The sequence below is a fragment of the Candoia aspera genome, chromosome 1 (assembly GCF_035149785.1).
Source record: "Candoia aspera isolate rCanAsp1 chromosome 1, rCanAsp1.hap2, whole genome shotgun sequence".
Lineage (NCBI taxonomy): Eukaryota > Metazoa > Chordata > Lepidosauria > Squamata > Boidae > Candoia > Candoia aspera.
Window position 1 is genome coordinate 64497104 of NC_086153.1, and position 102652 is coordinate 64599755.

General features: G+C 39.1%; 1 protein-coding gene across 1 annotated transcript; it reads right to left on the reverse strand.

Annotated features, from left to right (window-relative positions):
• Positions 1-9036: 9036 nt before the first annotated feature.
• On the reverse strand, positions 9037-97084 carry TTC27 (tetratricopeptide repeat domain 27). The gene is made up of 20 exons (XM_063305502.1): positions 96872-97084; positions 95329-95512; positions 93916-94045; positions 92384-92524; positions 91651-91753; positions 87856-88020; positions 78139-78275; positions 76992-77104; positions 76129-76195; positions 63041-63154; positions 54592-54687; positions 50441-50563; positions 39251-39478; positions 35622-35720; positions 34544-34596; positions 28408-28573; positions 24702-24899; positions 15056-15167; positions 12619-12719; positions 9037-10520 (listed from the first exon to the last, which is right to left on the reverse strand). Exons 1-20 carry the CDS (start codon positions 96960-96962, stop codon positions 10398-10400), a joined length of 2544 nt encoding a protein of 847 aa, XP_063161572.1. The 5' UTR covers positions 96963-97084; the 3' UTR covers positions 9037-10397.
• Between the last annotated feature and the right edge of the window lie 5568 nt (positions 97085-102652).

The following is a 102652-nucleotide window of genomic DNA, read 5'->3' on the forward strand; positions in this document are numbered from 1 at the left end:
CTTCATCTTTATGGCAGCTTCTTTTCAAAACAGCAGCTAAAACAATGGTAATGAAATGCTTCCAGATTGATGACAGCTGGCATTTCCTTCAGGTTTGGGGGTCTAATTTATTTCTGGCGGCTCCAATGAATGAACTTTTCCTATGTTTTATCATCTAAAGACTACTGCACTGTTACTGCATTATATTACTTTTTGGGAGGACAAATAAAACAGAACATGAGCCTCAGAAGACCTAGTCAATACAACCTGCCCATCTGTTTTTTTATTTGGCACCTTCGATATGTAGCATAAAGGTTGCCACAAAAGACTATCATAATCAGAAATAAAGTGAAAATGTATGTGTCCTAATAGAAGTCAGAATGATCACAGCAACAAGTAAGAGAGTGATGAATGCAGGATCCATAAGAAAAACAAGATAGTTTACCTTGAAGGTACCGTGTGATTGAATATGTAATTCATCTGGGGGGGAAACTGTAGTTGTCCCAATACTAATTCCCTTCCTCTTTTAATAAAACTGTTCATTTTAGCTGCAATGCCAATAAATATTCCAACTCTCTTTTATATAAGCAAGTATGTTAACACTATTACTACTACACTGGCTGTTGCAGTATCTTGGCTGCCATAGTTCTGCAGTGCTCATGATGTTGGTTTTTGGCCAAGGGGTGGTGTACATGGCTCAGGCTTGCAGGTCACAAGAGTTTACTCTAAAGGGAAGAAAAGAGTGTGCTGCATGCCACTGTGACATCTTTTGTGATGATGCAGGCAAGGAAATTATATTCAGGTGGCAAGAAACTGAAAACCACAGAAGATCTTTGCAATCGTCAAGCAAAAGGCAGAGATCAGTCTTAGGAGTGTAAGTAGGTCACAGCTTTATTTAATTTAAAACATTATTAAAAGTCAAAGATGTAGGAGATGAAGCACAAAGGATTTGTCTCCTTGTTCACCAGAGGATCTGGTCTGGCTGAATTTTCTATTATGTGGAGGCCCCAAGTCTGACTTTACACTGGGGATGAATTGTGGTTCACAAAACCAGCTTAAAAAAGGCTAGGTAGTCCCAGCATCTGCTAAGGTACTCAGAGATATATAGCAATTTCGTATGTGCATCTATTAATTTGAATGAACAATAGAGAAACGAAACAGGAGTTTGACAGTGGACCTTAAGGGGAAATGCCTAACAAATTTTCCTTGTAGAAAATATTCTGCCCAACTGCAACTCAGAAGCAGCTTTTAGGTCCTTTGCAGAAGCAGCAGAATCTGTGTAACTGGGAGAAAAGAGGAAAGGTATGTTAAATTTGCTGATAATAACATTTGATGGGGCAGTAGATTGAACAATGGTCAGAAAACAAAGGTATGAAATGCAAAGGAAACGTTCTTCATTTAGAAATCAGAAATCAATATCAAGGTATAGGGTGGGGAGTATCTGGCTTGGTAATAGAACTTGTGAAAAAAAAGATCTTGGAATAGTATTTGACTGCAAACTGATATGAGCCAGCAGTGTGATGTGGCTGCAAAGGTAAATACATCATAGAAAGGGTGCATCAAGACAAATATGACTTCCAAATGATGGGAGGTAATATTTCCATATTGAGACCAGCACCTTGAACATTTCATCCAATTCTGGGCACTAAACTAAATATTCAAGAATCTGCAACAGTTTAAGAGAAGGGCAAGGAGGATAATCAGGAACCAGTAACTAAATCCTATGAAATGATTGAAGGAACTAGGAATGCTTGGCCTTGAGTAGTTTCTGAGGGATAACACTCCTCAAATACCAGAAAAGATTTCATAAACAAATCTCCATTGTTTCATAATACAGAACATGAAACAGTAGAATAAAGACAACTACTTAATAGAGCAGTCAACAGTGAAAGTAAGTAGCCTGATAGGTGGTGGACTACTCTTCGTTGGTTATGTTCAGGTGGAATTTAGACAGACATCTGTTGGAAATGCTTTGCTTTGGATACAAGCATTGAGCAGAGTTTGGACTCAGTAGCACCAATGTCCCATTTTAGTTCTATGATACTCCAAGAAATGCAAAACAGAAAGTTCATTTTGCAATATTTATAACCCACCCCAATCTTAACAGACCCTGAGTTGTAATTAATTTTCGAACAGAAAGTTAATCTTCAGCCAGTCTAGATGGCATTAAAAAAGTAATTCCTGTCTCCAAATGGATGACCATTAATACCTGGAATATCCTGATCTCAGCAAAGGGTTGGGTAGTTCAGCTAACGCAGCCAAGATTCATATGATCAGGCTTCATATCAATGTTAATGAACCCATGATCTCTACAACTTCCATCAATGATGGACCACAGATTCCCTGCCTCTGCCCTAAACAAAACTCACCAAATCATATAGTTATTATGAAGTTGCTCTGGAAACGGAAAAACCTGAGTCTAGTAAGATTTTGATCTACTTTGTCCTGTGATGATGAGGATGAAGTCTTTTACTGCTCAGGAACTGAACAGTTAGGTGCTATAGTTTCCTCCTTTCTGCTCTGCACCCTTCCCCAGAATATAAACAGTACAGTGTTAGAAAAGAGAGGTACACAAAACAGTTAAATAAAGAATGGAACTAAACGTATAAAGCATTTTAAGAGATTACTGATCTCAGTTTGAAGAACAAACTTAGACATGGTAAATATTTGCAGTAGGGAAACAAATGTTGTATTTTGCAAAACTGAATGTGTTTCCCCACACCTACTGTGAGATGGAGGAGTTTGTTGGCAAGATTATACTGCTTTTAATATAAAGCTCTGACAGTAAATGTTGAGGTCTTATGTTATTGGTGTGGTTTTTCATCTAATACGATATAAGAAACCTTTTTCATATAAGCACAAATGCAAAAAAACAACCACCATCCTTTCAGACAAGTTCTCTTTAACCATGTTTGTGATAAATTGCTTTTACTTTTTAAAATTATTAAAAGCTTCAAATAAATACATTAACCTCAATGACAAACAGCTATTCAATGGTTTATGAATTACAAAGTTAGAGAGATTCCATTTCCAGAAGAAAAAAATCACCATGTTCTGCAGATTTCAAACATGGGTAATTAATGGCACTCTTTCAACAAATTATTTTGAGCCTTTAATGGCTTATTAGGGTGAGATTACACCATGAAAGGATGCCATACACATTCAATTAAATTCATTTTGTGGGTCAATTTTGTCACCAATACTGTTTTGTACAATTGCTTTTATTCATAGATGTTTTTAAAATATAAATATAAAATCGCAAAACTAGCCAATTGCCATTTTTTACAGCCTTCCACTCCCTCCTTAAAACATGTAAGATAACTTTTGAGCATCAGTGACCTACCAACTATCTATCATGCTCAATGCCTATTCCTGGCAGAGGTGAGAAAGATTTAAAACTGTTATATCACAATAAAGAGGAAATGATCCAACTTCCTTTGTAGACTTGCATAACACATATTTCTATTGTTGGAACTTTACTAAAAAAATAAGTTCACTAATGATTATGAAACATAATCACTTTTGCAAACAAAATCAGGAATGTTTGCACAATGTGCCTAGCCTAACACTATCTAAAGGTGAATGATTTATCAAGGGATCTAGCACCAGATAACAAAGAAAACTAAGGTAGCTCCAGTTAGATGGGGACCAGTCCACCACCTCTGTGACTGTCATTTCCTGTTCTCTGTTATCTGGAAGCCAAAAGAAAATGTGGTTCAGACAAAACAGGAATTTAATAAGGCAAGTAATTTTACTACTAATGCTGGGTATAAAGAATGCTTCAGATGTTTTGTCTTGATCGTATTTTGTTGTTGCTGTTTTTCTGGTGAACATGCTAATACTTAAGACTACTGTTTTATTTAAGCAAAAAGTTCTGAAGCTTTATGAAACCCACTGAAATCTAATATACCTTTCTAAGAATTAACAGCTAAAAAGATGCCCATGCTCCATTCTATTCACAAACTAAATCAACTTATAGGAACATTTCCTCAAAATCCAAATTGAACAATTATTAGCACCAAAGAATAGGTGCTGAATGAAAACTAGCATTACAGTACCTCTAGTATTTATTTAGTATTATTAGTATCATTAGGATTGATCAGCAAAAATGTTTCTGTAATGAGTAGTACTACAACATTTGAATCATGCCTGAATTTCTTGTTGATTGAACCAACTATTTATACATCATTCTAAATATTTATGGAGAAGGCTTCCTGTACTGCAAAGTATGACTGCTTCAGCTGTTTGATTTCAGCTGTTGAAATTTTATTAACACTAGTCCCAATTCTTCATTTAAGGGAAAGAGCATAAAGTGAAGAATATTCTATGTATTTTCTACTAATTTTCATTACAAAAAATTCAGACTTTTTATACTAAGAATATCTTGAAGTTATTTTGGAAATTAATTGCATGTACAATGCATATTTCATGATCTAATTATTCACAAAATGTTAACACAGTATGAAAGCTACTGCACAGGTTCACAAATGCTGAGTTAAAATCCACAGTGTATCTCAAGAGTCCTATGGATATCATGCCAGGATATGCTAATGTACTCTAAGAACCATGCACATAAAGTGATTAAAAAAAAGTTAGAGGGACAGATATTTACATCTATATATTGATTCCTAACCAATTTAGTTTTGTATTAAACCTTCATAAGAATGAGATATGTCATCTTAGACCTAAACACCTGGAACATAGATGTACTGGAAGAGCAGTTTATAGATTATCAAATATTTTCTCTATTTTCCTTCATGATCAACCCATCACTTCAGTAATTTTACAAAGTATGTCTCTGTTATTACAGGCATTTTAAACCAGGTTTTGAAACAACCAAGTAATCTGACTAATCTTACTAACAATTCCATAGATTTGATTTCTCCTGTTTAACACAAGATTATTAAAGAACTGTTGAACTACAACAGAATCTGTTCCTGTTCAGTTGCTAGATCCTTTATTTCTGTGTGGCATTACTAACGTTCATTTCAGAAATAAAATAGCAGGATGTCTTGTACGGCTTTCCTGAGGCAGGAAAATACTATAGCACATCCAGAAGCTGAAGACAAATAGAAAAGGAGGAAAAAATCTTGCTAATTGCAAATAAGATTATTTCAGGCGTATTCACTCATCTTTCTTCAAGTACATAGTGTGTGCATGTGCACCTAAAAATGATAAATGTAAATGTGACATTAATGAGGGAAATGGCCACTGCTCTGTAGCGCAAAGTGCAACATGTATACCTGCCTCATCAGGTTCAATCCATCTTTAATCCTGGCTTCTCTAGTGAAAAGGATTTCAGATAAGTTTCCTTTTTAGGCCTTGAAGAGCTTCTGCCAGTGCTCAAATAATATAATCGTCTAACACAAAGTATAGAGTAAGTACAACCATACCCTCATACTGTACACCACAACTTACTACTGTATAATGTATGATGAAGCATCAAAATGTACACATCATACTTGGGTTATATAAGTAATCCCATTCTGGCAGCATACTTACAGATGCCCTAGGACTGTGTAGTCAATTTTGGATCACAGTAAAAGCATTGTTAAAAAAAAAACACTCAGTATGCTACACATGTGGAAAATACAAATCCCATGTCAAAATTCCTTCAGCAAAGGATCGTTACCTTGTCGTGGTGCTGGAGCTTGAGCACCTCAATGATGCCATGAGCTAAACCGTGAAGGGCCACCCAAGATGGGAAGGTCATGACAGAGAGGTCAGACTAAATGCGATCCCTGGGGAAGGTAATGGCAACCCACCCCAGTATTCTTGCCATGAAAACTAAATGGATCAGTACAACCAGAGATATGTCGGTATACCATCGGAAGATGAGACCCCCAGGTCGGAAGATGGTCAAAATGCTACTGGGGAGGAACAGAGGATGAGTTCAACTAGCCCCAGACGTGATGACGCAGCTAGCTCAAAGCCGAAAGGACAGCTAGCAGCCGACAGTGCTGGTGGTGAACGGCGAATCCGATGTTCTAAGGATCAACATGCCATTGGAACCTGGAATGTAAGATCTATGAGCCAGGGCAAATTGGATGTGGTTATTGGTGAGATGTCAAGATTAAAGATAGACATTTTGGGCATCAGCGAACTGAAATGGACTGGAATGGGCCACTTCACATCAAATGACCACCAGATCTACTACTGTGGACAAGAGGACCACAGAAGAAATGGAGTAGCCTTCATAATTAATAGTAAAGGGGCTAAAGCAGTGCTTGGATACAATCCAAAAAATGACAGAATGATCTCAATTCGAATTCAGGGCAAGCCATCTAACATCACAGTGATCCAAATATACGCCCCAACCACAGATGCTGAAGAAGCTGAAGTAGAGCAGTTCTATGAGGATCTGCAGCACCTACTGGACAACACGCCTAAAAGAGATGTTATTTTCATCACGGGAGACTGGAATGCTAAGGTGGGCAGTCAAATGACACCTGGAATTACAGGTAAGCATGGCCTGGGAGAACAAAATGAAGCAGGACATAGGCTGATAGAATTTTGCCAAGACAACTCACTCTGCATAACGAACACTCTCTTCCAACAACCTAAGAGACGGCTTTATACATGGACTTCACCAGATGGACAACACCGAAATCAGGTTGACTACATCCTTTGCAGCCAAAGGTGGCGGTCATCTATACAGTCGGTAAAAACAAGACCTGGAGCTGACTGTAGTTCTGATCACGAACTTCTTCTTGCACAATTTAGGATCAGACTAAAGAGATTAGGCAAGACCCAAAGATCAGCTAGATATGAGCTCACTAATATCCCTCAGGAATATGCAGTGGAGGTAAAGAATCGATTTAAGGGACTGGACTTAGTAGATAGGTCCCGGAAGAACTCTGGACAGAAGTTCGCAACATTGTTCAGGAGGCGGCAACAAAATACATCCCAAAGAAAGAGAAAACCAAGAAGGCAAAGTGGCTGTCTGCTGAGACACTAGAAGTAGCCCAAGAAAGAAGGAAAGCAAAAGGCAACAGTGATAGGGGGAGATATGCCCAATTAAATGCAAAATTCCAGAGGTTAGCCAGAAGAGATAAGGAATTATTTTTAAACAAGCAATGCGCGGAAGTGGAAGAAGACAATAGAATAGGAAGGACAAGAGACCTCTTCCAGAAAATTAGAAACACTGGAGGTAAATTCCAGGCAAAAATGGGTATGATCAAAAACAAAGATGGCAAGGACCTAACAGAAGAAGAAGAGATCAAGAAAAGGTGGCAAGAATATACGGAAGACCTGTATAGGAAGGATAACAATATCGGGGATAGCTTTGACGGTGTGGTCAGTGAGCTAGAGCCAGACATCCTGAAGAGTGAGGTTGAATGGGCCTTCAGAAGCATTGCTAATAACAAGGCAGCAGGAGACGACGGCATCCCAGCTGAACTGTTCAAAATCTTGCGAGATGATGCTGTCAAGGTAATGCATGCTATATGCCAGCAAATTTGGAAAACACAGGAATGGCCATCAGATTGGAAAAAATCAACTTACATCCCCATACCAAAAAAGGGAAACACTAAAGAATGTTCAAACTATCGAACAGTGGCACTCATTTCACATGCCAGTAAGGTAATGCTCAAGGTCCTGCAAGGTAGACTTCAGCAATTCATGGAGCGAGAATTGCCAGATGTACAAGCTGGGCTTAGAAAAGGCAGAGGAACTAGGGACCAAATTGCCAATATCCGATGGATAATGGAAAAAGCCAGGGAGTTTCAGAAAAACATCTATTTCTGTTTTATTGACTATTCTAAAGCCTTTGACTGTGTGGACCATAACAAATTGTGGCAAGTTCTTAGCAGTATGGGGATACCAAGTCATCTTGTCTGCCTCCTAAAGAATCTCTGTAACGACCAAGTAGCAACAGTAAGAACAGACCACGGAACAACGGACTGGTTTAAGATTGGGAAAGGAGTACGGCAGGGCTGTATACTCTCACCCTACCTATTCAACTTGTACGCAGAACACATCATGCGACATGCTGGGCTTGAGGAATCCAAGGCTGGAGTTAAAATCGCTGGAAGAAACATTAACGATCTCAGATATGCAGATGATACCACTTTGATGGCTGAAAGCGAAGAGGAACTGAGGAACCTTATGATGAAGGTGAAAGAAGAAAGTGCAAAAGCTGGCTTGCAGCTAAACCTCAAAAAAACCAAGATTATGGCAACCAGCTTGATTGATAACTGGCAAATAGAGGGAGAAAATGTAGAAGCAGTGAAAGACTTCGTATTCCTAGGTGCAAAGATTACTGCAGATGCTGACTGCAGTCAGGAAATCAGAAGACGCTTAATCCTTGGGAGAAGAGCAATGACAAATCTCGATAAAATAGTTAAGAGCAGAGACATCACACTGACAACAAAGGTCCGCATTGTTAAAGCAATGGTGTTCCCTGTAGTAACATATGGCTGCAAGAGCTGGACCATAAGGAAGGCTGAGAGAAGGAAGATCGATGATTTTGAACTGTGGTGTTGGAGGAAAATTCTGAGAGTGCCTTGGACTGCCAGAAGATCAAACCAGTCCATCCTCCAGGAAATCAAGCCAGACTGCTCACTTGAGGGAATATTAAAGGCAAAACTGAAATACTTTGGCCACACAGTGAGAAGACAGGACACCCTGGAGAAGATGCTGATGCTAGGGAGAGTGGAGGGCAAAAGGAAGAGGGATCGACCAAGGGCAAGGTGGATGGATGATATTCTAGAGGTGACGGACTCGTCCCTGGGGGAGCTGGGGGTGTTGACGACCGACAGGAAGCTCTGGCGTGGGCTGGTCCATGAAGTCACGAAGAGTCGGAAGCGACTGAATGAATAAACAACAACATGTCAAAATTCATTGGGAATGAGACTAAAAGTAAGACAAGTCTCCATTATATGGTGAGTCCCACTGTCTGGCCCGCCAATCTCTACAAATATGGAGCTGGAGAAGATACAGAATGAGCAATTCAGTAAGCCATATAAATTGTGGGCTTTGATCTATGAAAGAAAAGAGCAACGGAACTAGAATAATGGGGCAGTATATGAATACAAAATTCTCTGAACAAACAGTAAATTTAGGAGAAATATAAGAAATACTTTTTTATACAATGCAAAATCAAGTTACAGAATTGAACCCGCAAATGTAATTTATAGCCAATATTTTTGTAACTTTCAAAAAGGATTGAACGAAGAGGATACATTAATGGCTGTTAGTTACAATTGCATAAAATTTTCACATTCAGCAGCAATGTATCTTAGAAGATCAATTGTCAGAGATAAACAAGTAGAATTACTGCATCATACCTAGCAAGGAAAAGCTTTCATACCAAGCCAAGCATGCAGAAACTACAGTTTATGGGATGCATGCAGCCTGACTCTACCACTTTTACAGCTCCCACAGATTTCCAGGTCAGATTTGTTTTTTGGCATGGGGCAAGATTTTGCCCTTAAAATCCCCACCAGGCCTGACCCAATCCACTTTCGATGGAAGTTGCATATTCCTGCACTAAATCAAAATCTACCCATCTTTTGTTAAGTACTGTAAGTCACAATTGGTTTGGTACATACCGCATACTAAGCTAACCCCTGGCAAACTATATTAGGACTTCATGTGATGGACCAGTCTAACAAAGGACATCTTATTTTCCATTTTTAGATGGCTGAAGATACAAAGCCAGCATCTAACCCCAGCCCAGGCAAAACTATTGATGTTAGTGTTGCTAGGCCCATGCTTATTAACACACACACACACACGCACATACCTCTTATGGAAGCGAAGCCATAGGTGGTCCTATACTCTTAAACGTCTGTTTTGAAAATGGTTAGCATAAAATTTCTCAGCAAGATCTGATGAGAGTTCATGGTCTGCAGCAGAGAAAGCTACTTCTGTGCCGTTTTGTTCTAGGAACATGATGCCTATTCTTTGGGTGTTAATATTTGCATTTGAAAAACACAGGCTAAGGAAAAGAGAGTCCTCAAGCTTTAAATAGAAGACAGTCATTTCCATTTTTTATTCCCTCCTTCCATATTTCCAGGTTCCTGTAGACACAATCATATCAAATAGCCCTTTCCTTTCCACTATGAACAAACTCTCCAATTATTCATAGCCTTAAAGTGCATAACTATGGACAGAAGCCAATTCTTTTGCAGTGGGGCAGAACTAATCTTAAAGAAAAAAGGGCTTCTAAATAAAAACCAGTCATAATTTGTTCCATAAAATCCAAGCCAATGCAAATCACGTATAGCTGAGAACGAACAAATAGGACCAGAAAAACTTGTTGGCAACAATTAATAGCTGTATGGTATACAGAAGTATTTATTTAAGAGGTGCCTTTGGGCATCTGATTTACTGAATGCTCATTAGCACAAGCTATAACCAGAGAAGTATGCCAGCCTTGCCCTTCTGTCTTTCCAAGAAATCGGATCTTCTTTTTCTCAAGTCTGATTCCTTAGCTGGTTGCTAAGTTCTTGCAGTTCCATTATCAAATTCTCCATTGCTGCCACTTCTTCAGCGAGGTCACTGGAAACTTCACCATTCACAGCATCTGCAAAATTTTGCTACACAAGAAAATTAAAACCAATTTTTACTGGAAACTTTAGTTTAAGTAAGGCACAAGATTAAAAAAATTCTAATCACAATCATTTCCATAACTTCAGTGATGTCATTTCTTTATGGTGCCTACAAAGGATTATTCCCTTTCCAAAGGCAGCAAGCTGGTGTTCCTCCGTGGGTGACAAATGAGGAACATCTCTCCATGCAATGTTAATCTATTTGGAACAGTTAGGTCAGTTTTCAATCTGCATGCCAAATGAAGCAGATTCTAACATTGTGTCGGACAAAAATTCTAAAAAATGGGAAGAAAGAGCAGAACTCCACTGGAAGGCACAGTAGGGCTACCTATCAAAACAGATTCTTGAGAGATTTCAGTGCTAAGCCTTGGGCAATAAGGTCTTCTTGATGCACTTTGGAGAAGTTTCAGGATTACTAGGGTCTAGTATTCTGTTCTGTAAAGCAGGGGTCCAAAACTGTTTTCCAGGCTGAAGACCTCACATAGAAGTACTTACCATGGCCTTTGTTATAAAAAAACAGTGGACAAGGCCAGGGCAAACATTACATTCAAAATTAAATTACATTTACTCTATAGAGTTAATAAGATTTGCTCTACAGCAAATTAATAATTAATTCTCCCCTTCTATCAATTAGAGCTTGCTGACAACCTCAGGGGAACTCTGAGGACCATAGCCAAGGCACCGGAGGCTATACACATAGTCCTGGGTCTACAAGCTGTGCAGCCATGCTGTAAAGTCCTAGCTTTGATCTCCTTGTTTATGTAGTCACTGTTTTTGTAGACGGTTCAGTAGCCAAGCTCTGAGCATTTCAAAAGAATGAAAGAATCATATCTTAAAAATAACAGAATTGGGCACCAAAAGGTCCATAATGGAAGTGCTGGACAAGGACCTCTAGTAGGCCTTATCAGAGGTAGTGAACTCTCTCATCCCCTTGGGCCTGAAGTGAGAGTCAGGCATTCTCAGTTAGCTCTTCCCCTCCTGGATGAGTGGATAAAGAGGAATATGTGGAGCAGGGAAGAGCAGAAACTATGGTGAGCTTCAGAGGTATCATTTCTCTTCCATTGTAACTTTAGATTGCAGGGCATTTGCATCTGCTGCCTGTAGCATTTGACAGCTGGGCAAGAGTGGATGGGATGAATGAGCTATGAGATGCACAATGCTGCACTGTCACATCCTTTGCAGCGGAAGCCAAGTTCTGTGAGTTAATCTTGCAGCAACTAATTATCATGCAGTTTCTGACTGGCCACACTGAGGAAAGCTGGAGAAGAATTCAGTTTTCCTCTTGTTTTGTGAGTTCTCAGTCAAAGTCATTATGTGAGCACCTAACCAAAAGTCAGAGCAGACTGGGATTATTGGAAGTGGGGCTAAGAACTGTGGTTTCAGGTCTCAGAGCAGACCAGTTCCTCCTGCCATCTGCCTTCCTAGTCTCTACAGGACAGTATCAGACAATTCTACAGGTGCACAGGGCAACTTCACTTCTACTTTTATCCACATAGTTTAACTCCCTTCCATGCTTTTTTCTCATGAGAGACCACATTAAGAGCTATTCTAAGGGAGCAGGGCCAGGAGTTCTTCCATCGTTATGTCTTTCTCATCTCCCCACCCCACCCCTCCTCTTTACAACTGTTAATTATTGCATTTCCATGGTATCGCTGGCAGCAAATGTCATAATGCAGCTGTCATTCAAAATTGCTTTCTTAAGAAGCAGCCAGTTCTTGGAAGATATGTAACAGGAGGGTATTTGTAGCTACTGAATCCAGTACAGTTCTCACAAACTGATTTGTTATTAAAACAGGCTACCCCTTCATCCCACCTGTCAGTGTAAAGAAGAGGTAATGCAGTTCCTTCCATCCCAATGCCCTCCGGATATGCTGTGATACAGCTCCAATTTCCTAGCCACTGAGCCAGTCATTGGCCATGCTGACTAGAAATCCTGGGATTCATATTCCCAAGGTATCTGGAGCACAGGAGGTTGAGGAAAGTTGAATTAACAAAACCAATAGCTCTTGAAAACTTCAGCCATAGCCCATGGATCTCTCTCTCTCTGTTCCAGAGAACCCTTTAATGAAATCCATCTCAGCCTCACCTTTGCTTTGGCTACCAAACCACGCAAGTTGAGTCGAGCAGAAGAGAGTGTTGGCAAGGCTTCTTGGTAATTAGCTTTCATTCTGCTGCATTTCATTGCCACTGGAATTTTAAAGGACAAAACAAAGTTGGGTGATAGCAATAATAGCATGATTATCATAAATGATTACTTAACTCTCAGTTACTTCTTACTGGGGAGAAAAAGCTTCCTAATTCATTAAAAGAAGGATCCATACAAACATTAAAGATAAGGCAATAGCCTGCAATTGTTATTACAAAAGGAATTATTGACACCACAGCAATAAATTTGTTCCCCCCACCCCCAAATGTTGACTTTACATGTAGTATCACTGGAATGTAGAGCTCTGTGATTACATTTAAGGTTGCAGCCTAAGTTGCTAACATGCAACAATTTATTTTTTACATATCTTATTTAATAATGCATACAAGTGGAATACTTGCAACAAAACATTGCAATGGTCCTTCTCAGAATTCCAGTCAGCCCTGTCCTCTTCTGTGATATAAGAACCAGCATTGCATGCTCTTGATATATGTTTCCTGTCTTATAACAAAATGGGCAAACTACCATTCCAGTTAATGCTTCTCTGTGGTTCATAAATGATGCTGTTTTGGCTACCTAAGTGTCAGCATCACAGTATTGTATACGGAATCTGCAAGTGAAGGTTGCAGTGTGGAATACTCACTGTTATTCTTCCAGTCAGCCATGTCCTCTGTCCTCACTGTCCTTCCCATCCCATGCTGGTTTTAACTCTTAGCTAGTTAAGCTAGTCAGAGCATTCACAGCTACCAAACATACTTTGATCTTTTGCATGTAAAACTTGTGTCAGTTCAACAACTCCAGATCTCTGTGATCAAATGTCAGATGTGTTCAACAGCTGAGATTATTTGTATATAGTGTTATGGTGTAGAACTAGTCCGTCCTTCCTTCCTTCCTTCCTCACTGTGGCTCAACAGAGCTTGGAGGTGCACATTTCCACAAATTTCCATGCTCTCTCTTCTAGGCGCTGCTGGGATTTTTAATTATTTATTTTTTGCACACAACTAGACAAATGCAGAATATGAAATAAGATGCAAACAATTTGTTTTATTTCCATTTTCCATTTAATGGAATTAAGGAGATTTTGATTACTGCAGGACCTGTGGCATCTTGAATCAGGACAGAGATTATTTTACTTTGTTCTCAATATTTTCAAGTTAGAAAGTCTGAAGATGATGGCAGCCAGCTCAAAGCAGCACTGAATATCCAGTTTTTTATGTTTGCTCTATAACATACCACTTCACTCATTGTGGGGTAGCATAATGTTCTGTGCTTCTGCATCCTTAATGCATATCACTGGCTTCTGATAGTTGGAAGTGTCATCAGGGCATCTGCAACAAGCTGAGATTTCATCAAATTGGCAAAACATGAATTATGACATCGTAACACATGTTCTGCATGTTAGTACTTGCATGTGACACTGCAATGCAAGTACAAAAGGGGCAGAATTTGCATTGCAATGTCATGATGCATATTTGTCAACTGCCCTGTCAGGATATCCATGACTATCATGTTATATCATGGCATTACGTTTTATATAAAGCCGTATATATGAGAAGAGAAAATCAAATGTAATGCAACCATTTTCAGAACCAGATGGTCATTTAAACTTCTAGCTTGTGCCTTAGAACACTAGGATCTTCTAAGTTAATTGTTGTTTCCACTTTTTAAAAATGAGATTTGGAACTGATGTTGAAACATGTACATGTCAAAATCCCTGTGCTGTGATGTCAATATGCCAACACTTAGCTCTGTAATCACACTAGATTTCAGTTTCTAAAATCGTAGCAAACTCTAGAAAACCTGAAAGGCCTAAGTAAAGAAAATGAAAAAGTAAAAAAATAAAGATTGTCAATGCCTCGATTCAGCATGCTAGAGTATTGGCTATCAGGAGTAAAAATGTATTTTATCAATTCCTCCCCACTATAACGTCTGTTCCTAATTATAAGAGGTCTCCAAAACACCATGTGCCCTTTTCTCAACTTTTTGAGGCTAGGAGTCACTTTTAATTTCAACCTTTTCATTACTGCTTACTGAGCGAAGGCTTCTTTCTGAAGTGGCAGAAGCAAAGCAGGTAAAGATGCCCTTGAGTCAAGTGCAACTTATGAAGACTACCTAGTCTAAATAATGCAGTTTTTGTGGCAGTGTAACAAAAAGATTTAGCAGGTCCTACTCTGCTTAGCTTCCAATCCCAGATAGGGTTGCCCCAAAAATATTTACTTCAGGTACAGTTGCTACATCTCACTTCCCCTTCCCTCAACTTGGAAATTATATTCAGGTGTATGGCATGCTATGTCCGCTGCTTGTTGTTCTGATAAAAGGAACTTCATAAATAGGTAATCAGCCATGACTTATATCAACATTTTCATACAGGACATACCATGTGCGAGCTCTAGAGCATCTCTGGCTACTTTCTTAAAAGAGAAAGCATCTTTGTCCCAGTCTCCTGATTGGATTTCACATTTGTATGCTTTGGTGAGATACTGCAATGCCTGCAATGATAGAGGTACAGTGAACTTAAAAAATAAACTTGTTTTACTTTTGTGTGCATGCAAAGGCAAATTCCCCCTCTATAAAATATACCAGTCATATAATGACTGGTAATATGTTAGTTCCTCAGCTTTCAGGCAGCCCCCTTCTCTACAGCTGTAACACAGATGTTTTAGCTGTTTTTGTTTCTCAAGTATGACAGACATACAAGTAGCATGTGTTTAAGAGACAATTTTTAAGTTTAAAAAAATCTGTCTAGACAGATACATGTGACCCATATTTTGCTAGGTCACTGTGTTTAAATGCAGTTGAAAGTAAAAAGCACTTGTGTTTTCATAATTAGAGCCATTATGCAAAATACACAACTCATAAACTGCTCAAATATATCCAATGACTAAGGTGCCAATTTTATTCTGTATTGATTTTGCAGCTGAAAGAGCAACTTGGACTCTAAGGAGAAAGAAGTAGAAAACTAAGAGGAAGGTGAACTAAAACTAAGCAGAAACAAATGAAGGAAGACAATAAAATAAAATCAGTTTTGTAGTTTTCTAAATTAACACTCTAGTCTCTATGCTGAAATTTATTCAAATCCTTCTCTACAGATGTTGTGTTCAATTTTAGTAATCTATTATATATCATAGCATTTTGTATATGTTAATGTTGCTGCTGGTTTGTTTTTTCCCTCATAATTAATTTAACAGCATACTATTCTGATCACCCTGCTTCAAAAAATTGAGAAAAATGTTTTTCTACAGCAAAAGGTTATATTGGTTGGGGGGGATAAGCTTAGGAAAAAATGTGGGCAAAGGGGAGATGGGAAAAAGACATATAAATCATGCAAGATATGAAAAGTGTGAACAGAGGTAAGTTTTTCTTACTCTCAATATTAGATCTCCTGCTCATCCATTTAAGTTAAATATCAGAAATTTCAGAACCAATAAAAAGAGCTCCTTTTTTATACCCAGTGCTCACATGGAATTCACCAAAACACAGACAGTGGTGACCATTAATTTAATTTTTAAAAGGGGCTAGACTAGGGCATTGGTGGATAGTAGTTTTGATGGTGCCATACTACCCCTTGAATCACCGACAATATACATAAAGTACCAGCTGCTGGTCAGTAACATTGGAAAAAGGCTATCATCTTTCTCTCCATACCTGAAACATGACAGCAACATGAACACGAGGGCAATGGACCTCGTTGTGCATGGCGGCCATTAAATTATGAACTGGTTCATAGTTTTTGTGTTGTTTTATCTGCTTTGCATAGTTTTGCACAGTTGAAAGTATAAAAACATGTTAAAATTTTCAGAACCAAGTTAAGTCCTTCTTGACTCCTCATAGGGACACTTAAAAATTCCTGTGGCTTCCCAGAAAATACTAAGAAGGAATTTTCCACTGAGAAATGACTTCATGTTCTTCACATTGGGGGTTAAGAGTACCAGCTTGTTCAGTTTTAGCCTGGCAGTTCCAATCTGGAATGTGACTGCTAACGTACCCACATGACGCTTTTTTATTTTATTTAATTTATATTTTTTTAGCCTTAAGTGTGAACAGAGAACCGTGGCTTGTTCATAACAAGCAGATTCATAAGCCAAGATGAAGCCACAACTTATGACTTTGACTTGTTAAGAAAGAAACAAGTCAAGAGTTCCCAGTTCATACATACTGCTAAATATACCATGGCTGGAGCATGCCATGTCATGGCTGGAGCATGTCAGCTATTTGCTGGCAGGAAGAGCCAAGTGGGAGCAACTGAGCCATGTGCACAAACAGCTTATTCTTTAGACATGTGGCACATTGTGATAACTTAATGTGGCCTATGAATTCCATTTCCTGATGCTCTACATGCCGTCAGTATTTGAGGGATGGAGATGATGGCAGTGAGGCTACAGGCACTTAAAAAGCTCTGTTTGAAAACGGTGGCATAATCTTGCATTAAAACAAAACAAAATAAAATCTTACAGTATTCTGATATAAGTCCCACAAACATTTCACACTTTCAATTTACACATTATACTTTCAATTTTGATACTCAGTTAAATACAGAAACAGTCCAGAGGGCAAAAATAAACTAACCCTTCTTTAACAAAAATAGCCTGGTTACAGATGCTTCCTGACTTAAGAAACATAAAATGACATATGACTTTGACTCTTGGGAAATGGTTCCTTGAAATGGAATTTGCAAGTCACCACAGAGGATGAGGGGGATTAGGCAGGCTGGCATGTAGGCAAGGGTCTCTACTTAGGAGAGGGACAGCCGCATGGTGTGATACAGACGAGAAGAAAGAGTCATGTTACCAATATGAAGCTTGCTGAAAGAAGGTTTGAACTCAGGTAAAAGATTCAGGACGGATATAACCAAATGCCCAATAGAGCTCATTATTCTGGTGACAAGGAAGGGTTCCCCCCCTTCCCCTCTAATTACATAATCTCTTTATGAGTGATACGGAACCATTCGCAATTGGGCCCAGGGAAAGTCTCATGGAATCTTTGATAGCTTACTGCGACATGTTTGCTAGTCACTCAAATCCTCTGTGAAAGTAACAGTGTTATTAGAGAAGTCCAGAACAAAGTCTGCTCCTGTTTTATTACATGTTTTCAGTCACTGGTGCCTCAAGATATGGCCAAGGTGGTTGCTGAAGCTGAGTGACCATTTACCTCTTCCCGTCTTTCCTCTTCTGCCTTATAATAGTGGGGGGATGTGAGGTTGGCTTTAGAAAGTCATAAATGCCTCTTGGAAAGAATGGAAATGGTCCGGAAAATGTATCTATTATAAAATGTAGTTGCATGATTATTAATGGATATGGAAAATTAGATCAGATTATGCCAGTAAAATTATGCCCTTTCTGGGTTCAATTCAAAGTACTGTCTTTAATCCTTAAAACATCTTGCAGTTTGGGACCAAGTTACCTGCAAAATCGTTCCATCTCCACAGACCTATTTAAACCTTAAGAATCTCCATGGAGATCTTCATCCAGGCCATCTCATCAAAATATGTAAGGTGGCTGAGTCTGATGACTTTCATGTTCTGCCAGATTTTTTAAAATTATGATTTTAAGTCTGTAAATGTAATCTACTTTTTAAATTCTGCCATTTTTAAAAAACTGATGATATATAACGGGGGAGGAATCTGCACCCCTCAAGTCCTTTATGGTCATCATGGCTGAAAATTGACAGGATTATATCTCACCATGTTAAGGAAAGAAGCAACATGAAAACTGCCTTACAAGTTCTACATTAGGCTTACCTTAGTTTATTAAAAAAAAATACTCCTGAAACAAGAAAAAAAAAGCCCCACCCAATTTGCATCCTTGTCCTGCCCAAAGTAGCCCTTAGGATCTTAAAAAAAAATTTTTTTTAATAAGAATTTTATTAAGTTTCAAGACAAAGATAAAAGCTACGAAAAAATAAAAAAACTAAAAAAGAAAAGAAAGAAAGAAGAAAAACTAAAGAGATGTGAAAAAACAAGAGAATTTTTTTTCCAAGTTACAGAAGGATGGGACTTCTGACTTTCAAATCTTAAAAAATGTTAAGCATGCCTCTGGCTTCAAATGCTGTCAACCTCTGCTTTATAATTTGGTTTTTTTTTTTTCTACCACTGCATGCTGCAATGTATTGTTTTTATAGTTGTATTTTACTTTGTTGGACTTCACTGCCCATCAGTCCTATACAAAAGGGGAATGATACTTCATAATCTGTTGGTACAGGTATTTCTCCTCCCTCTTCTCCTCCCTGTATATGGAACCAGATAACTTAAGGAGTTTTTTTCTTACGATAAGTTCTACAGTATTTTGAATGGTGCAAACATAATCTTATATTCAGAGTCTAATGCTTCTTTTATGACAGGAAGGAAGGGGGATAACCCTCCCCCCCTCCCGAAAGAGTTAAGGAGAAATTTGAATTTGACCTGTCAGTTTGGATAGTGGACAGGGTCCATTAGAACTCAGGAAAGTCAAATGTCGAAGGCTCAACTCCCCCTCTCAGGTGGGATTTGAAAAAGAAAAGAGGGAAATCAGATTTTGCTTTTGATCTTTTTCTGTCCTAACAGTCAGGAATCACGCTAAGATGAGGAATAGGTCTCTAGTGTTTATTACTGCTACATAAGACAGAAAATCCTAACAAACTGAAGAAGCGTGGGAAAAACCCAGACAAACCCCAAAAGTTAAGGCGGGTCTGATCTGTGTCTCTTTGAATGGCTGCTTAATTCCTCAGTACTACGCATGCGTTTTCCCCCCTGGATAGAGGCCCCCTCCTGCTCGCCATCAGTACTCATGACATTTTCCTTTCATCCCAGGAAGAAAGGGGCTCCCTTCTCAATCTAGTTTCTGCCAAGTAAGAAAAGCAGCCCAGCCCAGAAGAAAGTTGGAGAATCAAGAGAAAATAGCTACCAAGGAAAACGTGGAGCTAATGCAAATTATGATAGTTCTCTTTATGTTACAGATTGATCTGAGCTGTTTGTCTGAATCCTTATTCCTATCTGTATTGTGTGTACACATATGGATGTGTATTTCTGCCTGGAAGATTAGCAACTGAGTTGAAGTCTGCAGGAGTCATGATAATTTGTCCCTTTCTCCATTGTCTTCAACTCTCATTTACTTCCTTAACCTTAATATACATAATAAAGAAGTCTGACTTTACTGAATTAACCCACTCACTCTGAGAGGTCTTTAACTTTAGAACATGCCCTGTCAAGCTAAATTACTGAGAAAAAGAAGTAGGAATGTTTTCCTACCCTGCTCTGTAATTTAAACCAACACAAATAGGTCCTTGAACTTGAATAAGGTGGATGGTGGCAACGCACCAAGGGGTATCCCAAGGGGGTCTCCCAAAGGGTAAGGAGACTGCAGGAGGACTGTAGATCTAGGGACCCCTTGGACCCAGTCAGGGGCCCATTCCACTACATCTCCAGGTACACACACATGCACTTGCAAAGAGACCACACCATTACAAGAGAGCATTACTACATGCTGGGCAGAGGGCAGATGATGGATCCTATAGTCTGGCTAGTTATCCAGATTCTTGAAATGAAATGCCCTCCTAGATATATCTTGATCTGACCGCAAGCAAAGCATTTATAATATTCTTAGACAAGAGAGTATTTTCAGGAGAGATGAGTTGGGCCTTAAGCCCCAAGAACGGAGAGTATACTCTTGCGTTGTTCAATTTGCAAACATTAGATGATTCTGGGGCTATATGAAAAATTTTGAGCTGGTTCACCAAGTCAGTTCTGATTCAGAAAAACAAAACAAAAAGACTCAACCCCCCACAATTAGACTACCAAAATGTAAAGCCATCCTTTTTCTACCTTAATATTATGCTGCAGCCAGAGCCACCTAAAGCCTATTCTTCAACACTAAATGAAGGAATGATAACCCTGGCCTGCATGTCACATCACTCTGGGATCTGAGGACCATCAGTATGTATGTGAGGTAATTTGAGATTTCTGCGTATTTTTAAATATGACACACCTATTATTTTTAAGACGTTATGTTATTCACCCAGATACTTTAGTCAAACCTACAGTTTCAGTGTCAAAAGTTTTTTGAGAGGTTCTTAAGTTTTTAGGAATTTTTATGAGTACATAGTGCAGTTTTGAAGTTTTGTATTATTCTATACTAAGCCAGGGAAGCCATTTATATTTGAGCCTGAAAAGCCTCTTTGTGGGTCATCCTCAATTAGCAATAATATTAATTAATATTCTGTTGCTGGGATACTGGAACTCAACAGTTTAAAACAAGGAAGCTGAAGTCACATCAAGGAAACTATTCATCTTGAATGTTGAATATTGAAGTGAGATTCATGCAATCTGGAAAAAAAAACTGAGAATGACGTTGCCAAAATGGATAGCCTCAGCGGAAAGCACATGGTTTAGCCATTGGTCTCCTTTGGCAGTGAATAAAGATTCTACATCATTTGATCAACACCACATCACAAGAAAAAATGTGCAGATTTCAACTTTTTCACTATTCCTCCATCTTGCTTTATCCCTTGCTGCTTTAGAGAGCTGTCTAACTCACAGGAGCAATTTTCTGGCTAATGCAAGGGCTGCAACGAGAGGAAAATTAAGGTTAAAAAAAATCTTCATTCAGTGAATGAAAGTAAGGAACCAAGTTTATGATTTACTGATCTGAGGATCTCTATTTCTGAAATAAAAAGAAATGACTATTTTTAATTATTAAACATCTTGATTATTCCTTTGACTTTATTTCATGGAATATGTGTATGTCAGGCATGCTAGAATGAATATTTTGCTGCTGATATATGTTCCATTGTACAGAGGTCTGGCTCTGCCAGAAGTGTATGGTATACTATGACAAACAATACAGGTAGTTCTCAGGTTACGATGGCAATTGGAGCAGAATGGCAGTTGCTAAGCAACACGATTGTAAAGTGCAATGTCACATGACTGCGTCACTTAGCTATGGCAATTCCGACAGTCCTGGTTGCCATCGTTAAGCGAGGACCTCACATGACTGTGACTTCTGACTTCCTGCTGGCTTTCCCATTGACTTTGCTTGTGGGAAGCTAGCAAGGTACATCAGAAATCATGATCATGAGACCACAGCTGACTGTGATGTCATAATCGCGAGCTGGGTGCCAAGTGCCTGGATTGCGATCATGTGACTGCAGGGATACTGCAACAGCTGGAACTCTAAGGACCCGTCACAAGTCCCCCTCATTCAGTGCCACCGCAAGTTTGAACGGTCACTGAACAAGTGGTCATAACCCAAGGACCACCTGTAAAGTATATCGTAGTATTTTTATTGCTGTATCAAAAACAGGGCTGTAAGGTAATACTGAAAGCTAGTTGAATTGTCAATTGCTTCAGAAAAGCAATGGCATAATTGAATGACCACAAACACAGGGATAGGGAGACAGCTCACTTGACAGAATGTTAAAACATAATGTAGCTTCTGTGAAATATCACTTGGCTGGAGTAACGTTTTTTCACAAGAAATTAAGGATAAAACAATCTCTGTGTTATTACAAAGCACTCCTACAAATTCAAGCTCACTATCTAAATGCTCTGCTGAAGATTCCTAGGTAACTTATAATACAAGATGGAGGTGAGCTTTGTTTCCATTCCCAATCTGTTTCTGACTCAGGCGATAAAGCAAGAAAGGATAGCGAAGCAGATAAAGAAAAATTTACAGATTTCATTCACAAATGGTAATTATGAGAATTCATGCACAAGATTTCCAATCAGTTATTTTCATGTGATAGGCATGTGCCCTATTTCAACTTTTAGGGTGCCCAATCTGTGTTATGGTAGAGTCTACATTTTTCACTGCAGATTAGGAGGGTCTGCTACAAGTCCTGTTCTTTGTGCTCTGTGGCCTCCTTGCAAATGTCAAAATACTCCTAAATTACAATAAAATATTTTTACAAATGAAGGGTGACATCTTTTGTTGTTCTACATAGTGTGCCACTAAGAATTCACAAAAAGGATTGAATAATATGCTGTACATTATCTGGGTCAATGATTTCATGGATATTTGTGGAAGTATCACCCAGTATAAACCCATGATCAAGCAACTACAATATTTTGACAATGCTGCAGTTCTAATACTAGTTCGTGACATCCCAAGAAGAGGGTTTTTTGTAACCAAAGAGTTGAAATAAACCACTTAGTTCATCAAGTTCAATCCCTGTTCAATACAAGAATCAAAATTAAATTACAAATAAAACCTCTTACAAATGTCTATCCAGCCTGTGATTGAAAACATCTCACTAAAGGAACCCATTATCTCCTTAGACAGAATGAATGTTAGTCACTTATAGGAAAGATAGGGCTATATCCCATTATGTCTGTCCATTGAGGGAACAGCATCTGCCAACAAAATGGATGACCTCTCCTGCTGTTTGCACATACACCTAAATCTCCTCCAGATGGCTGGGAGATTTCTGGAATTGATTTAGGGGATATTGGAGGATAGAGTGGTTGGGTAGGGAGAGAACAATGGAAAAATTATTTTATCAGTAGAAGTTCACTTGTATAACATTGGATATAAGCCACAAGCAGAAACACTAGTTTTTCAAAAGAAAATTTATTATTTTTATTTCCTCTCTTACATGGGGATATCTCTTCCAAAGAAACTCAGCTTCAGCAATACAGATGTCTCAAACAGAGCCTAGGAATACTTTTAAAATGTAAGGGATAGTGAAATTACAGTGAAAATATAGTGAATTTCTAGATTAGGACTTGTTGCAAAAATACCACCAAGTAAATACCACTTTATTTACTAGGTTGTCAAGAGGGAGAATCTGTGCTATTTGAAAGGGAAGCCAACAAGAATAGTGAACAATCTTATTTTGCCTCTTTCGGATTATAAACATCCAATGTTTGCCCAGAATCAGGGCAATACGTTTGCATGATCTGCCACCAGGAGATAAGAAATTACATGGAGAGAAAGAAAAGATCTTTTCCTCATGGCAAGTATGCAACCCCCCCCCCAAAAAAAAACAAAGGAAAGAGGAGAATAGAGAAGAGAAAGGGATGTATAAATATTTGATTATAATGGTTAAAAGGAAGACAAAGTAACAACAAATGAACAAAGAATTGAAAAGAATAGTATGGTAAAAAACATACAAACCTTGTCTTTCTTTTTCTTCCTGATTAATCTCTTGTCCAACTCCCACACATGATCCCCATGTCTACCTAGTTTTCTAATGTTATTTATTATTTTTCCTTTCATTTTCTGCATTCTGCCAAGCTTTTCTTTCTACTCAGAGGCCTCCTTTTCACTCATCTTTCTTATCTTTGTTCTTTTTTCCAGTGTATTTCTCAGCCCTCTTCCTATATGGAGGAAGGGTGTCTCACACACTCATCATCAGAGAGAGGTACAGCTGCAGTACAACAGTTATGTGTCAGTAATACTAAAGGATCAGACTGACCTCATGGAACGGCTTAATAAGTGATCCCATACTGTGGGACTTCTATTAATGTTATACTAAATGGTAACAGTTTGATGATTGGAAACATTCTCTTCCACTGAAGGCTGCTGCATTAAGATAACACTTCAGCTATTGGAATTCCAAAGGAAGGCTGAAATGTATAAATCACTTTGCAGAAGACATATTGCTTAAAAGAAATACTTAGCAGTTCAGTACAGAACATCAGAATGAAACATATTAAAAAACTGCAGAGACCGTTCCCTATATCTAAAAAAGCAGATCAGATATTCTGTGAATTGCACATCTAACTGAATAAATACTACCTTAAGCAAGTTTGGAATCATAAGACATTTTTAATTCATCTGTCTTGAATGTGTATTTTTCTTAAGGGAAAGAAGTCTGTTATTTCATCCCACTGTTCCCTTCTTTGTTTTCTCTTTTTACTGATCTTTAAATTAAGTAGCCTTGCTAGTCAGGTTCCCAAACAAAGAGCTGCTACTGAAATATGAAATTCAAGCAAAGGATATTTCATGATCAAACCATATTCTCACAAAGGACACATCAAAACCCTAATATCAACATGAAAACAGCATGCATCTTTTCTGATATATGAACCGTATTCTGTCATTAGGATTTACCTTTTCTATGTCTTCATAGTTCTCATTCTGCCCATTTTCATAAAGCTTGGCATATAATCTCCAGATTTCTCCATCACTTGTCACTCGAGAAGTCACTCTGCCAAAGAGTGCCTGCAGTTTTCCCTTCAACCCTTTTGCTGTCTCTCCGTTACGGTCACTTACTCCATCCATCACTACTTTTACCAGAATCTTAAGCACCTTAGAGAGAAGGAAATTGTTAGTTACAATTTGACTCCCATAAAGCTGAGTGGATTTTCCAAAGTGCTTGCTAACATATGATTCATGATCAGAGCCGGAATTAGTATCCTGAATGAATAGATTAATTTATTAAAATAGTAATGTATTTAAAGATGCCACAAGATGCTATACAGGTAGTCTTTACTTAACAACCATTCAGACATCCAAAGCTTTGCTGATTTTGGGGTATTAATATTAAAACTGTAGTAGTTGCTCTGTTTTTATAGCCAATAGATGCCAGGCTATTAGCGCTTCTGCAGTAGATTCTAGTCTTTCTTATTTTCAGGACTGAAGGTGATCAACCTGAACTTTGACTCTTGCCCAAAATCCTAAAGAAGAGATTGGGCAAACTGCATCCAGTAAAACTCTAGGCAGACAAACAACACAAGTTACTTGCAGTAATTAAAGACTGCTGCCTACTGTGTTTTTCCTTTGTTCTATAACGTCCAAAAATCTATTTTACTTTGGGATTATCAACTATATCTATCCATCATCTGAAAGAACAGCTAAGTGAATGCAACACAGCAAATCATCTGTGGAAGAGGAGAGACCTCATTGACGTCACAGAAAAGGAGGTTGCATGTTTTTAAAAAATCTAAAAATATTTGTTTTGAGATTTTTTTCCCATGCTTGAAGCCTCACTGTGTCTTATTGACCATAAAGGATGAAACTTGTGATGGATATTCAAATCTGGCAGTAGTCACATAATACTATAATATTCCTGAATGCATGCTGAAGGCTGAAGTATCTATTCATGTTGCCCAAGCTTTCAGTTTAGAACATTATTTTAAGGAAAGAAGTATCAATTGGCAGCTTATGAGAAGCATTAAGCTTGCTCTCTTTCCCATCATCACTTCATGTACAAAGGAGGAAAGCTAAACCATCTTGGCTTCTTCTTCCAATTGGTATGAGAAAGGGTAAACTTTATTCTTTGACTCACGTTTTCCTCTAAGTGGACATAATGATTTAGAGGCACTTTTTTTCTTGCTTAAACTGGCTATTATAAGAAAGCCCATACAACCTCAACTTCTCTGAGGATTTGGACTACAACGCTTACAAATGGCTACCCATTGGCCAAGCTGACCAGGGTTTCTGACAATTATGTACCAAAACATATGAGGGCACCAGGTTGCCTATCACTCATAAAAGACCACAGGATGCCACTGCAGAGGAGGGTGGGCTAGATTGGTGTACTGGACTTAATGTGAAGGTCCTTTTTTCTACAATGGAAGCAAAGATCTGAAGTGGGCTTGTGGGCATGTCCCTCCCACCCACACCAGAGGCAGGGCTGGAAAATCTGATGTTGATTTTTGCAGGAGGAGATAGCTCTCTTCCCCAGTTTCAGAATGACAAGCCAAAAGAACAGCTCAGAGAAATAAAAATGAGATAGAAATGCAGGAGAGACAAGTTAGGCTCCATAAAAGTTGTGAATATTAAAGGGGCCCCAATATGTATCTTTTCATTTTTTTTCCTCTCTCAATACCTGGCTGAACTGAAAGCTCTGTCTCTGCCACAGAAAAAGGACTTCCATAATAAGTCTTCCTACAGCAGAGCCAGGGCCTTCTGAAGTGGGATATGTCAGAACTACCTTTGCTGAGAGCTACTTTCTGCCAGAGTTAATGTTACAAAAGAGGACATGAAGAATCACATGGCAGCCACAGAGATGTTTCCAGGGGACAGCTTCTGGTGGAGTGATCTGCCATATACTCTAAGGCAGTGGTTCTCAACATTTTGGTCTCAGAACCTCTTTACATTCTTAAAAATGACTGAGGACCCCAAAGACCTTTGGTTTATGTGGATTATGTCTATTGATATGTACTGCATTAGAAACTAAAACTGAGAAATGCTAAAATATTTATTTGACTTTGCAGACCCCTGAAAGGGTTTCAGGGGCTCCCAGGGGTCCCCAGACCACAATTTGAAAATCACTGCTCTAAAAGGCAAGCTGATTCTGAGTTCTGCAGGCGGATTTGATGCACAGCTTGATAGGGGAAGGTCTGTGGTCTAGCCGTAGCGTAGAAAAGAAACTAAGACACTGTCCAACATGCTGAATTCCTCTATTCTGCTCAGGCAGATCATGATGGCTCTTCTAATATCTAAGTTGTGTCTATTCCTCAATTTGGATTTAAAGCTGGGGGCAGACATCATGAAGATTGGGTCTAGGTGTAGAGCTACTGTATGATGTCTGGCTGGATGATGCAGACCTCCATTGTGACCTAGAAGGGTCAAAAGGTTTATCAAATGCTTTTAAGAAGGGTAAGCATGATGGGGGATTACTAGTTATGGGGAAACCCTCTGCCATTAGCAGACCAATAAGGGGGTCCATGAGGTGGTAACTTTGGACCTTTCAGGCCCAGTATTCTGCAGGCTTTCCTGAGCGACAAGCAGGGTACTGGGCATCTCTTCCTCCTGTGAAGTGGCTGCAGTAGAGGTCAAGAGAGAGATTCTTGGTGTGGGGGAGGAGGATGGAAGCTGATGTGTTTCCTCCCTTGTTTCACCCTGAGGTTTATCATGACCATATAGCCCAACTGGAACTTCCTGCTTTTCCAATTCCTCCTGAGGTATTTGGTTATAGGTGTGTTCCTGCACTGTCAGGACTGTAGTCTGTTGAGGAGCCTCATGGCCTTTCCTTGGGGTCACTGGGGAACAGGAGCTATCTGGAATTTAGGAGGAGATATTACCTGGCAAAGCCAATATAGAAGCTGGAATGCTATTGATCCATTAGTGAATGGTGGTGGGAGGACTGAATGCTGGCTCTGCTGACTTCCATCCCCTGCAATGCCTGTCTTGTCTAGGGGAATAGTGACACACGCACACCTCCGCTGCTGTAAGAAGCATGCAATTCACATCTGGCTACTCAGGAGCCACTGCACTGGCTTGTCTCTTCAGGGGATCATAGCAGAGAGGGAAACATGCATGATGCTGCAAAGTTAGAAGCCAAAGGCCTTATTTGCCACCCTCTCTGAGTTGAAAGCTCAGAGGAATTCCTGGGTAGCACACTGCTGTCTGTTAATTTTCGGGCCACTGGGCTAAAGGATCTCCAAAGAAGGCAAATGCCAAGAAAAGTGAAATGAAACTAAGAGAAAAAAGGAAATCCTGCAATCAAGATGGTTAGTGGAGCTCACAAATGTATGTGCTTTCTGGAGCAAAGCAAGGCTAAACTGGGCAAGGCTGCTACTTCCTCCCACCAGAACTGACATCTGAAGATCTGCCCCTGCTGCAGGAGAGAGGTGTCCACTTCAGAGTGGCCTGTCTCCGCTGTGGAAAAGGATCGTTTTTACTAGGTCTTGATATGGCTTGAAAGTTATGGCAGCAGAAAGAGTTATACTTTTTAATTTCTTTCTAAGAAATTCTAAAATTCTAAAACAGGCAACTTGATGCCTAACATGCTTCAAGTTATTATTTTGTGTCAAGAGCCACATCAGAAATTTAACATTACACACATTAATAAAAACAGCGGGCATCCCACCTGGACATCTTTATACTTTTCTTGCAAGTCCATAAGCCTGTGATAAGCTTTAATGGCTTCTGAAAATTCTCCAATATCCGTACTGGTTAGAATGTAGTTTTCCCAAATCTGCCAATGCTCATAATTACACTTGAGAGCTTCTTGAAGAGTCCGAAATGCTTTGATTCTGGTTTAAAAAAGAAATATCAAACATTAATTATAAAACAGGCACACTTTGTTTTTCCATTAAAGTCTTCTCCATTTGCTTGTTTAGAATCTCTACATTTTCATGCCATATCAAAAAGAAAAGAAGTGGAAGAAACTCCTGCCTTTGGCACAAAGGCATCACTTACTTGTGAGGGGGGGCTCTTTACATATAATTTTAAATATAATCAGGGTAATGTGAGAGATACTTCCTTTAATGGGACCCAATGGAGTTGATGAAGCATATGGACAAAACCATTTAGATGACTCATAAAGAAGGTGTCCATTGCATGATGAAGACAAAACAACTGGCCTCCCTCATGTGGCTGGATCATTCACATACAGAAAGAACCAGGTGACCCACATCTGCCTTTAGCTGTAAGAATTCTAACACATTCAGAGGAAAACAAAAACCTGGTATCAAATTTGTCCTTTGTCAAGTGGAACGACATTGAAGAGAAATGGAAACCAGAGTTCCAGACTGAGAAAAGACCATCTCAGGATGTTGTATAATTTGGGAAAGAGAAAAAGGCACAAAAACATGAACAATGATTTCACTATAGAGAGGATTCACTTTTGATACACAGTAGTCACTGGACTTCTTTCATAATGGCTTAAACTTTTCTAAGATGAATTACTTATCAGAAGTTACTGGATTACTGTAAGCCTATTTAATTTGTTTCCCCCCACTTTTCAAAGAGAAACCCAACAGCAGAGCCTAACATCCTTTTTGCTGCCCTATAGTCCCCAAAAATCTTAATAAGGGAAAAGGCTTACACACTAATCCACCTCTGCCAAAAAGGAAACCAACCAACCAAATATGTATACAAAACCAGAACAAATACTCCCCCAAATCATGACATCCCAGAATTTGAAACTGACAGAGAGCCAGTTTGGTCTAGTTGTTAAGGCAATGGGCTAGAAACCAGGAGACTGAGAGTTCTAGTCCCACCTTAGGCATGAAAGCTGGCTGGGTGACCTTGGGCCAGTCACTCTCTGTCAATCCAACCCTCCTCACAGGGTTGCTGTTCTGGGAAAAATAGGAAGAGGCAGGAGTATTAGGTATGTTTGCCACCTTGAGTTGACCAAAGATTTTTTTTAAAGGTGGGATAAAAACATAATAATAATAATACCAATAATAGTAGTAGTAGTCTTTTAGAATGAATTGTCAATGAGTCATGGTCTTGTGGCATCTGAAAATCTGGAGCTGTAGCCAGTGAACCTTTATGCTAGCAACTGAGCTGAGTATCAGATGCTCTGCAGTCATATTCTCAAAGGCTATTACAACTGGTTTGGCTGAGCAAATAGAGGCATTGGTTCAAAGGTATCTAATGCCCACTGCTAAAGAGGCAATTAGCTGGAAAATTTTGTCAGGCTATTTCTATACAAGGACACTTGAGCATCTTGGAATCTCTTTGCATCTATTTTCTGTTTCTCGCAATCTCTGAGGCAACTGCATCTCTCAGTCTGCTTATTCCATAAATATGTCTAAAGACCTCTTGAACTGATTTATGGCTTTTGGTTCAATGCACCCTCTTAGCAATTTGTTTCCTGTGTACACGACTTTGTAAGCTCCCCATTGGTTTTCTCATTTTCAGTTTCTTTCGAGAAAACAGATAAATTGTTTTTCATGATGTAAAGAAAAGAAAAAAAAACAAGCAGATAAAAATACCCTTTAGCTTCTCCCTTTGTCTTCTGAAAATGCATTCCTTTAAATAGAAGATTAATGGGACACAGTCCTAAGCAACAAAAAATTATCTTGACAATTTACTTATGATTCTGAATAACTGAAAGCTAGTTTATCAAGAAGGTATCCAACCCAGTCATTCTTACATAAATGAAACAACAGAATTAAGATATCAAGTCCATGCACAAGATTTATGAAAGGTACATTTCTAGGAAAATGAAGAGATAACTTAATACTGAACTGCCAGTTTTCACAAAGAATACTGGAAGAACAGTGCAATAAAAACCATTAGACATATGACCTGTTTAAACAAGATGCATTCAGATTTAGGGCAGGATTCAAGTTTAAGTAAGAATGGTGCTATGCATTTAAATATCTGTAGTCAACTTCTCTTGCCAGCTGCACATTATCTAAACTATTTTATGACAAAAATAGGAACCTGAAGTACTCATAAGACCTCAACAGCAAATAGTCATATTAATCAGCTAACACAAAATGTTATTACGTTTTTGTTTTACAATACAACTGGAAGAGAGGAAAGCTCACTGGATTGGAACAGCATTTCCCAACCTGTGGTTCTCTAGATGTGCTAATACTACAAAGCATCCGTGATTTCCATCCAATACTTCCAAACTGGTTCTGGGTGGGAACTATGGGAACGCTAGTGCAACAAATCTGGAAGACACTATATTGGGTACATTCCTGAATGTGGCTGCTTCTGCAAAGAATATGTGGCCCCCTGGCCCTTATGTATATATAAAAAAAGAGATACAGAGCACATATTGCCCTTCCTCCATTAGCTTCATGGTGAATCTGAAATCCTAATTAGTTGTACACTGAGCAATAAATTTTGTACTGTAACATTTGTGGCTTCAGCAAAGGATCGTTACCTTGCCGTGGTGCTGGAGCTTGAGCACCTCAATGATGCCATGAGCTAAACCGTGAAGGGCCACCCAAGACAGGAAGGTCATGACAGAGAGGTCAGACTAAATGCGATCCCTGGGGAAGGTAATGGCAACCCACCCCAGTATTCTTGCCATGAAACCTAAATGGATCAGTACAACCAGAGATATGTCGGTATACCATCGGAAGATGAGACCCCCAGGTCGGAAGGTGGTCAAAATGCTACTGGGGAGGAACAGAGGATGAGCTCAACTAGCCCCAGACGTGATGACGCAGCTAGCTCAAAGCCGAAAGGACGGCTAGCGGCCGACGGTGCTGGTGGTGAACGGCGAATCCGATGTTCTAAGGATCAACACACCATTGGAACCTGGAATGTAAGATCTATGAGCCAGGGCAAATTGGATGTGGTTATTGGGGAGATGTCAAGATTAAAAATAGACATTTTGGGCGTCAGTGAACTGAAATGGACTGGAATGGGCCACTTCACATCAAATGACCACCAGATCTACTACTGTGGACAAGAGGACCACAGAAGAAATGGAGTAGCCTTCATAATTAATAGTAAAGGGGCTAAAGCAGTGCTTGGATACAATCCAAAAAACGACAGAATGATCTCAATTCGAATTCAGGGCAAGCCATCTAACATCACAGTGATCCAAATATACGCCCCAACCACAGATGCTGAAGAATCTGAAGTAGAGCAGTTCTATAAGGATCTGCAGCACCTACTGGAAAACACGCCTAAAAGAGATGTTATTTTCATCACGGGAGACTGGAATGCTAAGGTGGGCAGTCAAATGACACCTGGAATTACAGGTAAGCATGGCCTGGGAGAACAAAATGAAGCAGGACATAGGCTGATAGAATTTTGCCAAGACAACTCACTCTGCATAACAAACACTCTCTTCCAACAACCTAAGAGATGGCTTTATACATGGACTTCCCCAGATGGACAACACCGAAATCAGATTGACTACATCCTTTGCAGCCAAAGGTGGCGGACATCTGTACAGTCGGTAAAAACAAGACCTGGAGCTGACTGTAGTTCAGATCACGAACTTCTTCTTGCACAATTTAGGATCAGACTAAAGAGATTAGGGAAGACCCACAGATCAGCTAGATATGAGCTCACTAATATTCCTAAGGAATATGCAGTGGAGGTGAAGAACAGATTTAAGGGACTGGACTTAGCAGATAGGGTCCCAGAAGAACTATGGACAGAAGTTCGCCACATTGTTCAGGAGGCGGCAACAAAATACATCCCAAAGAAAGAGAAAAGCAAGAAGGCAAAATGGCTGTCTGCTGAGACACTAGAAGTAGCCCAAGAAAGAAGGAAAGCAAAAGGCAACAGTGATAGGGGGAGATATGCCCAATTAAATGCAAAATTCCAGAGGTTAGCCAGAAGAGATAAGGAATTATTTTTAAACAAGCAATGCGTGGAAGTGGAAGAAGACAATAGAATAGGAAGGACAAGAGACCTCTTCCAGAAAATTAGAAACATTGGAGGTAAATTCCAGGCAAAAATGGGTATGATCAAAAACAAAGATGGCAAGGACCTAACAGAAGAAGAAGAGATCAAGAAAAGGTGGCAAGAATATACGGAAGACCTGTATAGGAAGGATAACAATATCGGGGATAGCTTTGACGGTGTGGTCAGTGAGCTAGAGCCAGACATCCTGAAGAGTGAGGTTGAATGGGCCTTCAGAAGCATTGCTAATAACAAGGCAGCAGGAGACGATGGCATCCCAGCTGAACTGTTCAAAATCTTGCGAGATGATGCTGTCAAGGTAATGCATGCTATATGCCAGCAAATTTGGAAAACACAAGAATGGCCATCAGATTGGAAAAAATCAACTTATATCCCCATACCAAAAAAGGGGAACACTAAAGAATGTTCAAACTATCAAAGAGTGGCACTCATTTCACATGCCAGTAAGGTAATGCTCAAGATCCTGCAAGGTAGACTTCAGCAATTCATGGAGCGAGAATTGCCAGATGTACAAGCTGGGTTTAGAAAAGGCAGAGGAACTAGGGACCAAATTGCCAATATCCGATGGATAATGGAAAAAGCCAGGGAGTTTCAGAAAAACATCCAAGTCATCTTGTATGCCTCCTGAAGAATCTGTATAACGACCAAGTAGCAACAGTAAGAACAGACCACGGAACAACGGACTGGTTTAAGATTGGGAAAGGAGTACGGCAGGGCTGTATACTCTCACCCTACCTATTCAACTTGTATGCAGAACACATCATGCGACATGCTGGGCTTGAGGAATCCAAGGCTGGAGTTAAAATCACTGGAAGAAACATTAACAATCTCAGATATGCAGATGATACCACTTTGATGGCTGAAAGCGAAGAGGAACTGAGGAGCCTTATGATGAAGGTGAAAGAAGAAAGTGCAAAAGCTGGCTTGCAGCTAAACCTCAAAAAAACCAAGATTATGGCAACCAGCTTGATTGATAACTGGCAAATAGAGGGAGAAAATGTAGAAGCAGTGAAAGACTTTGTATTCCTAGGTGCAAAGATTACTGCAGATGCTGACTGCAGTCAGGAAATCAGAAGACGCTTAATCCTTGGGAGAAGTGCAATGACAAATCTCGATAAAATAGTTAAGAGCAGAGACATCACACTGACAACAAAGGTCCGCATAGTTAAAGCAATGGTGTTCCCCGTAGTAACATGTGGCTGCGAGAGCTGGACCATAAGGAAGACTGAGAGAAGGAAGATAGATGCTTTGGAACTGTGGTGTTGGAGGAAAATTCTGAGAGTGCCTTGGACTGCCAGAAGATCCAACCAGTCCATCCTCCAGGAAATAAAGCCAGACTGCTCACTTGGGGGAATGATATTAAAGGCAAAACTGAAGTACTTTGGCCACATAATGAGAAGACAGGACACCCTGGAGAAGATGCTGATGCTAGGGAGAGTGGAGGGCAAAAGGAAGAGGGGCCGACCAAGGGCAAGGTGGATGGATGATATTCTAGAGGTGACGGACTCGTCCCTGGGGGAGCTGGGGGTGTTGATGACCAACAGGAAGCTCTGGCGTGGGCTGGTCCATGAAGTCACGAAGAGTCGGAAGCGACTAAACGAATAAACAACGACAAACATTTGTGGGTGCGGTGAGATCTAAAGAGCTGCTTTTCTTTCCAAAAGCATTTTTTCCCCATGATATAATCTCTGACATTCTAATGATATTTATGGTGGGAGGCCAAATGGGAGAGCTTGGACTTGTGGTGGTGATAAAGAGGATCCTGAAGGCAGTACGTTCAGAAGCTGAATGTTATTCCGGAAAGGCCAGAGTGAGAGGAAACCAGGCTGTTTACTTTGGAAGGAAGAATTGCAAATCCCCTTTGATGCACTTACTTCTGTTTTAATCTGATATATGCGGTAGATAGATTGTTCCAAGCCTCCGCATTCTGCAGTCAAAATACACACAAAAGCGTTAGCATTAAACTGCCACAGAAGGGATAAATATTTAAATACAAATACATAAACATACTTTACTCCACAAGCAATGCTGCGTTAATAGCTGATATTCATACAAACACAAGTACTGAATTTATACCATCAATGTGCACAATCCAACCATTTATAAGTGGAGAGTTTCAAGCATGTACCACTGACACCTCTCAGGACATGCAGAGTTCTAGTGACCTGAAACAGTTTCTGATGCAAGCAAAAGATGCTGATAGAAGAGTGACAGACCAACAGAAATAAGGGCCTGATGAGTGGCAATATGGCCACAGGATACTTTATCATCCTTTCTCAAAGAATGATCTTTGGGAAGTCTTTGTACAGCAAAGACCTGATAAGGTCTTGCAAAATGAGGGGGAAAACTATTACCTATGGACTAATGGTCCAATATCGTACTCCTTATTTAGAAAGGAAAGAAAATCATTTAAAATCAAGGAACAGCAAGCTTTTCAAATGGGGGGCACCATCATACAATTGCTAGAACACCATAGGCACCAAAATAATTTAAAAATCTATTTTTAAGTATGTTTTTCAATTTTAATAGACAAAATCCCATGTGAGAACATGGAGATCTTTCAAGTTTTGGCTACCTTGTGAGCATTTGGCACTTTTAAATTTGTGTGTGTGCACATGTGTCCACTGCATATGTGCACATGTGTAACTGGTGGGAATGTTGTACATATGTTGTACATGCACATATATGTGCACATTATTAGGGCACAGATAACACACTCTGTAACACATGTGCTCTGTGCAGGGGTGTCGGTGTAGCGAGACCAGAAGAACTCAGCTGACCTCTTCAACAATTCCTCCATGGCTGTAACAGCTGTTTTTTTTTTCTGACTCTCAAACATAAACTCATAGAGAAATCCACCAATTCCACTTACTCCATAAAATGTGGAAAATGATAATAAAAGGATATTTGATCAAAGCACACCAGAGTGCTATTTTTCCTTCATTTACTTACATCAGGTTCCAACATCACACAGTGCTGAAATGCTCGGGAAGCGCCGTCATAATCTTCCAATGCTAAGTAGGCACAGCCTAAGGAAAACCACACCCCCAACTGAAAGAAAAATAAAATACAATAAAATGTATCTACACACTTTTGGTGAAGAACTAGTTATGCTCTGTCGTCTATACTTCCAGGTAACCAGGGGGAAGTTATTGAATGCAGCCTTTCTCAACCTAACATCCCCCTGCCTCATGCACAGCAGTGCAGGACAGATAGGGCCATATTGGCTGAGAACTGCAGGAGTGAAATGGGGAAGACCAAGAAACTCTAGGACAACAACAGTGGCAGCTAAAGCTTGGCAGCTAAACCTAGCAGGGACATGTTCCAAAGAGGGTACTGGATATCCTTCCTATCCCCCCTGTCCTGCCAGTCCATTACACTGATGAAGAGATACTGAAACTCAAAAGCCTACAGAGATTTGGTAAACTTCAACTGGCTCTAGGAGTTTTAGATTTTGTTATCCCCTCATCACCAACAGCGGCAAACCTTTTATACAGGCAGGACCAGGCTAATCTTGTTGGGACTCACAAGCTAAGTAGGACAGAAGCTGATGAGGAGGAATTCTCTGATTTTCATGACAGAGAAAGTCATCTGTAAACAAGGGATGGATGGCATAAACCTTCAAGGCTAGGAAATCAGCCGCTACACAACGGCTGAATCAAAAAGGTGGGAGGAAGAGGCCCAGCATTTAAACCTGGGAGCTAATATATACAGCAGGCAGGATTCCAGATGCTCTTCAATGGAGAATTTCCCTAATTCTCTAAAATAAACTTACTTATCTTACTTTGTTGTGTCTGCTTGGGAATGTGGAGCAGCAAGAAAAGTTTATCACTATACTTGGTCCAAAGCCTTGACAATTGGGCCTGGTTAATACTTAGATGGGCAACTACTCAAGGAATACTAGGGCTATAGGCTAGACTGAGAAGTGAAAAAACATCCCAGAAGAGGCCAGTGGCAAGCCACATCCCTATGGTTAACCAAGAAAACCGCTTGGAGATACCCATGAAGTTTCCAGGGGTGGAGTTTGACTCAGGGAGACTTTACCTTACTTTCCTGTAAACAGAAATTCCTGCTTTCTTAGAAAACTTTTTATTTTATCTTTTTTCTATTCCTTAGTTTTTCTTTGTATGTTTTCATGTTTATCTTTTACCTATGTTAAAATCTCTAATAAAAATTATATATATATGTACGTATGTATACAAAAATTCAGGGAGCATGCTTGGAAATAAAATGGAACTCATGAACCAGATGTAAGCAAATTGAGAACACCTAATTCTGTAACTTTAAAGGAATTTGTAGTCTCACTGTAACTACTCACTTTAAAAAAAAAAATCACATACTTATGCACAAATGAGCACAAAAAAAGACATCCCCTGCACTGCCTCATCCCTTGAGAATGACTTAATGTGGATTTACCCACAGGGGAAAAAAAATACTATTTGAAGCATAAATTTCTGAATGCAAAGCTGGGTTCCCCAGAAGACAAACTATTACATATATATTCAATTCCAAGTTATATAAAGAAAAGCCTAACATTCTGCACACAGAATGGCTTGGTTCAGATATAACAACTGGGGTCCAATAAACCAGGAAAAGGCAGATTTCAGGTTTGTTGGATCCACTTAGTTCTTTCCCTAGAATATCTAGATGATTGCAGAGTCAAGTGCAAAAACGTGTATTTCGAATGAAAAGTGCTCTGATCCCAGGAGTTTGTTTTAAAGAACCAGAACTTGAATGGCACTAACACCCCTTTAGGGAAAGCATTATATTTTTCTTCATTTCAGCAGTTTAATTTAGGGCAGAGTGATGTTATCTTGCCATTATTGTGAAAATTTTAAAAAGGACACTTTACTATCTATCGGAAATCGTACAGAAATACACCAGAAATGTCCAGTCTACTTTCTCCAATAAATCATAACACATAAGCCATGGAACAAGTGTGTGTATAGCCTGTCCCTTCTCCATCCCTCTTTTCATCTTCCTACTGGCTACGTCAGCTTTTTAAGTCATTGCTTCCTACAATGTCTATATTGTGAAGCTAGATTATGGCATCTCTTCACATCAAGTAATTAAACTTTGAACTCCTAATGTAATTCCTGGTAATTCTTACATGGAATTGGGCTGATGCCCTGTGGGCTGTGCCTTACCTTTGCAGGTAGTAACATGAATTTGAAAAAAAAAATTCTTGAAATGTATAAAATTATACCTCTGGGAACTTAGAAATGTGTATAGTAGTACAGGTGTCAATGATAGTTTGGTCACTCCACAGTAACACATAACTATTCTTTTTAAAGGGTTAGGTCATATATGGAGTACAATATCCATTATCCCTGATTACTAGTCATGCCAGCTAGGACTGATGTAAACTGGAATTCAGTAACATCTGTAGGGTTCACCCCTATTATACAATATAGGACTTGAAGTGGTTCTAGCTCCTCCACCCTACAGATTTATTCCTCTTTTTACCTGTCAAACTAATCTCAGCATCATTCAGAAGGGGCTTTGATTCAATCACCTTAATTATGAAACAGACAACTGACTTTTCTCAAGCTGTTTTATTTGGAAATGGGCTCCAGATTAAAGGACAATTATTTTCTTTTTTGCACTTCTATCTACTACTATCTTCTTTCTACTACTACTGCAGGAAATGTGTTTAAGTTATCTTTGCCCATTTCAGAAGGAGGCCTTTAGAGTGGGCCCAACAGATAAAAAAAATTGCAGAAGAATATCAGAGTGAGAGAAGCCATGGCTTCCGGAGACAATTATGCTGGTTGGAATGGGATCTGGCAAATCACTCAGAACTGTGAAAAACCAGAGGCCTTTCATAATCACAGCTTGCAGAGAGGGGGTTCTGATAGCAAGCTGTTTCCCTGAATCTTAATAGCAAGCATGAGGGAATACAGCATGAGATACATTTCCAATGAAATGTTCATCGCAAAGCAAGCATCTTCATAGTGTTTGTGAAAGAACTGGCTTAACACTAAGATCCTGAGTCATAAAAATAGGGCCATTAATTAGGGTTTCCCCCCCATACAAACTCTTGTTCCTGCTTTTCAGAGTGGGGACTGTTTAAGAAGATGGTATGTACAGCATTACCAGAACAATATCTGGCCACAAAGGCAAGGGGCAGCTATATTCTCAACATACTTTTCCCTATTTTCAGTCTTAAAATGATGTCAAGGCAAACCTGTCTTTCACCATCAAGAGCTCAGAGGAAGAAGGTACAACTACAGACTGCCCTTTCCTAAATGGTTCCCAGGGGGACACTGGGGGAATAAAGGCTGGGAACAAAATAAGCAGCCACTACAGTGCAAGAGAATGGTGGGCTTTGAATTGCATGCTTTGTGTCCAGAACTGAAGGAACAGCATCAAAATTTAATTTCTCATCAAAGTTCAAACAGCTGTTTGAGGATGTTATCTGTTGAAAGGGGGTGACGATCCTTGGCAATTTTGCTTTTACAAAATGCATGACACCTGAACTCCATGAACCAAAGAAACTCTGTGTTATAGAGCTTCAGTTCTCAGGCAGAGTATTTAAGAAACCAAGTTACAAATTGTTCCAAGAAGCTGCAGTTGCTTACCTGCATTGGGTTAATCGCTACGGAACGCTCAAAGCATTCTATGCATTCTCTAAAATTCCGGTTGCGAAGGTGAAGGAGGCCCTTTGAGCGCTGAGCCCTGGCACTGCGGTGACTGGACAACTCCCAAGCTTTGTTGTAGTACAAATGGTCTTTAAGAACATCTCCAAGCAGGCAATATAATCCTACTGTCTCCTTCTTCTCTAGCTCCTGTCTCAAAATTTCTTCTGCCTATGGGAAAAAAGGAAAACAGGGAAAGGGAGAAGAAATGGGAGGGGGGAACTAGAGTCCAGGCACCACTAGCATTCTATTGACCCCAAATGTAATTTGTTTCAATTTTCTCTAGGATCTTAGGTTGGAAATGCCAGAAATCGACATTCTCCACCAGGCTGTTCTCTGTAGACAGATAATGCTTATCTTCCCCACTCCCCAGCATCCATTTTAGGTTGTTGAGGTTCTTTAGCAATCTCTCTCTCCACTCTCAAGTCGCTACTCAAAGCCCAACCAAGCTGCTGCTCATAAAATGACTTACAAGAGTCTAAGGAAGAGGAATTTGGGCAGTGCCAGATTCCTTTCTTACTTTCCTCACCTACAGGTTTGGTTGACACCGGCGCTGAGATGGCTGCCTGGCTCTAGCCCCGTGACTTACTCCTGCAGGCAAGGAGGCTCCAGCAGTGCTATGGCCAACGAGGGCACTGTATTTAAGGTTCCTTGCCCAGTGAAGACGAACAGTGGGGAAGAGGCTACTTGCTAATCAACCATGTCGTTATCTAACGAATCAGCTTCTTTACTGCTGTAACTCATTACTCTGGAACTTGAATGCGTATACTGCCAATTAATTTTTAATTCTTTTGAATACATAAAATAAAACGCCAAACAAAAGCAACATAAACATATTCCAGGGCTCTCTACTCCTTGCGCTGTATCTCCTTGTGTCTATCCTTGCTTAAGCATCTCCCAGAAGCAGCAGCAGTATGGCATACTTTCAATTACTTTACTTCCTCTCCCTTACCTGGGTATTGACGGTATTTCCTATTAGCTTTGAATTTAGGGCAGTGTCTGTAACTGTTAGACTCTATCTTAGTCACACTATCCCTTAACAAGCTGGTTTCAGAAATGTGCTGGCCCTGAAACGCATTTTACAACTAAGGCAACTATGGAAGAAAAGCAAGCAGAGAATGGGATACAAGATAAATGCAAGGATTATTAAATCAAAGATGAAAACTGCATAATCTGCACCAAACCTACTTGTCAGGAAGAATTATTAAGCTTTGCAATAGTTTTCTAAAGAAGGAAAGAAACCAACCAACCCACCCCAGCGTGCTAGTACTGTGAGGAATTTAAAAACCTCCACAAATCCTTTCTTTCCTTGTTTTCTCTCCTGCTTCAGAGCCACAGTCTGCCCTGTGAATAAACATCCTGGAGGTAAAAAGTGCACTGGGAGCTGCTCCTTAACCCCATCTTTGCAAAACACTCTCCAAGTTAGGTCACTGTATTTTAGAAGAGCTAGACAACACAATAACAACATTTTATGTTCAGATTCACAAAACTACATTTTCTATGCTGACCCGGACTAAAATTGCAGTGAATTCATTACCAACACCAAAGGAAAATGGGACACAGCTCAGTGGCAGAGCAAACATGAACTGCAAAAAGGTCGTCTTCTGTCCTGGCATTGCCAAGGAGAAGGTGGTGAAAGACAGAGTGGGCCCAACCAAAGAGAAGAGGAAATTTGCAAGACTATTTGGCAAGAGAAACAATCCTTCTCTGGCAACGTATTTGTTCAGTACAACCCAGGCGCATGTTCTCAAGTGGCTCAAGACCTTGTCTAACTCGACCTGCTAAGTGATACAGAAGAAGGTAACCGAGCACTTAGGAAGATACAATTCTTCCTACAGTATATACATTTTAATCTGGATGGCACTAATTTGGCAGTCCAGCAGCTTCTCACTCATCTCCCTCGGCTTGCCACCCTCTTCCCTTCCCTAATGGATAGGTCAATGCTGCTTTTAACATACAACCAAGAAGGCGTGACCACCTAAAGCCACTGCAGCAGTAACTCATGCCCTTATCACCACTCACCTGGACTCATATAATGTGTTCTACACAGGGCTGCCTTTGAAAACCATTTAGGAACTTCAATTGCACCAGTATGGTTATCAACAGGTATGCAATTACATAAGTATATTATATCAGTGCTTCAGGCTCTGCACTGGATCCCTATTAGCATCTAAGGGCAATTCAAAGTGCTGGTTTCAAACTTTAAAGCTCCCCATGGTTTGGCACTAGAATACTTGCAGGAACACTTTCTCCTCCCAGTTTTGATTTGCCCAACTCGGACATACTTTGAAAGTCTACTTATGATACCGCCCTCCCACACATGCACACTTCTCTGGGTTAAGGGGCTTATAGGCACCTATTTTCTATGGGTGCGCCTACACTTTGGAACAGCCTCCCTAGAAATTCAGTCTGCCCCCAGTCTATTGGATTTGTACAACCTTTTAAAAACAGAGTTGTTTCAGTGACTTGGGGGATGGATTGACGTCATTAGACCGATTGATTATTGTGTTACTTTTGACTGCTTTGTATATTCTTTTACCGTGAATGTTTTATTGTATTTTTATTGATGTATGTCAACTGCTGTGAGTCTTTTTGACTGTGGCAGAGTATAAATCAAACCAATCAGTTGAAAAATAACTGTCCTAACAGCCAGGAACCACGCTGAGACAAAGAATACGTCTCTAGTGTTTATTACTGCTACATTAGACAGAAAATCCTAACAAACTGAAGAAGCATGGGAAAAACCCAGATAAACCCCAAAAGTCAAGGCGGGTCTGATCTGTGTCTCTTTGAATAGCTGCTTAACTCCTCAGTATTACGCATGCGTTTTCCCCCCTGGATAGGGGCCCCCTCCTGCTCACCATCAGTACTCATGACATCACCCTCCCCTCCAGATTCACATTCCATTTCAGCCCCCTCCCTTCCAGAGGTCTCATAAGAGTCCATCTCCCCCTCCAAGCTCCCATGGGAACTGGGCAACAATGGAAATTCTTCAAAGGAAAACTCCTCCAAGGACGAATCAGTGCTGCTCTCCAGGTCTGATAACGCTTCTGGCCCAGGTGGCTGTTGCTGGAAAATAGCTAGATAATTAGAAGAGTCGTCCCCCCTCCCCCTTGGGAAATGCAAGCCGGAGGTGGAGGGCTGCGGCTCTCCCTCCTCCTCTCTCTCTGGCCTCAGAGCCTCTGGCGGGGGTGGAGGTTGCCAATGTATGAACTCCTCTGCTTGGGATTCCTCTGCTTGCTCAGTCAAGTGAGGAATCTCTGGTAGAGTGCAAGGCTTGGGTTTGTGAGGGAAAAGCTGATGGAATCGTTGAACCAGTGCTGGTGCATGCACATCTCTGGCATTTTCCCATGTGCACTCTTCCTCAGGGTACCCTTTCCAGTGTATTAAATATTGGATGCCCCTTCCCCTCCTCCTAGAGTCCAGAATTTCTTCCACTTCGTACTCTTCCTCTCCCTCCACAATTACTGGAGGTGGGGGGGCATTTGTGATTGTAAGGTACTTGGGGGAGGGTCTTTGGCTAGCAAGGCTCTGTGAAAAACTGGATGGATTTTCATGGATGCTAGCAGCTTTAAGCAATAAGCCACTGGATTTATCTGCTGTACCACAGTGAAAGGGCCCACAAACTTAGAGTCCAACTTCTTGGAGGGTCTGGTAGAGGTCAAAAACTTGGTAGAGAGCCATACTTTGTCTCCTACTGCAATCGCTGGCCCCTCTTGTCTGTGAGTATCTGCAGCTCTCTTGTAAGCACTCTTTGCCCTGTTCAGCTTCTTTAACAACTCCTGTGCGGCTTGTTGCTTCTTAAGAAAATCAGCCGCGGCTGGAACAGTTCCCTGCTGGGAGGAGGTGGGCAACACCCGAGGGTTAACCCCGTAGAGTGCTTGGAAAGGAGACATCTTGGTAGAGGATTGCATAGAGTTGTTATAAGTAAACTCTGCCATGGGGAGCAGGGCTGGCCAATTGTCTTGCTGATAAGTGGTGTAACACCTGAGATACTGCTGTAACCATTGGTTAATTTTCTCAGCTTGCCCGTTACTAGCCAGATGATGCGATGATGATAGGTGGATCTGGACCCCTAATCACTGGAAAAGAGCCCTCCAGAACCTGGAAGTGAATTGAGGGCCTCTGTCATTCACCAAGTGATTTATCATGCCTCTATACCGAAAAACATGGTCCATAAACAACTGCGCTGTGGCTTGCACAGATGGGAGGCCCTTGCAAGGAATAAAATGCACCATTTTAGTGAAAAGGTCCACCACCACTAGTATGGAAGTCAGCCCCTGGACCGGGGGTAAATCAGTGATGAAATCCATGCAGATTGTATCCCAAGGCCTACTGGGGGTGGGTAGGGGTTCCAAGAGTCCTGTGGGCTTCCCTGGGAGAGGCTTGGCTCGTCTACAGGTATGACAAGAAGCAACGTAGCCCTTTATGTCTGCAGTCATCTTAGGCCACCAGTAGTCTCAGAGCTCTATGGAGAGTTTTGAAAACACCTCTGTGGCCTGCCGTTTGATGGTCATGGCAAAGTCTCAGTACTTCTTCCCTCAATGAGGGGGGAATGTATAATTGCCCGCTATGCCAGAGGATTCCTGCCTCCACATTAAATGGGGAGGCAGTGTCTTGCGGGGCCCTCTGGAGGTCATCCAGCCTGGCCCTGGCATACGGGTCCTGTTGCTGCTGAGCTCTGACTCTTGTAAATAGGTCCTCTGCTTGTCTGCCTGCTGCTAAAATCTCTGTCTGGTTCCCCCTCATAGACTGCTGAAAGTTGTGAGGTTGTAATATGGTAGCCTGTACCTCCTGGTGAGTAGCGGGGGTTGCCTGAATGTATTGAGACAGGGCATCTGCCAAATGGTTCTGCGCCCCAGGAACATAAGAAATAACAAAACTGAAACGGGAGAAAAACGGGCTCCATCTGATTTGGCATGGGGTGAGGGATCTGGTGTTTTGTAGAAGCTGTAAATTCTTGTGATTGGTGCAAACTTTCACAGGAAAGATTGCACCTTCTAGCCAGCGCCTCCACTCTTGAAATGCTGCTTTAATTGCTAGCAACTCCTTGTTAAAAACATCATAGTTTCTCTCTGCTGGTGAGAGCGTGCGGGAGAAAAATGCACAAGGGAGCAATGTATTCTCTGTTTTGTTTGTATATTGCAATAAAAGAGCCGCAATAGCAAAATCTGAAGCATCTGAATGCATTATGAATTGCTTCGTGGGATCAGGGTGCTTTAAAAGCAGCTGGGATGCAAAGAGTTGCTTAAATTCTTGGAAGGCTGCTTGCTCCCCCCAAATGAATTTTGATCCTTTCTAAAAATGCTGTGTGAGGGGTTTAGCCCTGTCACTAAATTTATTTATGAATCTCCTGTAAAAATTGCAGAACCCTAGAAATCTTTGTACCTCTTTCACATTTCGGGGGGGGGGGTGTTGCCAAGAGAGAATTGCCTGGACCTTAGAAGGATCCATGGATATGCCGTCAATGTTGCTATTTTATAGCCCAGGAAATGTAATTCAGTTAAATCGAAGGCACACTTCTCTAGCTTGGCAAACAGCTTGTTCTCTCTCAGTCTTTGTAAGACATTACGTACATGGGTTACATGAGTTGTAGCATCCTCAGAGAATATCAATATGTCATCTAGATAAATGACCAGATACTTATCTAGTAAATCAGAGAAAATTTGATTCATAAATTGGGAAAATATGGCTCCTGCATTAGACAAGCCAAAGGGCAAAACAAGGTACTCAAATTTACCAAACCTGGTATCGAAGGCAGTCAGATATTCATGCCCCTCTTTCATCCGGATCAGATTGTACACATTCCTGAGGTCCAACCTAGTAAAAATGCGTGCTTTCTGTAAGCGATCCAGCAGATCAGATATTAGGGGGAGTGGGTAATTTTCCTTGACCGTGACTTTATTGAGGGAACTGAAATCATGCACCACTCTCATGTGTGCCTCCTGGTTTGCCAGTGCCAATGGGTCAGGCTTCTTTGGTACGAAGAAGGTAGGAGCAGACGCTGGGGAAGTAGATGGTCGGATGAAACCCTTTTGGAGATTAGAATCCAAGTAATCCTTTAAGGTGGCTAGTTCCTTGGGGGACATGGGATATTGTTTCCTTGCTGGAATCTTGGCTCCAGGTATCAACTCAATGGTGCAATCACAGTCCCTATGGGGGGTAGTGCTGTGGCCTCTTGTTCGCTGAAAACGTCTGCAAAATCTGCATACTTGGCTGGCAACTGGACCCCCCCTGCTTGTGGATCTTCAGCCAAGGTGTGCCCAGGACTATAGGCGCATTAAGTGATGCAGTAACATAAAGTTGGATCCACTCAGTGTGGTCTCCCGTTGTTAGTTGCAAAGGTTCTGTGAAACTTCTAATCGGCCCTGCCTTGAGGGGCTGGCCGTCAATGGTCTCAACTTCTATGGGACGTGGCAATTCTATGGTCGGGATGTTGAGGTCTTGTACAGTCTGTACATCAATAAAATTGGTGGAAGCTCCAGAATCCACGAGGGCCTCTAGTTTGACCTGGTGCTCTGGGTTTACGTGCATTATGACTGGTAAGTAGTAAAAGGATTGCCTGGAATCCTTGGAATGAGCCCTTCTTAATTGATTTATGGTCTCCCTGCTGAGCTCTGTGGAGGGAGACTGGCAGTGACCTCTCTGATCGGGTCATCAAAGTGTGCTCGGAACCCTGCCAGAAAATTCTGGTAGTCATTGAGAATTGGGTCGTTGTTCTCCACCATGGGAATAGTCCATTTGGCTGCTGGGCCCTTTAGCAGACTTAAAATGAAGGTGACTCTGGTTCTGTCTGTGGGAAACTCTGCCGGTCTGCTGTCGAAAAACATTGTGCACTGTGTGAGAAAGGTTCTCAACTGTCCTGCTTCTCCTCCAAACTTCTCTGGTAGACTGCCCTGGGATCTCAAGACTACTGGCGGAGCTGCTGCTGCTGGCACCAGTTGTGGGTTAATCGGAGCTGGTTGTTGTAACTGCTGTAGCATGGCTGCTTGTAATGTGTTGATCTGGAGATCTACTTGTTGTTGATGTTGTTGCAATGCTGCTGCCAGTTGTTGGATGGCTTGCCAAATTTCCTGGTTTTCCAAAGACATTTTCCCAAATGTCTCTTCCTTTTTTTTTTGTTCCTCCCTCTTTCAATGGGAGTAGTTGAGTTTGTTAGGATTGATGTCCTAACAGCCAGGAACCACGCTGAGACAAGGAATAGGTCTCTAGTGTTTATTACTGCCATATTAGACAGAAAATCCTAACAAACTGAAGAAGCCTGGGAAAAACCCAGACAGATAAACCCCAAAAGTTAAGGCAGGTCTGATCTGTGTCTCTTTGAATGGCTGCTTAACTCCTCAGTATTACGCATGCGTTTTCCCCCTTGGATAGGGCCCCCCTCCTGCTCACCATCAGTACTCATGACAATAACTGTTGTGAACATGCTCAAATGATTTTAACAACTGCTTAGCAGTTTGCAATTATTATTTTTTTCTGGGAACACCACTTTAAGATATTGCTGACAGAAACTCTCTCAGAATAGAAGATGTAGGTTTAAAAGACAAAAAATTGTGATTCTTTTTGTAGCATTCTTATCACCTAAACATTTCAACCAAACACTGGAACTGAGTACTCGCTTTAATTAACAGATCTCAGTGTTATCGTTTATAGTAATTTAGTGCATGCTTTAAAATTATAATTCCCAAAAACAATTGGCCTGCAAGGTGCTTTTTATTTTTTGACCAGTGAAAAATGTGAAAAACTTATATTTTTCTTCAAAGAATGATAGCAACTATCCAGTTTTTTAAAAGATGGCCTTAAAGCCCTAATCCTAAAAGATAAACTTAAAACAGAAACTTTTCATTCCAAAAAAGCTCTTCTGTCAAAGTACAAATTAAATTGTTCTCCAGCTTTTACATAAAGTGGTCCCATTAGCGTTTTGCAAATAAAAACTTTGTTTTCAATATTCAAAGGTCTTATTAGTTCATACCTTTAGTCAGAATCAGTTGACACATTTTCAAAACTTGCACAAGGAGCAATTATTAAACATTTTTATCTAGATGCCTTCTATATTCAGTCTTCAGTGTCTTTCTATTGCTTGGCAGTACATACAATATTGAATGTATCCAAACAGCAATGAATTCCTAGCAAATGGGAAACATTGGCCTTAATGTTGACAGGATTCTCATGTTGGCCTTTTAACCCTTTGACAAACTTTTTGATTAAAGAACACCATCATTTTGCATTGACATGAATTTTCTGGTTCATAATTACCATATTTAGGAATTGCAAATATTGGCCACAGTACGTTAGGCAGACTGACACGGCTGTCAATAAGTATGCTCTTAGAACCAACAAGAATCACCTGATGTCTGAAATATGACAATGTACACTTTGTTGCTCCAGATGCCTAGTTGCTTGGAAAGCAAATTATATGGATATAATGACACTGGATGGTTGCCTATAACATCCTGTCTGGTTTCCAAACAGGCTACAGTTCCTGCATTTGGGGATTGTTTGGGTGGGTGGCGGTTACTTTTCTGTAATGTCTTAAAGATCACAGAATCTGGGTTTGTTATTTTGGTGGTCTGCAATGCTTGGGACTTTATATCCTAAATACATCGTTAATTTCCCACCCAGCGTGGTGTAAAGGATAGAGGTGTAAATGATGCTGGAGGAAGTGCTATGTTTAGCAGCCCACACTAAACATTTGAAACTGGTTTTGAGATTCTTGCGGTAGCAATAGCGTGGTCTAAATCTGACGAAATGCCTGGGATAACATGGAACACTTATGGTTTTACGCTATCTCTTCCAGCCATAGCACTGTTTAGAAATGGAATTGAATCAGCAGTCCACTGGGAGCAATTGGACTGGAGCATTTTTCATATCCAGACTGTCTTTTCCATTTCACTGTTCCTTTCTATAAGAAAGTTGGAAATACTGGAAATATCTATCCTGAGCTTCTAATTCTTACAGGGATCTTGTTAAAAAACCTATAATGGATGGAAGCATTGGCACTGAAATGTCCTGAATTGTTTAAAATATTAGCCCACTAAGCACTTTTTGAAATGTAGCAAAGCTGAGCTTACTATAGATTAATATTAATGCCAGCCTCCTTCACATATCTTGACAATGGCTATAATATAGTTCAATGTTGGTGAGAAGTTGAAATTATCATGACCTTAGAATTCAGATGCATTTTAAACATCTAATTCTGGGTATACCCCTAACATGTGATACCCTGTCAAAACATACAGATTGCTGAGGGAACATTCTAACTACCAAAGATAAAAGTACAGAATTAAGTGGAAAACACAGGAAATATCAGAGAAAAGCAGTATGCTGACACCTGCAAACCAATCTGGAAATGATTTACCAAAAAAATCCATCAAATTACTTTGAGGAATTATATTAGAATATTCATGTAGTTCTCCCTTAATTCTCCATTTCTTTGCCTTGACCTAGAGAATCACAGAGCTTTATGGGGCCAATTAGGTGATCGAGTCCCATCCGTTGCTCAGTGCTACAATCTGATTTAAAGCAATCTTGAGAGACAGCTGTCTAGACTTCCAATAAAGGAGCAAAGAGGAATCTGCTACTTCCCTTGAACTGCATCTGCATTAGGAAGTTATTCCTGACATTCACCCAGAACCTAGTTTCCTGTAACCTATTCTCTGTTCTGCATACTGGAACAACAGAGGACAGGCCTTGACTTTATTCTGTATGATTCCCTGCCCTGCCCCAAAACTTGAAATGGGCTATAATATCATCCCCTCAGATGTCTTTTCTCAGTCCTTCCAACTGTCCTGTAAAACTTAGTTTCCACTGTCCTAATCCTCTACATTGTCTTTCTTTCTATCCATCTGAATCCTTCTTAAAGACTGGTGTTCAGAACTAGACACGATATTTGAGGTGGAAGCTGACCAATGAGGAAAGGAAGAGAGCATTTCACTGGGCCTGTAAGAGAAGTGAAGCATCCACATATACACACCTACAAAGACATAGCCTTCAAAGCCACCATGTCGGCCTTCCAAACAACATAGTGCCTTTAATGCTCTGTGAAGGAGTGCTTTGCTCATACTGGCATGATTTGTGGAGTGCCCCTTTCAAAGACTTTGCTCAGCCCTGGTCTGAAGCTTCCCAGATCCTCCTTTTTTCTCTCCGACAAAGGCAACATTAGTCCTCCTCTAGCCATCTGGTACCTCATTACCTAGGATTTTCCAAAAACAGCGAGTAGAAGTTTGGCTAAACCATTAGCAAGTTTCTTCAGTAACCTAGGAGGCAAACCCTCTTTTCTGGAGATATGAACCCTGACTATGTTTCTATCAAGCTGACATTAGGATCATCTAGCCCTTCCACAGTTTTCCTTGACAACCTCTCCCTTTTTCCATCTCCTAATTTGCCTGATGGAATCCCCTTTAGAGAAGACTGAACTCTCTCTAAAGTTCTGCTTTTTCTCTGTAATTTATTATCATTTTCAAATCTTCACTGAGCAGATGATGTAATGTTTCTTTTTTTCCTTATATTTGAACATACCTGAAGAAAGTAGTTTTGTTCTTAACATTCCTTGCTAACCTGAGCAAATTCTGAGCTTCAGCATTTCTAATACACTATCTACAAATCTAGCCCTTCCACAATTTTCCTTGACGACCTCTCCCTTTTTCCTATATACATCCTTTCTGATCTTCAGGCTTTCATTAAGTTTTTTATGCAGCCTCATTAGCATTGTTTGCTCCCAGCCCCCCCCCCCTTTACTTTTAGTGTCTCCTTTTTTAGGAACTCCCACCCAATTTGTGCTCCTTTTCTCATGAATGTCTTCTACCATGGAATCCTACTTATCTCCAAGTTAATTTTTTTTCTTGAAGTCTAAGGTAAACATGTGGTTGCACTCAGCTTTAGTATCCCTTAAAATCAAGAGTTGTAATTTAAAAACGCCTGTCCTCATCTCTCTTTCCCCTTACCCCCTTCATTTTCTTTGATCATCTCCTCTTTTGTCTTAAAAGCTATTGCGTTATTCTTTGTGTAAGTAACATATGCAATTCTGGATAGTTTTGAAGTGGTAGAACATTGATGGGAGGCAACCACATATATGTACAAAAGGTATACCATGCTAAAAACATAACAACAGTAATCAGAGTGGAAATACTCTACCTTCCCATGCTGGCCTGCTCTTTCATAACAGATAACAGCATCTTCCCACATTTCAAGCTTCTTGAACAGCTGCAGAGCTGAAGTGGTACATCCAAGGTCAAAGAGTAAGCTTGCAAGCTGACGCTTCAAAATAGAATATTGAAAAATTCAAGTTACACATTTTCCCCTGGAACAACATTTAGCAATGCTGATATGCATTTAGATTATAAAATAATTTAAAATATCTCAAGACAGCTCTCAAAGGCATGGAAAGTTTCTTTCTTTCTTTTTCTAATATATTGCTACTAAGGAAATCATCTAGAAAAGTCTATTGATTTTGCTCTTGTAATTTCTCAGAATTACAATCAGTAGAGATTGGCTATGGATTTTACAAACTTTATTCACTCAGAACTACTCTATACATGGAAGTAGTGTCTCTGGACCATTTCCAGATACTGGAACAGAAAGAAGAAACCAGGATGTGCACATAAATAACCAACAATAATTCCCATTGATGCTGGCCAATATTGACTTTATCTGTCTAGAGTCTGGGTCACATTGACATTCCTTGAATCAGTCCTTTACTCAGAGTCAATTAGGAAGGCTAACTGGGGACAGATGGAAGAAAGTCTGGCCAGTTTATATACGTAAACCAGCTATCAGTTAAAACAATTGAAATGAAATCCTGGACAGCACATTGTAGGAAATTAATTCCAAATGTATGCAATGGTAACTCCCTCTCAATATCCAATATAGCTAAAAGCAAAGGAAATCTGATTAACAGACAGGGAAATTAAAGCAAAAGAGCAGGTAGGCCATGGGCTCATGGTGCATTTTGTTTTAACAACTACAAAATATGCTTTAAAAGAACATAATAACAATAAAGATTTACATCACTCTTTCCCTAACAGATATGCCTCAGATGTGTTGATAGACCCAATATATTTAGAGAAGGCTGATTTACTCAACTGCTGATTGCTGGAAAGCAAGATTCCATCAATACCATTCAGGCATGATGAGAATAATGAATAGCTACCATATGAGCAGTCCTGATAAACCCACCTCTCACCAATGTCACTCAAATGACATCAGCTACCTACAGTCATCCACACAATCTGGGCAAAATGCCACAGCAGACAAATTTCACCAGTACGGCTATGTGCAGGCTGGCTTCAGTGTTACCCAGCCGACTTGGATACCTCAATCCAAAACCGAATACAGCTGAAATTGATCTAGCTGCTGAATACACTTGAATTCATCTCCTGTGGGAAAACTGTTGCCAAGTTTTCCCACAGTAACCTCTAGTTATTTGAAACAGATTAGTATTGAAGCATCTTAAGAATCTCCCTAGAGTCTTAAACACTTTTTAAATGCCAAATCTTTCCATTCTAACATAATCAACTTTCATCATTTACTATCTAATAAACTAAGTCTCATTATATTGCTGATTCAGTGGCCATGAGAAATCTGAAATTTCAAAAGTAACCATTCCAAAATATTTGACATTGTCTTTTGTTGAGCTATTGGTGAGTTAGTACCCATCTGAAAATCATCCTCCAGGGACTAGTGAAAAAAAAAAAGTGTACACTCACATTGGCCTATACAAATGTCCCTTTCTCCCAGAGTCCTTATGCTTCTTTTCCCTCTTACAACTCTCTCTATGGAGCTTTGATCCCACTTTCTGATCCTGCCTTTGCACCTCTAAGGTTCATTCATTCTTAGACTTGTACCTTTTTTCTCCAAAACCCAGACAGAACACAAAAAAGCGATCTGGGTTTTCTGGAAACTTCTGAATTAGAAAATACAAATGAGTATGATTCAAATTAGCATATTTGCCTCAGTATTCATAGTCCCTGCAATTATTGGGGCTATATTATTTAATGTGAAAAAATTACATCTATTTTATGACATCTGAATATGATATTCAAAGAAACTAAAAATTCTGATGCGTAGTAACACGTTTGAAACTATGTTGGACAATAGTTAATAAAATAATAGGCATCTTCAATGAACTTTCACTTCTCAGTTTTTTAGAACAAATACCTGGAAAGCAAACAACTTTGAAACTGCCAGCCTGCCTGAAATGGAAATTTTTCAACAAAAATGTTGAGCCCATAAAATTAAAGATCCAATCTCTCATGGCAATAGTTCACATTTCTGTATTTTTCTACATCATCCTGCAATGTCTCCTTCCCTTCCTCTTTTTCCTCTCTCTCCCCCAACAAAGCTCAGATTATTTTGCACAATTACACCCCCCCAAAGCCTTTAATCTCTATCCTTGTCACTCTTTTTCTCCCAGGAGATGACTGCATGCAATAAAATTAAACAGTTTAATTTTATTTGCTTAATAAGTACTTCAATTTTAAAATGGGCATTTCTTCTCTGCAGGGCCTTTTGGAGACAGTAGAAGTATTCCTCTACTGACTTGCCCCTACTTTGCTAGCCCCTTCCCTCATTTTTGTCTACACCTGGTGACTAAATGGACATTGCTATTTTGGAAATGATGCAGAAGTGATTTGACACTGTCTTCTTCCAGGATGTTTTTTCAATTTCTCAATCTAGCTTTAAGCCTGGGGGTTTCATCCCAGTCTCCCATGAGGTACTAACCAGATTCAAGTGTGATTAGCTTTTTTGATATCAGCCAAATTTGACTAGGGGCTGACACCTGCTATGATGTCACTTCACCCTGCCCCCCTCCCCCACCACACATGTGTGCACACACACACACAAAATCTGTTCTGGAGACAATGGAGAAGAAATCCATACCAAATATAGATAGCTCAACTGGACATAATTCAGAGATTTTAAGGCATACTAAAAGCCTGAGGAGAAACTAACATTTTATTCAGGCCTGTAAAACAACAACAAATGAATTGCCTTCCAAATGGAAAGGGACCACATTTCAAGGTGAATGCTACAGAAATCAATGACATCTCTAAATGTAGTTCTCCTTGCTAGCTATATATTCGAGCCTGTGCTGCCAGAGTGCACAATTTCCATCTGTTTGAGGGCCATGCCAGCTCTGAGCTGCACATCCAGGACTAAACTCCAAAGCAGGCCGGGCCAAGAACGATCTGTGTGTTTTTGCAGGTGGGGTGGGGATTTAGAGAACTAAAGAAGTGAATTGGGGCTGGATAATTCTCTTCACAGGTTCCAAAGCTTTTGGCTCCACCCATCAGGGTAAAGACTAGGGGATGAGCAGGGATGCTAGCTGAATAATGGACAATTTAAATTAAAATACAGCATCCTAGCAAACTGACCATTTTCACTTCAGTTATTTCCAGCTGCTCTGTTTTAGTACATGCATGACACCTAGAAACAATACAGCTGATCCAGGATTTACACAAGATCAAGGAAAAACTATGGGATGACAAATAGGAAACAGGCAGACTGACAAGACATGATTTCTGGAGCCAAAGGAAATCCCAAGATGAGTAAGATTATTGTATCACAGCCGAGAAGCCCTAATGGATGCCGCTGACAAGCTCTTTGCAGGTCCTTTCTTGTTTTTTTTCCTTGGGCTTCTGGGAGGCTACAAGAAGAGACAGAGGAGAACCTGCATACCAAGGTCAGTATGAGAAGACACGATCCTCCACAGCAGCAAATCATATCTATGATTTATACATACCGATTTTCAAGGGTATGTATGAGAGAAATATATGCGAGGGCTGTGCTACTTAAGGCAGCACTTCAACCACTGTCAATAATAAATCACCAATAGAGAGCTGACAAAATTGGTTTGGCTTGGAGAAAAAAAATCAAAGTGAAAACCACATTGGGTTTTGTGAACTGGAAAGATTTCTGAAAGATTTTAAAACAAAAAGAACGCAAAATTGGTTTCTCCTGCGTCAGAGGAAGACAAATGCACTGGAAAAATTAAGGTCAAATTTCAAGGAAATCTCTTGGCCAATCTCTTGACAATTAACCAAGATTTTGACCAATTTATTTATAATTGTATGTGTGGTGACATTTGGTTATGTTGTTAATGCACAGCTGGGATTTATACTATATTAAAATAGGAGCCTACTATTTTTACATAATGAGCCAGGTAAGTAGCTTTGCTATAGTAGTTCATATAAAAATATTACAGGAGAAAATTTCCCACTCCAGCATCTCAGGTTTCATGCTCGATAAAATAACATCTACAAATTAAAAGACTTGAGATTTTATACCTGGACAGCCCAGTGTGGAGGAACCTGGCAACTGTAAAAAATCTTCATACGTTCACAAATTGATGTTGTCTTCTCTTCAAATTGGTCTGCAAGTGCCTGAAAATCCAAAACATTTACATATGCAATAAAATATAAGATTTTGTTTAATAGCATCTAAAAATCTGCCTAACACAACAACGGAACAATATAGCATTACCTGCTTTAACATACTAATTTAGCAAGCCAAAACACATCAAACAGTGTTTCCAAGCAAGTATAACATGTGTAAGATACCACTGTAAATGTCAAAATCCCCAAAGGCCTGTGAAATAATGGGCCACTTCCTACCCAGGGAGCCAGGTAGCATATGCATCTTTTTTATGCACTATAAAAGGAGATGAGGGAAACTGGAGGCTCTTTAACTGTCCATGTTAGTACCATCATGGGCAAATTTTATACTTAAAGGTATCAGTCACTGAAGAAAATTCTATTTAGAAGTATTCTTTTTTTATAAGTGAAAATTAGGTATCGATAGTTTAATTCAATAAAGTAGTGGCAGGCTTCTTGTACCCTTCAGATACTTTGGACTTCAATGTCTACCAGATTTAGGCAGCATGGACAACACAAAGTGGCTGTGAAGCCATGATATAAAATTCTGAAAAGCATCATGTTCGCTATATCCTTCTGGTTTAATTTTCATATTTCACTTTATTTTTAAATTAGTGTTACCCAAACTCAAATCCTTTCTTGATATATTCGACTATAATTCCTAATGCCTCATTTTAGGATGATGGAAGCTCCAACTCAACATAAAGTGAAAGCATCCGGGTGTGGAAGTCTAGTCTAGAGAGTATAGATCAAGGATAACTTTTAGTTGATGATGTATATAAATCAATCAAGTAATAAATAATAGGGATGCATATTAACATGCTGTCTTTTATCCTAAAGACATTAGTGATCATTCCTGCTGCAGAGCAGTACTGTGAGTCCTCCCTGATAAATTGTTTTAGTGAAAGCATTTCTCATCTTGTTAAGTTTATTATCTGAAAATTATCCTTCTATGTTTGTGTTATTATGTAATACATTGACTATTACAGCCGTTCTCAACCTGACACCACCAGATGTATTTGCTGGAAGTTATGGGAATTGTAGTTCAATATATCTGGTGGACATTAAGTAGAAGTAGAAGACTGCATTAATAAATCCAGCATCAATGGAAATTACATCTAAGTACACTAGAATTCCGGATGGGACGCGGTGGCGCTGCGGGTTAAACCGCTGAGCTGTCGATCGGAAGGTCGGCGGTTCGAAACCGTGCGGCGGGGTGAGCTCCCGTTGCTAGTTCCAGCTCCTGCTCACCTAGCAGTTCGAAAACATGCAAATGTGAGATCAATAGGTACCGCTTCGGCGGGAAGGTAACGGCGTTCCGTGAGTCATGCTGGCCACATGACCCGGAAGTGTCTATGACAACGCCGGCTCCAAGGCTTAGAAACGGAGATGAGCACCGCCCCCTAGAGTCGGATTCGACTGGACTTTACGTCAAGGGAAACCTTTACCTTTACTTACACTAGAATTCCACATGGAGATGACAGTGTTTTTAGTGCACCTTAAATATCTATACACACACCTTGGACTGTATCCAAAGTTTTATCAATAGAAGAGTCTCTCTGCAACAAAGCTTTCCTACTCCCTTCTTTTATTTGCAAACCCTCACGAAGATTTTCCTGGGAATCCAGGAGAGATACTTAGTGGCAGAACAGGTACTTGCATACAAAAATATTTCAGGTTCAATCTGCCTCATATCCCAACTGAAACCAGGGAAAGCTGCAGTATGTGTGTGTGTGTGTGCAATAGTGCACACACACTATTGAATAAGGTGGGTCAGTTTTCTGACTCTGCCTAAGGCAATGTCCTATGGCTGTATGAAGGAAAACTGGAGAATAACAAGCAGAAACAGCTGGAGACTCCTTATCTCTAATAAAATTGTGGAAACCACAGTTAATCTCCTCAAAGAAACCTGATAGAATTTTAAATTTAAATGATTCTCCTGCCCCATATGCTACTATTGTTTGAGATACAACAAACCTAAAATTCTCTTAAGTTTCCTGAACTAGTTTTCAACAATGTTCCCCAACCTGGGGATTTAAACAGAGAAAATTTTGCCCAACTAAATGCTGTATTCCAAAGAAGAAACAAAGAGTTACAGCTATGTAAATAATTCAAAGAAACTGAGGATAACAATTGAATGGGAAGGGCATATTTAAGAAAATGACAGAAACCGGAGGAAGCCTTTGTGCAAATATGGGTAAAAAATAAAAGATAAACAAGGCAAAGACCAATTGGAGAACGATATAAAGAAGAGATGACACAAATATATGGAAGAACTGTAGAAAAAAGATCCCCAAATTGGTGATACATACAAAGGTTTGACCACTGAACTAGGGCCAGATATTCTGGAAATTGAAGTTAAATGGCCCCTAGAAAATATTGCTAACAAGTAAGCTGCAGGAGTTGAGGAAATACCAGCAGAACTTTTTAACTCCTACTAAATGATACAGTTAAAATGATGCATGCAGTGTGTAAGCAGCTATAAAAACACAGAAGTAGTCAAAGGACTGGAAAAAGTCAATTATTATTCCAATACCAAAAATGGGCAGTACTAAAGAATGCAAACTACCAAATACTTGCACTTATCTCACATGCTAATAAGACAATGCTCTACATTGTGTAATTCAGATTTCAATAAAACATGGAACAAGAACTGCCAGTCATAGAAGCCGGATTTAGAAGAGACAAGCACACACAAGATAAAGGTAAAGGTAAAGGTTTCCCTTGACGTAAAGTCCAGTCGTGTCCGACTCTAGGGGGCGGTGCTCATCTCCGTTTCTAAGCCTTGGAGCCGGCGTTGTCCCTAAGGACCCGTCCGTGGTCATGTGGCCGGCATGACTCACGGAACGCCGTTACCTTCCCGCCGAAGCGGTACCAATTAATCTACTCACATTTGCATGTTTTCGAACTGCTTGGTGTGCAGGAGCTGGGACGAGCAACGGGAGCTCACCCCGCCGCGCAGTTTCGAACCGCCGACCTTCCGATCGGCAGCTCAGCGGTTTAACCCGCAGCGCCACCGCATCCCCTACACACAAGATAACATTGCTAATATTCAGTGTATGATGGAAAATGCAAAAGAGTTCCAAAGAAAAGAAAATAACAAATATTTTTGCTTTATTATTTATGCTAAAGCTTCTGATTGTGTAGACCACAACAGACTGCAGATAGCACTTAAAAATATGGCTATAGCAGATAAATTCATCTACCTACTGAAGAATTTGCATGATGGCCAGGAAGCATCAGTTAGAACAGAAGATGGAAGAACTAAACTGTTCAACAACTGGAAAAGAACTCCACCAAGATTGCATAATGTCACTTATTTAACTTATGTGCAGAATATATCATGAGAAATTCTGAACTAGAAGAAAAGTAAATAGAAAATAAAATTGCTGTGAGAAACATCAACACCTTCAAACACTTTGATGGCTAGAAGTGAGGAATCTCTTGCTGAAGGTGAAAGAAGGGAAAGTTACAGCCAATCTGCTACTCAATACTAAAAACAAACCCTAAGATTATGTCAACAGATAATGTCAACCCAATGCAAAGAGGAGAAGAAGTTGAAATGGGAACAGAGGTTATCATTCTAGGCTCAGAAATTCACAGGGATGGTGACTATAGCTGTGAAACAGAGAGACATCTGCTCCTTGGGGAGAAAGACTATGACAGATCTAGACAAATATTAAAATACAGAGACATCACACTGAAAACAAAGATATGCACTGTCAAGACCACATTTTTCCATTGGTAACATATATGGTAGTTGTGAAAGCTAGATCAATAGAAAGTCTATATGAAAAAAACTGAGGCTGGAGAAAATTATTGAAAATACCTTAGACCTCAGGAAGAACAAATAAGTCAATACTAGAGGAAGACCAGACTGTTCATTGGAAGCACTAATGATGAAGCTAAAGCTTAAATATTTTCAACACAGAATACGAAGGCAACAGTCACTGAAGAAGATCTTGATGCTTAGAAAAATTGAAGATAACTGAAAAAGAGGCTGACAGAAAAGAGGTGGCTAGATACAATCCCTGATGATGCAAGCATAAGCTTATAAGAACTCAAAGAAGAGTTCCTAAGAGACAGTCTGGATAAATAATGTCCATCAGGTCATAAAGAGTCAGAAGCTACTGAACGAGTGAACAAAAACAACATGGATGCTTTCCAGATGTGAGGACTTCAACTCCTAGGATACCTTGGAGAGCGTGGCAATTGGTACAAATTCTGGGAGCATCTGACTGTCGCTCAAGTTTAGGAAAGCTATTTTAGAGCCTGGCTTAAACTTTGGCTTTACTAGATTTATATATTTTGGAATACACCAACAGCTGAATCTGGAAAAGCATTTTGAAAACGAAATAATTTGGTGCAGGAAATGAATTGTGTTGGATAAACATCCAGACAACAATAGTCTAAACTGAGGTATTCCATCTCTCAAGAAAACTTTCTTAAAAAGTCCAATGGGACCATATAAATTCTCAAAGATTCTTATCAGCTTAACAGTTATTCTTAATCATATCTTGTAGGAACCTGGACTGGAAATGGTTAGTCCCAAAGGACAAGTCTCTCAGAGCTTTAATTATTAAGATTTATTAGGAAGAAATTTTAGGTAACAATAGAAGAATTCCACCAAGTACTGTACTTTCCAACAAGAAAACTATATATAGGCATATTAAGGCAGCTGGTTTTTCTCAAGCTCTTTTACAATAAAGTAGGGGAGGCATGTTCCTTTTGTAAAGGCAGGGAAGTCTACACCTGTTATTTTGGAAACTTCTACTAGACTTTTTATTGAGAACCACCTCTCACAGTTATTCATTTATAATGTTCAGGTCTTGCTTTTGGGACATTCTTCGTCCAGATATATTTCAACATCTTACTATATTGAAATTAAACAAACATGAAGTCTGCCTTTTGCCCAAGATTTATCATCTCTCTCACTCCCAGTGTTCCCCTTCATATGCAACTGTTATGCAAAGACACGTATAAAGTAGACAGTTCTGCTTTTAGATTGTAAAGCAAGAAACTGTCATTAAAATGGTGTATCCAATTACCAGCTCTCTAACAGTTTTAGATGGGTTTATACTTGGCAGCAAGTTTGAATATTGTCCCACAATTTAAGCACTCAATAAATTTCCTTGGATACAGACAGCTTAATTATACAACTCCTTGAATAAAAATTTGCTCTTGATAACTAGAAACAGCTTTCTGAAACTAACTCTGCAGCAGAAGATGAACTATTACAAAAGAAAACCTGTTTTTCCAAAAGTAAGTGGCAACTGTATTCTGCTTTGCCTGAAATAATAAATTACAATACATGCAAGCAAAAAGAGATTAAAGGCCAGCCTGATGTATGTAAGGGTAATGGACCAGAACGGCTTCTGCAAATACAGATGAAATACTTCCAAGGGTGTTCTGGGAACAACAACCCTTGCACAGATAAATGTATCAGCAATCTGAGAATAACACTACCTTGCAGATGGCTAGACTGCAAGTTCCTAACAAATCCCAATGAATTCAAAGTATGGCTGAATGTATGCCTGGAAAATGGAGCTTCATATTCCATACAGTATTGGCTAAAGACTTTTAATTTGAATGCAATGAAAATACTATCTAGGGTACACAGATTAGCAATAGAGAATATTAAACAGTGAACTGGCAATGACAAAAAAAAGTACCAGAATGACTGGCTGGAGAATGAAGTCCTTCAATTATATGCATAAAGGGCACAGAAGAAGATACACAATTTTTCCCATGCCTATCAACATAATAAATCAATTCTATTCTGAGCAAAGCTATAGTAAATTTAATCTCTGTGATCACTAAACATTTGTACGCATGGAGAGGCTCCATAAATGAAGAATATTGTAGGGCTTAAGGGAATATTGCCTTTCCATCCTCAACTCCACCTGTTGTTTTGAAAGCTTCTACTAGACTTCTTATTGAGAACCACATTCAGAAGTGATCTTTCCTTCCTATTTCTTCAACTGATTTCTCCTAGTAAAAGCTATATAAGAACTGTGATCAGCTTTGGTTTTTTTCCTTTCTCTGAATAAGCCAGAAGCTTTTGCCAGAAGGCCTTGTGGAACAGTAGGCCTAGGGCATGTTGAATAATGAAGCACAGGAGGTCTCTTAGAAGTCAACCACTTGGTCAAGAAGCATGCTTTGTTTAAAAACACTATAGTGGTGAAAAGAAAAAGTATATTGGAATCCTCTTCCATGTGCACAGGATGAAAAAGCACAGTCTACAGTATATGAACGGGGGTCAAACTACTGTATATGCAAGTGAATAGCAGTAGAAAGTTATCAAGACATTTATGGAAAATCTTAAAGGAGCAAAGAGAATGTTGATTAACTTTCCAGTTCAAGATACCCTTCGTTCCTCAGTATTAATCACAGACTACGCTGCTTTTGATACTTTATTTGGTATCATGTCTGCTGATGTCAACACTGCTCACATTTTAAAAGCAACAGATTCCTGAGGTCTGAAAGAAACATTTAGCCTAAGCTGTTAACCCCAGAGGTCTTCTAATCAAGACTGTCAGGAAAAAGACAAAATTGTGCTTTCAAAAATTTACTGGAGGCCAAAATATTGACATTATCTGGCTCTCCCCTACTGAAACAGAACAAGAATATGATAATAAAAAGGATGCAAGAACACAATGCTATTTTGTTAATGGGTGGGATTTAATTATCAGCTAATAGTAAGTGGATAAAATAGAAAAGATAATGAAAACTTCTTAAAATAAAGTACATATTCAAATTATGAAAAGTAATATTTCAAGGAAACTTCTTTACTAGAAAGAGCATGCAAGTTTATTACATAAACTTCCTGATCCTTATCTGTCCCATCCACTGCAAGATTCTTATCTGCCCCATCCACTGTTTAGGGAAGTTACCAGATAAAGCACAGTTGCTAATTAGGATGTATATCCACATTAAAGAGGAAGGCTAGTATGACAACAACTTATAATAACAATAGCACTAACTTATGGCCAGTCACGTTAGTAGGTGAATTAACGTAAAGTGTAAGACTGGTAGAGCAAGACAGGGAAGAATGACTCAGCAGCTAATAGAGGCAAATGAAATCCATGGTCAAGAACCAGTCAGGGTTGGGAACCAGTTGAAATAGAAACAAAAAGAGCGTGAAGCTTACACTGAGTATCAGGTCCTGGATCAGCTCTGACAAGCAAAGGAGCCAATCTTAAGCAAAAAGGCCCACACGGTACTATGCTGAATATGAGCCTACAGAATTGACAAGATACTCGAACTGTTTCAGATTGTTGTAGGGAAAAGTGGCAATAAAACTTTATTGAACTAGAGTAAAAAGAGGGGTGGTAGTAAAAGTCCAGAAGCAAATATACAGCCAAGTACTGGGACTCAAAGTACTGGAGATAAAGGGAGAAGCGAGATAGTGGAGAGATTTAGAGATGGGGCTTGCACTAATATATATGAAGAGGATTTGGGTATTCTAGTACAGTGTTTCTCAACCTTGGCAGCTTAGAAGTCTGGGAGTTGAAGTCCACACATCTTAAAGTTGTCAATGTGAGAAACACTGTTCCAGTAGATCACAAGTTGAACATGAGACAACCTTGTGATGCAGCTGCTAAAAAGACAAATGCTGTTTTGAGATGTATGAACAAAAGCACAGAGTCCATGGGGAGTAATCATCTCACTCTCTCTGCCTTAGTCAGGCCCCACTTGGAATACTGGGTCCAGTTCTGAACACTACAGTCCAAAAAGAAATGGACTAACTGGAATGAAGAAGGCTACCAAGATGGTGAGGAGCCTATAGACCAAGTCCTATGAAGAAGAGTTAAAGCAACTGAGGATGTTTGGTCAGGATTTTTGTTCCAGTCTCTTCATAAAAACAAAAAATATAGAAGTTACCTTCAGTCAAATACACAGTTCAAATGACTCATTTGAATGATACATTGAAGATAAATTATGACATAAGTCAGCTTCATCACAAACATTACTTCTCCTTTGAAGAAACCACAAGAAAGAGCTAGTTGCAGCTGATTCAAAAGAAAAACTGGCTAGCATAGGTTGCAAATGTTAAGCTGCTGGCATCTTCTTAAAATTACCCATTAGAGCTTTTCATTCAACAACGGGAATCAGATGGTGGCTCAAGTATTGTCACTGACGGACTTCTCAGTGGTTAATTTTACTTCACTGAAGCACTGGAAATGCACCAGTGGGGATCCAAGCCTTGTTCGTTTCTACTCTTCTACACTGCACTTCAATGTACTCACTATATCTGAGCGAGTCCTCCAACTATATTGGACTGAAACTTCCATCATTGCTGATTAGCATGCTCAGTATTAGCGGTTTGGAGGAGGAGAAGAGAAACCAAGAAAAATGTCACCTGAGTCTGTTTCATTGCCCGTTCCACTCGACGAATACTTCCTTTCTCAAGTTTTGTTCGTAGAAGCAAAGCAGAAGTTTGGATTGCCCAGAACTTTGGTTGTGAGAGCAGATACTGAGAAAAAGGAAAGAAAAACTGAATTTATTCGTTTTTTAAAAAAGAAAATAATTTTTTTTCAGCATACTGCTACTATACACATACTCCTACTGTAATCTAAGATTACTTTAGATATATAGTTGAAGAATTGAAAGACCTACATCAATGCTATCAAGTCAGGTTACAGCAACACTACATTTGTACACTGGAGGGTTTTTTTCTGGTTTTGCCCCAAAACCAACCATTTGTATGAGAACGATAACAGATGTACTGTCTACTATGCAAAATGTCACCAGTTTTTACATGAGCTTTCTATCTAAATTGCTAAAAGAAAAATTAGAATATTGGATTCTATATATTAGAATATTAATTAGAATTCTATACTGTATATTAGAATATTAGATTAAAATATTGGATTCCAAGTATTACTGAAAAAAACCAGCAACCAAATGTTCAACCAAATGTTTTAGAATTATATTGGTTTGGACCCAGCAGTGCTCTACAGAAATGGGAAGGGACTACTGGTCCAGTAAGGTACCATTCCCTTCCCCTCAAATTTTTGGTGAACTTCTTACATTGCACTGAAGTCTTGATATAAAGATCCAAATAGAAGGGACAAGAAAAGCTACATTGCACAAGAGGCATTTTGTTCATACTTTTTGGAATTCTATCAATTTTCTCAAAAGCATTTTAATGCTCCCATGAAGTATGACTCTAAAATCTGACTGAAGATAGATGTGTTGGAGTTTTTACTGACCCAGACCTATGCTAGCTGCTGCATCACACAGACATCTATTTCATTATAAAACTTTCAAATAACAAGGCTAACCAATATTTATTGCATTCACTGCATTATTATATTATGTCCCTCATCTAATATTTAAAAAATTATAGCTATCTACAGTACCTACAGACTGCATCCTTTCACATATCCTTCGCCAGTCTTATTCTGCTAACCTTATGATCAGAGTCAGTACTGAGGATTGCTGTGCACTGTGTTCGGGTACCTCGCCTAGAATTCTGATGGATGGAATAGGAAGGTCTTGAAAAATTATTTCGAACTATTTTGAAAAGTAAAAACTATTTACTTTTCAAAAAGGGAAAATATTTGATCATATATCTAGACTGGTTAGTACTTCTAATTATCTTTTAATAGACATTGTAAGAGGATGAGGAATATTAACCTAGGCAGCAGGAAGACACTCAAGTGAACATACTGTATAAAAGTAGAGACAGAGACTTCTATTAATAAACAAGAGAAGATTATTATGAATTATTTCATTTGAGGAACAAATCCTATCAATCATTAACAAGCACCTGTACTGGGGAAGGGTCTACTGGCCAAAACCATCAATCACAAAAGAAGATAATCCTACAAACTCCAGATTGTTCTGCTCCTCAAACAATTTTTAAAACCAGGAAAGATCTCCTATATCTTAAATCTTGTAGGATCCCAGGATGGTGTTCTGGAATGGCCAAGTTCCCTGCCGCTGCCAGATTCAGAGTAGATCAGGACTTCCAAGCTGCCATCACAATATGGTGATCTGGAATTGGGGAAATAGACATCCATACTGTGATGCAACTGTCTGACTTTGGACTCTAGATTTAATGGGTATATCTTCAGTCCAACTTTAATACCTTTATATCTTATTTGGAATTAAGCTATTTATTTTAAAAAACAGAGTATCTATTTAAAACAGAGCATCTTTTATATATCATAAACATTCTGTTTCTTTCTCTCTCTGTAAACAGAAAGGATGCTGTCCTGGACCATGGGATGCCCTCAACTATCCAAGTATCAATGGCAGGTTTTTTGCTGCTGCCTGCTGCTCTCTAGTGGTTAAGCTCGATCCTGGCATTCAGCTAAAGTTGTACCATCATATCACCCTATCATGGCTATACCACTTTCTGTCAACGTTTAGTTTTCCAGCAGTGTGTATCTTCTTCAAATAAATATTTAAATGCTTTGCAGGCTAAACCAGGAAGCATAACTGGAATTTTGGGAGTAGGTTTTGGCCTCTTTCACAAAATAGTGACCATAGTTGCCATGGCCAGTCACTAAACATTCATTGATCAAAAGACAAACAAATGAGAGTTCTCCACTAGGCTCTCTGGATTCCGAGGATATTTCCTACTTCCCTAGTCTGTCTTTTTCTTTTGCCCCGAGCAAGTGGACACTGTAATTATTGAGCTTCTAAACCATCTAAGGAACATTTGTTATTGGATGGTATATAAATACTGGAAAACATACATTCAGTGCTTCTATAACTTTAACTGCTATCTCTCAGGTCAGAGTAACTTATTTTTTAAAAAAATATTTTACATTGCTGTACAACTTACATATAAAAGCTTTGGAAATAAATATTAAGAAGAATATGAGAATTTGGCATTTCCACTAACTATAAAGATTTTATATATTCCAGAGAAATGAATACAGTAACTGCAACTGGTTAGAGGATTATGCCTTCAGAGCTACTTGTGTGTATACATAACAATATACTATTTCTTAAGATACATCCGGAAACAAAGTAGAAGAGAACAAAAATTAAATACTATAATTTGGGTTTTTGCATTACTAATGGACATAAATTAACATGATAAGAAAACTAGACATTTTAAAAGATGGAATCATGTGAGAATCTGAGCTCCATTCAGACAGTTAACAGAAATATGATAGAACCACAGAGAAAATCTGTAATTAGATCTAGCTCTGACTCCTTCTGAACAATCGAGACTGATATTAATCAATCAAACAAGACTCTGGCCTTAGGCCCATGTTTTTCAGAAGATACTACAGCTGCAATTTTACCATCCTTCCTCCAAAGAATCATAAATTAGAGCAGCTCTTTTCAGTGGGGTCTCCTAGAACTCAAGATTTTCATAGCGTAGCAGGACACGTCTTGATGACGGTGTGGGGAGAAAAAGGGTATTCTTCAGCCATTACCTTTCCCAAGGCAAATGCTACTAACACTCAACCTGACTATATTGCTATTTCTGTCTCTAACGCCATGCTCCTGCACTACTGAAACAGCCTTTTTATACAGCTGGAGCAGCGTGTAGTTTGCCACAACCCATTTTGCTCCATGCTAAAAAGCAAACACAAGCCAAGTCTTCAGCATAATCCACACAAAGGGACAGTTTAATTAGAAAGTGCTTTTTGAGATTTTGCTTTATCTAATCTTGCAGCCACTGTGCCAGACTTCTAACATTACATCATTAAAAATAAATCATAAGAATTGCCTCACTGGGTTAGACTAAAGGGCCTTGCTGTTCCAGGACTGCACAAAAATGTTCAAGATGAACTTCTTTAAAAATATCTGCATCTGTAGATATAGATAGAAAATGCATACTTCTAATATTTTTCAGATGACAGACCCATTCATTTTTTTTAAAAAGGCAAACTTTTCAATTAACAGTTCCATTTGTAAACTTGTCCGATCAAAACTGATTTATACATACAGGTTTCATGAATCTCTAGTTGATAAATATAGACTTGAACTCATTATTCACAGTATTCAATTTCACATATCTGTGGGTTTTTGCCTGATGTTCTGAGCACTACACTATATGCAGGACTACTGATCACACTCAATTTCTCAGTGATCTGCAGCATTCTTCCCCTATATGGTCAGCCTCTTCCTGCCTGTTACTGCCTCCATGGTGAAAATGAGAAAGCACATAGTGGAGGGCTCAGTGTACCTGATCAATTTCCCAGTGTTCTGCAACTTCTCTAGGAATAATGAACAAGCTGAGAATGCATAGGGGAGAGCTCTGCTGAGGAAAACAGCAAATTTGTGGAAACTATTGTCCCTGTGCAAGAACCTGAAGCTGCTGGACATATTGCCTTGTGAGGACATTACAGTATCCATTACACAGTATTACGGCATCAAGAAATCTGCTCTCCACTCCGTGCACGAAAGAAAATCCAGTATCTCTGCAAGTGTGAGAGTCTCAAGGTAATTCTCCATCCACGCAGTCCCCACCTGAAATGGATGGAAAAGCCCAGAGGAACGTGCCATTGAGTGGACCAGTAATCCGTAAGAAAGGACTGTGGCTTGATAGATGGTTTGCAGCAGAATTTGCTGAAAGTGGCTTGCAGGCCTGCAGGGTCTGGTTTCACAGACTCGAGTATTGATACAGCCTCCACAATGTGCTTTTCTTACATAAGGAAAAAGGCCTGCTTTACCATTTTGTTTTAAAAATCGTTTTCAATAATGAGTTAAGTATGAAACAATATAAAACAGGACTTCCATTTTCACTTCAACTGGAGGAGTGTCATGCAGCTCACATGTACCTTATTCCAAACATACCATTTATTCTATGTGATGTTGAAAACGGTTTCAATTATGTTTGGTTGAAACACTGTCCTTATACAGTACTCAATTAGGTGTTTAGATTGGACTAAGTCCTAAAACCAGACATGTATAGCCTTCCATACCACATCATAGTACATTTAGTATGTATTTCTGGAAGTCCCACCTCAACAACCATAAATCAGGAATTTGGAATTCTATGAAAAGGGCTTAACTTCTCAGTGTCAGTGTTTAGGGAATTTCAGATAATAGCTGGCAGCACAGCAACAACCATTCAAGTGCTAATGCTGTTCAAGTGCTAATGTAAGATTTATTCTTTTATGAATTTACTGATGAAAATAATGAAGCTATGAATTTAGAAAGAAAATGTTGTCATATTAAACTATTAAAATTAAGTGGTATTTTCTGAAATATAGAGGGAAAGTTCTCATTGTGTGTCTTGCAGATGGTCAACTGGAAAAATCTATGCACAGGCTTATTCCAAGAAAGTCAACCATATTTCACATTCAAACTCTATTTTTAGCGCAAGCCATATCTCCTCCTTGCATTTATAATTATTTATCATCATAATTTTATCCCTTTGTTCCTTCAAAAGAGGACTTGTATGATATGAATCTATGGCTTTCTAATGGGGGAGAGCATCAGATTATTTAAAGGGCTGGGAGATACATTTGAGATAAGCTGGCAGCAATACCTAAGGTAATTAGGTTGCTCTTGAGTGAGATGGGCGGTGATGAAATTTTTAAATAAATAAATAAAATTGAGAGGCAAGGAGTGGAACTTGAGGGAGTTATGGGAATAACAAAGGCCCTTTAAGCATTCCTAGCTATACTTTTCTGAGAGCACATTATGGACACCAACGGAAAATGGCTATGCTGGACGAGGTCATTCACAAAACACCTTTTTATCAGAAAGCAAGCTGGTGAGGTGACTTGCCACTAGGCTCTTTAGATTCTAGGATGGTTCCTATTTTGTCTAGCTTAATTATGCCTTATTTAACTTCTCAGCAGATTAGTACTCTTACAAATGAAACCTATTTTCTAAGAATAACTCTAGAGGTATTCTTAGGGTCCAGGTCTGCAACTATGATTTGTGACATGCTAGCTTCCTTTAAGTTTTTATTTTTATTTCTTTTTTTTTATTTTGAAAGGTAACGTTTCCTTTAACTCAAGTTGAACTTCTGGTGAATTCATGGTTACATCCGTGTAGTTTTCTTGGTGACAACACAGAAGTACTAAACTATCCCTGTTTACATTTTGAGATCAGCAGAATCTTAAACAACAGCAACAACAAAAATTAGGTGGGATCGGGAGTGTGGTAAGAGCCAGGAACATTTATGGGCACATTAGCATCTGTGGATGCCATGATCCAGATCCTAAGACTCAAGTGTAATCCAGGCAAAAGCTATGTCAATGAAAGAAATTTAACTGATGTGTGAGCTGCCTTACTTGAGTCATACTTCACTTTCAGACTGGGGGAGGGGAGGTTTGTGGGCTTCCTTCTGAACTTACTGAGCATGTTGACTGACCAACCTGTAAAACCATGCTTTTTCTGTAAAGGAGCAGCTCAGATATGCCACTTCATCTGATACCCTAGCTCACAAATCCATTTTATTTCTGAACGTGCAGTGAAGCCAGGAGACCAGGAGACTGCTAGCAACAAAAAAGTTCCAGAAGAATGCACTGTTGATACCCTTCATCTACTGATTAAAGGGTTATTCCCGTCCTGAGCAGATCCCAAAACCATTAAGTCCTTTGTATTTTGCTTCAAACCCAACAACTCCCCCTGTAGTTTGTCTTTCTTGCTTCTTTCCCAAACTCTGTGTGTGTGTGTGTCTGTGTGTGTGTGTGTACATGCGTGCGTGCAATCTCAAGATTGACCCTGGGTCTCGAGAACACTCATGATATTTTCTTAGTATTATTTCTATAGCCTATTCCCATTTCCAGGGCCAAACCCCCATTTCTTTCCTTGATTCACCTTTGGTCTCATTCCTAGAGAAATTCAATAGAGAACACTTTCTTCCTTAGTATGGCACACACTGAATACAATGACTAGTTCCATACAAAACACATATACTGTAACTCTATCATCTTGCAGGGTACTGTGACCTACATGTAAGAGATGCTAGTTTCTAAGCCAATAGCAATGGAATCTGCACAGGAAACTCAGTGCTTTTCAGGAAACTGCCAAGAAAAGCCCTCAAACTAAGCATAATAATTTTGTCACTATTTAAATCTAATTTCATACTAGACTATTGTGGCTTTAGGCTTCCTAATATAACTAAAGCTCTGTTCAGTCTCCCCATCACTACCACAAGAATCTGTTAAATTCAAATGGCACCTGGATCTTATTCAGGCATTGTTTCTTCCAACACCAATCTCAAGAGGTTTAAGTCCTTTTATTATTTTTTTCCCAAAGTGGGAGGCTAGAAAGGCCTGCGTCTATGGTATTTCACAAACTATCCATAACCAATAGAGTTTTCCTGACATAAAGCAAGTCCTATCATGTCATTTTCATAGCTTCCATCACTAAGAGTCGACACTGACTTGATGGCCCATAATCAAACAAGTCCTTACCTTGCATATCCTATTTTCCCCATGTTTGACATTTTCTATCTCTAGTATTAGAATGATTAGAAATGTGTGCTATAGTGGGAATTCAAGCTAACCAACCTTCTTCTTCCCTTGTTTGCTTATCTGTGGGATAAAGTCTTTTAATTTTGAACCAGTACATTTCTTTCAGCTAATTATTCTCCATGTTAGAATCAGTTATTCCCCACTCACTGTATAATATACAAATCTGCTATTTTGCATAGTAGCTCCATCAAAAGATCCCTTGTTTCAGTGATACACAGTAATAATACAGACAATGGAATTAAATGTGAAGTTAGGAGAATGTCTTTGATATGTTGTGAGACCCATCAGCACATTCCTTTGTCAATAAAAAAACAATCTCAGGATGAAGGAATATATTCTCCTAGATGAACTTTATGTATATTTTGCTCAATGAAACTTACTAAAAATAATTGGCTATTTGATTGATGATGGACCACCAATGGTAATTTGGTAAAATAATAAATGTGTGACTCAGTCCCAAGTATCCATATGAGATGTTGGTTTTCAAGACGGGGCATATAAGCTTATAGTTACACAGCAGACTAGGTAAACTACAGTGAAACTCTGAAAAACAGACATGTTACAGAACAAACTGTTTCAGCATTCTAAAAGCATATGCCAGATCAAACAGCAATCTGTTGTAATCCTGCTTTTATGCCATAAAAAACTCAGTCCTCATGACCAAATGACTCACAGAAGATACAGCTGGCCAAAGACAAGTGAGAGAGAGAATCTCTTTGGGCACTCACCACCCAGTTGTTAACAATGCTGCCAGAAAAAATAGCACTGAAATAAAAAAAAAAGAGGGAGGAAACTAAAAGTTTCATCTAAGGAGCTCTTATTTCACATACTGCTAAGATTTGTAGAGCATACAACTGCTACTTTTTTTACTGACGTAGCATATAGAACAAAATATAAGAAAGATGAAGGATATAAAGTATAAACCAACAAATGGAAAGATGATAGACAAGGTTTGTGGGTCAATCCTTCATAAAATTTACTACAGTAAAACATTTTATATTAACAATCCATATTATATCAACTTTGCAGGGAACAGATTGCTACTGTGTATATTTTCTGAATAACTTAATTTTGGGTATCTTGATGATTGTAAAGTACATGAAGAAATACAGTAGTTTCGATGCATAGTTTATCTTGCTGGCCTAGAAGAATTGTTTAATTCACCTCTAAGTTTTACTGCAAAGGAACTTTCATGGATTATTCTACTTTAAATAGTACTAATATCTCATTTTAGTCGAGCTTGATTCCCAGGGACGACATGAACATGGACATACAGTTTTCTTGGCAAGAATACAAAAATGGTTGTCATTAACTTTTTAGGGACTATTTTATTTTCCAATCTAGTCTACAGACCTGGTATTTCCTAGTCACCTCCCACTCAAGTAACAATAAACTTTTGATTTTATAAAATTTTATATAAAGTTTGATTTTTCAAAATTAAGCCAAGTTAGCTAGATGCTACTACTTAGGCAATATACATCTTATATCAGGGTACATAAAATGTTTATGCGAGCTGTTTCACAACAGCACTAAAAATTAATTTGTTCATGGTTCTTTGGAGCCAACCCTAAACCATTTTCCTTCTATCTTGCCTATAATAAATAATTTAAGCTTCAAAGACAGAGCCACAGGGGAATTATGATATGTTTTAGATCAGATGAAGTGCAGAGGTGAGAAAAAGGATGAAACGACCTTTCCCCTTTCCTTATGTCAACACGTTCTGAGTACTTATAAGAAATAATGATAAACAAGAGTGGAATGCAGAGCACGCTTTACCATCTGGTTCACCTTCAAATCAGACAATATTCTATCAGTTTTGACAGTCTGCCACTTCCTTGATCAAATTAATCCTGTTTTTCTGATTTTGTAAATGTTTTCTTATTTTCCTCCAAACAAATGGAGGCAAGCAGCAAAAGATGAGCAGAAAAAGTATTTCAACTGTAGGATGATTAAATGTTTCTTGTGTGAACTGAAAATATTTGAGAAGCAAATATTTGCAACTTGTAATATATTTTTATTTGCATTAAAAAAAGGAAGTACTGCACTGTTCTTTAAGAAACTGAAAAAGAGAATTTATCCAAAGTAGCAGTTTTCATCCCCAACTCCTCCCCCACAGTATAATGCTTTAAAAATTGCAGAAAAAACTAATATTTGATTAATTAATCTTCTATTAAAGATAGATCAAATTTGGACATCTGCATTTTCTCATATAGCCTACTTGAGCTAACTCCCTTATTAGCTCAGAGGTTCCCATAGCAAGCTACTTTTGATTCACAGGCAACTGTAAAAGCAGCTCTGATGGTGATAGTGGTATTCTAGTGTTGTCGAAAGTCCATTTGTTAAGCCTGTCCTTGAATGTGCCTTATATTGGTTTTAAACTGTGGCCAAAATAAGAACCCTGCACAGTCCTAGAATCACCATTTGAACTACCGCATCCTTCAGCAAATTTGTGTCATCTAAGTGCATTGCACTTCTAGAGCTATAATCCAAAACATCTGAAAAGCAGAGCTTGGGGAAGGCTGCTCTAGAACATGAAATGTAATTCTAAAAAGTCTACATTGAGAAATTTTAGTACTTGTCTGAGGCAGTTTGTGTACAACTGAAGCAAGAAATGGGTATATGGGTAGTCCTTGGTTAACAAAGATAACTGGGACCAGAATTTCTGTCACTAAGCAACGTGTGATGTCACATGACTGCATTGCTTAGTGACAGCAATCCCAGCACTCCCCTTTGCCATCGTTAAGCAAGGATTGTGGGTTGTTAAGTGAGTCCCAGGTGCTTTGGCGGTACGCAAGCGGGGTGGGGGTGGCTGCTGCCAGGTGGGGAAGGGTGTGAGCAACTTACTGGAGCGACTTACGACCTTCTCTGCCAGTTTCTCCATTGACTTTGCTTGCGGGAAGCTGGCAGGGAAGGTCGCAAATGGCAATCATGTGACTGCGGGACACTGCAACTCTCCTAAGTGTGAGCCTGTTGCCAGGCACCCAGATCGTGATCATGTGACCGCAGGGATGCTGTGATGGCCGGACCTTCAAGGACTGGTCGTAAGTCTCCTTTTTCAGCAGTGTCATAACTTTGAGCGGTCACTGAACAAATGGTCAGTAAGCAAGGACTACCTGTAATAGATAAAATTAAGCGTGCACAAGTCTTTTTAAAAATAAACTGTTCTGATTTTTTCAGAGTGTTATAGTTACACTGAGGTTTTTTATTCCTTTAAGTCACCAAGAACAATTGGAGAGGCAATGCAGATGATACAAATATTTTAAACAAGAGTCCAAAATACATAATATCCTGTAAATACATAACACCCTGTTCTTCAAGTGAAGGCATTCAACACACTCACACAAATGCGTATTTTAAAATTCAGTGGGTCCAAAAACAATACACTACACTCCTTGATCTGGAATTTCTGAGATTAAAGATGATTATTGGGCCACTGACCTAAAACGCCCATGCTGAGGTTGCTTCAAGTATTGTGAAAGGCCTCCTTCCTTGAGGATAACTATATTTAAGCAGATATCTGATGAATGTATGACAACCATCTAACCAGCCTGCAGATTTAGGAATCCACATGTAGGCTGAGAAGATGCCTGCTCACACATACACATAACAACGTACATGTTGTTGGAAGAGAGAAGGTCAAATACTGACATTAACTTCATTGACCAATACTCCCTCCATATTTAGTGTTTTGTATAAACCAAGCAAATAATGACTGACAAATGTTGAGGAAGTTCTTGACAAAAAGCACCTCAGGGCTAGAAATTTTAACTCCACTTTTGTAGCTGAGATAAATGTCTTGAATTGCATTAAGAGTTAGAAAATTCACCCAGAGGTATGACACTTTAAAAATATTTTCTCTAATTTTTGTCATAAAACATATTCAAAGAATAAATATTCAGTATTATACCTATCGATCAATATTATGGACCACTCTAGCAACCTGTAAACCATGAATAGTTAAAAAGTGGCCTTTGGAAATTAAGCAGTTGAAGGGACACTGGTGTATTATTTTTCAACGAATCAGTCACTAGATGGCAGAATAAACTCTTCCACTTGCTTCCTTTACAATAAATTTGCCCCAACAAAGATAAATGACTTCAAGAGAAACCAGAACTGAGTATGCAGAACATGGTACAAAGCTGCCCTCCTGCCACTAAATGCATACAGCGATTACAGTTCTTCCCTGATGAATGTCCCAACAGCAGTGCTCATATCTAAAAGACTTGAAGTACCCAGCTTAACCAGGTAATTAATACATCCATATTCTTAATCAGGCCTTCTTAGTATAATAAGGGATAGTATACCTGGGGAGAAGGGATTCATGTGTTCTGGGGAGTGTGTTGGTTGTGTCTCCTGAAGTAATGAGGGGTGGAGCTAAGATGGTGATGGAGCAACTTACAACTGACCTGCTGAGTTCCTTATGATATTTTCTTTATCTATTTTACAAATAGCCTAGCTACACATCCTGTAGTAATGAAAAGGTAGCAAGAGGACACAGAATGGATAGAAATTTGGACCAAGAGGAATTCTACCCAGGAGTTCTTCAGAAAACTTTAAATCCATGTTCCCTAGTCTCCTGCCTTCTTATTATCTTGGACTTCACTTTCTAGAAGGAATGTAGCCAGAGAAGCCTGCTTTATGTATTTCTGGATTTTAATTATGGAAAGAAACAATGTTTAACTGAGAATTTCTGGGAATAATGTATTTCAATATATTAGATGTATTAGTAAATACTTATATTCTATTAAGATTCTATTATTTCCTGGGAAACCCAAGAAAAAGAAACTAGCCATAAAAATTGCATCATCAACAATTGCCCTGAATCACTTATAAAATGGACTCGGAAGCATGTCAAAGTGATCCTAGAAAACACTTTGTGAAGCCTACATTTTACTCACAGCAATAGTTTTAATTCAGCAGTTGTTGATCAATCTCTATTGTTTATCATGATCTTTACTCTTGGTCAGCAGGGATTCAAGGGCTGAAGTACAATAATTTGTTCAAAACAATTGGGTGAAGCAACAATTACATTTTGGCCACCAAAACCATAAAATATATGTATAATCATAGTTAATATAGTAGGAATGCAACCTGAAGCACTTTCATCATTCAACCATTATTCTAAGTTTCATTTTTATTCCATTTTTTATTCTTACATAAGATCCAACTGTCTGCCCCAAAGTTGAACCTTTTATTACTTTAGATTATTTTATAGACTTCAATGCACCAGGCAGCCTGTTTCCATTTGGGCAACCCAACACCTTAGCTTAACAAAACGCGAACCAGAAAAAGATATTTGTACAAGGTAACTGATAACAATACAACTATTTCACCCAAAATCAGCTTAAACCAGTTTGATGAAATACACCACAAATACACTTGTGAAATATGCTACTGTAAAATATAGGTATTTGTGGCAGTAACACAATTTAAGGACTAGCAAAAAGGTTAAATAGAAGCATGTTTGATTATTTATGTTGAGGACACTGTTTACACTGTTCTGGTCACTAATCTAAAAAAGAGTATTATGGAGTTGGAGAAGATACAGAAAAGGGCACCTCAGAGCATTATGGTTGAAGCAACTCTTGCTATGAAGACAGACGGGGGCACGACTGAAGTGTGTGAAATCATATGGAAGATTTAGGACAGATTAAATCAAACTTCTTCACACAGAGCACAGTTGACTTGTGAAATATGCTACTGTAAAATTTCCTGTGATCAAAAAGGGGACAAGACAAACTTAGGGTGAATAAGACTATCAATATATTACCTCTAGGGATGAAGGCAGTAAACCTCTTGATACTAATTGCTAGAAAGCATGAATGGAAGAGAAGTAGCCCACTTATGTCCTGTTGGTGGGCTTTCTATCTGCACCTGGATAGGAACCAGAAGCTGGATTAGGTAGGTCTTTGCTTCTTTTTGTATAATATTCCCTATGTACATAAAAGCTCCTTCTCTGAGGAAGAGCAGGCAAGTCATCATTCGATCCATTCAATATACACATGAAAACAACTTTAGAAGAAAAAATAGGTCAGTTGCTTACTGATGTAAAAGCAAGTAGCTCCTCTTCTGTGAGCTTATGGACAGGGTTGTTTTTCTGAAAGTCTATACTGTAAAAAAAGAACACATTTTTATTTATGTAGCTTTCTGAAGTTCCAAATGTTCAGTTGTATTCAGCTAGGCATTTGGGTAGGAATGCAGGACATTTAAAAAAAATTCAACGAACATGCCAGTATTAAGCTTACAAACCTTAGAAGTTGTTAGAGGCTCAAGACATATGAGAAAGCTACCAAAACTAATTCATTTGTTTAGTTTTGTTTCTGCTGTCTCGCCTTTCCTCCAGAAGCTCAAGGCAGTATAGACAGCACTCCCTTTCCCCATTTTCCCCACATCAATCACCATGTGGAGCAGATTAGGTTGAGGGAGAGTAACTGACCCCAAATAACCCAGTAAGCATCCATGATGAAGGTAGCCGTGAACCTAGGTTTCACCACTCTTACTACAATAATTTACACACTAGACTACACTGACAAAATATGAGCCAACTCTCAAAGTATCATCTTTTACACATGATATTTAAAGATCTGAACTTCCTATTTGTATCTTCAAAAATGGGGATCCAGCCATTATTTATTCCTTCTTCCAGTCTCCCTCCCACATTTGATGGCTTCAACACCAGCTCCTTCCCTCAAACCACACACATGGATGTGCCCAATGTTTTATATTATTTATCACCTCATAACGTAAAAGGTTTTAGAGAATTCAAAAGCTGGTACACTGCGTGAGCTTGCCCAATAGAAATATTACTTTGATATGTTTAGCCTTTTCTTAAAATCAGCTTGGCTATTTTTGGTTTTTGGCTATAACTGGGCACTGACAATGATGGGACCAAGTTTATCATCTTACCAAATTCCAAGGATTACAGCAAGTTCTTCTGCATACAGGTCAGGCATCTGGTTCTGATGAGATTCTTCAAACTTTATTTCATTTAGTACGGTGTCATCATCTAAAGCATAATTCTGTTGGGAAATATACACAAGTGATAAATTACATCTAAAGTTGTTCATCTGTTTGGAAGTTGCAGCAATAACAACATTAAAAAAAAATCTTGAACAGCAGCATTTGACTTTAGCTTTGCCAGGAACATAAATTCTCTTCTTGACTAATCTGTAGAGAAAGATTCTCTTGGCTAGCAGAACAGCAACTGTGTTGAAGATGATTTAAGGAAGAAGTCGGAGAGCTGACAGAACAGCAGGGCTGTGGCTGAAGAATAAAAAGTTCTTTGAAGAAACAGAATGGTTTGGAAATATAGTATTCATCTATCACTCCAGTCAGTGGTCTTCAAACTAGAGAAATCCTGAGGTTTCTTGAAAACTTATAAGGAATTTCTCTTGAGAAAGATCTCATTGCCACAAATAAACTTTATTGGAAGGCCCTCTACCATACTCATTTCACCTTTTTTAGAAAGTATATGTATCTCCTTCTCTCCTTTCAATATATAGCAACTGTGTGTACAATAAATATTGGAAATTCAGCATGGGGAATTAGATTCTTCAGCCTTTTCTTTCCATTTGTAGCCCTGATGAATACTGTTCTTTTGAAGTTGAAATCTGTATTGAGAGGAAATCTCTCGCTGGTGCCTTTAAGGGATACTTAGAAGTTCTTTGCCAAATTTGAATGGGGGTTGGTTTAAGGTATCTTATACATGTGCATTATTGTTGATTTAACTGTCCATTCTAATGAGATGTAAGTCACTTGGAATCTTTGGGTGAGGTGGCATATAAACAGATGTAAACACATTCATTCTTACTTCTGTGTATTAGCACTTAATCTCATAGGCAATTAAGTACTAGTCACTTAAAGGATGGGGAAAAAAACTTATTGTATTTGGACATGATATTAACCACCCAGAGTCCCCCGACGGGAGGAGATGGGTGGGGACAAATTAGATAAATAAATAAATAAAATAAATAAAATAAACTCACAGAACAGATGGCAATCCACACAAAGGTGGAAACTACCAAAAGATAGTATTTCTGCTTCATTTCAATACCTTAGTTAAATCTCCTAGTGGAGTAGGTGCAGGACTAAGTTCTCGGTAAGGAAGGACAATGTTATCTTTCCTTTGAACATCTAGAATCAGTTGTGCTACGTATTTTTCCTGAAATCTTGTTCTTTTTCCCAGAGCACCTGCAGAAAACCATTAGGATGAAACAGAAATTCATCGTAAATGCAGAATATATGGATTTGAGATACGCCTTTTATCCTTATGCACATAGAATTATATGGGTATTCTCTGAAGGCCTGTGATCAAATAACTTGACAGCTTCCAACTTTATTAAAGACAAGTAATGCATGTCTTAATTTTGTGACATTTCAAATGCTACCAGAAACTAACATTGTAAGATAAGAACAGATAGTAACTGGGCTGAAAATAACTTAAACTATGTTGAGTTCCAGGATGTGTGATAATAAGATAAATCACAGAATCAGTATAAAGTAGTATTAATAAGACTGTGCTTTGTATTTTATGGTTAAGCATGGTTAAGTAAAATAACTGAAGATTAAAGGCATATATACGTTTTAATTTCTTTTAATAAGAAATGCACAACATTGAAGAAAATGATACACACACACACGCACACATATAAATCATAGAGATATAGAAATTTTAAATTCCATATTTAAAAGTTGTGTTTAATAGCGTATCTGTAAAGATGAAAATATAAATGGAAACCAGCTTTCAATAAAACTTTTCTTAATTATGAGAGCCAGTTTGTTGCACTGGTTAAGGCACTAGGCTAGAAACCAGGAGACTGAATTCTAGTTCATCCTTAGGTACAAAGCCAGCTGGGTGACCTTGGGCCAGTCACTCTCTCTCAGCCCTAGGAAGGAGGCAATCGCATACCACTTCTGAAAACATCATGCAAAGAAAACTGCATGGACTTGTCCAGGCAGTTGCCAGGGGTCAAGACTGACTTGAAGGAACCAAAAAACCCTATCTTTCTTTCTTATTCAAATTTAATTACTGCCCATCTCCCCCAAAAGAGGGACTTAATTGCAAGGCTCTTCAAAGTTCTTTGCTGTTGTGTTAATTTTTCAGTCACATTTTCCCCACACAATGATAACTACTGGTTAGAAAAAAAGACATACTTTAGTTTTCAATAATCTGCAGAAGTAACTCTGGGAGCTGATCAAAAATATTGAATTCCTTCTTTGTGTTACACTGCTTCAATTCATCAGTCTTTAAAGATAAACCCATTCGATAAGCTTGCATTTCAGGCAAAGTTGTGACAAAGTGGCCCAATGAGACACTCTGTGGCAGTGTTTCTCAACCTTGGAAAGTTTAAGATGTCTGGACTTGAAGTCCCAGAATTCCCCAGCCAGCATGGCTGGATTGGGAATTCTGGGACTTGAAGTCCAGACATCTTAAAGTTGCCAAGGCTGAGAAACACTGTTCTATGGTTTGAGATTGGATTGGGCAACCCACATGTCTGCTTCCTTCCAATGGAGTCTGTTACACACAAAGAAGCATCTCAGGAACTAGTCTCCAGCTACCTTGTCACCACAGGTATAGCATGCCAGGAGCGAGCAGGGAAGCATCTTTATGGCACTTCCTTACTGGAGAACACTCCACCCCACAGCTGCTTCTCTGGTGCCTAGTTGACCAGCTTTTGACACCAGATTGTCCAGACCTGTGATTGCTGCTACACTTTTGTGGCTCACAGCAGATTTAGTAACAGTATGGTGCTGCTTTTAATTTTTAACTTTTGTAAGCCGGTCAGAGAAACATGCATCTCTCTGTTAAGAACACCCCTTCCCCCTGTATTTGTGGTGGTCATGTTATCTATCTCCTAGATATCTGCAGTATTATCTTCTACGTCCTCTTCTATTTCCAATTCTTGAATTGATCTGAAAAGTAGTGATTAACTTAAAGTCTTTGTTAAAAAAAAATAAAACAAAGACATAGGTCTAGTTGGTTTAAAATTGCCAGGGATCCAAATGCTGATTAAAAAATAAAGCAAAATAGGAGATAAAATGGACTGGCTTTTGTGTAAATACTGCTGCTGATTGTAACATGTTTTCAATTCATTCAAACCAAAAGCTGTGTGAGCAATTTGCTCAGGCTGCAATATGAATAAAAAGCTGAACGAGTTCATCTTCAAATCCTGATGACCCAAACTGCAGATCTCTCTGCACATTCAGGAGCTAGAGCTCTTTTGGAACTGTTCAGCAATGAAGCTATTTTAGATGCTCTGCCTTGGGAACTTACAAGCAACAGATTATATCTTGGTCCTGGCTAGAGTTCCCCCAAAACTGGTAGCAGCTGAAAAGAATGTCAAGTTGGGCAATTCAACTTCAAATAAGGAAAGGAAAAATTGCTTAATGGAGAGCAAGCCATATAAATATTATAGTTAAAAATAAGAATTCTGCCAAAATTGTACTCCATAATAAAGAAAAAACCATGGGGCTATAATCATAGCACCACAAAACCCCTAAATTGCAAATATTACTGCTTCCATTTGAGTTTTTCAAGTACAGATTTATAGCAAACTTATAAAATATTTACTTCAACAAAGCTTGTTTAAAACCCAAATAGAACTGAATCATAAGACTGTTTTGTCTCTTCTAGTCTGGTTGCTAGCTGAATACAATGCACCTTCTCTGTAGCAGCGCCTGTCCTCTGGAATGAGGTTCTCCCCGAGTTTCAAATGGCCCCCACACTTCTGGTGTTTCAAAGGACCCTGATGATCTCGCTCTTCACCCAGGCCTTTGGCGAGAGTGACTGAAACCCCCTTTTCTTCTTTTTCTTTGTTCCCATCTGGGTCTGTTATCTCTGCTGTATTTGTTCTTTTTTGTTTTGTCTTGTTTTCTTATTTTAATTTTTTTTAACAATTAGTAAACCACCCAGAGTCGCTGGGAGTCATAAATCTAATTAAAAAACAAACAAAAACAACTGAAAGACATCAATCTTTTCTGACCTTGTTTTTTTCCCCATTAACTGACATATCATTGTGATAAAATATGAATTTTCTCCTCCACCCACTGAACTAAAGCAGTTATACAATATCTATATTAGCTATACAAGTGGTTCTTAAATTGGAGATAATTACCCCAAGAGGGTAATTTGGGTTTATCCTTGGCATAACCAAGGATAATTGGTAATTGCTTGTTTGTGAGCTGAGAAGACGCTTGTGCTGTTTTTTATTTTTGTCTGTGTGCATGTGAACATAATGACATTATTTGAGACCAGGAAAAGGGGTAATTGGGTCAAAGAGTTTAACCACTGAGCAATACCAAGAAATCTGATACTGACACATCCCACTTAATTTCCTTAATCACGATACCACCACAATTAATATTTCCACTTTCCATCACTTTAAATCAAAAATAAGTCCACAAAGTATGGATCTTCGATCCAGATTTAAAATACAATTCTATTTAATATCTGATAATGGTATATTTTGACTGTATGGACAATCCATAATGCAATCTAATTTAAAGCATAAGCTTAAGATTCCACAGTTGGAGTTACAATGTACTTCAGTACAATAGCCCTTATAGTCCAGGTTTACCAACTGTGCTAAGCCAAACCTTCTCTAATCATAGTTTATTTGAAAACAGTAATCAAAACATTCCACATTAAGATTTAATATGAGTAATTCCAGTCATAGTAGAAAATGAAAAGGTTAAACTAACTATATTCTTGGTTCTGTGAAATCAAAGGAAACAGAACTATGATGGTATGTTTAGAAAGCAAAAAGAAAAGAAAGCAAGGAAGAAAAAGCTAGGAATATCGAGCAGTTACAATGCAAAGGTTTGCTTTGTTGAGAGAAGACAAAGAAAGGTATCAAGACAGAGTTGGACAATGATTTATCAGAGAAAAGGTAATGACAAAATGAAGAACAGAATGAATCTATGTGTCTCAAAGGCTAAAGACAAAGGATACTGTTCAAGGAGCAGATATTTGCCTTTAAAGACATTGACCGAAGATTCACTAACTCTAGTTTTAGAGCCAAATCATTTCAAGCCTTTATTATTTCCAGAGATCCATCTCAGTCATGATAATTATAAAGATTACATCAGGAGAGAAGAGAAGAGAAGAGAAGAGAAGAGAAGAGAAGAGAAGAGAAGAGAAGAGAAAAATGTTAACCCTTTCCTCTCCCTACTGCAGTTCTGCAGAACATCCTTTCCCTTAAGTATATTGAGAAGAAATCCCCATTGTACCAAAAGTTATTTCTATTACAAAAAAATACTGAGCATTTATTACAACAAACATGCATTTTATGTCACAGTTTATCCCATGCTGACTCTAAATGGTCTGTTGACCAACTTAAAGAGGAAATCTTCTTTTTGAAATCTTGTAGAAGGATAAAATACCAAGGGCTGTTTTTCTAAACATGGTTGTTGTAGGAGATTGAGATCTTCAGATTAATCTTAACTTCCCACTGTCTACAATTTTAAAATGTAATTTAATTTATAACATTGTCAAGGAATTAAGCATAAGGTGTCATCTGACATCAACACTCTAAATAGTTTAAAGTTCATCAGGTGCTACATGCTCCTTAAATTAAGTTGCACAATTCCTAAGACTTTCTTTTCTGGCACAAAATTCATAGGTGACTTCTGTGAGGACATTATATTAAGACCAATACCCTTGTAACCTTATCCAGGACAAATTAGAGCCAATTTGGTCTAGTGGTTTAGGTGCTGGGCTAGAAACCAGGAGGCTGTGAGTTCTAGTCCCGCCTTAGGCATGAAAGCTGGCTAGGTGACCTTGGGCCAGTCACTGTCTCTCAGCCCAACTCACCTCACAGGGTTGTTGTTGTGGGGAAAAGAGGAGGAGGAAGGAGTATTAGGTATGTTCTCTGCCTTGAGTTATTTATAAAAAATAATAAAGGCGGGATAAAAATAGATAAATAAAAAAAAATTAAACAAATCAAAAATCCATGAAGACTATTTACCTTTCTTTGGGTTCCAGATTAAATCTGTTCATTAAAGAAGAAACTTATGCATGAAAAAGCCAGCCAAGCTTTTAGATGTGCATTAACTTCACTGAATAAACCCTAATAAGGCATGATAGCCATGGTGGTCTAAGTGGTTCAGGTGTCAAACTGGGACTGGGGAATCCCAGGTTCAAATTTCCATCCGCCCATGAAGCTCCCTGTGTGACTTTGGGCCAGGCTCTCCCTCTTAGCTGATCCTACCTCTCAGAGTTGTTCTGATTATAAAACTGGAAAGACCCCACCCCTGGGCACCACCTTAAGCTCACTGAGAAATAGTAGGTTAGAACATTAATAATTAATAGATGAATAAAATATGGTTGAACTGTGTGTTACTTTGCCCAGAGGTCAGCTGCTCACATTCAACCATATGTAACATATTATAGGATGTTTAATCCAACAAGTCATAGGAAAAGATAAAAGGAAGCCTGCATATCATCCAGTTAGACAAAACATTGGCTTTTAGACCCTGCTAATCAGCAAAAGAATGGCATATATATATATATATATATATATATATATAATCACAGAAAAATATTTCAGTTAATATGTCATTAGTTTTATTCATTGCCACAGAATAAAGTCAAATCAATAACAAGGCACTTTCAGAAGATAGAGAGCTTTGTGCTGGAAAAAGACTGTAAGTAGTTTTTTGTGCCAGAGAAGCTCCAGCTCTGATGACAGAAAAGACACCATAAAAATGGAAGCAATAAGCATAGCAGAGGAATGGCTTCCTGGATAAACTGCCTCAACCCAATTTAAATATCTGTTGCAGTTAAGAGTCTCGGTGTCTGGGTATTTTATGCCCCAAGGATCAAGGTATGATACCAGCAAAATAGGTTTCCACTCATGTATATAAATGATTTGGAAGGAGTGTTTTGGACCTTGCATGACCACAGCACCTCGCTTCTGTTGAATGAACTGGCCTGTATTTTTCAGACTTCCATTGCTTTAAATAGTCTACTCACAATGCAACTCTCAAAGCAGCTGCAACTTTTTTCAGGCTCACACAGAAGCCTGGGGGGAAAAGGTTGCTTTAATGAAAGGTGAAAGGTGCTGTGGTCATGCAAGGTCCAATGAAGTTCTTCCAAAGCCTTTTGAAAGGGTGCATAGTCTCAATGCACAGTACGTGTTGTCCTGCTGAGTCAGGGCTTTTTCTCTACTTGATGCTTCTTTAAGTGAAGAGACTGATCAATGATCACTCTGGAGGATAAGAGTCGAGTAACTACATTCTAAAAGGCATGAAAAGTAAATTCTATTTATTTTGCACATTAATACATGATTTTTAATGTAATTGCCATGTCACATCCTTAAATCATATTTCTACCATTTGCAAGCAAGTCTCTCTGTTTCTATTTAAGTATAAATGACAAGTTCACACTCTCCACTTAGTTAAGACCAAGGTGTTATACTCTGCATTATCCTGTCCTTTCTTCTTTTTGTTTTTTCAACTTCTCCCTTTGCTGTGTCTTCACAAGTCATTATCACTCAAACATATGTACAATAAAACTGCAAAAGTGCCCCATTAGGAAAGAATGGCTGTAAGCAGGCATCTAGTTAGTTAGGTGCCATCAAGAAGAGAGAAGGGAGAAGCAACAACACACTCTAATATAAAATACTTTCCTTCTAGATCATTTCTGGAAGTAACATCCCCTGATTGCAAGCCTGTATGATTGGTTACCTTGGACCTTGAATGTGACAGATCTTCAGTGCTTGCACCCTCACCTTCACACTTTGGAACCTTGACTGGTGTGAACTGACATCTTGGAATGGCTACTTTTTTTCTGTTTTCCTGGCCACAAGTAACCCTTTCATGGAATTAGACTTAACCTGGAAATCTGCTTTTTCCACTCCCAACTCCAAGACAGAGCACCATTATATGCATTCAGAAACTATTTATTGAAGTGTGTTAAGGTTCTATTAGCAGGAGACCTGGAATCTTCAGCAGGTACCCAAGGACACTAATGAATCATTGGATAACTCCATGATCAGGCTGCCAATCTTAATGTCTTCCAACTTTTAAAATATTTGAGAGAGTGTGTGTAAGTTAAGAGTTGCTTGCTGCAAAGTAAAGTGCCAGACTCCAGCATTATTCTCATTTCCAACAATGCCTCTGAACTCCCAAGTGGTCCCCATAAGCATTCTCAAGGGGAAAAAATGGCTGACTACAGATCAGTGCCTTCTTTGAAACCAAGCCCACCTGCCCAAAAAAAGAACATGCACAATAATAGGGAGTGTCCTGTGGGAGGGGTTGGAATAGGAGACTGCTACTAGTCCACTAAATTTATGTTTTCTCTTCATCCTCTTGCAGCTATTTTGTGAGAGTACTCGCAGTATGCTTTCAACAGTCCAAGTATGCCTACAGACTAAAAAGGTTGCGAATCCCTATAGAGCACTATTTCTATTTATTAATGAGTATCTAAAGATCAAACTCATTCCAGTAGTGCCTAAATCACTGTATCTTAAAATCAAACTACTGTGATTGTTCCACAGGTATCAACATCCATGATATATGATTCAATTTTAAAGTTTAAACACATTGGAAACACTACTGGGAATAAAGGCGCATCTACCTTATCTAGCTTCAATAGACTCAGCAAATAAGCTTTCTAAAATGTCAACAAATAACCAGTAGATTTACTAGAAGGAGAAAATCATGAAATATTTCATGGGACTATCAGAAATAACCATAATAAAGGAAATGCAAAAAAACAGTGATGTCTATACAAAATTGTCTGCTTTTTCCACTATAACAAGCAAAAGAAGATAGATTTCATGTGATGGTCTACAGCTGTGTTACATAAAGAAAACTACTTCTGTAATATATTAGCTTCTTTGTACTGGAGCCAATCACATTTCAAAATGCCTCCAGATGTAATTTTATACTCAAGGTAAGTTAGATAAGATGCCAAAAAATAGAGCCCTCTCTACATGCCCATGCAAGTATGATTCCAGGTATATTGCTGATCCAGCTTTACTACTTTGTTGGTAGTGACTAGGTGAAAATGCTATTTTCATAGCATCATCAAATTGGAAGGGACCTCAGAGTTCATCAATTCCAATTCCCTAGTGCAAAATCAGTTAAAGCATTTCAGATATATGGCTATCCAGCCTCTCTTTGAAGATCTCCAGCAAAGGTGAACATACCATTTCATAAGGCAACCTCTTCCACTATATCTAACCTGAATCCATCCAACTTTAGCCCATTTGTTCTGGTTGTGGCAGAGAACAAGTCTACTCTCTTCACTACATGACAACTCTTTAGATATCTGAAAACTACTGTCACATCTCTCCTTAATTTTCTCTTCTGCAGGCTAAACATACCCACCTTCTGTCCCTCACAGGACTTGGTTTTCAGCCCCCTCACCAACTTAATAGTCATCCTTTGAATGTACTCCAGTTTGTCCATGTTCTTTTTAGACTATGGTATCCAGCACCGGATACAGTATTCCAAGTGGGGCCTGAGCAAGGCAGAGTACAAAGGAACAATTACTTCCTGTGGCCTGGGCTCTATGCTCCTGTTAACACAGCCCAAAACAGCATTTGCTTTTTATCAGTTTCATACATTGTTGGCCCACGTTCAACTTGTGATCTACTAGAAAGGGATTCTTTCTGCATACCCAAAGCCATTTTAAAGCTCCAGGTGGCTTTAAAATAGGACTGTTAGGAAAGAATGGAATTCACTGAGTTGGAGTCATAAACTATGAGTCCTCTATTCTCTACCAAATCACGGTCAATTGACAATGAGAGGATAGACTTCCCAGGAATGCTTGGTGGGGCAGGTGCTGGTCTGTGATGTAGGAGGCAGATCAGGTACAAAGTGGACCAATGACACCTGTTCTATATCTTCTGCTATAAATGAGATAGTTGAGAGATCTTCCATAGAGCTCCTAGAAAGAGGGTTCAAATCTCAGAACTTGCAAATGGTGAGGTGAAAACACTTCTTTTGTTCCTTGTAGTGAGACAGGATGATTGAACAGGTGGTACAGAGATCCAAGAACATTTACTTTTCCTAAATGAGATTCTGTCCAGTCTCTCTCATACCAACCTATTCAGCTTTAAGGTTCTGCATACATCTGAGGCACATTCAGCTGAGGCTCAAGGGAGGACTTTCCTTGTGAACAAGAGGCCAGCACACTCTTTGTTAACAGCCTTCCCCCCCAAAAGAGTTGATTTAAACACATTTAAATTACATCATGAGCCAAGAGACTAAATGCAAATTGGTTTTTACAGATCGTTTTATTAATTTTCACAATGCTTGTGCCTATTTTGGTTTTATCTTTATGTGCATTTTATTGCTGTTTTATTGTATTTTATTATATTTCTATTAACAATGGCCTTGAACATCTTTTGGTGGAAGGACAGATACAAATTTTGCAAATTAATGAACTTCAAGGGAGGGATGGGGAAATTCTACTTCCTATTACAGAACCCACATAGCCACAAAATTTACTTGAAAGAGTTTCCAAGACAGATTTGAAAGTGCAAATGGGGGAAGAGAGCAATGGAAAATCCCACTGCATGTTCGGAAGTAATACTGAACTGCCTTCCACAAATTTTCAGAATTTTACTACAACTTTAGTAAACTTTTGAAACTAATCTAGAATTTTAATGAAGAGAATTTCTCAGTGGCACACCAACAATATTACAGAAACAGTTTAGCCCTGTTCAGTGTTTTGCCATTTTCTTTCTATTTTAAACTGTCAAGCCACGCAGACACAATTAGGGTTAAACACTAATGGTGAAGAACTTGGAAAAGAACATACCTGTCAACTCAATCTGTAACTTAGTTATGTCTTTAGCCGCAAGGAAATGTTCTTTGGCTTTTTTATATTCGTAATAATTCAAAAATGTGTAAGCACATTCTAGATGAAATTGAACAGCGAGATGCCAACATTCATCATCCTTGAACAAAGTCTCAATTTCAAAAACTGAAAAAAAAAAGAAAAGAAAGATTAAGAAACAGAATGAGAAGAAAACATAATGAAAAGCAGAAAAATACACACCAGATTCACTACTCCCAAGGCAAATAAACTAACTTTAAATTGAAAGCGGACCTGGTTGAGCTTTGCATTTTCATAAACTGAGATTTAGGAACAAACTTCTCAGTTTGGCAACCTCTAAACCTATTGTGAAGGATGATACATAAACACCCTAGAACCACCACCCCCATCTTCTGTTTTAACTTTTGATGGTCAGCTTTTGTGAGACTATGAAGCCTGAAACCACCCCAGAACCTGCTAAGGCCTAATCTGAATTCCATCTTATTCAAATCCATATTCCATTTTACTGTATAACTTTAAATATTTGAGTAAATGGTTTAACCCTCAGCCATATTTACATCTGTCTCCTTCCAATATGTACTACAGATTTTTTCTTAAGGGGAACACAGCTTTCTTTCTCTCTCAGGGATGGAGACTCCTTATTAGTTGATATCAAAAACAATGGCTAAGACACGTGTAAGTTGGTTTGAAATTGGTTCTCTAAATCTGGTTTCAACAAATGACAAGTACCATTAACTTCAGAGCAAATATTCTCACTAAGAAACAATTCTGAGTGTAGGAGAGACCAATATACAGTAGTGGTAATACATAATCATAAATGAAGATGAAATGGAAGGGAGAAAATCTGTAAGGAAAGGAGAGAAAAGGAGGATCAGTTCAACATGCGGAATACTCCCAATGTCAGCACTAATCAATGACTGAGAAACTCTCCATTGTTCCATTGGCCAAAAAAAATGACCATCTTGAAAAAAAAGGCATTGTTTTCCTGCCTTTTCTTCTTCAAAATCCATATGCAAACATTTATACCAGAAGCAGTATTTTAAAAAATAGGCACTAAGAATCAAACACTTGACATAAAGTTCACATCTCTAAGAAAACGAAAAACAGCTTATTTTTAAACCAATTTAAAAGAGTGGATGAATTACAGGCATGTATTCATCTCCAAATAATCTGTTTTCCCAGAAGTAAAGCAGTTCACTTTTGAAAGGTTTAAAACTCTCATAAGCATCTGGTCAAGGACACAGACAAGATAAAGAGTAATAAAATCTTATTATAGTTATGATTATGCGGCTTTATATCTGTTTTCAAATCTAAGGGGGGAGCTGGATACAGTACACATGCACATACACACACACACCAAAAAAAGCTGGATGTGTATGTATATATAAAAGAATTACAGCTCTGCACTCATGAACTGAATGGCAGCTATTAAATATTTTCTATTTAAGAAACAAGCATTGTTTCACATATGTTTTACAAATGAAAGTCACAAGATGTTAGTAATAGTGCAATGACATAATTTCTATAAAAAAGATGCTCAGCATACCTGACAAATACAGTATGCTATAACATAATATTCTTTTAAATATGAGAAATCTTGGTCTAAAGTAGAATGTATTATCTTGTGAACCTAATTTGCCTTTTTTCCTAATTTGCCTTCATTAATCAGCATTACTACATCTTATTTTAGAACAAGATTAAGATTTCTTCTTCATTTTGTAAGAAGAAAAAACAAACAGGTAAACTGCACATTATCTGAAACAGCAGCATCTTATTTTTTAAAAAGTCAATTTCTAAAGTTTATTTCTCACCCTGCATGCAGGACATAAGGAGAATATATTTCTCACCCATACAATGAGGCCACATAGAGTTTTTTAGCCATTGTTCAAGATTACCAAAATCCAATCTTGAACACTCTGTTACCTGTGCTGGCTTTTAGTGATTTAGGATAAGACAACATGGGATCGCTTTTTCTGTGTTACTATTTTCTTGTTGACCACTGTAGGAAACAGCAGATAGGTCTTTGAATTGACCCTGCAGCACTTTTAAGCTTAAGAAAATGTATTGGATAATTTATTCAGTGATCCAGTTTCAAAGAGCAAAGGTGACTGGGAGTGCACACCAGCATGCGTGTTGCACCTGTCAGCCATTCCTTAATGGACCTGCGTCTTCTCCTAAGATCACTGAAAAAAATGTGTTTGACTTAAGGAGGTGTTGACAGGCGCAAGATGTGCACATATGCGTACTCCAAATCACCTTTTCCCCTGTGAAACTGGAGCACTGCACAGCCCTCTGTACTGGCTTAATTTGATTCAGACCTGCCTTACGCAGGATGCTAATCTGGGATTTCATCAGTGTAACAGTGGGCTAGTTGAATATCAAAACACATATTTTTTAATGAAATTACTTTTTTTTCCACTTCAGTTTATAAATCTTGACTTGTTTGAAACATGCTTTTATGTCCAGGGGCAGACCTCTGGCTTATTTCTGGTTTGTCTTGATGTCCTACCCAAGCCTCTTCCCAATTCAGGACTGCAAAGTAAATACAGCTAAAACTGAGTCTGCTGAAAATCAGCATGAGTTCTCTTGCTTTTCTTCCCCATCAAACTTCTCATCCTTAAGGAAATGGCAAGGATTAGATTTCCAGCTACAAAATTGCACATTTACTCCCACAAAGCACCAACCATTTTTAATTTCACGAACAAGCAAGTGATGTTGCTGAGAGACATACACTCTCTGCATAAAAATTCACAACATCACACACACAGAGACAAAGCATATTGCACCAAAATTTTTCTGCACAAATATCCCTCCAAGCCACATAAAATTACATACAGTTCTCTACTCAGCCAAAAATAACATCAATACCACCCAAAATGTTTAAAAACAAAACAGGAAACGGACACACACTACAAAAACCTGAGAGAGGTGCAGTGGTTAAGGCACCAGGCTAGAGACTATGAGTTCTTGTCCCACCTTAGGCACAAAGCCAGCTGGGTGACCTTGGGCCAGTCCCTCTCTCCCAGCCCTACGAGGGAGGCAGTGGCAAACCACTTCCAAAAAGCCTTGTTAAGAAAACTGCAGGGACCAGTCCAGGCCCTTGCCAGGAGTCAATACTGACTCAAAGGCGCACGCGCGCTCACACACACACACCCCTCTCACAAAAAACCTGTAAGCGCACAGCTAAGTTCTCCCCATAAAAACAGAACAAAGACAAGACTCCCTCACCATACACTGATAAAAATACATACCCAAATACACAGCATCAAAAGGCATATTCCCACAAACATATTCAAAACAGTTCTTCAAAGTTGCTCATCAGGAATGTAAAGGAATCCTCCTAATGTTGCTGAACTACCAGCACCTCTCAATATTAACACGGTAGTTCTACAACATCTGGGGGCTACTGATTTTCCACTGCTATGCTATGGCATTTGGGAAAGCGTTGTGATGTCTTTTTTGGGCTTGCTCGAAGTGGAAGAAGCCAGAGTCCCAGGTCAGATAACATGCTAGACAATCCATGGACAGAATGGACCACAGTTCATTAGTCTCACCACTTCTAGAAATAGCCAGTGACCATTATTTAAGCAAGATGATCTTCTGAATAAGGATTCTTTAAGTCAGAAACAAAATGCATTGAAACTCATTTGCTCCTAGGATTTTCTCAGATTAAAGAGAATCCTTAAAAATAAGGTAAAAGCCTTCAGGGTAGCAATTCAATCCTTTATAAAATAACAATGATTCTCCAATAGTATTTGATGTCAATTTTGATTATACCTTGTTGTATACAGGCCTGAGCAACAGCGAAGAGTTCAGGTGACCTTTCTTCTAACAGCTGCTGGTGGAGGTTAATACATCGCAGTGTCCACCAGGGCAATGTCTGAAAGTGAGAAGAAAATGTATTTTCAAACATCAGATCCACTTATTTTCATCTGGTTGTAATTCATGCACATGGCAGTTAAACAGTGAGAAGATCTGAAAGAACATATTCTTCAAAGATGTATAGCACCTGTAGTGTAGATTAAATGATGATGTTTTTAGTATTTGTGGTTTTAATGGTCTTATCTTTTATTTTAACTTGTATCTTTGCATTTTTACATCAGCTGCCTTGAACAATCCATGAACAAAAATGTGGGATATAAACCCAATAAATAAATAACTTGATGTAGAGCTCAGTGACAGAGCATTTGATTTTCTGTCCAAAAATGCCAAGCCGAGTCACAGGTCAGGAAGAACTCAGAAAAGCTCACAGGTAGGAGCTCACCAGGATCTGAGATATGAGCATCCACAAAAGTGAGCTAGCAGGACAAATGGATCAACCAGTTCAAAGGACCTTCCAGTATTCAAAACATTATCGGGCATTTCCATACTTGCATTAGTTTCCTATCACTATGAGAGAACAAAACAGTATCTAAAGGAATCCTATCCTGAAAAACATGGATATTTCCCTGGCTCTGTAATGGTTCCTAATCTGGAAACGTGAACAATTATTTAATAATGTTTTCTTTACCTGAATAGCTTCTAGCTTATTTCTGGAATGCACAAGGATGACTCTAGCCAGCATCAGCAAGATAGGTTGGGACGTCAAGCTATATATTGATTCACCATCTAGAACCAGCATGCCTAAGATAGCAGTTGACAATGCACTGGTCTGGAAACAGTAAAAAAGAAACTCGTATTAGTCAGCTTCACAATATTTTATAAGACACAATGCAACATCCATGTTAAAACACCATAGTTTAGAGGCTGTGCATTGCTTTGGATTTGGTTTCGAAGAGATGTTTTGGAGCAAGTGGGAGTGCAAATGCAGCATCTGTCTGCAAATCAGTAAAGGAGATGTATCTTTTTCCATGGTTATGCAGCTGCAATGGAACCCTCATTGCAGTGGCTATGTGATCCTGGAAACAGATCTGGTTTCTTTAATAAGCGACAGACAGACATTGTGTTTGCTCTCCATTCTAAACCATTTTGTTTGGATTAATCCAAACCCCTACAATTTCTACTAGCACACATTCATATTTCTGTTCTCCTCTTCTAAAAACACCTGCTGCAGATCACATAGTAATTATTTATCACAATCAACAAATATGATGCTTTTAATATTTAACCGATATAATAAAGACTAACTAATAATAATTAGCTAATATATAAGAATTCTACACTACCATACTCTGATTAAAACCCATTTTTATTTTCAGGATTCTATACAGTACCAATACTGAAAGAGATTTCAGAAATGTATATATATATTTTCAGGAAACTGAACATATTCCTACTAGCTGCAGTGAGACTGTGAAGTTCACAGTAGGAAACAAGGCACTCTTCAAAAATTTTGGACTAGAACTTCCACAGTTCTTTGCCATTAAGTATGATGCATAGGGCTACTTATTAAAGCTGTGCAAAGCATCCAAAGGGGTGTGTCACAGGTTGTTTTTTAAACCATACTCAATTAGATTGACCCAGACTCAAGAGAGACACAAAAGCACTGGGCCCTGGACCAGTGGTCTCTTTATATCTCCCTACAAGGCTTGAGGAGATGTTTTATTTTGTAAAAGCTAACATATAAAAGTGATATGTGAGTGCTTCCTATATTCTGCTCTATTGCTATCTCTATACTTTTTTTTAAATCTGTTCAGTCATATCCAATTCTCGGAGACTGCCTGGACAAGTCCCTGTAGTTTTCTTGACAAGATTTTTCAGAAGTGGTTTGCCATTGCCTCCTTCCTAGGGCTGAAAGTTGTGACTGGCCCAAGGTCAGCCAGCTGGCTTTGTGTCTAAGGCAGGACTAGAACTCACGGTCTCCTGGATTCTAGTCTGATGCCTTAACCACTACACCAAACTGGTTCTCTATCTCTATACTATTATTATGATAATTACTATTACTATGACAATTACTATACTTTATACTATTACTATTCAATTACTATTACTCTATTACACATACTGTGAAGAATCCAGATGAGTTACAGCAATCTGCCATCTCCATAGTACTAAAAGGAGCATTTTTCAGTCACCTAACTACTTGGAGCTGGGGGAAAGTACCTCATTATATTGTTGTAATATTTCAGATGGAAGAAAATCCTGAGGTTGTAAGTCAACAGGAGGTCCAGTCCAGTTGCTCTGTGCAAACAGCTGTAAGCTCCCTACACCAAGGAGAAACACCACACTTTGCCTGTAAGACATATGAAGCCATTGTGCTGATATATAAATGAATACAGGAATGGTAGAATACATCTACCATTCTTTAACAACCAACCTATAGCTTATTTAGAGTATTTTAGAAGATGTTGACAAAGTAAAAGATTTAGTGAATTACTAAGAAGAGCTGAAAGTCTGTCTGAGTAAATATGCATTTGAGTAAAACCTTTCATGTATTATTTTTCAAAGTAAACAACATAATTTTGTCCTCCTAAACTCAAGAGTAAATCAGACCTTGCCTCCAGAGTATACATTGTGCATCTGGGAAGCTCAGCCAACAGGTGGACCTGACCTTCCCAAATTTAAGTGGAACTGCAAGGAGAGTCCACTGCTCTTATTCCAAATCAGCAGAAGGCAGGAAATCTCACCCCTTAAAGCAGAAGAAAACAATGCTTGGTTAAAAATGAACAACTGAGAAATAATTCCAATGAATTAACAAAAACCAATGATAATAAAAAAGTTGTGGGGATATTAAAGCACCATCATCCTAACATCTCTTATTTCATAAAAAAATCTTAGTCTTGACCCTAAGGTGTGTGTGTGTACAAGTTTAACTGATTCATCAACAAGTGCAGATATTAAATAGTGCATTTCTATGTCTACTCATGAGTAAATTTCACTTATGAATTAAATGTGTAATGGCATGTGGATGAAGAGTTGTTTAGTGACAAACTTAAATAATGGCCTGATATAAGCAGACACTGGATCAGAAAGATTAAGATTTTAATACAAGACTGAACCAGCCATTGTTTACAATGCAGAAATAGTATATTACTGATTATGTTGTTGTTTTTACTATCCTCTTTTTCCACCACCACTACCACCAGAAAAATTCTGCCCTATCAACCTAGCATTTAAACCTGGATAGGAACTTGATTTGGGAAAATGTGTGCATCTTCAACATCAGAATAATGTCTTTTAAAGTGTTTTAGGATTGCTGTTCTATAATGCAAGCTGAGAAATAAAAATGACAGGAACAAAGCAGTAATTGTTAATTACAACTAAATCTTATTTATTACAGCTAAATCTTAAAGCAGTGCAGTGGGTTTCTTATGACTATAGTAAGAGTAGGGAGGGACTGAGCTACTCCCACGTTATAGTTGAAGCCAATAAAAAACAACACTGAACACTACAAATACTTGAAAGACACACTCAATACTTTCTGAGATCATTTGAAATTGGGCATTAGGATGAGTTTTGTTGTTGTTGTTCAGATGCAAACAAGGTACTATTCCCTTTCCAAAACATTATCTTTACCTTTCAATAGAATCAATGTCTGCCGAAGAACAATCCAGGTAAGCTTGTATCTGCTTTTCCAGGTAGCTTTCAACAGTGTCCTCTTCTTCTCCTGAAGATGTGGTGACGACATTCTGGACTGCTTTACTTAGAAAGATGGACTCATAATTCCCTTCCAACAACAACTGCAACAACGATCCACTTTCTAAAAATGAAAGTAATTAGAGTGAGTGGACTTAAATATGTCCTGCATTTTACATGCTTATCTGACACTAGGACAGCTCCTAACTGGTAAAAGAATTGTATATACTTCTCAAAAATGTCCATTCATATTAACTCTATCAAAAAAGTATTCATATTTGATTTTTATCCCATACTTACTGAATAAACCAAAGGAAAGTAGTGAATAAAGAAGAGCAACCATAAATATCAAGGAGTCTAATGAATTATATGTCGTCTCCTTTGTTCTTAAATATTCTTTGAAATATTCTTTTAATTATTTTTTCAAGTTATATTATTCCCTCTCCCCATGAAGTAGAGGGGGGAAATCTTCAATATAATCAATAATCATATAATCAGATGTAACAACTGTCTAGGTCTGCTAATACTAGAACTCTGAACAAAGTATGGATGAGAAATTCTGGAAAGGTTTATCGTATGAAAGCAAAAATACGTTAGTATTGAAATACAGCCTGAGATCCAATTATTATCTTTAGAGTTAGTGCAAAAGATAAGTAAAGGGTACTGTAAATTGGCCATACTCAATATGACAGTTCCAACCACATCAGTACATGGTGTCCAACAGAAGAGGATTTATGATCTACTAGAGCTGTAATTAATACTCATCTCAGTCAAGAAGAATCAAGAACAGTTTGGGTGGAAAAGAGATATCTATCATGGAATCAGTAAGAGGAAGAGAAATGTTAAATGCTGAAGACAAAAAGCAATAAGCATTATTATGTGCTTAAGTGTAGCAAAAACAGTGGTGGGGGGGCTGTTATCTGGGTTTAGAAACCTTCCGTATCACAGGTGACAGTCATATTAGTCACTGAGGCTCTGGCACATGAAGTGTCTGTTTTCTCTGTGGGAGGAGGAAGGAAGAAGAGAAAGTCGTACGGCTCCTGATCGGCTTGGCCTTGAATGGAATACATTGGATAGCCTCCAATATACTGGAAGGAAAACGTCACGTTGAGATATTAGCAAACTGGAAGTCTAGCCAGGGTCACCAATCCAGTCGCTTATCTTTCCCTGTCCCCGCCCTACCTCAGTAAGCTTTCCCAACTTTCATGGGGGTTAGCTTTCCCGATGGATTAGCTGACTTTTAAGAAACCACAGAAACACATTTCCCCGGCAGGCGTGTATTCTCTCCCCGCTGCATCGACACCCAAAGAGGTATCAGGGAATGAGGAAGCGGGAGGGGGAAATGGGAAGAAGGAAGGCCCGCCCTCCCTTCTCGCCCTCTGCTAAGTGCAGACCGCGGGCGAAGGCTGCTGAGAGCCACCGTGGCAGCCAGGCAGCCAGGCAGGCAGCGCGAGCAGGAAGAGCGGTGCGGGACCCGGCTTACCTGCCGCCGAAGCCGCCTCGCTCTGTTTCCACCGCGGGGATTCCGCCGCGCTTGGGAAGCCCCTCAGTAGCATCCGCTCTAGCGCTCGCATCTTCCCGCATTCGACGCCTGGAAGGGAAAGGGGGCGGCGGAAGAGAAAGCGCCCGCTTTTCCCTACGCGAAGCGAGAACCCATGTGCGGACAGCGGCTGCTGGGAGCCGCCATGCCAGCCGCGCTAAGCAACCTGGGAGAAAGTGGCGCATGCGTAGCAGCCCCGGTCGGGCTCGCAGTCCTGGCGGAAGAGCTTTCCGCGCCGTCACTGCTCGCGGGCTGGCTTGCGTGTTTACTCCGAAGGAAAAGGCAGCCTGAGCTCCCGAGGGCCACGGCCTCCCAAGAAGCGGCGCGCCATGCTCTGGAGCAGCTCTGTCGCTTTAAGACCTGCTGTTCGTGCTCTCGTTTAGACGGCCCTGCGGTGCTATTTCACTTCGAAAGCGCGCTGGCTTCTCTTTCTCCCCCACCCCCATTCATGCTTTGTATCCGCTTCTTCTTTCTTGATATATTAGAGCAGGGTTTCTCAACCTTGGCAGCTTGAAGATGTGTGGACTTCAACTCCCAGAATCCCCCAGCCAGGCATCTTCAAGCTGACAAGGTTGAGAAACACTATATTAGAACAATTGATATATAGGCAGCTTCCCAGCCCTAAACAAAGAATAACTTTTCAGGATATTCTGCTTGGGGTATTTGTGTTCCCCTAAAAGGAATACGATGGAGTTTGTTTCCGCTGCATTGATGGCAGACCTCTATTATTTGTTGAGAAACGGTTGTCACATTTCTAAAAATACAATAAAATCAGCAGCAGTAATGTGGTACATGCCTGCCCCAAGCGCTGCCCTATACTGGTTTTCTAATAGAAACGTGATGTCAAGCAGCAACAACTGCTGACGCCGCAGCATGTCTGAATGCATAAAATCCAGGGAAGTGTCTTCAGTCAACTAGAAGGGCACCTGTGTGTTGCTGATGTCAGTGCAATTTCTGTCCTGGATATACAAAGTGAAATCAGTTATAATTACAAGTCCCTCCTTGTGAGGGGAGATGGGCAGTGATAGAAATTTGATTGATGAATAAACAAACAAACAAATAAATAAATAGAAACATAATCAGTCTTCTTGGCTGCTAGGCATTGATGAACCAATTTACTGGTGTGGATGGCAGATCTACTCTTGGAAACTGAGGGAGAGGGGGGAGGGGATGTTGCAGATGCTGAAAAGCAAGTACTGGTGATGTGAAATGAGGAAAACAGAACTGTCTTATGCGTGCCATGGGACCTGTTCTGTACTTCCAAACCCTGTCCATTGTTTTCAGGTTTATTTTTTTAATTGTGTGGCATAGCGGTTTGGTGTTCATGCTGCTATTTTTCTTGTTTTCAGTGTTGAAGTCCTATTCAAATGCCAGTCTGATCTGCTTTTGCAGATGTATGTACATCTTGTTTTTTGCCTTAGGCAGGAAAATTGAGCCAACCTTCAACAGGAATTTGTATTTTGAAAGGATGCAGCGTTCCATCTCCTGTCTTTGGAGATATCATAAAGGAGTGTTATTATTGCCCACCCCCACCCCATTACCAAAGGAAGGTCTTACAGAGGACAAAGGAATCAGAGCATCTGTTACGTGGGGCCAGAGGAAACATCATTGTTGCAAGAACTGTGGCACTGGAGATTAAAAACCACCCTAGAGCTCTACAACTACAACTGTGCTTGAGCCCACTGAAATCAGTTAATTTAAATTAGATGAACTCCGCATTGAATTGTGGCTTTTATCAATATAGCGATTCTAACCCACATAATAGAACCTTGCAATACAGAGGTATCTGCAACATCCAATGTTTTCATCAAAGTGACAAAAGCAGTGTTGTGCCATCATGACACAAGCTCCACCTCTTTTGGTACATACATGTGACATCATGGCATGCATACAAAAGGGATGAAGATTACATTGTGATAATGCAATGCAGCTTTCGTCATTTGACCCCACCTCCAGAGATACCTCTGCTTCCACAGTCCTGCATTTCTCTTACTTTCAGAAAAACATGCAAAAGCTTTAATGTTGCCCCATCAGATGGTAGACTCACAAAAATGGGACTTGGAAGGATTTGACCCTCTTCAGTCTGATTGGACAGGCAGATGAATATGAGAGAAGATGATCTCTTAGATAACCAGGTCCAGAGACATGCAGGACCTCAAAGTTCAATCAGCATCTTGAATCAGCATCTAGAAGCCAAGTGGCAACCATGCAGCTCAGTGGCAACCATGCAGCTCCTGAAGCAGCAGGGTCATCCTGTTATACCGGGATACACCCATCACTGCCCAGGCCTCTGCATTCTGTACCAGCTGTAGCTTCAAAATCTTCCTCAAGGGCAGCTGCATGTAAAGCACAATAATCCAACTGGGAGTAACTGGGAGTCAATTCAGGCATCCCAAACAAGGAAACGTCCAGAATGGTGACCATTAATCCAAGGACATCCAGATCTTCAGCACCAAGAGTTAACAAGCCCTCTGGAACCTGGGAGAAAGTCTCCTGGCTCAATTCAAGATGCAGCACCAAATTCCTCTGTAGAATATCAGGCCATCAGTGGCCTTTGGAGATCCCCTGCCATGCCCCTTACTTTGTGCACTGCCACTGTTATCTCCTAACTGGTAAATGGGTTAGTGCTCCATTCCAAACTCCATCCAGGGCTCCAACCATTCTTTGGACTGTCTACCACATCCCAGCACCACTTCTATGCATTTCACAAAAAGCTCAAAATACCAAGAATAAAGAATAAATTAATTAAATAATAAGTCTAATTCATTCATTTAAAAACCAAGAACAGAATTAATAGAAGATGTCCAGTACAAATGTAGACTTTAAAATGATATCCTTGCATATTCCATTACTTGATTATTCAAAAGGCTGCACTGCAGACGAATAGCAAATTAAATCCAATAACAAATTAATAAAATTCAATGTAACCATATCAAATCTGAAAGTCTGGAAAAAATTAAAAAGGCTTCACTTGGCACCAAAGAAAGAACAGAATGATTTTAACATACTGTGACAGAGGAAATACCACCTGCAGAGTTTAATTTGGATAAGATACTAGACAATCTAATGTAGAAAATCTGTAAGAAAAATCATTTGGTCACAGTCCAATGAAATGACAAGCAAATTTGACAGAAAACAAGTTATAGTCATTAGCCTAACTCTGATCCTGGTATCTGATGGTTCCATATTAGCTGAACTGTGAGTTAGGAAAGACTATAAAACCAGATGATACTTTAGATAGACCATTAGAAAGTGACAGAAGAGTTGTTCAGATTGTTCAGACACAGTGGCTGGTTTCACACAACATGGTAAACTATAAATCACAGTGACAGAGCTTACCTACATTGTCAGGCTCTTCTACTGCACAAGTGAGTCAGACATTATATCATCATTATTAACTTAGTATAGATTTAAGTCTAGATGTGTGCATTTAATATACATCTTCCTCCTATCTTAGTGTATCTTTAGATATACTTAGATTTCTTGGTAGACCTGGCAAATTTATTACCTAATTACTTGACTATGAATCTAATGGGTTATATCTGAAGAGGTTTTGACTGGGAGAACTATCAAAGCTTGGAAGGTATAGAAACTGATGTTAGGTAAATGCAAAGGAATAATAATAATAAAAAAATTGTGAGATAAAGGAGAAACAGATGAGAATTAGAAGAGAGATGAAATTCTTTTGCAGTGCACAATCTCTCAATTTTATGTAAAGAAATCGATCCCATCCCATTCAAAAGCAGATGTGTGCTTGCTGTTCACTTGATTTATGCTCTATTTGTATATTTGTAAAGAAAGCAAGTATTACATAAGTATGTATAAATTATGTTGCTTCTTCCAGATGAAACAAACAATAACCAATCTGGGAACTCTGGAATTTATCACTCGAATACTAGTTGAGATTAGCCAAGTTAATTAAGTGAAGTCAGAGACAGTAAGGATCTTTCACTGGTGAGGCTATGAAATGATGAGGTTTTGCGGCAGAGGGGCAGAAATAGCCAGACTCTCAGTAACTGTTTCTAAGCAAGCATGCCACAAAAATTCCCTTGATATTTTCAGTGAACCAGGAAAATGAGTGAAACAAAACAATGATTAGATGGATCACAAAATTAATCAGTCACTGAACCATTGTAACCCATCTTACCTAACACCTCATTATAATCTTATTTCCATAAAATAAAATAAAATAAAATCAGTGAACAGGATGACTCCTGGAACATTTTATGATAGAAAATGACCAATAAGTTCAGCATAAAAAAACCTGGCCACTGGCAGAAAATACAGTACCGTGTCTAAATGTTTAGTCCCAAGGCAGTTTCACTGATCAATAAGAATGCAGCTTTTGTTCATATTAGAAATAAAAATTTCTAGAAGTAACACAGAAAGGGTAAAAAATCTAATGGGTTACCAAGTAAGCTGGAAATGAAATCCGTCATTATTGTGCCTGGGGGGAGGGGGGAATGATGACACTGGAGCAAAAAATCCACATTCTTGGGCCCAAACAAAATTAAGCATTGACCTCTGTTGATACAGCCAAAAAACCCCACAGCATTCTAGACCTGACCTTTTTTTTTCTGAAAGGGGTAATACTACATAATTTATCCAAGAAGGCAATATACCCTTTCCTGGACAAAATACCAAAAACAATTAAGATGCGGGGGGGGGGGGGGATAGAGTTCTAGAGCTCAGTGGTAAAACAGCAACAGATTTTACCGAAGCTACAAATGTCTCTTTAGATTCAGCTTTCCTCATTTCCCAAGGACCCTGTTTCCACAAAGGGCAGTCTTAGAAGAGACTGTGACCTCTGTTGTGTCCCCCCACCCCACGATGAATATATGGCTCATTAGTCAATGATACCAGACAGCCAACCTTGAGATGCTCTCATTTAATACAGAGTCATCTTCCTATCAACAGGAGGAGGCCCCTGACATCTTCCTGTCCTTCTTTAGTCCATCAAAAAGGGCAAATAAAGATTGATTGACGTAAGTTGGCTGAATGTCAACAAAGCTGGCTTCTTGCCAGGGACTGTAATTTGTGACCTTCATTCCCAGCTAGAGTCTTTGACTGAAAACTAGCAGATGCACAGCAATAGGGCAATCCTAAGTAAGGCACAGGAATTCACTGGAACCTGGATACATGGAGAAAATAACTCAGTGTTCAGAAGACAGAAAACTGCTCTCATGCTGCCCAGGCACAGTTTCAACCCCAATTTTTAACGTCTTGTTTTGAGAGACAGAATGTGTGCTTGACGTCATTGGGGCAGGAGTGGGGGAGAGAGAAAAAGCAATTCTGGTCTTTGTTTCTGATCCTAATATAACAATAGAGTATAACAATAGAGTTAACTCAACAGCCATGCTTAATAAATACATCTGCTTTGGCCTTTCTTTTCTAGTCTTCCTTGGTCAAGGTAGCTAAGCATCTTTTCTGAAAGTGATTAAAATGGAACAGCAAATTCTAGTACATAAAAACTTCTAGTTTTCCTACACTGAAATGTCTTCCTCTTTGCAACTTTCACTCATACCGGATGGCAGATTAAAAAAAAAACCTAACTAGGCAAGGAGTTAAATATTCTTGATAGCCAGATGCTCCTTCATTTTGCATGCAGAGAGCTTCCAAGTCTTGTCAACTTGACAAATGAACTTTGTTCTAAATGAGTCCCTCGCTTACTTTAACAACAGTTTGTTCCACTGTGCCAAAGTATGTATTCCCTTGATGCACCGA

What these genes read in the sequence shown, in the direction of transcription:
- TTC27 (XM_063305502.1), bottom strand. Translation starts at nt 96,962, where the DNA reads ATGCGAGCGCTAGAGCGGATGCTACTGAGGGGCTTCCCAAGCGCGGCG. An exon ending in CGAGGCGGCTTCGGCGGCAG is followed by an intron (nt 95,513 to 96,871) that starts GTAAGCCGGGTC and finishes TTTCATTTTTAG; the next exon opens with AAAGTGGATCGTTGTTGCAG. An exon ending in CACTAGGAGATTTAACTAAG is followed by an intron (nt 77,105 to 78,138) that starts GTATTGAAATGA and finishes ATTTCCCAACAG; the next exon opens with AATTATGCTTTAGATGATGA.